Below are 135,403 nucleotides of genomic sequence, written 5' to 3'. Positions count from 1 at the left end.
CCATTTTCTCAGAGAGACGGTATGTCTGGATTTACATGTATCACAAATATTTCTGGGGAAGGGTTTAGGGAAAGCGAGAGTGCATTACATGTACTAGGGTTGTATCCTGATACGAACCAAACGATGTTTATTCTTTCATGCATTATTTTTGCAACAGCTTATTTTGATACTATTTGCAAAGTTTGGTTATAAATATTTGCGGTCTTATTTCTATCAATTTATAATAGTTACTTTCGGCCTTTGCTATGGTAAAGTTCTTGACCCATAGGTCACGTTTTCGACTCCAGCTCTTGCTGTTCTGTCTGCGACTTTATTTCATTGGTGTTTTACGCCGTACTCAAGAATATTTCACTTATACGACGGCGACCAGCATTATGGTGGGAGGAAACCGGGCAGAGCCCTGGGGAAACCCACGACCTTCCGCCTGTTGCTGGCTAACCTTCACACGAACGGCCGGAAAGGAAGCCAGAATGAGCTGGACTTGAACTCACAGCGACCACATTGGCGAGATGCTCCTGGGTCATTACGCTGAGCTAGCGCGCTAACCAATGATATATATATATGTATATATTCTTTTAATATTTTCAGACAGTAGTGCAAGGCATTCGTCACGTAGTACTTGAACATGTACGACTTGAACATGTATGGCATGAACAGAACATCTGTCAATGTCACAGTCGAGTGCCGTGTCTTGCTTCACCCGTCCACATTTATGCACTTTGCCCTGATCCCTTCGGTGAGTACATGTATGTTCTTGTGTGTTGATGGTCGGTAGGCAGATGCCTCCTGCAGATTGTAGCTTCGAAGAATATGCGGTCGCTGTGTCCAGCTCATACTGCCTTCCTCTCTGGCCGTGCGTGGGAATGTCCTGCAGCAATCTGCGGATGGTCGTGGGTTTCCCCCGGGTTCTGTCCGGTTTCCTTCCACCATAATGCTGGCCGCGGTGGTTTAAGTGAAATATTCTTGAGTACGATGTAAAACACCAGTTAAATGAATAAATAAATAAATAACCTATGCAGTCACTGTGAGTTGAGGTTTAGCTCGTGCTGGTTTCCTCTCCATTCGTACGTGAGAAGGTCTCTCAGCAACCTGCGGATGGTCGTGGGTTTCCCCCGGGTTCTGCCCTTTCCTCTCGCCATAATGCTGGTCGTGAATTATAGTGAAATATTTTTGAATACGGCATAAAACACCAATCAAATAAATAAATAAATATTTAACACAATAATCTGCCACAATAACAAAATACATTCTAACATCACTCAAACAACAGACTTTTCTTTTCTTGTCAAATAAATATCATATCTCTAAATTTACATATATGACTTAGTTATAACCGGATTCTGTTAAAGAAAAGCAATAAGTAACATACTAAACCTGCAAAGTTTGTCGTGTGTAATATCATACCAATATTTAAAATCTCATAATGCGGCATAATCATTATCATCAAATTTAAAACAAGAGTATACAACATAAAGGGGTGTGGCGGTTCTACGTGGGGCATTGGTGACAAGACACGGTCAACAACGCTTATATACCTGTTTGTGCATGCAGTGGAACGTATTTAATAGAAATATTTACTTCGTTATAGGTATAATTTCAAATAGCCAGGTATTTCAACGGAACCGTGGTAATTTATAAGACTTGTTACGTTAGTCAGTGCATGAGCAAGAATCCATCCTTCGCCTTCTTTGGGTTCATTGTGCTTATTATATTAATCATTTCCATCCATGCGTTCTAATTCAGTTGTCACCTCATTCTGCATGGGTCCATTTGCTTCTTTTGTGTTTTAATACAGATTGCCATCATTGCGGTGTTTGCAATTTTGCACAGAGAAAATACCAAATGTGGATGCCTTTCTTGGAGGCCTGGGATGGTCGTGTAAGTTTTCTCCCCAGGGATTTCAGAGCTACATGTACTTACTCTTTATACGAAACAAAATTTCGCTTAATACCCTTTTCTTGAAACCGAATAGAATGTCAGAAATGTACAGTTGGGACTCACATTCAGTAGAAGATAACGAATTCAATAATTCAGATGAAGACGTATCCATTACATCGGGTCTATAGTGAAAGTTTGCGTTAACAATATCATGCCGTTGAAATTATCACAATTGGTTTGCAATATAATTTAAAAGAAAATTATCACCACCTTATGGCCTCTCGCTCAGAATTTCAAACTTTCATCGTTAAAACCTGCCCATGTGGTCGCTGTGAAATATTCATGAGTACGGCGTAAAACACCGATCAAATAAATAAATAAATCAGATAAAATAATCTGTCCAGTCTAGACAGTCTCCATCAGCTTGATACCAAGCTCGCACCTGCACAACAAAAAGGCAGGCTGGCAGCAAATAAAGACTTTAAAATACAAATAATTACATTTCCGAAAAACGGATGTGCTAATATGGTACTGATTCCTATCTGTGGCACTTTTATCTTGTAGGCCAGTGGACTTCCTGGATGGCTATACGAACCGTTGGGCACATGCTGCGGCATTCGGGACTGTGTCGAACAGGCTCCCCGCCCTCCTTGTGAATCGTAACCAGTATTGGCGTGAAGACGTCGTGGCTCCCATTTGGGTCAAACGGAGTCAGTTTCACGTTTAGTGTACTGCATGTATCACTAGTATTTGACACGAATGTAATCTGTTTCGTAATTGTGTTCTTGTTTTTGTTTGTGGTTTACCGTCGCTTTCAACATTTACATTGTGACTTGTAACGAGCTAATTGACACTTTCACAACACTGTGCCAAGGACACGAGATTGACACTCCTCCTCAGTACTTTGCCCAGTTCTCTCACAAGCTCAACGCAGTGAGTTCGAGTCCAGCTCGCGCTGGCTTCCTCTCCGGTCGTACGTGAGGCGGTGTGCCAGCAAGTTGCGGTCTGCCGCGCTTTCGTACACGTGTATAAGTAAGGCGTAAACTTCCAGTCAAATAAATAAATAAAGAGTAACAAGTTAAAAAAAAATGATAAAAACTGGACTGAAACCTTAAGTTTCCTTTAATTCCGAAGCGATATTGATTTCATATTACCTAGTTACTCGCGGATAGTAAACCCCATAATGTAATAGCCAGTGACCGCCATTTTCAAATCTTGTCGACGGCAATCGGGCATTATCCATCAAAAGACAAACTCGTGGATTGTTTCCATTGGAACCATTAACAGGGCAACAGACAACGTGATAACGTCCCAGATCAAGGACAGTAACGATTCAGAACTGTTGATGTGTCAGCTAAATTTGGAACATGGCCGTTTCAGCAGACAGACGTTGAGAGCAATTCTTCGCCCACTGCAATGAGGTCCTGTGCATTGTTTCGCACGGCTTAAATTGATCTCCGGTTGATCCTGATGGAGTACTCTGATGATGTCTTAAAAGGACAGAAACTCAGATTTTTTTTTGAGTTAGGTCAGATAAATACAAAAATGAATTGCATATAATTGCTAACTAAACGCCCCATGCGTATATTTTCCGAAAAAAAAGTCAATTAAAAGCATCACAAGGGGGAATTCGTCGCTCGTCTAAGCTGTCCAAGCGACCAGATAGCATGCAAGTGACGCAGCGGAGAGATTCCCACAATACAATGTTCGCTCGTGGATCACACCTGTAAACAATATGACTGATTGAAAGCTTGTCATAAGCCCAGTAAACCAAACACGATCTTCCTTTCTATCTACTATACATTATGAATATTTCGTAATTCTCAGTGTTCTGTCTGGCCTAAGGCAGAACGAAAGTTGCCTCCTGGGCTGAACAATTACACTGCAAATCCATGTCTGATATTTAAAGTTTACCGAACATCTCCAGTCGTTTAAAATACAAGGGGAGGTTAATCAGTCAGTCTTAGGCAATGTCTCTGTTTCGTCATTTTAGATCGTCCGGGAGTTGAATAATCGAACAAGAACAAGAATGAACTTCTGTTACAGCGAATGAAACAACTGTTTACTGAGGATAACATCAGAACGTCTAATCCAGGTCCTGCACTGTAGGACCAGGGGAGTATGTAAAACTATACTTACTAGAAACGGACTTCAGACCAATTACGTCACATCCCCCTTTTCAACACAAGTGCATTTAATGAGCAATTTTAAAAGCAAGCATAACTTTGAAGACCAATAATTATTAGAGGAATTCTTAACTCAAAAGTTCAGGAAGTTTAAGTCACTAATTCGAACGCACGTGAGGACTGCTGAAAAGAATGATTAACCTGTTTGAGTTGGAGTGGACACGTGTGGTATCTCTACATCTGGTCAATCTTCCTTTGAAGCTCTAAGATCGCGACGGTTTCTTCTAAAACGTCTGCCATCTTCGGCTTTAACTCTGTAAGAACGTATATCTACTTGTCGGCCAACAATTGCTTTCTGCCACTGTTTGTTTTTGTTAAAGGGGTTAAGTCTCAGAACATCTCCAGTCTGCAAATCCAGTAGATCACGTTAAAAACGACTGTAGCATCGAGCTTGTTTCAGCTTTCTACTGGCAAGTTTGTCGGCAACTCTGTCAATAGTTTTCGGTTTGAGGAGTTCGCTAGTTGCGGGTAGAAGAGCCCTTGTTCTTCTTCCAAACAATCTCTGTACTGAAGAACTACCAATTCCTTATGTTGGTGGGTTTCTCCATTCTAGCAAAGCAAGAAAAGGATCTGCTTTGGCATGTAGACATTTGGCCATGATCTGCTTGACGGTCTTTACGGCGCTTTCCACTTTGCCGCTCGACTGTGGATAGCGTGACGAAGAAGTATATAATATGTTCGAACTCAAACTTATCAGCAAACTTTTTGCTCCGAAGAACTGAAGGGCAGTCCATTGTTTGATACGAGCTGAGCAGGAATTCCATGACGTGGAAATTGTGATTTCATCATCTTTATCACTGTTGTAGCCGTCTTGGCATGTAGTCGATCAATTTCAAAGTAATCGGAGTAATAATCTGCCAATTTCTTGCCGTCAAACTCAAATAAATCACAACCCACTTTTTCCTATGGGCGACTGGGAATCTCATGACTGATGAGAGTCTCTTTCTGTTGGTTGTGCTGGAGAGTGTTGCAGGTGTCACACCTACTCAGTAAATCGGTAATGTTCTTTATCATGTTCGGCCAGTACACTAACTCTCTGGCACGGCGTATGCACGCCTGAAGACCAATGTGTGATGAATGGAGCCGGTCCAAGATATCCGGTTTGACGCTACTAGGAACGATAACTCTTTCACCTCTAAAATACTGTTCCGTTCTGAACAGAGAGTCCGTCTCTGAAGGGAAAGTATTCCTCTACTGCAAAGGGAGCATCTTCCTTTCTGTCTGGCCATCCATTCTGTATCACTCTTTTCAATGATGACATGGTGGGATCCGTTGAAGTGGCTGTTTGAATCAGCTCTATCCGCTTGTCGGAAATAGCAAGATATTCAATCATATTGATAGATTCTGTCTCAATAGCTGTTGGACATCTGTTGTCAATCAGCATAACATCCCCATGGTCATTAGTAGCTGTCTTGGAATGTGATAAGTATGCACGACTTAGTGCATTAGCAAGACAAAATTTCTGTACCTTTCTTGTAAGTCACATCATAGTCGAACTTTTTCAGGCGCAACAGCATGCGCTGTAGTCTCTTTGGAGCACTATGCATGCTTTTGCGAACAATCGATTCCAGTCATTTATGGCCCGATTCAATTCTCACTTTCCTTCCATAAACGTATTGTTCAAACCTTTCCATCCCCAAAGACGATTGCGAGTTTAATTCTTCTCTGCAGCAGACAAAGAACGAGATGCATAGGCCACAGTTTGGTCACTTTGCATGAGACATGCCCCAAGTCCATCTTGGGACGTGTCACACTGCAGTACTGTGTCAGCTTTGTCATCAAAATACCTCAAGAGGAGGTATACAGGAGGACTTGACAGGATGTCTTTTACTTCCTGAAGACATTTTCCATGGATTTCTTCATCCCAGAGAAAGTGATTCTCATTCTTGAGAAGTTCTCCCAGAGGGGAACTGACGACAGCCTTGGGGCAAACTTCTGGAGGAAACTCACCATGCCTACCAGGCATTGCACCGCTTTCTTATCCGTCGGCGCTGGCATATCTTTGATTGCAGTTACTTTACAAGGATCAACCTTCAATCCAGATGAAGACAAGATGTGTTCAAGGTATGGTACCTCTCGGTAATCACCTTTCTGTCCTGATCCACATCTGCCTCTTCACTTGTGTCTACAACACCAAAAACTTGAACATCATCATGATTTACTTTCACACCATCTGAACCTTCCAGTGCCTCAATGAGTCTACGCTGAAACTCTTCAGGCGCAGTAGAGATGCCAAACGGCATGCGAAGTCAACGGTATCGTCCCCAAGGAGTTTCAAAAGTCGTTAGGTAGCTACTCTCTTCATCAAGTTGGACGTGCCAAAATCCATTCTTGGCGTCAGCTTGGCTAAAGCATTTAGCTTTGGCAAGATCAGGTTGGAGGTCATCAATAGTAGGGGTTGGGTAGTGGTTTCGTTTCAAAGCAGAATTCAGAGGTTTCGGATCGATACAAATACGAACACATCCATCTGGTTTGGAAACAACAATCATTGCTGATATCCAGTCAGTTGGCACAGTAACTGATGTAATTATACCTTGGTCAGAGTCTCTAACTCTTCTTTCAGTTCGGGCTGAAGAGCAACAGGAACTTTGCGACATGGCAACTTAACAGGTTGCACTTTCTCCTCAACTTCAAGATGTAACAGACCTTCCAGTCTTCCTTCTCCTTGGAAAACATTTCGATAGGTAGACTTAATTTCATCCAAGGTCACCTCAGGCTGATTTCTTAGATTCATATCATCGCTTTTCTGATGAGCTAGCAGCATAATGTTCTTGGTCTGTACAGATCTGCAGTCACCTTTTACGATTACAATTTGAACGCTGTATTTCCGACCATTCTTTGGGTTTTTCATGGAAATGCGGCGTTTTCCAAAAGGCACAATCTCTCTCCCGTTGAACACTACAAGGGTTGTTGTGGATTTTTCCACTTTCTTCAGTTTTCTGTCATGAAAGATTTCAGTATAGAGATTCTCGGGGAGAATGTTGACTGTAGCTTCACAGTCTAAATGTAAAACAACGGTTTTGCCATTCAAGGCCATACGGGCAAAGATACGCTTTGGAAATCCTTTTCCATCAGAACCTGTCTGTTTTCCGTTTGAGTTTAGTGATAACACATATTCTTCCTCGACATCAGACATGTCAGACACTTCTTCATCAGTATCCAGTTGATGAACTTTATGCTGTTTCTGTTTGCCCTTGCTTGGACATTTAGATGAAAAATGATTAGGCTTATCACAGTGGGTACAAACTTTACCCCAGACTGGGCACTTCTCCTTCACACATGGATGTCGTTTGCCACAGAATTGGCATTCCACCTCTGTTTGGGTTTTCTGTTTCCCCTTGTGTTGTTTTGGCTTTTCTGTTTGTGTTGGGTTTTCAGCTTATATTTATCCTGAACATGCTGAACTTCATCAACGGAGGTCACAGATTTCATCTGCTGGGAGGCAGATTCATGTGCTCTGCACACATCAATGCAAGACTTCAAAGTTAGTCTCGCATCCTGCAACAACCTTTTCCGAGTATTGTTGTCACGAATTCCAATGACAATTCTGTCCCTTATTAAGCTATCTTCTAGTTGTCCATAATTGCAGGTCAGCAACGTACGAGTCGACGGCCTCTGATGTCTCCTCGTCTCTGCGAATAAAGCAGTACCTCTCGTAAGTTTCACCGACACAAAATGTTTCAAACTTCTGGAGGACAATATCTATATCCTGTTTATCCTCTTCCTGCGTGAAGGGTGAGCCATCAAAAATGTCTAACACATTGACGCCGATACATGTTAGCAGAGTAGCAGTCCTGTATTTATTTTCTGCCTAGTTGTCTAGTTGTGATTTCGTAGTTGTCCCACATCCTTCTGAATTTTTCCCAGTTAACTGCCAAATTTCCTTTAAGGTCCAGTTTGGTTCGCAGTGGAATGTTTGTAGGGACTTGTACATGGTGAGTGGCTTGCACATTGTTAGCTTGTTGCTCTGCCATTGTTTTCGAAATACATTAACACAAGTCAGTGTGTCACATACAGGGCTTCCGTAGAAATGGCACAGCAGGCAGTAAACAGGAAATAAAACACAATATCTGAGTGTTTCATACGAGTGCGAGCATATTGTCTCATACGCGACATCGTAGAAATGCAACTAGAACGCGAAGGCGAACTGTCCGCAACGGGCTACCATAGTTTTTTTTGTTTTTTGAATCAGGGTTAACAGTCAATCAGAGGGAATATTATCACAATTATCAGAATTATCAGAGTTTATAACTGTCACAAAGTTCATTCACAAAAAGTCACAGAGAAAAATCACAAATATCAGTTTCAGATTCGCCCCACGGCTGGAGGGGAACTCCATCCCAGTTCTGACACCATGTTTCGTCATTTTAGATCGTCCGGGAGTTGAATAATCGAACAAGAATGAACTTCTGTTTGAGCGAACGAAACAACTGTTTACTGAGGATAACATCAGAACGTCTAATCCAGGTCCTGCACTGTAGGACCAGGGGAGTATGTAAAATTATACTTACTGGAAACGGACTTTAGACCAATTACGTCACAGTCTTGACGGGTCGTAGTAAGACCCCGGATAAAACATTCAATTGTGCACTCAAGGCCAGATGCTTGTGTGAAGACATCTGAAAGTCTTAACTATATGTAGATGACGTTTAAAATGGCGGCACATTGTTGGAAACAAGGCTGGAGATCTACCCCATCTTTGCGTGTTTAAACTCACCTTACAAATTGTTTGGGGGAATTCTGGGAGCATGCTATTCCTTGACGTGGTAAGTTTCGTGTGCCATCTTGATTTAAGCAAATCTTATGAAGTCCATTTATCCTTGCCCGTCATTTATGATAAATTCTGCATTATTTTGTTAAGCCATGGGTCGGCTGACTTGCGATCAGTTGGGGTTTCAATTCAACAAGTCGTAAACAACTGTCACCAACTGGACGCAGAGGTTTGTGTAGATCGACGGAAATGGGTACAGCTGGATGTTTCAGAAGATGTTTAATCTCGAGCAACTGATGAAGACCGATATACCCTCGACTTCCACTTAAACCTCCTGCCATTAAAATAGCCTGCGTTAATCAACCTGAACTATTTGAACTATGTATAGAGCACCTTAAGCCATAGACGAACTGGATCTGATGCAACTTTAGCTTAGAAGATTTTTCAGTTTCTAGTCGTGGTGAGGTGGCTTCCTGTGCTCTATGACCATGAAAATCTATTATTCATCTTGAGATAGACCGATGAAAATTGTCTCCACACATCTGTTCACGTATTCTCTTTTTTATTTGAATTTAATGCAGTCAAATGTGCAAATTATAATGTATACATGGCCCATACCGCCAGTGGCTAGGTATACTGTCATAATACCGAAAAGTATGAAAACAAATGGATTATAGTATTTTAACGATAATTTTCAGCTACCTATTTGATGGGTTTTATACACTTTCAGTTTAACCCAAAAATCTGATGGTCTTAATGAAAGTGAAAAAGTTTTGGTCATTGCACATCTTTAGAGTTGTTTGAATATCGCAACTAGTTGCTAAGCCTACCACTTACAGCATGGAAGAGTCGTTTGAGTATCGCAACTAGTGGCTAAGCCTACCACTTACAGTATGGAAGAGTTGTTTGAGTATCGCAACTAGTGGCTAAGCCTACCACTTACAGTATAGACGAGTTGTTTGAAATCTGGAAATTATTTATTCATGTGAACTCTGGATCGAACTGAACAGTATCTTTGATCTTTTGAATCATGAAGCATTGTCGACGGGTATAAAAGAAAAGACAACAATTAATATAACATACGACGGGTTATTTTGTTCTGACTTGCTTCGTCAAAAGTCAACTTTTAGTCTTGAATGCTCACGAGGTCATGTGGTACGCCTTGTTAGAGCAGCCGGAAACACGCTGTCGACCAAGAGGTGTGATCACTTGCCTGCTATTACACTGTCGTTGTTGCTCTGGTTTTACTCTCTGTGCTGTACGTCTTTAATTGCATTGTATTCCTGCATAAAACAGGATTCTGCTGGTGGACTACGCATGCCCGAGGTCTAATAGTTTGGCATTGTTTTAAAGTGATTATATGCTAAAGTGATAACAATACAGCATTTTGAGTGAATCTAGATCTGATGTTTAATAAATCGAAATGAACATCACTGCATTCTTTTTTTTTTTTTTTTTCTTTTTTTTTTACTTAATTCAGCTTCATGCTGCGTGAAATTGCCACTATTTACATGAACCTGTAGAACTAATAAAACCCATAGAAGAGGCCGTATTTCACCGGTTACGTGTGGCCATTTGCCAGTTATCACACTATCGTTAGTGCTCCGTTTTTACTTTCTTTGGTGTTCGTCTTTGATTATATCGCACCCCAAGCACATATACAGTTAAAAGGGAAAACAAAATGCTCGTGCGACGTCAGCGGAAACGACTGCGTTCTCGGGATATGGAAATACCTCGCTCTTGATTGCTTAAAATTGAAAGCGTGGCGGCGCTTTGAGTTTGCGCGATTCTACTTACTTTGAACTGTAATATCTTTTTTATGCACCATTAAAAAAATGAAAAGGGATGTATTTTAGCCTTTTTGATTGATACTTTATCGATGCTTAAAGTGCCTAGTGTTGTCTGCACTATTAAAATTAAGACAGTCTGGTAAGGTGTGGGTAATCAAGACTCAACGAAATTCACGTGGCCTGATATTTGTCAAACGGCCTTGTTAAATCATCGCAACATATGTCCTGCCTGAGTTCACATACTAACTGCATTTGCGCCTCTTCGTTGTAGGTGTATCGTTCAGCTGATATTTGACTGCCCTCACACTGATGTACGTATCAAGATATTCCTCATTTGTGAACTTCCCGATCCTATTGATGTCTTACTGTGTTGTACACTATGATTTATTTATTTATTTATTTATTTATTTATTTGAACTGAGTTACTTACATGATGGGGGGGGGGGGGGGGGGAGGGAGGGGGTCGGGTTTATTGGATGAGGAAACCGAAGTGGTAGAAGTTTTTGATTTGTTTGATAGGTGCTTTACGCCGTACTCAAAGACTACTTTGACATATACGACAGCGGTGAAATCTAGAGGTGGTTGTCCAATATGGGAATTAAACCAGTGGCTGGAATGCCTCTTCTTTAATGGTCATGCAGCTTTATTTCTGAGGCCTTTCCCGCTCTCATATACCATAAATAATTACTATGGTGATTAGCTGGCTCAACATAACTTATGTAGAACGAAGGCGAATCAACGACCAAGAGCAGACAAAACACGTGTTACACTCGTGTTAATACTGTTTTCAATGATATATCATTGTTTTAGATATGTCTGTATGCTGATTATGTACATATACAGAAGAAGACGACGCATATACCGGGATACAAACTAATGTGTTATAACAGGGTTTAGCTGCTATACATTGCATTCTTCGACACCAAAGGTGCAACATGGCGTATTGATGAAACTCATGTTGACGAGATTTACAAAGAAACTTGCAAGAGGGACAATAAAATGCGATAATATGTTTGACATACTACATACTATTTGAGTGTGAATGAACCAGAGTGTAGTGACAGTTTTTCTGATCATGATGATGGCGTGTATCTTAACTCAGTTGCTGTTGATATCTATTTAAGTTGTGATAGCGTTTAATATAGATGTTACGGTCACTGTGAGTTCAAGTTCGAGCTAAGATTTTCCTTTCTTTCTCTCAAGTCGTACGTGAGAACGTAATTGCAGAAGTTGCCCTTAAGTTTTCCCCAAGTTCTGCCAGGTTTCCTCCCATCGGACTATTTTTGTCAGTGTAAAACAACAATCAAATAATTCACACTTTGCTTGTAAAACGTGCGACTTCTTTGGCAGACATACTGTTGTACCTGGTTAAAAATACAATCTGAAAAGCGCTACGTATGTTAATTAGACTTTTAATCACTGGAACTATTCGTCTTTTTTCAGTTTCCTACTTTTTTTTTAAAAAGTGGGCCTGAGTTACAGCAAGCTGATATTGCAATGGCCCTCGGCAGCTTTTTTTCTCGTCATCGTGGGTCATTCTGTTTACATGCTGTGGATTTGCTGGGAAACAAGGGTATTTGTTGTCGAGGTAAACATTCATATATTGCATAAATAGCAAACTTATGCACTTCTGTTTGTAACAGGTAGTTTAGATAAAGTGCAGAAAAGATTTAAGAGTTTCTTTTACAGAAATCTTTTAATGGAGTGGCAGGAAAAATCAGTGAGCTTGCTGCAACAAGAAACCTGCTTCATAAACAGTTAACGAGGCCTAAATCGACTTACTAGACTACTTTATCAGCGTATTTATTTCTCAATACATGTGTTTATATTTATGCATGAAAGTGTTGAAAAAAGCACATGTATCTGCCTGTAGACTAATGATTTTATCTTCTATTTAGAAAGCTAGTTGAAAAATCCTTTATCATTTCCGGAAGTGGCTAGGAAAATGCAAATTCAGCTTTAACTTTATTATTTGTCTCATTTCTGAAAGTCTACCTATTGACTGGAGAAAAATAGGAATAAATCACCCTTTGTGTGCACAAGAAAGTCTAAGCTACCATAGCCCTAGCAAAGCGCGTAGTCCTTTGTTCTTTCGACTCGACTTTCTGTTGTGAGATTTATCGCCCATTCTTTACAAACTGTGTCCAAAACAAATATATGTATTTATTCTTAAAGCTAAAAACTTCGAGAAAAACCGAAGTTGCCAGTCGCCATGGATCTTTGATACTATCAGTCAAAGTTTATGATCACGTTTTATGGGTGTATTGGTGAGAATCGCCAGACGCCCATCAAAGAGGCATGAAAAAATGTGAACAAACTACCGGAAGTAGTTTCACCCAAGTACTCAGTTTGAGTGCGTTTAACGAAATAGACCGTATTTAACGGTCAAATATTAGCTTCCTTTCTTAGTGTTTTCTTTATTGTTTTGTTTGAACTTCTATGTAACGATTATGGACTGAATAAACTTTGTAATTATGTTTACATTTATTATCTTTTTTATTTTATGTCGCGAAAGGTTATCGAATTGGTTTTTGCGCTATTTTGGGGATCATAACGGTGAATGTCACATACCACCGAGATTGCCCGTGGTAGCGCACGTAGCGAAAAGCTTTACATCTTGTAAAGTAACCTACATGCATGTATATATCAGCTCCTAATTGTGCTTGAAGTACTATATCCCAGCTAAGACAAAAAATTGTGAATGAAGACTAAGACTAATTGATGACTAATTTTACGTTACTTATAGAGTCTCTTCAAGTAGTCAGCATTTTTATTTAAGCATACCGATAGGCTAAAACGTTTTAGAATGTAGCGATTCGCTGTCTAGTCTTTTCGCGGTGCTCTTGTTCATTTACAGGAAGCCGTTGTCTTTTTTTTTAAAGGTTTTTACACGAATTTCTTTCTTACTGTTAGAAGTTAGAAGTAGAGCAATAAATCCATTAGCCTTTTTCTCTAGTTAACTGTTACCAGTAATTTGTAATCTTAATTAATTCAGTTTATTTTTGACTGGGCGTGATTTTTTTCTATGTTCGCCGCACACCACAGACCTTTATGATGAGCCATGCTTTTGCTGCAAGAAATTAAAATATTTTCATTTCATAAAATTTTCTTACTTGAGATGAAATCGTGTTGTAACAGATTCTTTGCAATCGGCCGGCTTTTTGTCGTTTGAAACATAATTATAACGATGCGCCTTATTTACACCCCCAACCCTCCCCGAAAATTGGGATATACTTGAGTGAGTGAGTGAGTGCTTGGGGTTTAACGTCGTACTTAACAATTTTTCAGTCATATGATGACGAAGGAATTATTAGAGTGCATGTAATGTGCCTCCTTGTTGCAGGACGGATTTCCACCGCTCTTATCTAGTGCTGCTTCACTGAGGCGCCTCACCGAAGGCAAGTAAGCCGCCCCGCCCGAGCCATTATACTGATACAGGTCAACCAGTCGTTGCACCCCTTCATGCTGAACTTGAAGGCAGTGATAATAATATTGCAAAAGTTAAGGAAATGACACTCACATAACAATGGTTTGTTTGCTGCTGTGAACAGAATCATATTTTCATCCTTTGCAGGAAAAACTGCGACTGGCCTTTCCCCATCATCTTGTCTATGTTAGATGCCTGCTGAATGGGAAACTGCCTAAGCGAATGTAAATATTCCTTTTTTTGGGACATTTGTTTACAAAGCTGGTGATGGGACGAGTCAAATACCTTTTCTTTCAAACTATGTTAATGAAGATTTAAAATTTCTTGATAATCAACAGTTATCCTCTGTCTTCTACGCCAGTAGTGCTAACACAGGGCAAATTATTTACTTTGCATAAAGAGTGTTTCAAGTTAACATTCTTCTGCCTTCATTTTTAAATGGTTTTAATTCATTTGATGCTTGGTTGAAATTGTATTCCTCTCTGATATGTAAATAATCACATATTAAATGATTTGAATCAAGTTGATGTATACCTTATGGTTGAAATTTGATTCCTTTCTAAGAGACAAAAAATCAGGTATCAAAAATTTTTTTTCTCGCTGCGCTAGTTCGGAATCTCACTGTTCTGGAACACTAGCCATCAGTCCAGCCTTGAGGAGGGCTAAACATTCTTATGAATAAAAAAGTTAAATATGTGTTTTTCCCCCCACATTTACGACGTTAATTGTGTGAGAAATATGGTGTTAAAATTCACGTGAATTATCATGGGTCGACGTAGTTAGTCGATCCATAATAAACCTTCATGCTGAACGCCAAGCCATGCAATAAGTGTATACAAACGTTACACACAGTGTGCTGGATTTGCACACTGACTAAAAACCACCAACGTAATGCCTCGACTGACTCCTGGCAGACTCTGTCCAGGGATCTCTTGGCTCACGGAATTAGGGCTATCGACTATTCGGAGGGCAGTTGTTAACAGCCGAACATCGTCGCCAGAGGTTGCGATAGGCTCGAATTATACGCCGTTGGCAGCGACGTGATTGGCAACGTGTTGTTTTCACAGATGGAAGCCGCTTCTGCCTGTTCCGAGGCGATGGCAGACAGCGAGTTTACCGTCGAAGAGGCGAACGAACGGATGCATCATGCGTCCAGGAGGTGGTACCGTTTGGTGGCGGCAGCTTGATGGTGTGGGGTGGGATTTGTGGAGAGGAACGGACACCACTGGTCATCATCTACGGGAACAACAGTTCAACGTTACGTGGATGAAATTCTACGTCCCCTTGTCCTGCCAATCCTTCAACAGCAGCCAGGTGCTGTCCTGTACCAGCATGACAACGCCAGACCCCATACAGCTCGAGGTGTGCAGAACTTCCTGGACGCCAACGACGTCAACGTTCCCCAGATATGTCCCCCATAGAACACCTATAGGCCACACGAGATATTGATTGGTTTTGATATCGACTAATTTTTTCAAAAATCAACTTTTTGTATACTCTGCCCATTGTTAACCAAGATGGAATGGCTATTTTTCTACCCCTGCACTGTAAAATGATTTGAGGGCTGCTTTGTCCGTTCTTACTTAAGACTTTCAATATCTAAAGTCATTGGTCTTTTCAATATATTAAACTTCAGTCATCCTGTTTTTTGCTTTGGAAAAATAAATTGATTTGAAGTCTTTGCAAAGTTTCTTTTGCCATCAGTTTACTTACTAATGTACATAACAGAAGGTAAATGCTGATCCTGATAAAATCCTTGCGAAGCTTTTAACGCATATCTTTAGAACAGAGGTACATGGCCTGAGTGTGGAATATTTAGCCTAGAGAACGCAGAACAAACGTTTCTCAAAGAAAATCCTAAACAACATATAGCAAAGTATTTCCAGTCCGCCGTTGTGCCATACATTAATTTCAAGATATGTTGTATGGCCAAGGCCTTAACCTTACAGTCCATAGTATGAACATTTAAGCCACCTTCACAGAATTTATTGTAGACAACAACTCTTTTCAGACTCTCTGGTTTCTTCTCCCACAAGAAACTAAACACAGCCTGAGAACACTGAGCAATACATTTAGAGCGTATCAAAACACACTGGGCTGTGGACCACGCGTTTTTTTAACTTTCTTCAACATGCGGTCAGAAAAATAAGTCCTGCCTGGTCCTTTCCAAAAAATATTCCGCAGATCTTTGATTTCCTAACTGTCTTAAGACCCACGTCAGGAGCTAATGATTCATCCCAATTACCGATAGGTAACTTTGTGCTTTTTGATAAGCTTAGTTTTGCCCGAGAGGCTTTGGCATATTTTCAGCCAAATTTACGACCTCCAGCACCGAACTCTCCTTAGAGAGAATAACAGTGGTATCGTTCGCAAAAGCCGACACCTTTGCCTGTTTAGCGATTCCAGGCATAGGTACACCAGCAATAGCGCTAGATTCTCTAATCGCCGCTATAAAAGGCTATAAAGACAAAACGCATAATAAAGGTGACAATGAACAGCCCTGACGAACCCCTCTACTTAAGGTAAAGGATTCAGTAATATGACTATTTACAGTTACACTGCTGAAAATAGCAACTGGATCCATTTACAAAAATCTGGGCCGAAATTAAATATTTCTAAACACTTAAACAAAAAGGACCAGTTGATCACAAATGCATTCTCCTGATCTAAATTCTAAAAACACGCTCGACAAAGTCATACGCATTTCGTAAGAGGTGTAAGCTGTCAAAAATACTTCGACCCGGAATACCACACGTTTGAGTTTGAAGCACAGTTGTTTCTATAACACTTTTCAAACGATTACAAAGTGTTTTTGAGACTACCTTGTCATCCACATTCCATAAAATGTTGCTTGCATTCTCGGGATCTTTGCACAACAATGTTAGAAGACCTGTTCGCTGTGATTTACTTAAGGAGTCGGAACAAAAGCAGTGGTTTACAACCTCTGTGAATACATCCCCAATTCAAGGCCAGAACTTTACATAAAACTCAGCGGGTAGACCATCAAAACTCGGTGAACGATATTTATACATACCATTTATAGCAGCAAATAACTCTTGCTTGGTCACGCCCTCTCAAGGACTTTTACTGTTGTCATCTAACTTCGGTAATCCCAACAAGAAATTTCTCGCGACACTCAAGATCGGTTTATTGCTTTCTGTATAAGCGTTTGTAGTACAACCTAATACATTCAGCAATTTCATCTTGAGACGCTTAGACCCACCATCGTGACAAATAAGTTCCTTGATCATTTTTTTCCCTTCCCTCCTAATGAAATACTTCCTAGACTTTTCCTCCTGATCAAAATGAACAACCTTGACCCTAATCACCGACCCAGCATTGGAATCTCTGCATAAAGCATTTATTGTCTTTTTTATGTTATCATTTCTGTCAGGGTTGACAATGAGATTGGATTTTAAGGCATTGATTTCTTTTCCAATTCACACATCTGACGCTTTTTACTTAATGATCTTTCAGAACAAACTATACGTATTGCTTCTTTGCAGTCCTCTTTGAAACACCCCCATCCATCTATTAGGCTTATATCATAGCTGATATAGTAAAAATACTAGCATACACTTCATTTAATTTGGCCACAAGATCATGATTATTGAGAACAGAAATATTGCACTTCCAATAAAAGGGACCGCCAGAAATTACATCCGCAAAGTTTACTTCAATAACAGGACTTGAATGATCAGAAAAGAAGACATGTTTTACGTCTCGATAAGTTACATAACCATGAATACAATTAGGGACATAAAACCTGTCCATCCTGCTTGCAGACTGGCACCTTGACCAAGTGTAACACTGCTTATTGGGATGAAACTTTCTATAAATATCACACACACCAAAATCGCTCTTTAAGCTACTGATCTCAACACCTATATTTCTAACATTGTTACCAGAACCGATTCTGTCTAATGCAAGGTTTTCAACACAGTTTAAATCACCCCCAAGAATAACAATTTCACTCCCACGTATTAAACAATCCAGATGAGTTAGAAATTCTTTCCTGTCTTTTAGATTATTAAGAGCATAACATAATAAATTAAGAGCGTATTGATGATTTCTGCTCAAACACTAACGACCACTCGGGCACCTAACCACATTCCGTATGACAAAGTCAACGGAATATCTTACTATAATCCCCACCCCACAACTTCTACTTGACCAACAATCACCTGGGATATTTAAACTTCTCGAGTCATTATAATTTTCAAAGGGAGTTTCTTGTAAGAACAAAATATCAATGCTAAGATCAAACACAAATTTCCTCAGCTAAATCTGCATATCATTATCCCTTAATCCATCCACATTTAGTTTTGCAAAGCGAATTGCCGACATGAGGGAAAGTAGGAGAAGCAAATCAAACATACCCATTATGATGTAAGTAGGTGGCGAAAGTCATACTCAGTCTCGTGACAAACTTCCCCTTCCCCAGGCGGCGAAGGATTTCTTCTTCCGATACTCTAGGAGGAGAGTTCCACAATCTTCAGACGGTGAGGGAGATATTTCCATAACATTGCTTAAAACCACACAATTTACGGCAGGGTCAGACACGCCATCCTGCTCGCCCTCATTTTTACTTCCTGTCATCAGTTTAGCCTTCTTTTGCTTCACTGGTTCGGGTAAGCGCACATTATGGACATCGGGCTGTACTATCCCGCCGTCTACCTGGGTAGAAATTTCAGGATTTGGTGACGAAAATGCCGGATCAACCACTTGTTCCCCTGAATCGACCGCCACAGACACAGGTTCGGCATCTTCGCCTGAGACGGCAGCACGTAATCTCGTCCGTTCACCAGAATCCGCCATGTTTATGTTAACGTCAACGTCGTCATCAACGTCAACCACAACATCATCGCCCTTGTTCTCAACGTTATTTATCTGGTACCGGCCGTCAAAACCCACGTCGTCATCAACATCAACCACAACATCATCGCTCTCGTTCTCAACGTTATTTATCTGGTAACCGCCTTCAGAACCCACGTCAACGTCAGAGTCAACATCAGAGGCATTTTCACCATGGCTTTCCTCTGTTTTCATAACAACGTTCACTTGTGTTCTAGTAGCCCGAGCATTGCCAGAAGTTACGCCTTTCACCCACGCCGCGTAAGACCACGTACGTATGCTGCTCCGATCCGCACATGCAACACAAGTCATCGCAGTCTTTCTCACTGTGTGGATTTTCTTGCGTAGAAAAAACATTGCAGTTATAACACCAAACCGACATACATTCCGCCGCCTTATGGCTATTTTGTCCACATTTTCGACATTCATATCTCTGTCCAGGAACATGACAACGTGAACATGACAAGGTTGATGAAATTTGGAACATATCGCTCATTGTGACACCGGAACCTGTACACCCGAATGCTTGTTCTCACATGGGACAGCTCACCGTCAGAAAGCTTGGGTTTGTTCACTCCCAAACACTGGCCGTACGGTTTCAACGCCGCTGAAATCGTGTCGTCAGACATTTCATCTGGTGCACCGTCAGGTTCAAGTACACATGCACAGTATCTCTGCATGCACAGCATCCCATGTCGTTCCCCCGAGAAGAAAGCTTTCCTTGTTTACCAGTGCATTATGTGTTGCAATTGTCGACGCACGAACATAAAACATTTTCTTGATATAGTTTTTTTTTTCTGAAAACTGACGAGGTCCGATTTTATATTTATTATCCCACCTAGTACGATTTCCGCGGAGTTGAAACCGTACGGCCAGTGTTTGGGAGTGAACAAACCCAAGTTTTGTGAAAGGTTTAGAATTCTTTATTAAACATTTAATACCTTTCGATGGCATGAGCCGAAAAGAGTTTATATACATCAAAAATAATTGGACAAAAGTAATTGTAAGATATATTGCAAATGTTTCCAAGTACATGGAGATGAACACTCAGACAGCCCGTGCAGGTGTAATTATGAGAAAGACGCGCAGCCTACTGGTTTACCGTCCAAACTTTTAACCAAAACAGTACGTAAAAGCAGAAAGATTAAAAACAGTTGCTCAAACATTCCTATTTCATAGAAAAGCAATGCCCCGGGTGAGATCGAACTCACGACCTTCAGATAGCCTGGGGTATCTTAATGCCGACATCGGATGTGGCGTTTGTTTTCCATTTGCCAATCATTAGCACCACAGTTTTTAACAAAACGCCCTACCTTACTTCTCGGCCAAATCTAGGACGGGCGACAATGACTTTTCTTCCGACAGTATTGCCGGCGTGTCATCTGCAAATGCAGACACCTTCGCTTCTTTTTCTGTTCCAGGCAGACGCACACCCTGTACCTCAGTAAAGTTTCAAAATTGCAGCTATAAAAGGTTCTAAGGATAATACATATAATAACGGTTACAAAGAACAACCTTGACGCACACCTCTACTCAAAGGAAATTCCTCAGTGATGTGTCCATTGACAATAACATTACTCGAAATATCTGTATAAAGCAAACCAACCCATTTACAAACATCAGGCCCAAATTTAAGCTGCTTCAAAACCTTGAATAAAAACGACCAATCAGCTCTGTCAAAAGCTTTTTCCTGGTCTAAGTTAACAAAACATGCCTTTAAATATTTTTGCTCTACATAATCATAAACATTCCGTAATAAATGCAAATTATCAAATATACTCCTCCCAGGAATGCCACATGTTTGATTGGGCAAAACAACTGAATTAATTACATTCTTCAAACGAATACACAATGCCTTGGACACAATTTTGTAATCCAAATTAAGCAAACTGATCGGTCTCCAATTCTTGATGTACTGTGAATTGTCAGGGTCTTTACAAAGAAGTGTAATTGATCCTGATCGCTATGAGAAACTTAGTTCACCGACCTAAACCGACAGCAGTTAACAACTTTTGTAAATAACTTCCCTATTACAGACCAAAATTTCACATAAAACTCGGCTGGTAAACCACTATGACCAGGGGAGCGGTATTTAGACATGTGTGAGACCGCATGAAACAGTTCTTGCTCTGTTAGAAGACCCTCACATGCCAATCTACAATCTTGTTTTAACTGCGGCAAGTTAGACAAAAATTCATCCTGACAATCAAAATCGGTCGCTTCTTGAGAATACAACTGCATGTAGTACGTTCTAACACAATCAGCTATCTCATTTTGATGATCATGAGAAGCAGGACCATTCTGGTGACAAATAACGTTTTTGATCATCTTTTTTTCCCACTGCCAACTTCCCTCCTCATAAAATATTTCGTCGGCTTTTGTCCCTTGTCAAAATGTAAAGCTTTTGTCCTAATAAGAGCACCCGCATGAGCGACTCGGTTCATTGCATTGATAGTTTTCATAACATTTTCAAGTTTACCCACGTTAGTCATAGAGTCTGACTTAAATTCATTCAGTTCTTTGTTCAGTTTTAAGAACTGATTCTTTCTTTTAAAAGATATGTTTTTGCACTATCTGCGAACGGCTTCTTTGCGATTAGCTTTAAACATATCCCATCTCTCTATTATATCTTCATTATAATTCTCCTCGATTTCACAATGATCAAATAAATTAACAAAGACTTCTTTAACCTGAGCAACAATCTCTTCATCATTTAATACAGCAGTGTTGCATTTCCAGTAGAAAGGTCCCCATGCAATAAAATCCTCAAAATTAACATCAAAATACACTCAAGAATGATCGAGAAATCACACATGAGTGACATCACATGCTGTAACGTAATCTTGAACACTATTGGAGACGTAAAATCTGTCTAGCCTGCTTGCGCTCTGGTTTCTAGCCCAGGTATACATTTTCCTATCTGGATGAAGCTTGCGAAAAATATCATTTATATCAAAATCTTTTTCTAAATTGTTGATTTCGTCTATACCCTCGATTCGGGAATTAACACCGGAGCTACCTCTATCTAGAGCAATGTTTTCTACACAATTAAAATCACCACCAAGAATTATAATTTCACCGCCTCTCATTGCACTGTCTATCATTACACTAAGTTAGAAATGAACTCCTTCCTATCCTTTCCATTATTGGGAGCATAAATACAGATAAGATTTAAAGCTGTATTATTTACATCAGCCTTAACACTGATAAAACGCCCGTGAGGACATCTAGTTACACTTTTAATAACGCAATCCACTCTATATCTAATGATAATTCCTACCCCACAACTTCTGGCAGATCCGTAAGCCCATTTCACATCCCCAGGAATTTGCAAATTCTTAGCGTCATTAAAATATTGAAAATGAGTTTCCTGGAGAAACAAAATATCAATATTATTCTCAAAAACCAACTCTTTCAGCTTGTTTAATACAACAGCAAACTCAATCACGATTCATATGCCTCCTTCGAGAGACAAATGCCTTCCTTTTCCTGTACTCTAACAACGTAGTGTCATTTCCCTTGGACGGGGTGGGCGTCATTTGGGTAGACTCATCAGCGTCAATGCCATTGTCATTTCGATAATCAGACGAAAGACAACTGGAGAGAACCGGTGAAATGGCCTGTCATGTGTCAGGTAAGCTTCCATTGTCCAGTTTGGGCCTCTTTTCTTCCAGTGGCTGTGGCACGCCCGGACGCTCCTTAGCCGCGCGGATTTCAGCCGTAACCAACGTTGTTGAGCGTCCACCTTCTGCACGTGACAATAGCACACCAATCACCGGAATATCATCATCTCTTTCAGGGTCAATATTCATGGCATCCCCTTTGCCCGCGCTAATCTTCATGGCGACGTCAACATCGTCCTTTACGTTGCTGACGTCACTTTCCCAATCGTCATCATCGACATCCTCGACATCATCATCGTCTCCTACATACGTCCGCTCCATCGCGGGCGGATGAAAAATCAAGGCCTCATCATCGCTGTCAAAGGGCACATCGACGTCAACGTTTAAAACGTCAACGCCCTCATGGCCAGTTTGTTGGCTCATTGGCTCTCGTAAAATGTCACTGACGTTGCTTTTAACGCGAGCCGCTTACGACGCTGTCCTAGCGCAACATTCGCTCATTGTATGTTGAGAAGAACCACACCGACATGCTTCTCCGCAATCTTTTTCCGTGTGGGAGGCATCGTGCGGAGAAAATCCATCACAGTTTGTACACCACACAGACCTACAATCGGCAGCCTTGTGACCTTTTTGCCACATTTCCGGTACTCGTACGTCTGACCATCGTAGGTGAACATGATAACAACCCCCCACCCCCACCCCCCACCCCACAACCCGAAATTAATAAAGTTCGGGACATACCGAACTTTGTGACATCTAAAACGATATATCCTAATATCGTATCTGGGACAAGTCCGAATAGGAAAATTTAGGCTTACTCACACCAAGGCAGTCACCATAAGGTTTCAACGCGGACGCTATAAGGTCATGAGACATTTCATCGGGAGCCCAGTGGGCGGTCAAGTTAAGGTATACAGATGACGCTGGAACGATAGCCCAGGTTGTTCCATCCATCTGAAAGCTTCCTTTATTCACAAGGGCGTTATGTCAAGCCAAGGTAGAATCCTGCACATTAAACATTTTCCTCAAATAGTTCTGCTGAAAACTGATCAGCTCAGATTTAATGTTAATCACACTTGACAGAAATCCAATAAAGTCCCTCTGGACCGCCGTAGTAAATGACACACTACTTCTGGTTAAGATAGCCACAGACATTGTTCTGCTTGGCTTGCTCACAGGTATAAAAGACACCGGACTAGACATACTTGTTATTAATGGGCACAAACCCTCCACCCGGTTTAAGAATCTGGCCAAATTCAGTCCTTATCGTCCACAAATCTCCGTCAAAAATCAACAAAAACACTAGTGTTGTTGTTGCACAATTCGCAAACAACAGAGCTCGCAAAACCTGACCACCTTCACAGTTACAGTCGAACTCCTAGGTTTAGAATTCTTTATCAAGCATTTAATTCGTTTCAATGTGATGAGCCGAAAAGAGTTTATATGCTCTTAAAATGTCCAATTATACATTTAACTCGTTTTGATGTGATGAGCCGAAAAGAGTTTATATGCTCTTAAAATGTCCAATTATAAAAAATAATTGGACAAAAATAATTCTAAGATATATTGCAAATGTTTCCAAGGACATGGAGATATTCTCGGTGAGGATGGAACTCATAAGACTCTGACAGCCCGTTGGAATAAGAAATTTATTTAACAAATAATGAACATAATACAGCCAGAAGAAGCAATTAAACAATTCTCAGTAGATACAAAATAGACTTGAAGGGTGACTAGATAGTTAAATACCAAGTAGAATCTTTCCATTGCTTAGAGTGCATATTGCGTTGTTCTTACACCATAGATTCTCAAATGATTGTTGGCTTAACCGTACAAAGTACTCTTGATCGAATAATTCCTTTTGCCGTGGCTATAACAGTCTTATCATCACTTCTACAGGCTGTTTTACTAAATACCATTTCGTTGCGGTTACACCATATGGAAAACTGAATGACAGATATTAGATATATGCATACCGATCTGTCTTTTTTATCAATATTTTCTAAAATCTTGTAAATTAACTCCTTTCATTCAGACTAGGGATAAAACAAGCATACAACATGAAAATTCGGTTAAAGGGTCCAAAAACCTGATGGACAATATTGCACTCGACAAATAAATGTTTAACGGTTTCAGAAGACTGACAAAACACACAACTGTCGTCGGTAGCTACATACCTTCTTAATAATCTTTCCTTACAGGCAGGATATCATATACAAGTTTAAAAGAAAAATGTACCAAATTGTGATCCAAAAATGAATTAAAAACATGTTCCCAAATAAAATTCCACTGAAGTTGTGGATATTTAACAACAACCCTAGGAAGGTCTACAACATTCTTGACAAGTTTGTTATAAATAGATTTGGTTGTAAACGTGACAGGTGGTAAGTGTTGGCCATTGTAAAATTCTCGCCAAGGACTAAGCGCCCAATTATAGTACAACGGTATTCGCTCTGAATGTGGAATATTCCGACTGGCAAATTCAGGGGAAAATTTTATCAGTGACATACCAATCCAATAAATGGCCAAATATCTCCATTCGGCGGTAGTACCATGCAATAACTTTAAGATATGCCGGACCGACAACACTTTGTATTTACATTCCATATTAGTAACATTCAGCCTACCGTTATTAAAACAATTATATGCCACCGATCTCTTAATACATTCGGGCTTATTTTCCCAAAGAAAACGAAAAACAGAACGCGTACACTTAGTTATGCACGTCGGCGGCAGAAAAACACACTGGGCCTTGAACTATAACATTGACATAGCAACGGAGTTTAACAAAACACACTTTCCTCTTAGAGACAGATATCTGGTGTCATCTTCTTCTTAAGTTTTTCTAACATGTGCTTCGAATTCAATTCCAAGTGGTTTTTGCCGAAATAAACCCCACAAAGCTTGACACCCTCTTTACAGGAAACATGCTTAACGGCCGACCTGTCAAAATTTCCCAAAGGCAGGAAGGAACTTTCGGGCACATTTAATTTAGCACCTTATGCCTTCCCATACTTTTCCGCCGTTTTTGTAACCATCCGAACCGATTTCTCATCACTCACAATGACTGTTGTGTCGTCAGCAAAGGCCAATAACTTGGCCTCTTTACAGGAGCCGGGAATTTTAATACCCCTAATCATAGTATTATCCCTGACAGCAGAGAGAAATGGTCCCAAAGATAAAACATACAACAGAGGGGAAAGGGAACAGCCCTGTCGAACACCTCTAGACAAAGAAAATTTGTCTGATATGTGACCATTTACAATAACGCTACTATTTATATCAGTGTACAGTATTTTTACCCGGTCAAAAAATTCCTCCCCAAAACTGAATCGCTTTAAACTCTTCTGTAAAAATGATCAGTCAATCCTATCAAAGACCTTTTCATGGTCAAGGCTAAGGTAACAAGCTTTCAGGTCTTTTTGTTCCACATAATCGTAAACATTCGGAAGCAGATGTAAGTTATCGAAGATACTTCTCCCAGGTACACCACAAGTTTGGTTCTGGTGAACTATTTATCACTTTCTTTACTCTGTTACACAAAGCTTTGGACACAATCTTGTAGTCTACATTTAGAAGGCTGATTGGCCTCCAGTTTTAAATATTCTCTGAGTTTTCGTAGTCTTTGCGCAGTAAAGTAATTAAACCAGAGCGTTGAGATTGACTCATTTGTTTTTGTGCAAAGCATGAATTAACAACTTTAGTGAACATCGAACCAGTGAAGTCCCAATACTGCGCATAAAACTCGGCTGAAAGACCATCCACACCAGGAGTACGATATTTATGAATATCCTTCATAGCCATAAAGAGCTCAGTGCTGGTCATTAAACCTTCACATAATTAGTTACATACATCAGATTACTTTGGTAACTGGCACAAAAATTCTTCTTGACAGTCTATATCAGTTTCTTGTTCAGAATACAATTTTTTCTAATACAATGTTATACAACGGGCAATGTCCCTTTGATCACCATGCAGTACACCCACAGAATCACGACATTTCAATTTAATAATCATTTTCTTTCTCCCTCTTCCTACTTCGTGCCTAATAAAATAACGGGTAGGTTTTTCACCCTGAACAAAATGAATAGCTATAGCTCTGATAACCGTACCAGCGTGAGCTGCTTTAAGAATGCATTAATAGCCTGTTTAACATTTTCAATTGCAACACGGTTATTGACAGGGTCAACGCTAAGCTGATAAACGTTTCTTTCGAGATCAATTAATTGAGTTCGTTTTAATGTGGCAACTTCTTTACAATGCTTCTGTATTATCAATTTACATGATTCTTTAAACTCATCCCATAAACCAATCAACCTGTTATTATCATAATTGCTAAAAATCTACCAAACTCGTTTTGAATACTGTTCAAAAGTTCGTTATTACCTAGGACAGACACATTGCATTTCCAATAAAAAAGGCCCCCAGGTAATAATATTGTCAAAACAAACATCATTATAAACACAGCTGTGATCAGAAAAAGCGGTTGGTATGATATTTGCGATATAACATAGGGCAGTATTGAGGAGGGCATATAAAATCTGTCTAAACGACCTGCAACCTGACCCTTTGACCAAGAGTAACAAAGTTTGTCAGAATTTACTTCACGAAATATATCACATATACCAAACTCATTTTTAAGGCATTCATTTCATTAGCACCATCAGTTCATGAGCTGAGAACTGAACCTACAGTCAACTGAATAGCGAACAATAATGCCCACACCACGGCTTTGACTAGTGCCAAATGACCACATACAATCTCCGGGGATATTTAGGCTCTAAGTTTCATTATAGTTCTGAAAGCGTGTATCTTGTAAAAATAAAACGTCATTATAGGTGTCTAATACAAATTGTTTCAGTTGAACCTGTTTGTTAATATCTCCTAGCCCATTTACATTCATTGTAGCAAATCTAATTGAACTGTGAAGAGACATTGTGATAATAACTAGAAGAGCGTACATCCCCATTTTTGAGCTAATTGGGTGTTATGCCACACAGTCTTTTGAGTTCTAATCAACATCCGGGCGACGCCTTCCGCGGGATGCTTCCCTCTGTTTTCTTCCGTTATGTTGTTACCAGGTGGCAAAAGTCATACTCAGTGCCATGACAAACGTCCCCTTCCCCGGGAGGCGACTGATTTTCTTCTTCCGATACTCTAGGAGGAGAGTTCCACAATCTTCAGACGGTGAGGGAGATATTTCCATAACATTGCTTGAAACCACACAATTTATGGCAGGGTCAGATACGCCATCCTGTTCTCCCTCATTTTTACTTCCTGTCATCAGTTTGGCCTTCTTTTGCTTCACTGGTTCGGGTAAGCGCACATTATGGACATCGGCGTGTACATTGGCATCTACGCCCGCGACGTCAGCACATTCTTTCGTCCCTTCACCAGAATCCGCCATGTTTACGTTTACGTCAACGTCATCATCAACGTCAACCACAACATCATTGCCCCCGTTCTGAAAGTTATTTATCTGGTACCGGTAGTCAGAACCCACGTCAACTTCAGAATCGACGTCAATGTCATCATCAGAGGCATTGTCATCATGGCTTTCCACTGTCTCAATCTCAACGTTCACTTGTGTTCTAGCAGCCCGAGCATTGCCCGAAGTTACGCCTTTCACCCACGCCCAAGAACAACTATCACTTACAGTATGCTGCTCCGATCCGCACTTGCGACACGAGTCATCGCAGTCTTTCTCACTGTTTGGATTTTCTTGCGGAGAAAAAATATTGCAGTTGTTGCACCAAATCGAAATACATTCCGCCACCATAGGGTTAATTTGCCCACATTTCCGACATTCATATCTTTGTCCAGGATACGTGAACATAACAAGGTCCCCATCGAAGTTGATGAAATTTGGAACATATCGCTCATTGTGACACCGGAACCTGTGCACCCGAATGCCTGTTCTCACAGTGCATTGCACAGTGCACCGTCAGGTTCAAATACACAGAGCTTGCAGGCACAATATCCTATGTCTTTTTCTTGTGAATATCCATATCCCAAGAAAACATTTTCTTGAAATAGTTTTTTTCTGAAAAGTGACAAGGTCGGATTTTATATTTACTATCCCACCTAGTACAGCAATAAAGTCCCTCTGCACTACCGTAGAATATACAGAGCTGTTCTTGGTAGATAGTGCCACACACAGAGCTCTCAACGACCTGCTCGCAGGCGAAAACGTAACTGGTCTCGACATACCGGTAGCTGCTGCAGGGCAGTAGTCCACTTCCTAAATATCCTCACAATAAAATATCACTCCTTAGAGTCAGGATTCGAACAAAATATCAACAAAACTATAAAAAGCACAATGATTCAAAATAGTTTCTGAAACATTCCTGTTTTATACAAAATAAAAGCCCCGGGTGAGGATAGAACTCACGACCTTTAGAAAGACCGTTCATTTGTGATTATGAGACTGACGCGCTGCGTACTGACACTACCGAGGCCGCTGATTACAGTGTTTTTGATAAGCTTTATGTTAGTATCGACGAAACAATGGAGGTAAAAGGTGAAAGGATTAGAATTTTTTATAAAACATTTAATTCGTTTCAATGTGATGAGCCAAAAAGAGTTTATATGCATGAAAAATAATTGGACAAAAGTAATTGTAAGATATATTGCAAATTTTTCTAAGTACATGGAGATGTTCTCGGTGAGGATGGAACAACACTGAGACAGCTCTTGCAAGTGTGATTAAGAGAAAGATGCGCTGCCTACTGGTTTACCGTCGAAATTTTTGACCAAAACAGTACGTAAAAGCAGAAAGATTAAAAAATAGTTTCTCAAGATTTCAAGACGGAATGTAGGGATGTGATCCGTCAGCATTGTGTGAAAAAGGCGTATGGAAAGAAGTCACAACTTCTACAGTTAGAAGCTGAATTAAATAATCTTAAGCAAGACCCAGTTTTGAACTCTGATCAGATAGATCTTTTAAAGAAGGCAATCAATGGTCTACAGAAATTAATCCACGGTGGGGCCGTTATTCGGGCCAAGGCAGTACACTTTGACCAGGGCGAGAAACTAACACGTTACTTCATTCAACGCGTGGCCAGAAGGGGAAGAAAGAAAATGATCAAAAGTATTTTATGCCACAAGAATGGTATCGTTTCTCATAATGGTCAAACTGATATTGCGTCCTGTATTCGTTCCTTCTACAGCGAATTGTATTTCAAACATGATGTTGATGTTGAAAGGCAGTGCGATTTTTTGTCATCTTTACCTAAGTTACGCGATAGTAGTAGACTATGGTGTGAGGGTAGGCTGACAGAAGAAGAATTATTCCATGTTGTAAAAGATATGAATAATTAGCGGTCTCCTGGTTCTGACGGTTTTCCTACAGAATTTTATTTGGATTTTTTGCCAATTTTTTGAAAACTATTTACACATGTCGCAAACCTTTGTTTTGAAGAAGAAACGCTGACCTCTTCGCAGCGATACGGTCTGATAACGTTATTATGTAAGGATCCAGACAACGCAGAGAGCATTGAGAACTGGAGGCCTATTAGTTCGTTAAATGTCGATTATAAAATTATCTCAAAGGCCTTATGTAATCACCTCAGGTGTCGATTCTGTGGTTTCTAAAAATCAGACATGTGATGTCCCTGGTAGGACAATTTTTGATACTTTACACTTGCTACGTAATGTTTACGATTATGCTGAGCAGAAAGATTTAGGGGTGAGTGAGTGCTTGGGGTTTAACGTCGTACTCAACAATTTTTCAGTCATATGACGACGAAGGAATCATTAGGGTACATGTACGTGTAATGTGCCTCCATGCAGGACGGATTTCCACCGCTCTTTTATTTAGTGCTGCTTCACTGAGACGACTTACCGAAGGCAAGTAAGCCGCCCCGCCCGAGCCATTATACTGATACGGGTCAACCAGTCGTTGCACTATCCCCTTTATGCTGAACGCCAAGCGAGGAAGTTACAACTTCCTCTTTTAAAGTCTTAGGTGTGACTCGATCAAGGATTGATCCTGGATCTACCGGTCCCGAAGCGGACGCTGAAAGATTTAGGTGTATGTTTTATCAGCCTGGACCAAGAAAAGACCCTTGATCGTGTTAACTGGTCATTTTTGTTCAAATTTGTGGAACATTTCAATTTTGGACCAGACTTTTGTAATTGGGTGGACTTACTCTATACTGACATATCAAGCTCAGTCATTGTGAACGGCCATATTACCAAAAAGTTTACATTATCTAGAGGTGTTCAGCAAGGATGTGCCTTGTCGCCATTATTGTGCACATTGTATTTGGAACTCTTTTTTTCTGCTGTTAAAACGAATGATACCATTCAAGGTTTTCCAATGCCAGGCACAAGTAAACAGGCCAAGATCGAAGCCCCTATGTAAATGATTCCACAGTTATGCTAACTGATTCTGCTTCAGCTGGGGAAGTGCTCCGTGTAGCTGAAAATTATGGAAGCGTATCAGGTGCTAAACTAAATGTACCAAAAAGCACTGTTCTCCCAATTGGTAAATGGAAAGAGGAAAGTGTTCCTGATGTGGGGTTTAAAGTTTGTGAAAACACTAAAATATGTGGCATCCAATTCGCAAGGATCACTCCGGACTGAACAATAATCGGAATTTAAATAAAATGATGAAAAATGTAACTTCTTGGAGCGGCAGATACTTAACTTTAAGGGGGAAACCTGCACTAATAAACACGGTTGCTCTGTCTTTGTTATGGTTTGTTGCACAGTGTACCCTATTACCTACAAAATGTTTTACGCAAGGCACCCAACTGATTTTTGGATTCCTTTGGGACAATAAGCCTGAAAGTATAAAAAGATCTGTGTTGCACAACTTGTTTGAAAACGGCGAGTTAAAGATTCAATACACTGAGTGCAAAGCTTATCCGCCACATTTTAAGACTTATACATGGAACGGAGGCCGACTGGAGATACTTTGCTATCTACTAGCTTGGAATTTCTTCAAGACAATTGTGTCCCCAATTTTGTAGGCCGAACATTCCTCACGCCGAAACTATTCCCACGTTCTATCAGTTTGCTTTAAAGGCGTGGAAAGAATTTTATGAGGGACAATCTTTACCTGTGCAATGTTTTTCGATAAAGTTTATTTATGCGCAATTAGTGAATCCCATCTGTGAGTTACCTATTATCATGATAAAGTTCCCAACATTCCAGAGGGCTGTTATATTGAAGTCAGTCTTCAATAGGTTTTTGGATCACAATTTGGTTAACTTTAGCTTTAAGCTCGTCAATAAGCTCATGATATTTTATCTGTGATGGTTAGATTGCTGAAGTGCAACGTGGCAACTGAGGATTTATGTGTATTTTGTGGGTTGTTTGAATCCCAGAAACGTCTTTTTCTAGACTGCTGGGTAACTAAAAGTGTTTTCAATCATTTCAACCAAGTGTTCATGCGGTATGCTCAGTTTTTACCAGCGTTTGACGACCATTTTAGTGTTTAAGATGTTGGGAGACAATTTTAATCAAGTGGAAAAGGATGTAATATTATATGTCATTAACGTATTACAATTCAGCATATGGTGTGCACTAAATAAGGTAGTATTTCAAAATGTACAAAGAAATGTCCAAAATATTGTGGCTGCTGCAAAAGGTGTAATAAAGACAAGAGTTAATGTAGAATTTTACAGAATGGGAAGAACAGAATTTGCAAGAACGTGGTGTAAACGAAATGTATACTGTAAGATAGCCTTAGATAAGCTTGTATATTTGTTAAAATAGCATTCTTCACCTTAATAACGATATCACTGTATTACGGCAAGTGTGAGTGAAATGAAACTAAGATATTGTTCTATGTGTCCCACAGCAGTCTTAGTAAGTCTGTGATAAATGATTTTAACATGAACAGGTGTGGGAATAGAAGGAGGAAAGACTCAATTCATGTACCCTTGTTCTTTCAGAGAATTTGGTCATAAATTCTACACCCCCCCCCCCACCTCAAAAAAAAAAAATCAAACTTCCACAGGCTGTCTGAGTGTTGTGGGTTCCATCCTCACCTGTGGCAAATATTTTGTATGAAATAGGAATGTTTGAAAAACTATTTTACATCTTTCCGCTTTTACGTACTGTTTTGATCAAAAATTTGGACGGTTAAATTTCTCAGCGCATCTTTCTCATAATCACACTTGGGCAGTCGGAGTGTTGTGAGTTCCATCCTCACCGAGAACATCTCCATGTACTTGAAAACAGTAGCAATATGTCTTACAATTACTTTTGTCCAATTATTTTTGATGCATATCAACTCTTTTCGGCTCATCACATCGAAAGGAATTAAATGTTTGATAAAGAATTCCAAATCTTTTATCTTTTATTTTTTTTATATTTTACGTGATAGCACCACTGAATGAATAATTAAAGAAATCACACAGTAGGTGGTTACGGATCCGGAGCAGTTATCAACCCATGTTGGGAAATGGAAAGGTGTTAAAAGATGCGATCACAGCCCAGCCGAGAATTAAGTGACAGAGTGAACTGAAGCAAGAAACATGTAACCAAGAGGAAGAAAAAAACAGCACACTTTGTATTTCCAATTAATTCTTTTTCTTCCTGGAGTCGGTTAAGGGTAGAAAATATGGGTTCCATTCAACGAACTCGCCTAATATTGTGGAGTCCGGCTTTTGGTTGTATTGTTGCAGCAATTTGGGACAGACTGTAAACCAGTGGGGGGATTAAACCTGCTCGAATTGTAGCAGAAACTGAGCCCTATGGATAACAGGGTCGTGTGTCATTTTCTTGGCCGAGTAGTTATGACCCTCAGAAAGCCGGCCCGACCCTATAGCGTCCTGCAGAGTACCTGTCAATCTAGGCATGGGTACCCCAGGGCGGGGAGACCAGGCAATAAATTATTTCAATGGTAGATTGTGAGAAACGTCTTTGAACTACAAGAAGTGAACTGGCATAAGGTACTAACAGCCTAAACCGAAGTATTTCGTCCCTGGCGGGGAGTCGACTTAAAAAGCTATCATGGATGGCGGCTGCTTAATATAAGCAAGAACACCCAAGAATTGATAAACAGGCTTACGGAGTGAAATCTCTGTCATTATCTGTAGAGAAGAAATCTGCTTAGTACAATGGCAGCTTGCCACATAAGTCTGGCAATAAGTGGTGAATAATACAATAAGAAAGAGTAAAACCAGAGAAACAACAGTTTGTTAGCTGGTAACTGATTACATCTAACTGGCCAAATCCGACCTCTTGTCAGTTCAACTCAGTTAGAATTTTATTCTAACTATTCACAATATTAATAATATTTATAATTCACAATAGTACGCAAGTACCTAATCCGAGTAGTTCAGAACTTGACCTGATTACGCCAGTACTTAATCTAAGTAGTTCATTATTTAATCCGAGTACGCCCGTACCTAATCTGAGTAGTTCAATATTTAATCTGATTGCGCCAGTACTTTTTTTCGAGTGGTTCATTATTTAATCCCAGTAGGCCAGTACTTAATCTGAGTAGTTCATTACTTAATCCGAGTCCGCTAATACTTAATCCCAGTAGTTGAGAACTTAGCCCGAGTTCTCCAGTGCTCAATCCGCTCAAATTTTGCGACCAGTATACCAATGCCACGAGTTGCGAATACTTAACTCCAGTATTTTTCAACTCACAGATTAAGTGCAACCATTTTCACTACATTCTTTGTAACACTGTCAATTGCTTACTCACTGAAGCTGTAACGAATAGGAAATGTTACACGCCACGAAATCAGCGTAATACGACCCATGAAAACATGTCAATATTTACGACTGTTTTTGCTCATTAGAGTTCAGTTGGAGAGAAAATAGACCGTGGTACAAGCTTGGTCAAAGATTAAATATGACAACGATGTATTAGTGTATTTCATTTGCTTGACCAGCTGCGATGGAATAAGACAGAACCCATCGTCAATCATAATCGGGATAATAAATTCGTAATTGATCTGAAACACGTTGAACCGCTTTTGGGCGAGGACACACCTAATAAATCAGGGACAGATTTTTCACTCACTTGTCTCTTATATTGAATGAAATAGGAATGTTTGAAAAACTATTTTAAATCTTTCTGCTTTTACGTACTGTTTTGGTCAAAAATTTGGACGGTTAAATTTCTCAGCGCATCTTTCTCATAATTACACTTGCACGGGCAGTCTGAGTGTTGTGAGTTCCATCGTCACCGAGAACATCTCCATGTACTTGGAAACAGTAGCAATATATCTTACATTTACTTTTGTCCAATTATTTTTGATGCATTTAAACTCTTTTCGGCTCATCACATCGAAAGGAATTAAATGTTTGATAAATAATTCGAAATTTTTTACCTTTTACCTCAATTGCTTTGTCGACACTAATGTAAAGTTTATAAAAAACACTATTATCAGAGGCCTCGGTAGCGCAGTAGGCAGCGCGTCAGTCTCATAATCACAAATGAACGGGCTATCTGAAGGTCGTGAGTTCGATCCTCACCCGAGGCATATATTTTGTATGAAATAGGAATGTTTCAGAAACTATTTTAAATCTTTCCGCTTTGACGTAATGCTTTGGTCAAAAATTTGGACGGTAAACCAATATGCAGCGCATCTTTCTCATGATAACGCTTGCAAGGGCTCTCTGAGTGTTGTGGGTTCCATCCTCACCGAGAACATCTCCATGTACTTGGAAACATTTGCAATGTGTCTTACAATTACTTTTGCCCAATTATTGTTGATGATTTTCGGTTCATCACATCGAAACGAATTAAACGTTTGATAAAGAATTCCAAATCTTTTATCTTTTATTTTTTTGATATTTAACCTGATAGCACCACTGAATAAATAATTAGAGATCACACAATAGGTGGTTACGGATCTGGAGCAGTTTTCGACCCATGTTGGGAAATGCAAAGGTGTTAAAAGATGCGATCACAGCCCAGCCGAGAATTAAGTGACAGAGTGAACTGAAGCAAGAAACATGTAACCAAGAGGAAGAAAAGAACATCACACTTTGTATTTCCAATTAATTGTTTTCCTTCCTGGAGTCGGTTACGGGTAGAAAATATGGGTTTCATTCAACGAACTCGCCTAATATTATGGAGTCCGACTTTTGGTTGTATTGTTGCAGCAATTTGGGACAGACTGTAAACCAGTGGGGGGGATTAAACCTGTTCGTATTGTAGCAGAAACTGAGCCCTATGGATAAAAAGGTCGTGTGTCATCTTGTTGGCCGAGTAGTTATGACCCTCAGAAAGCCGGCCCGACCCTATAGCGTCCTGCAGAGTACCTGTCAATCTAGGCATGGGTACCCCAGGGCGGGGAGAACAGGCAATAAATCATTTCGATGGTAGATTGTGAGAAACGTCTTTGAACTACAAGAAGTGAACTGCCATAAGGTACTAACAGCCTAAACCGAAGTATTTCGTCCCTGGCGGGGAGTTGACTTAAAAAGCTATCATGGATGGCGGCTGCTTAATATAAGCAAGAACACCCAAGAATTGATAAACAGGCTTACGGAGTGAAATCTCTGTCATTATCTGTAGAGAAGAAATCTGCTTAGTACAATGGCAGCTTGCCACATAAGTCTGGCAATAAGTGGTGAATAATACAATAAGAAAGTACAACATAAAGAGTAAAACCAGAGAAACAACGACAATTTGTTAGCTGGTAACTGATTACATCTAACTGGCGAAATCCGACCTCTTGTCGGTTCAACTCAGTTAGAATTTTATTCTAACTATTCACAATAATAATACAAACTTTTCAATGATACCATGGCGAATAAAGGTTTAAAACGTGGTATACGACTTAACCCGAGTATGCCAGTACTTATTCCGCGTAGTTCAGAACGTAACTTGAGTACGCAAGTACTTAATCCGAGTAGTTCAGAACTTGACCTGATTACGCCAGTACTCAATCTGAGTAGTTCATTATTTAATCCGAGTACACCTGTACCTAAACTGAGTAGTTCATTATTTAATCCGAGTACGCCCGTACCTAATTTGAGTACTTCAATATTTAATCTGATTGCGCCAGTACTTTCTTCGAGTGGTTCATCATTTAATGCCAGTGCGCCAGTACTTAATCTGAGTAGTTCATTACTTAATCTGAGTGCGCTAATACTTAATCCCAGGAGTTGAGAACTTAACCCGAGTTCTCCACTGCTTAATCCGCTCAACTTTTGCGACCAGTATACCAATGCCACGAGTTGCGAATACTTAACTCCAGCATTTCTCACCTCACAGATTAAGTGCAACCATTTTCACTGCATTCTTTGTAACACTGTCAATTGCTTACTCACTGAAGCTGTAACGAATAGGAAATGTTACACGCCACGAAATCAGCGTAATACGACCCATGAAAACATGTCAATATTTACGACTGTTTTTGCTCATTAGAGTTCAGTTGGAGAGAAAATAGACCGTGGTACAAGCTTGGTCAAAGATTAAATATGACAACGATGTATTCGTATATTTCATTTGCTTGACCAGCTGCGATGGAATAAGACAGAACCCATCGTCAATCATAATCGGGATAATAAATTCGTAATTGGTCTAAAACACGTTGAACCGCTTTTGGGCGAGGACACACCTAATAAATCAGGGATAGATTTTTCACTCACTTGTCTCTTATATTGAATGAAATAGGAATGTTTGAAAAACTATTTTAAATCTTTCTTCTTTTACGTACTGTTTTGGTCAAAAATTTGGACGGTTAAATTTCTCAGCGCATCTTTCTCATAATTACACTTGCACGGGCAGTCTGAGTGTTGTGAGTTCCATCGTCACCGAGAACATCTCCATGTACTTGGAAACATTTGCAATATATCTTACATTTGCTTTTGTCCAATTATTTTTGATGCATTTAAACTCTTTTCGGCTCATCACATCGAAAGGAATTAAATGTTTGATAAATAATTCGAAATGTTTTACCTTTTACCTCAATTGCTTTGTCGACACTAATGTAAAGTTTATAAAAAACACTATCATCAGAGGCCTCGGTAGCGCAGTAGGCAGCGCGTCAGTCTCATAATCACAAATGAACGGGCTATCTGAAGGTCGTGAGTTCGATCCTCACCCGGGGCATATATTTTGTATGAAATAGGAATGTTTCAGAAACTATTTTAAATCTTTCAATTTTGACGTAATGCTTTGGTCAAAAATTTGGACGGTAAACCAATATGCAGCGCATCTTTCTCATGATAACGCTTGCAAGGGCTGTCTGAGTGTTGTGGGTTCCATCCTCACCGAGAACATCTCCATGTACTTGGAAACATTTGCAATATGTCTTACAATTACTTTTGCCCAATTATTGTTGATGATTTTCGGTTCATCACATCGAAACGAATTAAAGGTTTGATAAAGAATCCCAAATCTTTTATCTTTTATTTTTTTTTATATTTAACCTGATAGCACCACTGAATGAATAATTAAAGATATCACACAATAGGTGGTTACGGATCTGGAGCATTTATCGACCCATGTTGAGAAATGGAAAGGTTGTAAAGGAGGCGATCACAGCCCAGCCGAGAATTAAGTGACAGAGTGAACTGAAGCAAGAAACATGTAACCAAGAGGAAGAAAAGAACAGCACACTTTGTATTTCCAATTAATTCTTTTTCTTCCTGGAGTCGGTTAAGGGTAGAAAACATGGGTTCCATTTAACGAACTCGCCTAATATTGTGGAGTCCGGCTTTTGGTTGTATTGTTGCAGCGATTTGGGACAGACTGTAAACCCGTGGGGGGATTAAACCTGTTCGTATTGTAGCAGAAACTGAGCCCTATGGATAAAAAGGTCGTGTGTCATTTTGTTGGCCGAGTAGTTATGACCCTCAGAAAGCCGGCCCGACCCTATAGCGTCTTGCAGAGTATTTGTCAATCTAGGCATGGGTACCCCAGGGCGGGGAGACCAGGCAATAAATAATTTCAATGGTAGATTGTGTAAAACGTCTTTGAACTACAAGAAGTGAACTGGCATAAGGTACTAACAGCCTAAACCGAAGTGTTTCGCCTCTGGCGGGGAGTCGACTTAAAAAGCTATCATGGATGGCGGCTACTTAATATGAGCAAGAACACACAAGAATTGATAAACAGACTTACGGAGTGAAATCTCTGTCATTATCTGTAGAGAAGAAATCTGCTTAGTACAATGGCAGCTTGCCACATAAGTCTGCCGAAAAGTGGTGAATAATACAATAAGAAAGTAAGACATAAAGAGTAAAACCAGAGAAACAACAACAGTTTGTTAGCTGGTAACTGATTACATGTAACTGGCGAAATCCGACCTCTTGTCAGTTCAACTCAGTTAGAATTTTATTCTAACTATTCACAATATTAATACAAACTTTTCAATGATACCATGGCGAATAAAGGTTTAAAACGTGGTATACGACTTAACCCGAGAGCGCCAGTACTTATTCCGCGTAGTTCAGAACGTAACTTGAGTACGCAAGTACTTAATCCGAGTAGTTCAGAACTTGACCTGATTACGCCAGTACTTAATCTGAGTAGTTCATTATTTAATCCGAGTACGCCTGTACCTAATCTGAGTAGTTATTTATTTAATCCGAGTACGCCCGTACCTAATCTGAGTACTTCAATATTTAATCTGATTACGCCAGTACTTTCTTCGAGTGGTTCATCATTTAATCCCAGTACGCCAGGACTTAATCTGAGTAGTTCATTACCTAATCTGAGTGCGCTAATACTTAATCCCAGGAGTTGAGAACTTAACCCGAGTTCTCCACTGCTTAATCCGCTCAACTTTTGCGACCAGTATACCAATGCCACGAGTTGCGAATACTTAACTCCTGCATTTCTCACCTCACAGATTAAGTGCAACCATTTTCACTACATTCTTTGTAACACTGTCAATTGTTTACTCACTGAAGCTGTAACGAATAGGAAATGTTACACGCCACGAAATCAGCGTAATACGACCCATGAAAACATGTCAATATTTACGACTATTTTTGCTCATTAGAGTTCAGCTGGAGAGAAGATAGACCGTGGTACAAGCTTGGTCAAAGATTAAATATGACAACGATGTATTAGTGTATTTCATTTGCTTGACCAGCTGCGATGGAATAAGACAGAACCCATCGTCAATCATAATCGGGATAATAAATTCGTAATTGGTCTAAAACACGTTGAACCGCTTTTGGGCGAGGACACACCTAATAAATCAGGGATAGATTTTTCACTCACTTGTCTCTTATATTGAATGAAATAGGAATGTTTGAAAAACTATTTTACATCTTTCTGCTTTCACGTACTGTTTTGGTCAAAAATTTGGACGGTTAAATTTCTCAGCGCATCTTTCTCAAATCACACTTGCACGGGCAGTTTGAGTGTTGTGAGATCCATCGTCACCGAGAACATCTCCATGTACTTGGAAACATTTGCAATATATCTTACATTTGCTTTTGTCCAATTATTTTTGATGCATTTAAACTCTTTTCGGCTCATCACATCGAAAGGAATTAAATGTTTGATAAATAATTCGAAATGTTTTACCTTTTACCTCAATTGCTTTGTCGACACAAATGTAAAGTTTATAAAAAACACTATCATCAGAGGCCTCGGTAGCGCAGTAGGCAGCGCGTCAGTCTCATAATCACAAATGAACGGGCTATCTGAAGGTCGTGAGTTCGATCCTCACTCGGGGCATATATTTTGTATGAAATAGGAATGTTTCTGAAACAATTTTAAATCTTTCCGCTTTGACGTACTGCTTTGGTCAAAAATTTGGACGGTAAACCAATATGCAGCGCATTTTTCTCATAATAACGCTTGCAAGGGCTGTCTGAGTGTTGTGAGTTCCATCCTCACCGAGAACATCTCCATGTACTTGGAAACATTTGCAATATGTCTTACAATTACTTTTGTCCAATTATTGTTGATGATTTTCGGCTCATCACATCGAAACAATTTAAAGGTTTGATAAAAAATTCCAAAACTTTTATCTTTTATTTTTTTTATATATTACATGATAGCACCACTGAATAAATAATTAGAGATCACACAATAGGTGGTTACGGATCTGGAGCAGTTATCGACCCATGTTGGGAAATGCAAAGGTGTTAAAAAATGCGATCACAGCCCAGCCGAGAATTAAGTGACAGAGTGAACTGAAGCAAGAAACATGTAACCAAGAGGAAGAAAAGAACAGCACACTTTGTATTTCCAATTAATTCTTTTTCTTCCTGGAGTCGGTTAAGGGTAGAAAATATGGGTTCCATTCAACGAACTCGCCTAATATTGTGGAGTCCGACTTTTGGTTGTATTGTTGCAGCAATTTGGGACAGACTGTAAACCCGTGGGGGTGATTAAACCTGTTCGTATTGTAGCAGAAACTGAGCCCTATGGATAAAAAGGTCGTGTGTCATCTTGTTGGCCGAGTAGTTATGACCCTCAGAAAGTCGGCCCGACCCTATAGCGTCCTACAGAGTACCTGTCAATCTAGGCATGGGTACCCCAGGGCGGGGAGACCAGGCAATAAATCATTTCAGTGGTAGATTGTGAGAAACGTCTTTGAACTACAAGAACTGAACTGGCATAAGGTACTAACAGCCTAAACCGAAGTATTTCGTCCCTGGCCGGGAGTCGACGTAAAAAGCTATCATGGATGGCGGGTGCCTAATATAAGCAAGAACACCCAAGAATTGATAAACAGGCTTACGGAGTGAAATCTATGTCATTATCTGTAGAGAACAAATCTGCTTAGTACAATGGCAGCTTGCCACATAAGTCTGGCAAAAAGTGGTGAATAATACAATAAGAAAGTAAGACATAAAGAGTAAAACCAGAGAAACAACAACAGTTTGTTAGCTGGTAACTGATTACATGTAACTGGCGAAATCCGACCTCTTGTCAGTTCAACTCAGTTAGAATATTTTTCTAACTAATCACAATATTAATACAAACTTTTCAATTATACCATGGCGAATAAAGGTTTAAAACGTGGTATACGACTTAACCCGAGAGCGCCAGTACTTTTTTCGCGTAGTTCAGAACGTAACTTGAGTACGCAAGTACTTAATCCGAGTAGTTCAGAACTTGACCTGATTACGCCAGTACTCAATCTGAGTAGTTCATTATTTAATCCGAGTGCGCTAATATTTAATCCCAGGAGTTGAGAACTTAACCCGAGTTCTCCACTGCTTAATCCGCTCAACTTTTGCGACCAGTATACCAATGCCACGAGTTGCGAATACTTAACTCCAGCATTTCTCACCTCACAGATTAAGTGCAACCATTTTCACTGCATTCTCTGTAACACTGTCAATTGTTTACTCACTGAAGCTGTAACGAATAGGAAATGTTACACGCCACGAAATCAGCGTAATACGACCCATGAAAACATGTCAATATTTACGACTATTTTTGCTCATTAGAGTTCAGCTGGAGAGAAGATAGACCGTGGTACAAGCTTGGTCAAAGATTAAATATGACAACGATGTATTAGTGTATTTCATTTGCTTGACCAGCTGCGATGGAATAAGACAGAACCCATCGTCAATCATAATCGGGATAATAAATTCGTAATTGGTCTAAAACACGTTGAACCGCTTTTGGGCGAGGACACACCTAATAAATCAGGGATAGATTTTTCACTCACTTGTCTCTTATATTGAATGAAATAGGAATGTTTGAAAAACTATTTTACATCTTTCTGCTTTCACGTACTGTTTTGGTCAAAAATTTGGACGGTTAAATTTCTCAGCGCATCTTTCTCATAATCACACTTGGACGGGCAGTTTGAGTGTTGTGAGATCCATCGTCACCGAGAACATCTCCATGTACTTGGAAACATTTGCAATATATCTTACATTTGCTTTTGTCCAATTATTTTTGATGCATTTAAACTCTTTTCGGCTCATCACATCGAAAGGAATTAAATGTTTGATAAATAATTCGAAATGTTTTACCTTTTACCTCAATTGCTTTGTCGACACAAATGTAAAGTTTATAAAAAACACTATCATCAGAGGCCTCGGTAGCGCAGTAGGCAGCGCGTCAGTCTCATAATCACAAATGAACGGGCTATCTGAAGGTCGTGAGTTCGATCCTCACCCGGGACATATATTTTGTATGAAATAGGAATGTTTCTGAAACAATTTTAAATCTTTCCGCTTTGACGTACTGCTTTGGTCAAAAATTTGGACGGTAAACCAATATGCAGCGCATCTTTCTCATAATAACGCTTGCAAGGGCTGTCTGAGTGTTGTGAGTTCTATCCTCACCGAGAACATCTCCATGTACTTGGAAACATTTGCAATATGTCTTACAATTACTTTTGTCCAATTATTGTTGATGATTTTCGGCTCATCACATCGAAACAATTTAAAGGTTTGATAAAAAATTCCAAAACTTTTATCTTTTATTTTTTTTTATATTTTACATGATAGCACCACTGAATAAATAATTAGAGATCACACAATAGGTGGTTACGGATCTGGAGCAGTTATCGACCCATGTTGGGAAATGCAAAGGTGTTAAAAAATGCGATCACAGCCCAGCCGAGAATTAAGTGACAGAGTGAACTGAAGCAAGAAACATGTAACCAAGAGGAAATAAAGAACAGCACACTTTGTATTTCCAATTAATTGTTTTCCTTCCTGGAGTCGGTTAAGGGTAGAAAATATGGGTTCCATTCAACGAACTCGCCTAATATTGTGGAGTCCGACTTTTGGTGGTATTGTTGCAGCAATTTGGGACAGACTGTAAACCCGTGGGGGGGATTAAACCTGTTCGTATTGTAGCAGAAACTGAGCCCTTTGGATAAAAATGTCGTGTGTCATCTTGTTGGCCGAGTAGTTATGACCCTCAGAAAGCCGGCCCGACCCTATAGCGTCCTGCAGAGTACCTGTCAATCTAGGCATGGGTACCCCAGGGCGGGGAGACCAGGCAATAAATCATTTCAGTTGTAGATTGTGAGAAACGTCTTTGAACTACAAGAAGTGAGCTGGCAAAAGGTACTAACAGCCTAAACCGAAGTATTTCGTCCCTGGCGGGGAGTCGAATTAAAAAGCTATCATGGATGGCGGCTGCCTAATATAAGCAAAAACCCCCAAGAATTGATAAACAGGCTTACGGAGTGAAATCTCTGTCATTATCTGTAGAGAAGAAATCTGCTTAGTACAATGGCAGCTTGCCACATAAGTCTGGCAAAAAATGGTGAATAATACAATAAGAAAGTAAGACATAAAGAGTAAAACCAGAGAAACAACAACAGTTTGTTAGCTGGTAACTGATTACATGTAACTGGCGAAATCCGACCTCTTGTCAGTTCAACTCAGTTAGAATATTTTTCTAACTAATCACAATATTAATACAAACTTTTCAATTATACCATGGCGAATAAAGGTTTAAAACGTAGTATACGACTTAACCCGAGAGCGCCAGTACTTATTCCGCGTAGTTCAGAACGTAACTTGAGTACGCAAGTACTTAATCCGAGTAGTTCAGAACTTGACCTGATTACGCCAGTACTCAATCTGAGTAGTTCATTATTTAATCCGAGTACGCCTGTACCTAATCTGAGTACTTCAATATTTAATCTGATTGCGCCAGTACTTTCTTCGAGTGGTTCATCATTTTATGCCAGTGCGCCAGTACTTAATCTGAGCAGTTCATTACTTAATCCGAGTGCGCTAATACTTAATCCCAGGAGTTGAGAACTTAACCCGAGTTCTCCACTGCTTAATCCGCTCAACTTTTGCGACCAGTATACCAATGCCACGAGTTGCGAATACTTAACTCCAGCATTTCTCACCTCACAGATTAAGTGCAACCATTTTTACTGCTTTCTCTGTAACACTGTCAATTGCTTACTCACTGAAGCTGTAACGAATAGGAAATGTTACACGCCACGAAATCAGCGTAATACGACCCATGAAAACATGTCAATATTTACGACTATTTTTGCTCATTAGAGTTCAGCTGGAGAGAAGATAGACCGTGGTACAAGCTTGGTCAAAGATTAAATATGACAACGATGTATTAGTGTATTTCATTTGCTTGACCAGCTGCGATGGAATAAGACAGAACCCATCGTCAATCATAATCGGGATAATAAATTCGTGTTTTGATCTGAAACACGTTGAATCGCTTTTGGGCGAGGACACACCTAATAAATCAGTTATAGATTTTTCACTCACTTGTCTCTTATATTGAATGAAATAGGAATGTTTGAAAAACTATTTTAAATCTTTCTGTTTTGACGTACTGTTTTGGTCAAAAATTTGGACGGTTAAATTTCTCAGCGCATCTTTCTCAAATCACACTTGGACGGGCAGTCTGAGTGTTGTGAGTTCCATCCTCACCGAGAACATCTCCATGTACTTGGAAACATTTGCAATATATCTTACATTTGCTTTTGTCCAATTATTTTTGATGCATTTAAACTCTTTTCGGCTCATCACATCGAAAGGAATTAAATGTTTGATAAATAATTCGAAATGTTTTACCTTTTACCTCAATTGCTTTGTCGACACTAATGTAAAGTTTATAGAAAACATTGTCATCAGCGGCCTCGGTAGAGCAGTAGGCAGCGCGTCAGTCTCATAATCACAAATGAACGGGCTATCTGAAGGTCGTGAGTTCGATCCTCACCTGGGGCATATATTTTGTATGTAATAGGAATGTTTCTGAAACAATTTTAAATCTTTCCGCTTTGACGTACTGCTTTGGTCAAAAATTTGGACGGTAAACCAATATGCAGCGCATTTTTCTCATAATAACGCTTGCAAGGGCTGTCTGAGTGTTGTGAGTTCCATCCTCACCGAGAACATCTCCATGTACTTGGAAACATTTGCAATATGTCTTACAATTACTTTTGCCCAATTATTGTTGATGATTTTCGGCTCATCACATCGAAACGAATTAAATGTTTGATAAAGAATTCCAAATCTTTTATCTTTTATTTGTTTTTATATTTTACGTGATAGCACCACTGAATAAATAATTAAAGAGATCACACAATAGGTGGTTACGGATCTGGAGCAGTTATCGACCCATGTTGGGAAATGCAAAGGTGTTAAAAGATGCGATCACAGCCCAGCCGAGAAGTAAGTGACAGAGTGATCTGAAGCAAGAAACATGTAACCAAGAGGAAGAAAAGAACAGCACACTTTGTATTTCCAATTAATTGTTTGTCCTGGAGTCGGTTAAGGGTAGAAAATATGGGTTCCATTCAACGAACTCGCCTAATATTGTGGAGTCCGACTTTTGGTTGTATTGTTGCAGGCGATTTGGGACAGACCGCAAACCAGTGGGGGGATTAAACCTGTTCGTATTGTAGCAGAAACTGAGCCCTATGGATAACAGAGTCGTGTGTCATCTTGTTGGCCGAGTAGTTATGACCCTCAGAAAGCCGGCCCGACCCTATAGCGTCCTGCAGAGTACCTGTCAATCTAGGCATGGGTACCCCAGGGCGGGGAGACCAGGCAATAAATCATTTTAAAGGTAGATGGTGAGAAACGTCTTTGAACTACAAGAAGTGAACTGCCATAAGGTACTAACAGCCTAAACCGAAGTATTTCGTCTCTGGCCGGGAGTCGACTTAAAAAGCTATCATGGATGGCGGCTGCTTAATATAAGCAAGAACACCCAAGAATTGATAAACAGGCTTACGGAGTGAAATCTCTGTCATTATCTGTAGAGAAGAAATCTGCTTAGTACAATGGCAGCTTGCCACATAAGTCTGGCAAAAAGTGGTGAATAATACAATAAGAAAGTACGACATAAAGAGTAAAACTAGAGAAACAACAACAATTTGTTAGCTGGTAACTGATTACATGTAACTGGCGAAATCCGACCTCTTGTCAGTTCAACTCAGTTAGAATATTTTTCTAACTAATCACAATATTAATACAAACTTTTCAATTATACCATGGCGAATAAAGGCTTAAAACGTAGTAAACGACTTAACCCGAGAGCGCCAGTACTTATTCCGCGTAGGGTTAGACTCTAATGGAGTGGCGAACATTAACATTTTTAATCCGCGATTTGAGCAAATCTTGACCCTCTCATCTCTCGCACTTCAACACCGGTGTATCAATCACCGGGCTATTGACCACAAGAGATGAGGACACAAAGGGGAGGCTGGTGTAGCTGACCAAGGGTGATTTGGCTGGCGACCTCAATTGCCTGCCTGGACGGACGGATGGCACTGGGGCCGAATACCAAGAGAGTTAGCAGAGAAAGCCTTTGTAATTAGATCTGTTTGCTGGATGATCCGACTACCAAGTGTTTGTCAGGGATATGTGATCATCCTCCACCTTCGAGCACTGACCAGAAGGATCAGCAATTCTGTCCGTCAGTGTCAGGCAGTGCCGGTCAAGTGGGACAAAGAACCGGCGTCTGCTTATTTTGTGACAGTGACAGTGTTGTAATAGTTCATTGATGAAATGCAATGCTAGGCCTGTTTCATTTTACCCATAACCTGTTACATCAGGAAAAGAGATAGGTATTAGATGCTCTAATTCTTTCGTCCCTGTTTTAAGTTTGACAGTATACACAATATTCAAGGAATATGAAATGTTCAAGTAAAATAGACAGCGGCGGCCAGCATTATGGTAAGTATGATTTGCTTATAGCCTATATGATACACCTGCTTTTAAAACTTGATGAAAAGGAAGAATATGGTTAATAAAGACACCTTATCGCCAATTAGAGAGGTTGAATCCCGATCATGCATTCTTGTCTCTTGTCTCTTCTCATAATTAGGTGTTAGTACTGGATGAGTCAATCAGCACCTCAATAAATCAATAAAAAAATTAAACAAATCAAAGTAGAAGCAACCTATTGAGTGCACAGAGATATTTTATGTGGACTGCCTCTAAAGTCGCCGAATAAAATCTCTGTCCATGGACAGCACGGAGCTATCGCAAAACCCGGCTAGTATAGTGCAATAAAGGGTAGCTTAAAACTAACTGTGAAATTGCATATAAAAGTAAGTTCAAGTAAACAAACATAAATCTTTCTCTTAACCGATGCAATGGTACCACCGGTACATGTGCGACATAGGCACTGTGTTTGTTGGGGTTTGATTAAGACATGTAAGCAACTTACACGAAGAAATGAACTCTGAAATGAAGCATATTATTGTCATGCTGAAAAACATTATAGACAAGTCGGAAGTTCGAGCAAAAAGTTAAAATTTCCACTTTCCAGACGAAATTTTAACTTTGCCATCTCGAAATTTAAACATTCTTATGTGGGAGACTGTGTATGTGTATATTAAAAACAGTAAAAATCGTTGTAACCAACGTACTCTTTCACCTCTGTATATATCGTTTTTATGTTTTTCTTTTAACTCTATGTTATTTTGTTTGAAGAATTTTAATACATTGTTTACTCTAAACCAAAAAGTGTTACAGAAATTTTACTCGAACAGGTAAAAAATTGCACATCACCGATGGAAACGTTAGCTAGGTTCGAATTCATGAGGTGTTTGTATTGTACACCGTCTGAATTTTGTTTTCTCCTAAAATCTGATTATATGTTTACTGGTATCTTTTCCGTTTCCGTTTGAACATCCGTAAAACTGAAACGAAAAATGTAAAATTTTTTTCTTTTTTCTTCTGCACAATTATAAAACCAACTTAAATAAGTCTTTTAATGTCAGGTATGAAAAATCGATTTAGTTTTTGTTTCACAAGCACCAACTCAACGGATTTGGACAAAAGCTCGTTTTCACTCAATATCACCCTGATATGCGTTTACATGCATTCTTTGCGCAAATTCAAGCAAAGCATAACCTTTAGTGAAGTTGTGTTCTGTTACTTTAGTGTATAGTTCACGCGAGAGTCAAACTTCTTTTAACCGGCATAATAGCTGTGTATACCACAGCATTTTGGAACGGTTGGATTGTTCATAACATGCACGTAATAATTACTTGTCCGGTGTATTCTCAAAACAATTTTATTGGTATATTTCTGGGGAAGTCGTGCTCTCGATCGGTCTAGAAGAAGGTGACCACTTGTAGTGTGGTCGTTAGTTTCATTTGTCATTGAGTATTCACTTAGCGTTTAACTGTCAGCTTATAGCCTTCTCTGTACGCTTTTCTAATTACGCTAGATTTTCAAGCCGGAATTGGAATCCGAAAACTACGACAAGAGAAAACTATGTATGACAACAACTCGATTGAGTTGGCGGTTTCTGGCCAGCTAGGTTCCATTCGTTTTGTCATTGTTTACAAATTTGCGAGTCAAACGGAGCCTGAAGCAGGATTGGAGCTGTAACGTCGGCTTTTGTACAGTAGACGTGGCTGTCCACGACGTAATCTCTATTGATGAATTAGCCCCGATCTGTTCTCTATTCTCCGGTTCTCTATTAATTTTTAATTATTCCTTCATTAAACGCCACTGTGACATGTCAAATAATCTTAAGTTGTTAAGAACCACGAGCCAATGGCTAATCCCGTGACCTGGTGTTAATCTGATTTTTTTCATTTGATTTTTTTTTTGATTGGTGTTTTTACGCCGTACTCAAGGATATTTCACTTATACGACGGCCAGCATTATGGTGGGTGGAAACCGGGCACAGCCCGGGGGAAACCCACGACCGCAGGTCCGCAGGTTGACAGACCTTCCCACTAACGGCCGGAGAGGAAGCCAGCATGATCTGGACTTGAACTCACAGCGACCGCATTGGTGAGAGACTCCAACAATGATCAACAAACTGCATGGTATGGACGCTTTTATCCGCTTTAAGGAAAAACGTGTTACATATATTGCTATTATCTATTTAAGTTATGTCTTAGATGATTTATGTTGTACTCATGAACTTAACTGGAAAAACTACTACGGCACTTGGACCCAGACAGGCACCTGAGAAACCAACCGCCTTTGTCAGGTACCGATACTACACAAAGTTTATGACATAAGGCTTTAGCCCAACTAGCGAAAGCAAATCTCTTTATAAGACCAAACATCTGGGACACACGAAGCAAACTAATTAATGAAAATTATTTGGCACAACTTGCAAATGCATTACTTGTTACTGAATTGGGATGACCATTGAAAACGTTATGGTTAGACCTTAGTACAATGATGGGGCGTAGGCCCTATTATGTTGCTCGCTCTTTCTTGATACCCATGCTGAGAGATCTAGAAAGGAAAAACACATCCGGTATCTGAAGATGTTGCATAATACTTTATCAGATTAAACAAGGAGGCTTAAAAATTGTGGCTTAAATTCCCCGGCTAGCTTTACTCCAAAAGGTTTGTCAGCAACAGTCTTTATGTATGGCTTGCATATATACATAGTAAAGTTGTGGTACCAAGGTAGCTAGTGTAATGTTCTGAGCGGTACTGCTCAGAAAAGTTATGTTATCGAGCCCCAGAGTACTATACCAAACTTTGTGACTGCCACAGAGTACCGGTACTGCATGCTACTTTGAACTGTAAGCCTACCCTGTGACAACACAGTAGCACCCACCGCGTGGGACTTTGTGACAGCTGCACAGCGCCGTGTGACAACTGCTCCGGGCTATGCGGTTCTGTGATCGAGCCCCAGAGTACCAGTACTGCGTGATAATTTGCCCTGTAACACGTGCTGCGTGCTGCACGGTTATGTGATCAAGCCACACTGTTGCAGTACTGTATGACACTTTGTTAAAGCGTTCGAATATCGCACTCGATCAAAACAGTTCTTTCAGGCAGAAAGGGAACTTTAACATCAAATACCAAGGTTTCAAACAACAAATGCATGTAGATCACACGCGTTCACAATATGTGAAAATATATCGTCAGAATTATATTATTTTAGGGTCGTTGGAAGCAAACGAAAAGTGTGTGTGTGTTAAACTTTTCTGTGAAGTCACACTATTGTCTGAGCAGCTGATTGTTTATCAAGAATCCACACTTGGGGTTTAGTGATTCGAGTGGTGAAATCTCATGACTTGTACCACATGAGTGCGCTCGGTCTGGTGTAGCAGCATTTGAACCCAGGAATAGAAGTCTCTAAAACATTCCAATATCCCAAAGAGGTATTCCGGAAGACTATACATTATTCTCCTTTTAGACGGCTTGAAACGTTTGTTGTGACGTCAATCCTTTATCTAACCGACCACTTCGTTTTTAAAGAGATGTACTAGTCTTTGCAAGGGACAAACAGTCATCAGGCACCACCTACAATTGAAACTCACACAGAACTTGTATGTAACAGCAGAGTGACAACAAAACAGTTACGAATCCGGGGCGGTCACATTATGAAAAAATACAACCTATTTTCTCAATACCAATGGCCGTAAGCCAACTTTAGTTGTTCAGTTAATTGTTTTGCTATCTGGAATTGTTGTCTACCAATTCTGGAACGTGTATGCATACAAGGTAAGAGTATACATTCTAACGTCATGTTTAGAATTATGAACAGTGAAAAAAAAATCTGCTGACGAAGAGATGTGTAGTATTTTATTGCGTGTCAAAGGTCACTCATATTACTATTATATATTATTATAAGCAATGCACCGGGGATGGGATTTGCTCCATTACATAATCTTACACACCCAGTGTATGCTCATGTAGGAACCTGTACAACCAACTGGACTCCCATTGGCTGAAAGCTCTAATGCTGTTGCATTAAAACTTCATGTAACACCGTCACGAAAGATCAACCATTCTACCCAACATTTTCAACTATGCAAATAAATGCAGCACAGTTTGGCATGAAAGAGCATTCATTGCCGCTAATTGTGATGTTGCGTTTTTTATTTTAAATATTTGTTTTAAATGATACTGCGCGATTCTTGAAAAAGACTCGATAGTTTTTACATTACTAAAACCATGTTTACGTAGGAGAAACAACTCGGAACAGTTGATTCTTGAAAAAGAATCGACACGGTGCCCTGCGTCTAGTCGCTCATCTTTTATAAATCAACTGTTGCTCGTAGTTTCTCAAATACCACTGAGGCGAGGGTCCAGGTTCCGCCAAGGTCCCGGAAGCCCTTGGATCCCATATAGCCGTACGTGTGAATGTGTTTTAAGAGAAACAAATCCATCCTCAAGGTTGTAATGAAGAGGGCTTATACTGCACATTTTGGCACAAATTTAGTTTTCGGATCGCTTCCATACTTTACATGTACATACTGATTTTCCTTTGAAATACCGATACGCGCTATGTGAGTTGTGAAATATTTACTCAATTTACTGTAAAATGTTTATTATACATTTACCAGAGTAATCAAGCCTGTAGTCAGGGAAGTGGAGAGGTCGTGGGCAACCGGAGACATGCTCTAACTACCAATCAAAGTAAATACAAACAGATGTACGGAGCCTTTAACTTTAAAATATTGAAAATTTGTGTGCTAAGATGGAGGCCATATGAACGAGTAGCTAAAAGAACCCACAGAATCAAAATGGGAATTCCTTTCCAGCATTATGATAAAAACCTAGGTTAACTCGACATTTATTCTCCCGTTCTTTGTGATAGAAAACACGCAGGCACGGCTTCATAAAAGATTAACATCGTTTGCATTATTGCTTTTCTGAAAATATGCCATAAAATAGGGCAAACATTGCACTTAGTTTTAATGGATGCTGGCGGATAATGAGGAATTAGTTGACGTGAGTTTTCAGTCCGTTGGAATGCTGAGTGACATTGTCAAATGCTACAAATTATAAAATTTCAGATACCAGGACGAAATGACGACATGAACAATTTTCCCCCAGGTTAAAATATCTGACCAATAGAATTACAATGCGCTTATCTGTTTGAACAAGTTAAAACAAATGTTTTAACATCCGATTCAACACAATGAAGAAAGCAAAGAACATTCAGTGGTGTGTTTTTTGTATATGGTTGGGTCGAAAAAAAGGGGGGCCAAAACATATGCCAAACTTAGGCATGTAGCTGATGAGCATTCCCACACGTGACGTACAGATATGCTCGCCATACTGGTGAAAGACAGGTGGTCTTCAACCTGTGTTAGATTGAGCAAGCAGTTAGATATGCGATCTATGTCGATGCATATTTGTAGCCCAGCTCCCTTAGACAATGAGGACTGGGATATTTAGAAATTGCCTGTCCAAGCGAAGACTTGTATTCCCATGTATTCACGAAGCATGTATTCCCGAGACCCTATAGCCAGCTTTAATTAGAAGATTGCTATTGACTACGTGAAGCAATTAATTCTAAGAGGAATCAATCAAACATTGGAGTCGATTTCCTGTCACGTGCATGCAGTTATGTTGAATTATGGACATGACCCAGGACAGACCTACAATTGAGGAATGTTTCACTGGCTGTATGCAATCTTCACGACTGGTTTTCACCTTCTGCTTCAGTGCAAATCATTGTCGAGATATGAAGATGCTTGTAACAGTCGCGAATATAAGCACAGATGCATTGGTATTTTAAGTCATATAACTGCTGTCGGCTTGATGACATTTGGTTGTGTTTTGTTTCTCCTACCCACTGCTGTAAAATTTATAATATAAAGTCAAAACTCAGGTCGCCTAGGTGATCTCAATATATAATATTAATTGGCGCAGAGAACTGGATCTATTTATTTATCTGATTTGCTGTTTACGCCATACTCAAGAATATTTCGGGCGGAAACCGAGCATAGCGCGAGGGAAACCCACGACCATCCGTACGGACATTCCCACGTACGGCCGGAGAACTGAATTCGTTTTCCGTTGCCAGAGTATGCTGCTATATGCATCACACACGTGTATATGCATATATTTATTTATCTTTTTTGAGTTTAAATTTCGAGTACTCGACTAAATGTTGTCTGAATGTCACACTGTCGCCCGAATTACGACCAAGTCTCGCATTCTACTCGGGTCTAGTCGGTGCTACCAGCGGAGGATTTGCGTTTGGACCCCTGCCCCTGATTGAGATCCTGTTACTGTCTGGAATCCTCAGCAACAGTGTTAAAATCAGGTCAAGACACAATGCAAGGTTTAAGGAGACTGTTCTCAACAGTTCCGTCCCTTGTCGACAGGTTTAACTCATGTAAATATCCATTCACGTCATTAATTGCAATTAAAACCCATTATTGCGGCTACAGCGACCAATACAAACACGGCTGCTAGCGTCAACGTAACCGTCAACAAATCGGTGGGAAGTAACCCGCTAATGTCCTTATATAAAATAAATAGGTCTATTGGTGCCGATAAGCCCAAATCTCCGCAGGTCGCTCGTATGTGAAACTTCCGTTTGAGTATAAAATAACTTATTTCGGGAAGACAGCAACATTCTGACGAGACTGAAAACAGGCGACATTTAGACGAGATTAAATCGAGATTCAATGCTCACAGCGAGATTTTGATAATCAGACTAGATTTCGTCGAGTATTGAACGAGGGAGCGAGATTCCTGTTTAGGTCTGCGGGCTTAGCATAATGACATACAACCGACGACCGAATACTGCAACAGATACGACTTTAATTGACTCGTGTACTCGCCACTACATCAAGTGCGCTTGGGTCACAATGAAATTGTGGATCTAGATCATGTACATCGACATATCCATAACATCTCCCTTTTCCTAAAGAAAAGTTTAAATTAACTCAAAAATCTTTGTGTTTGCTTTAAGTTGCAATGATCATCAAATAAATCACTGTCCATGTGATAAACAAATAAACTGTTCGCATATCAATAAGCAAGCCTTGCTTTTAAGTCATTGACAATAAACATGAAGCCTTACATGTAACTTCAACTCAATTTTAAACCAAAAAATATAGCTTCATGCAGCCAAAGTTAACTGTCTGATTCAGATTGTCAAATCACATTACAAAGTCCTGGTATTTCACCGGTAGAACACACTGACGCCCACTCCTGGTTCTTGTGGAACTGTCACGTGATACACTTGGCTGTACTGATGCACGAGGGTTTTCTCGCTGGCTGACCACATTTGAATCCTGGCAGTTAGTTATTTCTGCATCTGGCAAATCCGAAGGCACTTCCAACAGACTTGAATCTGGCTGTGGACATCCACTCTGATCATAACGTATGAACTTCCTGTTACGTCTAAACAAGTTTCCATGTTCGGATTCCACTATGTACGAACGGTTTCCAATCTTAGCGACACAAGAGCCTTTTTCCCAGGGACCTTTAGAGTTGATTGGCTGTAATCGAATAGGGTCTCCAATTTGGAGTTCTGGAAGTTCTTATCATGATCCTGATTTGCGCTTTCAACACTATCCCCACATCCATAGCATAGTATGTCGTCTACAACAACATCAACGCCATCGAGACCATTCAGAGCTTCAATCTGTCTACGCTGAAACTCTTCTGGAGCACTACTTATACCTTGAGGCATTCTCAGGTACCTATATCTTCCAAAAGGTGTCCAAAATGTTGTGAGATAAGAACTTTCTTCATCTAGTTTCACCTGAAAGAAGCCATCTTTAGCATCAAGAAAAGTGAAAACTTTCGCTTTAGAGAGCTTTGGCAATATCTCATCTACTGTTGGCATTTGGTACTTTGGTCTCTTTATTGCTTTGTTCAAGTCTCTAGGATCTATGCACATTCTGAGTTTATCTGGCTTGTGGACTGCGACTAAACTGCTTATCCAATCAGTTGGAGTTGAAACCTTTGTGATTATACCCTGTCTTTCCATTTCATCTATTTTATTTTTCAAGGGCATTTTGAGATGTACTGGGATGCGTCGAGGTGCATGTTGTACTGGATGTACTGTCGGATCTGTTTCAATGTGATATTCACCTGGCAGGCAACCTAATCCAGTGAATACATCATCATAAGATTGGAAAATTTCATCCTTTGTGAGGGGTGTGTGTGTACTGGCTTTTTGATTCATATAGACTGCTTTATCAGTACACAAATTTATCCATCCATTCTGTACACGTCATTCCATCTATGATAGGCCAAGGAGCATTAGCAATAATGTCAAATGTAATGTTACGCTTTGGTCCGCCATTGAGACTTATGCAGAATTTGTATGTTCCTAGTGGTGTTATCGTACTACCATCATACAACTTAATTTTGCCTTTTGGTTTGTCTAGTTTTACTTTGCGGTGATGCACAATTTTCAGCAAATCTTGGTGTGACATAGCACTACATGTGGCACCTGAATCTAGCTGAACTTTCATTGTGCATGGGTAATCTGTGTGAAATGTCAATGGAACCATGAAACCTGAGTGTTTGTTCATATCGGTCACATCTGTGATTGCACCTATACTCTGTATAGCAAACAACAGATCGTCAGAATCAGTGTCTGTCTCATCATAGTGAGCACTGGCTTGATGCAATTTCTTCCTTGAGTAGGTCTTTAACTTACAAACAGAAGAAAAATGGTGCAATTTTCCACATTTCTCACAGGTCTTGCCATAAGATGGGCAATTATCTTTGCCTTTGACATGATTTTGACCACAATAGCGGCAAACAATGTGTGCTGTGTGCTTGTTTGAACCTGATGAGTTTGTGTTCTTCGTGTGTGTCTTGTGATCTGGTTTCTTGTTCCGAGTTCTCTCCTTTCTGGGTTGCTTAGATGTTGCATGTACCATACTTTGTGGATCACTAACAGTTGTTGTTGCACTGCGTAGTTGTTCTTTGTGAGCTTTTGACAATTCACATGCACGTAAAGCCTCAATGCAACGATTTAAGTCTGGAACTGGCCGTTCTCGAAGTAATCTATCTCTAGTTGAGCTATCATGAGTACCCATCACTAACCTGTCTCTAATCAAACTCTCACACAATGTCTCAAATTCACAGGTTTCCGCTAACTGTCTCAGTCTAACCACATTAGGACTCTTGATCAGTCTGATTTGCATAACCAAATTTCACTCGTTCGAACAGTAAATGTTTCTGTGGCATAAAATGATCTCCAAGTGCCTTTAGAATACGACCTGGCACTTGTTTATCTTCATTTGACAATGTCACTAAACTGTTCATCACTTTTACGCATTCCATACCCATCACACTGCATAGAATTGCGGCTTGAACTGATTCATCTTTCTCAGTGAGTTCAGCAGCTTTGGCATAATAGTCCCACGATGCTCTAAAATTCTTCCAGTTGTCCGAGACATCGCCTTTCACAGACATCGGCTGTGGCGCTGGTATCTGATACGTAGCCATTTCCTTGATGGCCCTTTCACGCGTAAATTGTAATTCACAGAGTCTGTAAATGCTTGAATTCACCGTAAAAGTTCTCAAAGTATTATTGGTAATATTCTTTCTTTCACCAAAATGACAAATACACGTCGTATGTCAAGCGAAAAGTTCATCAAGGAAGCTTCTAATGTCGAAACCCAATATGGCGGCATCCACTGTAAACAGCGTTACATGTGGTTCACTGGGCGATCGCATGAAATTCAATAACAATGCCAAATAGCTCGGTCCTGTGAGCTGCGATGAATTTCTGCCATATGCTACAATCAGTCACTTCACTTCTGACACCATGTTTAGGTCTGCGGGCTTAGCATAATGACATACAACCGACGACCGAGTACTGCAACACATACGACTTTAATTGACTCGTGTACTCGCCACTACATCAAGTGCGCTTGGGTCACAATGAAATTGTGGATCTAGATCATGTACATCGACATATCCATAACAATTCCAACGAGGACGCGAGATTCACTCGACAGCGCGAGATTCCAACGAGCGTGCGAGATTTGCACGATATTCTGGAGTGAATCTCACGATGTCGCTCTAATCTCGACCTAATCGCGACTAAATTTCACCACTGTCGTTAAAATATCGCTGTTCTTGCTTTAGGGTAAGTATTCAAGAGAGAGCAAGGGCACATCTGGCTTCTATAGCTAGCCTTAGAAATAGAATAGATGGCCACAGATCCCCATTAGTTTTCCATAAGCAACAATGTTAGTGTTTAGCTCTGTAGCTCAGTCTCAAACATTCCGTGGCCAATAAGCTTTGGTGCCTACCTAGCTCAGCCTGTGAGAAAGAAGCCATAAACATCTTGACATAGGTTGACCGTCAAAATCTGGACCTTTCTATGCCGGCAGCTGGGAGGGGTGCCTAGCAAACCCAAGGGAACGTCACGCACAGCCTCATCACCACCTGTCTCCTTATGTCCTCTCGCCCAGGATTTCAAACTTTCATCATTAAAACTCATACCGGCCCAAAGTTTAGACAATTTCCATCGTTTTCATACCAAGCATGCACCTGTACACCAAAAACAGCAGGCTGGCAGCAAAAAAAGATTTACACCCTAAAATACACAGAATTACATTCCCTCCCGAAAAACGGAAGGTGTAATTGAGTCTGTGTCCAGATGTAGGCCAGCATATCAAAGGCTGGCTAAACATGGCACTGGAGGAAAACGTCGAGCCGGAGTTTTGAATGTTTACTTGTAGGAAGATTTCGAGCACAAGTTTGATAAAGCGCTCCAGGAGCATAGGGACATGGTAGCGAGAGATTGTATTATAACGTTAGCCCTAAAATCGTGTTAGTAGTGGTAAAGCTCAGAGTGACCTCCCCCGGACGTTGCTACTGCAGGTACCCATACACTTTCAGGCACGGAATGCTCAGATTCTGACGGTCAGTATATATGTTAAATTTTCTCAGGCTCGTTTCTCTCAGGTTAGACAAGGTGGTTACCTTTGCTAATTAATGACCGTGGGATATTCGGGGCTCGATTATATCAATAAAGTTTAAGAGTGTCGATTTTAAAACGTTAATATAGGTCTGCAATCGACATAAATACCTTGGGGGTGGATCTGTATTTGATGTATGTCTTCTGTCTGTTGTGTTCACTGCAGTGAATTTAATCCATCTAATAGGTGGTTATCTTGCTTGGTTGGGTGCTGACAAAGTTGGACCAACCACTGATGCGTACTGAGTATTCGGCTTTGGTCTTTTTTTTTAGTTTTTGTTATGGCATTTGATGCAGTTACGCGATAAAGTCACAGGACATGTAGACCCTTCGCGTGACAAAGTACAAAATATACCAAGGCATTTCAGCCACAGGGGTTATTGTAAAATAGAAATGTACATTCTGCCTCTGTTAAGATTATCTCGTATCGGTACCGTAATATCGCCTAGAAAGGCACGTGATCTCGAATGCCACAGGGGTATTATGATTTCAAAACCTCATCTAGGTTACGTGTAAATACTGAAGTTATTGATTTATCTGACACAGGGAACTAGTCTGTGTACACAGAGAGATTTATGGTCCAGTTATAAACGACACGGTCACGACAACCAGGACTACGCTCCACGTGTACATATAGCTGTACAGCTATAGACGATATACTGTATCATGCTCTAGAATTGTTAGCCCATCGATTAAGCACCTCCCTCACTCGGTCCTACCTACTTCTGGGCAATGTAGTCCGAGATTGCTCTGACGTTAGCTTTGGTCACACTTTTGGTCCACCAAGCATGGTTCCAAGCCAACGTGAGATTGCGCTCCATTTATAAACCTGATGGGAGACCTCGGTGACCTCGGGCGTTAGTATGCCAGCAGGGCGCAGTGACCAGGGAGCATCTCCAACGCGGTCGCTGTGAGCTTGTCTAGCTCGTGCAGAAAGATCTACTGGCAACCAGCAGGTCGTCGTGGTTTTCCCTCTGACTCTGTCCGGTTTCCTTTCACTATAATGTTGGCCGCCGTCGGATAAGTGAAATATTCTTGAGTACATGAAAACCATTCGCAATTACGGTGATAGTTTGTCAGGACGTTTGAGACAAAAATCACCCATCAAATTCGTCTTCACGGCCTTAAGTTTTCAGTCACTTGTTCCTACTCTACTTGTGTGTCATTTTATCACAAGTACAACGTTGATCGATTATTTTCTAGGCCACGTGAGCTCGATCTGTTCTCCCATATCGCCCGAATTCTTTATTATTTTTATTTATTCCTTCATTAAAGGTCACTGTGACACGTTAAATAATCTTACGTTGTCACGGAACCACGAACCAATGGCTAATCCCGGGGCCTGGTGTTAATCTTTATTTGGATCCGGGTGTCTATCAGCCGCACACGCCAACGACGCAACAAAACCGCTGTCTCGTGATTTACGGAAATGCACGAATTCAGCGGAAATGACAGATCTGTAAAATTCTTATTTGGCTATCAAAGAATACAACAATGAAAATAGCATGTTTATAGCATTTATTAATTTATGTTCATTATATGTGCTTGACCAGGAGAAAAATTTACTACGTTTGGACGGATCCCCTAAGATCCAATTTCGGCTGTTTGGGGAATTGTTGGCTGTTCACAAAGCCACTTAAGTTTACCCACTTCAGTCACTCTTCATTGAGAGTAGTGATCTACAAACTGCATGGTTTTAAGAAACAATGTGATACAACTATTGCTCTTATTGATTAAACTTAGGTAATTTGAGTTGTACTCATGAATACTTCACTATACGGCACTTAGGTTCCTGGAAGAAGGGATCCAGAGAGGCACCTGAAAAACACACTGTCCCTTGTCAAGTATCGCACAAACTCTCTGATGTCGCTTTACTGGTACAGCCGAAGCAAACTAAGTAAAATAAAATAAAGATTGTCTAGCAAAACTCGCAAATAGAGTACATATTACTGTATTAGGATGATTATTGAAAACGATATTGTTATAGAGCTTAGTACCAAGGTGGGACGTAGGCCCTGCTATATTAATCGCTCTTTCTTCATACCCGAGTTAGCAGATCTGCAAAGGAAAAGCACGTCCTGTATCTGAAGATGTTGCATAATACTTTATCAGATTAAAAACTGCTGGCTTAAATTCACCGGCTAGTTTTTTTTCTGTTTTCGGCAACAGTCTTTATGTATGGCTGTCATATTTACATAGTAAAGTTGTGGTACCACGGTAGCAAGTGTACTGTTCTGAGCGGTACTACTCAGAAATGTTATGTTATCGAGGCCCACAATACTGTACCAAACTTTGTGACTGCCAAAGAGTACCGGTTCTGCATGCTATTTTGCCCTGTAAGCCTACCCTGTGACACGTGCTCCGTGCTGTGCGGTTATGTGATCAAGCCACACAGGAGCGGCACTGCATGATACTTTGTGACAGCTGCACAACACCGTGTGCCAATTGCTCCGTGTTGAGCAGTTTTGTGATCGAGCCACATTACTTGCCAGTAACCTTCCTGCACCAAGGTTTAGGCGGAGGTTTAGGGCTATTTCCATGCATGAAGAGGACGTCTTGCTGCGAACCCTTGAGTCTGCCCGTCGTAGCCTTATATCCCAGAACTCTAACTCTTCAATAGCCACACACAGAAATATTAAAAGAACACCCACTACTTTGTCTTGAAAACAGCTACCGTTTTGTTCGAATAACAAGAGACGTAACCAGTGACAAGGGCGCTATGTAAGAAATTTCTGGGCAAATAAAGTTATACCCCTTGTTGAAATTTGTGTACCAAGGCTCACATAAGCAAAGAAGACGGAGATATCTATAAATTGCCTCTCCAAGCGAAGACTTGCATTTATGTCCGAGGCCTTATGGCCAACCCTTATAGGCTACGCGAAGCAATTAATTCTCAGAGGAATCCATCAAAAGGCTTGCCTGGTTTCCTCACGCCATTCGTTATCCCTGGGCTTGCCTGGTTTCCTCCCATGATGGGAGAAGGAATCTCAGTTCTTTTTCCGGATTGCCTCTTGAATTCTCCTTTGGGAGTATTTCGATTCTTTGTCTAATGCATCATTGTTTTAAAAAATGTGACCAGATTCCGTTGTGTATGTTAACAAAATCTAGTTGAACTGATTTACCTTCTTGTGTGCAATGTATATGATGGGATGGATGACAGCCTTCATTCATTTACCTGCCAGTAATTTCCAGATTTCATCACTGAAAGTGATACATGCCCAAAATTTAAACACGCTTCATTCCTACGAATGTATCTGTAGACTAAAAACTCCTGAATGGCAGCAAAGAAACAATTTATTCTGTGAAAAGGTCTGCCTCAACCTGCGTGTGAGCGTGGGTTTCCCTCGGGCTATGCCCGAATTCATCCCACCATAATGCTAGCCGCCCTCGTGTAAGTGAAATATTCTTGAGTGTCGCGTAAGATCAAATAAATAAAATAAATACGACGTCAGGTAATGATAAATCTGAGAGTGACCTCCCCCTGACGTTGTTGTTTACATGTACAGCTGCAGGCAAAGGAATACCCATCTTTTGATACACAACATATATGTCAACATTTTTTGTGGAGCACAATTATTCAAGCATAAGCATAAGTTTTCACAGATTTTTTATGTAGTTATATGTAAAGATGTAGTGAGTTCTGTCACACCCCTTCGCATCTGCTCACAAAGCCACAAGCACTGCATTCACAAGCCATGGGCAGCCTTCCCTGTCATGTCGTCTTCGCTCCTCGCGTCACTCCAAACCTGTCGTCGTCTTCTGTTCAAAACACAACAGTTAGCCTCTCCGCTAACAGGTAGCTGCACAACAAGTCAATTCCACTAGTTTTGTATCATCTTGATTGATCTTTTCCCGTCTGTATGTTTCAACCTTCTCTACAACTCAAGCAGTCGTTCAAGCTTCAGCATGTCGTCCATAAAACGTCCAGCTGGTGATTAACTGATCGTTACGTCAAGACAGAACATTGTAGGGTTCCATTTGTTCGTGCGTTTCATTGATAAAATTATATTCTTGCGCGTACTTTGTTATTACGAGGAGGGGTCGTTTGTAAACAAACACGCTCTCGTGTGGAAAAATCGGCGCGAAAGTTGAAAGTTTGGAGCCTTACAACACGAATACGGTACAAACCTGAAAGCTGTATTTTGCACATAAGCTGTATTCATCGAAGTCTATCATACAATGGAGTTTCAATTTTCAAGCACTGATCCCACTACCTCGCTTTAATGTCATTCTTGCTTTACATAATTTAGAAGCTACATGCATTTGTCAAAGGGCTCAGTAGATGTAGGCCTACACAACACATTGCATGATACATGGCCTAGGCGGATACAATGGTACGGATATGTATCTTTACAAGTTATGTATAGCGGTACAAATATAAAACCTAACGAGTTGTATACAGCGGTACGGGTGTGTAACCATACGAGTTGTATACAGAGGTACGGATATGTGACCATACGAGTTGTATACAACGGTACAGATTTGTAACCTTACGAGTTATATACAGAGGTTCGGGTGCATAACTGCACAAATATGCAGCGGCACTGGTATTTAACAGTACAAGTATCTTCAGTATGGTATAGACGTATATAGCGGTTCGGGGATAATTTGGGAAATTTTGTAGGCTCCCACGTGTATCTCGGCCAAGTGTGTGTAAGAGGAGCTGAGACAGAAAGTTCAAAGTTGAAGTATGTGTGTAAACTTTACTTCGTCTGAGCAGACAATTCTATACTGTAGACCCCGTCTGAGTAAACAGTTCTATACTGCAGGTCTCGTCTGATTTTAAAATCTCCAGCTAGGCTATATTTGTCATCTGTAAATCCGTCAGTCACTGCATTCAAAAATGATCATGCTTTCAATCTGTAACACATCACGTGTTCAGATGTTCAGTGTACATTACAATTAGTAAAGGTTTACATTTTAGCTCAGGGTACGAGATAAGCTAAACGACTGTCTAAACGGTAAATCAAGAGCTCACATGATTAGCTATGCGCGGATGATTTTAGGCTAAACGCCAGCCGTGTCATTGTTCGGCGATACGGTATACTATAACGTATTTGGTTCAACAACTGCCCTTCTTTCTTGTCCATTTTGCCCCGTTACCTCATATGCTCAATTAAATACCCTCACTTAGGCAAACACTCTCTAGGCTATTAACATGATTAAAGAATAAAATACCAGTTTGAAAACAACAATCATAGCAAATCAGAGGAAAGGTGGGGAGAGCCATTATTTATATAAACGTATATGATGCATGATCTTTACAACATATGAATTATGTATAATGTAAACTTTCACTGCAGCTTGAAATGGTAGTTTACGATAACATATTAAACTCCCAGCCTTTTACATATTATTTTTCTTCATTAATAGTGTAAAATTATCCAAGCTCAAACCATGTTATAAACTATACGCCTAAATATAGAGCAGGCGCACAAGAGAACATAACGTTACATGAATCTTTTAATTATTCTATTAGATTAGATATTCCAATCTGCCTTATATTTGACTTCTCATTCTATAATTTAAACTCTTCCACATTCACTACATGTACTAAAACGAACAACAAAGAGGAAGATAAAGAAGTGCAATGTATTCAACTATTGGAAACCTATTAAACCATTGAGCAGTCCATCACTTAGGCCCTATCACTTCTATTTTATCTTAGTGCATGACAAGTTGCTTAACCACAACAACATGCACAACATTCAGTACAAATGAAAGAAACGAAGGGACCAACATAAGGATCTACAATATCTGCAGTTAACACAGGAGTTTATAGTGATCTAGGGCATTGCGAACTCTCAGCTTGTTGATCACGTGGTCCTTGTATATCTAAAAGTATATATTTGCACCAACTTTTTTATTTTAATCATTTATATATATAGTAAGAAAATAATATATATATATATATATTTATATATATGTACGCCAAAATTAAAACCATCCATTGGTCTACATATTAAAAATTGAAAGCAAAGCTACACATCTGAGTTTATGTTTGTGTTATGGGCCAAGTAAACGCATTTCATCTCTAGCCTGGGAGAGTGTTTATACGTGGGAACGTCTTACAGCAACCTGCCCATGGTCGTGGGTTTCTTCGCCCCCTCCCCCCCCCCCTCACCCGGACTGTGCCCAGTTTCCTCACACCATAATGCTAGCCGCCGTAAAATATGAAATGTGAAATATTCCTGAGTACGGCGTAAAACCCCAATCAAATAATTAACAAAATAAAGGGGATGGGGTTTAGGTGTCATTCCACACCCTTGCATGGCTTGGCACATGTATACAAATGCATACAACCCCAGTAAAGCAACAAACTGAATTCATTGTCTATTGAAGTCTTTCCAATTCTTTCTAACAACTGAGTCTTATGAATTGTAATCAAGTATGCTTTATAATTAAAACTCATCTGCTAATGAAATGTGAAAAAAGGTTATTGAGAACACTGTCTATAGAAGTGAAAAAATTGATATTTGTACCTTTTTCACACCGCATGTGTAAGTCTACCATCGGTGTTGTTATATTTTGTGTTACAAATCGTTTGTTTACCTCACTGAAACAAGAGGAATAAAAGGCATGATACCAGTGCAGAGTTATGTGCCAAATGTCTAATGGGGCAAAACGGACCCAGGGGCAAGACGGACATTTCTCAGGTGAACGTTTTTTCATTTACTGGCGGAACTGTGGACACGTGAGATTCCTGGCCATGATGTGTATAATGAAAGTTTACGTAGTCTGTTATAACGTGATCGATTACACACTACCCATGTAACTACTGAAACTCGCACCTGAGCTTCCAAAGTTAGCAAGACTGTAGTGCCCCACTCTCCCTTACCACTCGGAAAGTTCCTTATTTACAGATTTACAAAACTTCAAGGCGGTTTGTACAACGCATAATAAATACGTCACAGGGATATTACTTTGCCTTTGCTTAAAAGTCCTCGACCGTAAACTCTTCTAGATGCTCATAAATTCGGTTTTCGTTTTATGTTCGTTAAAAGGTGAGTACCACTGGATAGGAGTTATTTCCCTTGTATAAGTACATACACGAGATCAAGCTCCTTAAACGTGTGTCTCGGCGGATAATAGGGCTACATGTATATTGGTGCGCCTGCGGATAATCTCTTCAGGTACATTTTAATAGATGGATCTTTTGAGTCTGCTTATAGTACTATGTTGTAAGCCGTCATACATTTTCATGGTGATGTAAAGCAGTTACTTTGGAAATTTGTAGGCCCAAATATCAGTAAATGATGCTGGGGATTTATTTGATCATCAGGTGCCAGTTTTTGTGGTCACAGCGTGTAATTGCAGTATAATGTAGAGCAATAAAGCAGGCGTACTGTTAATTTCATTATGTATAGTTAGGGCAAGGTGGTGTCCTTCACCGCAGTGGGCTTTTATTCTGAATTAATCGGATTTTGAATTGGTTTCAGACATTGCGGTGGGGGTGAGGGGCTCCGTGGCTCATTCGATTAGCGCCCTAGCGCAGCGTAAAGACCCAGGAGCCTCTCACCAATGCGGTCGCTATGAATTCAAGTCCAGCTCATGCTGGCTTCCTCATCGGCTGTACGTGGGAAGGGTTTCCCCCGGGTTCTGCCGGGTTTCCTCCCACCACAATATTCTTGAGTACGGCGTAAAACGCAAATCAAATAAATAAACAGACTTTAGGCCTAACAGCCTAGGAGCCTTTAAGTATAGGCCAATACCAGCCAATGGAGGACCTTTCGCTACCTTGCTTCCTCGAAGAATCGAGCTTTTGTGATACAGGGCGAAGTACGTCTAACTCGCTTTATTGCCTCGATACCTGGCGTCGATATCTCGCTCTTTCGCTATCGCCCTGTATTATAACGTCTGTGGTAGCGACGACCAAGTAAGGAAAGGTTCTCTTTCGGTTTCTATTCTAAGCTAGCTGTGTGCTTGCACATATATACACACATGCGTACGTGAACTATAAATGTACATGCGATATCCATTTCTCTCTTTCTTACGTTTACGACAGGGGAGAAAATAAGACTCACTTACAATCAATTATATATAGCAGATTGGAACATGTCGACTTGGTTCAGGAAAAAACTAAGAAAAACATGTACATGTAGTTGTATTGATAAGCCCTGACCTGGGGGCCTCCGTGGCTCAGTCGGTTAGCGCGCTAGTGAAAGTGAAATATTCTTGAGTACGGCGTAAAACACCAATCAAAAAAAAAAAAAAAAATAAGCCCTGACTACGCCAATAAAACTTTCAAGTCCAGATGCTTTTCGAACTTCATGCATAAAGCAAATTTAATATTGAAGCGTAAATAAAATGTCAGCATTGTAGAAGCTGGAAACTTGAAACCATGCCTTCTCATTTCTGCACTTTTTAACTAAAGGTTAATTCCAACTTTATTGAGGAAACCATTTTCTCAGAGAGACGTTATGTCTGGATTTACATGTATTACAAATATTTGTGGGGAAGGGCTTAGGGAAAGCGAGAGTGCATTACATGTACTAGGATTGTATCCTGATACGAACCAAGCGATATTTATTCTTTCATGCATTATTTTTGCAACAGCTTATTTTGATACTATTTGCAAAGTTTGGTTACACATATTTGCAGTCTTATTTCTATCAATTTATAATAGTTACTTTCGGCCCTCGCTATCGCAAAGGTCTTGACCAATAGGTCACGTTTTCGACTCCAGCTCTTGCTGTTCTGACTGCGACTTTATTTCTTTATTTAATTGGTGTTTTACGCCGTCCTCAAGAATATTTCACCTACACGACGGCAGCCAGCATTATGGTGGGAGAAAACCGGGCAGAGGCCGGAGGGAAACCCACGACCTTCCGCAGGTTGCTGGCAAATCTTCCTACGTACGGCCGGAAAGAAGCCAGAATGAGCTGGACTTGAACTCACAGCGACCACATTGGCGAGATGCTCCTGGGTCATTACGCTGAGCTAGCGCGCTAACCAACGATATATATATATATGTATGTATATATTCTTTTAATATTTTCAGACAGTAGTGCAAGGCAATCGTCGCGTTGTACTTGAACATGTACGACTTGAACATGTACGACATGAACAAAACGACTGTCAATGTCACAGTCGAGTGCCGTGTCTTGCTTCAGCCGTCCACATTTATGCACTTTGCCCTGATCCCTTCGGTGAGTACATGTATGTTATTCTGTGTTGATGGTTGGTAGGCAAGGCATCGAAGAATACAGGAACTCGTATTCTTTAAAAAGCGTTTTTGTGTGGATAGAGTAGCACGCTCAGCAAATCAGATCAAGTACCGAAAAATAAGTTTTACACTGAAAAAAAAATAATCTGTTAGTTTTAACAGAATGACTGTTGTCTGAGTAATGCTAAAATGTAGCCTATTTCTGTTATTACAACAGTAGTGTTATTTTCAACATATTTTACTGTTTATCTGATACAATCTTTATGTTAATGGAATGTGTATGCTATATTTAACAGAAAGGTCCTAAGTAGCCGAGGTGGGTAGCACGCCAGCGCGGTGAAGTCACCCGGGAGCCTCTCACCAATGCGGTCGTTGTGTCCAGCTCATGCTGGCTTCCTCTCCGGCATACGTGGGAAGGTCCTGTAGTAACCTGCGGATGGTCGTGTGTTTCCCCCGGGCTCCGCACGGTTTCCTTCCACCATAATGCTGGCCGCGGTGGTATAAGTGAAATATTCTTGAGTACGGTGTAAAACACCAATCAAATAAATAAATAACCTATGCAGCCACTGTGAGTTGAGGTTTAGCTCGTGCTGGTTTCCTCTCCAGTCGTACGTGGGAAGGTCTGTCAACAACTGCTGATGGTCGTGGGTTTCCCGCGGGTTGTGCCTTTTCCTCCCGCCATAATGCTGGTCGTGAAATAAATAAATAAATAAATAAATATTTAACACAATAATCTGCCACGATAACAGAATCCCCAGAATCCCCAGTTTGCCTGAATCATGCTATATTTTAAGCTTAGCTCAATAGCTATTCTCTCTCTCTCTCTCTTGTCAAATAAATATCATATCTGTAAGTTTACATATTTGGCTTATCTATAACCGGATTCTGTTAAAGAAAAGCAATAACTAACATACTAAACCTGCAAAGTTTGTCGTGTGTAATATCATATCAATATCTAAAATCTCATAATGCGGCATAATCATTATCATCAAATTTAAGACAAGAGTATACAACATAAAGGGGTGTGGCGGTTCTACGTGGGACATTGGTGACAAGACACGGTTAATAACATGTTTGTGCATGCAGTTGAACGTATTTAATAGAAATATTTACTTCGTTATATGTATCACTTCAAATAGCCAGGTATTTCAACGGAACCGTAGTAATTTATAAGACTTTTTACGTTAGTCAGTGCATGAGCAAGAATCCATCCTTCGCCTTCTTTGGGTTCATTGTGCTTATTATATTAACCATTTTCATCCATGCGTTCTAATTCAGTTGTCACCTCATTCTGCATGGGTCCATTTGCTTCTTTTGTGTTTTAATACAGATTGCCTTCATTGCGGTGTTTGCCATTTTGCACAGAAAAAATGCGTTCTAATTCAGTTGTCACCTCATTCTTTTATGGGTCCATTTGCTTCTTTTTGTGTTTTAATACAGATTGCCATCATCGCGGCGTTTGCAATTTTGCATAGAAAAAATACCAAATGTGGACGCCTTTCTTGGAGGCCTGGGATGGTCGTGTAAGTTTTCTCCCCAGGGATTTCAGAGCTACATGTACTTACACTTTATACGAAACAAAATTTCGCTTAATACCCTTTTCTTGAAACCGAATAGAATGTCAGAAATGTACAGTTGGGACTCACACTCACTATAAGATAACGAATTCAATAATTCAGATAAAGACGTATCCATTACATTGGGTCTATAGTGAAAGTGTGCGTTAACAATAGCATGCCGTTGAAATTATCACAGTTTGTTTGCAATATAATTTAAAAGAAAAGTGCTGATTTCGTAGAATTCATTAGTATTTTAAAAATAGCATGACATTCCAATTATCAGAATTAATTCCTTTGCAGTATAATTTAAAAGAAAAGTGCTGATGTTAACGTTTAGTGTTGTAACTCAGTTCGGAACATTCCGTGGCCAGTAAGCTTAGGTGCTTACCTTGCCCAGCTATTAGAAAGCAGCCATAAAAACCTTGACATAGGTTGACCTCGCAGCCTTATCACCACTATATGGTCTCTCGCCCAGAATTTCAAACTTTCATCGTTAAAACCTGCTTACCTATGTGGTAGCTGTGAGTTCAAGTCCAGCTCTTGCTGGCTTCCTCTCCGGCTGTGCTCGGGAAGGTCTGCCAGTGGGTATCCCCCGGACCCTGCCCGGTTTCCTCCCACTATAATGTTAGCCGCCGTTGTATAAGTGAAATATTCATGAGTACGGCGTAAAACACCGATCAAATAAATAAATAAATCAGATAAAATAACGTGTCCAAAGTCTAGACAGTCTCCATCAGCTTGATACCAAGCTCGCACCTGCACAACAAAAAATCAGGCTGCACAACAAAAAGGCAGACTTTAAAATACAAATAATTACATTTCCGAAAAACGGATGTGTAAATATGGTACCGATTCCTATCTGTGGCACTTTTATCTTGTAGGCCAGTGGACTTCCTGGATGGCTATACGAACCGTTGGGCACATGCTGCGGCATTCGGGGCTATGTCGAACAGGCTCCTCGCCCTCCTTGTGAATCGTGACCAGTATTGGGGTGAAGACGTCGTGGCTCCCTATTGGGTTAAACGAAGTCAGTTTCACGTTTAGTGTACCGGTACTGCATGTATCACTAGTATTTGACACGAATGTAACCAGTTTCGTAATTGTGTTCTTGTTTTTGTTTGTGGTTTACCGTCGCTTTCAACATTTACATTGTGACTTGTACCGAGCTGGTTGACACTTTCACAACAACGCTGTGCCAAGGACACCAGATTTGACACTCAGTACTTTGGCCAGTTCTCTCACAAGCTCAACGCAGTCAGTTCGAGTCCAGCTCGCGCTGGCTTCCTTTCTGGTCGTACGTAAGGTTGTGTGCCAGCAAGTTGCGGTCCGCCGGGCTTTCGTACAAGTGTATAAGTAAGGCGTTAACTTCCTGTCAAATAAATAAATAAAGAGTACCAAGTTAAAAAAATGATTAAAACTGGACTGGAACCCTAAGTTTCCTTTAATTCTGAAGCAATTTTGATTTCATATTACCTAGTTACTCGCGGATAGTAAACCCCATAATGTGATAGCCAGTGACCGCCATTTTCAAATCTTGTGGAAGGCAATCGGGCATTATCCATCAAAAGACAAACTCGTGGATTGTTCCCATTGGAACCATTGACAGGGCAACAGACAACGTGATAACGTCCCAGATCAACGACAGTAACGATTCAGAACTGTTGATGTATCAGCTAAAATTGGAACATGGCCGTTTTAGCAGACAGACGTTGAGAGCAATTCTTCGACCACTGCAATGAGGTCCTGTGCATTGTTTCGCACAGCTTAAGTTGATCTCCGGTTGATCTTGATGGATTACTCTGATGATGTCTTAAAAGGACAGAAACTCAGATTTTTTTGAGTTATGTCAGATAAATACAAAAATGAATTGCATATAATTGCTAACTAATCGCCCCATGCGTATATTTACCGAAAAAAAATGTCAATCAAAAGAATCACAAAGGGGAATTCGTCACTCGTCTAAGCTGTTCAAGCGACCAGAATGCATGCAAGTGACGCAGCAGAGAGATTCCCACAGTACAATGTTCACTCGTGGATCACACCTGTAAACAATATGACTGATTGAAAGCTTGTCATAAGCCTAGTAAACCAAACACGATCTTCCTTTCTATCTACTATACATTATGAATATTTCGTAATTCTCAGTGTTCTGTCTGGCCTAAGGCAGAACAAAAGTTGCCTGCATTACGCTGCAAATTCCTGTCTGATATTTAAAGTTCACCGAACATCTCCCGTCGTTTAAAATACAAGGGAAGGTAAATCAGTCAAAAAAGTCAATCCTTGGCAGTGTCTGTAAATATAGCGACTTGAGTGGGTGGACGGGTCGTAGTGAAACTCCAAGATAAAACTGAACATTCGATTGTGCACTCAAGGCCAGATGCTTGCGAGAAGACATCTAAAAGTCTGAACTATATGTAGATGACGTTTAAAACAGGGGCACAATTATTGCTTCAATCGGCAATATGTTTCCTTGAAATGTGTTGTTTCGTAAACGTAATTATTGAACATTGGATTGTCTTTCTACAAGTTAAGGATACCTCCTTTTAAGTTATTCCATATTTTCTTCCTCATGTCAGCTTTACTCCTGCTTTTGGCAATGTTGGAAACAAGTCTGGTGTTCTACCCCATCTTTGCGTGTTTAAACTCACCTTACAAACTGGTTGGGGGGATTTTGGGAGCTTGCTATTCCTTGACGTGGTAAGTCTCGTGTGCTATCTTGATTTAATCAAATCTTGAGTCTATTTATCCTTGCCCGTCATTTATGATAAATTCTGCATTATTTTGTTAAGTCATGGGTCGGTTGACTTGCGATCCAAATCAGTTGGGTTCAATTGAACAAGTCGTAAACAACTGTCACCAACTGGACGTAGAGGTTTGTGTAGATCGAAGGAACTGGGTACAGCTGGATGTTTCAGAAGATGTTTAATCTTCCCAGTTGCAAGACCGATACACACTCGACTTCCAGTTAAACCTCCTGCGATTAAAATAGCCTGCGTTAATCAACCTGGACTATTTGAACTATGTATAGAGCACCTTAAGTCATAGTCGAGCTGGATCTGATGCATCTTTACCTTAGAAGATTTTTCAGTTTCTAGGCGTGGTGAGGTGGTTTCCTGAGCTCTATGACCATGAAAATCTAACATTCATCTTGAGATAGACCGATGAAAATTGTCTCCACTCATCTGATTACGTATTCTCTTTTTTATTTGAATTTAATGCAGTCAAATGTGCAAATTATAATGTATACATGGTCCATACCGCCAGTGGCTAGGTATACTGTCATAATACCGAAAAGTGTGAAAACAAATGGATTATAGTATTTTTACGATAATTTTCTGCTACCTATTTGATGGGTTTTATACACTTTAAGTTTAACCCAAAAATCTGATGGTCTTTATGAAAGTGAAAAAGTTTTGGTCATTGCACATCTTTAGAGTTGTTTGAGTATCGCAACTAGTTGCTAAGCCTACCACTTACAGTATGGAAGAGTTGTTTGAGTATCGCAACTAGTGGCTAAGCCTACCACTTACAGTATGGAAGAGTTGTTTGAAATCTGGAAATTATTTATTCAGACAGTCAAGATGGGTTGAAATTTAGAAATGACAGCAGAGCAATGTACACGTCATGTGAACTCTCGATCGAACTGAATAGTATCTTCGATCTTTTGAATCATGAAGCATTGTCGACGGGGTATAAAAGAAAAGACAACAATTAATATAACATACGACGGGTTATTTTGTTCTGACTGCTTCGTCAAAAGTCAACTTTTAATCTTGAATGCTCACGAGGCCATGTGGTACGCCTTGATGGAGCAGCCGGAAACACGCTGTCGAGCGAGGAACATTGACAAGTGGTCGTATTTCACCGCTTAGGTGTGATCACTTGCCTGCTGTAACATTGTCGTCGCTGCTCTGGTTTTACTCTCTATGCTGTACGTCTTAGGTGTGATCACTTGCCTGCTGTAACATTGTCGTCGCTGCTCTGGTTTTACTCTCTATGCTGTACGTCTTAGGTGTGATCACTTGCCTGCTGTAACACTGTCGTAGTTGCTCTGGTTTTACTCTCTATGCTGTACATCTTAGGTGTGATCACTTGCCTGCTGTAACACTGTCGTCGTTGCTCTGGTTTTACTCTCTATGCTGTACATCTTAGGTGTGATCACTTGCCTGCTGTAACACTGTCGTAGTTGCTCTGGTTTTACTCTCTATGCTGTACATCTTAGGTGTGATCACTTGCCTGCTGAAACACTGTCGTAGTTGCTCTGGTTTTACTCTCTATGCTGTACATCTTAGGTGTGATCACTTGCCTGCTGTAACACTGTCGTCTTTGCTCTGGTTTTACTCTCTATGCTGTACGTCTTAGGTGTGATCACTTGCCTGCTGTAACACTGTCGTCGTTGCTCTGGTTTTACTCTCTATCCTGTACATCTTAGGTGTGATCACTTGCCTGCTGAAACACTGTCGTCGTTGCTCTGGTTTTACTCTCTATGCTGTACATCTTAGGTGTGATCACTTACCTGCTGAAACACTGTCGTCGTTGCTCTGGTTTTACTCTCTATGCTGTACATCTTAGGTGTGATCACTTGCCTGCTGTAACACTGTCGTCTTTGCTCTGGTTTTACTCTCTATGCTGTACGTCTTTAATTGCATTGTATTTCTGCATAAAACAGGATTCTGCTGGTGGACTAAGCATGCCCGAGGTCTAATAGTTTGGCATTGTTTTAAAGTGATTATATGCTAAAGTGATAACAATACAGCATTTTGAGTGAATCTAGATCTGACGTTTAATAAATTGAAATTAACATCACTGCATTCTTTTTTTTTGTTTGTTTTTTTTTTTACTTAATTCAGCTTCATGCTGCGTGAAATTGCCACTATTTACATGAACCTGTAGAAATTATAAAACCCATAGAAGAGACCGTATTTCACCGGTTAGGTGTGGGCATTTGTCAGTTATCACACTATCGTTAGTGCTCCGTTTTTACTTTCTATGGTGTTCGTCTTTGATTATATCGCACCCCAAGCACATATACAGTTAAAAGGGAAAACAAAATGTTCGTGCGACGTCAACGGAAACGACTGCGTTCTCGGGGTATGGAAATACCTCGCTCTTGATTGCTTAAAATTGACAGCGTGGCGGCGCTTTGAGTTTGCGCGATTCTACTTACTTTGAACTGTAATATCTTTTTTATGCACCATTAAAAAAATGAAAATGTATGTGTTTTAGCCTTTTTGATTAATACTTTATCGATGCATAAAGTGCCTAGTGTTGTCTGCACTATTAAAATTAAGACCGTCTGGTAAGGTGTGGGTAATCAAGACTCAACGAAATTCACGTGGCCTGATATTTGTCAAACGGCCTTGTTAAATCATCTCACATATGCCCTGTCTGAGTTCACATACTAACTGCATTTGCGTCTCTTCGTTGCAGGTGTATCGTTCAGCTGATATACATGTTTGACTGCCCTCACACTGATGTACGTATCAAGACATTCCTCATTTGTTAATTACCCGATCTTATTTATGTCTTACTGTGTTGTACACTATGATTTATTTATTGATTTATTTATTTGAATTGAGTTATTCCATACTCCAGAATGTTTCACATCCATGACGGGTGGTCGGATTTATTGGGTGAGGAAACCAAAGTGACAGAAGTGTTTATTTGATTTGTTTGATAGGTGTTTTACGCCGTACTCAAAGACCACTTTGACACATACGACAGCGGTGCAATCTAGAGGCTGTCCAATATGGGAATTAAACCAGTGGCTGGAGTGCCTCTTCTTTAATGGTCCCGCAACTTTATTTCTGAGGCCTTTCCCGCTCTCATATACCATAAATAATTACTATGGTGATTAGTTGGCTCAACATTACTTATGTAGAACGAAGGCGAATCAACAACCAAGAGCAGACAAAACACGTGTTACACTCGTGTTAATACTGTTTTCAATGATATATCATTGTTTTAGATATGTCTGTATGCTGATTATGTACATATACAGAAGAAGACGACGCATATACCGGGATGCAAACTAATGTGTTATAACACGGTTTAGCTGCTATACATTGCATTCTTCGCACCAAAGGTGCAACATGGCGTATTGATGAAACTCATGTGACGAGATTTTATCCAATGAGGGACAAAGAAACTTGCAAGAGGGACAATAAAAGCGATAATATGTTTGACATACTGCAAAATTTGAGTGTGAATGAACCAGAGTGTAGTGACAGTTTTTCAGATCATGATGATGGCGTGTATCTTAACTCAGCTGCTGTTAATATCTATTTAAGTTGTGATAGCGTTTAATATAGATGTTACGGTCACTGTGAGTTCAAGTTCGAGCTAAGATTTTCCTTTCTTTCTCTCAAGTCGTACGTGAGAACGTAATTGCAGAAGTTGCCCTTGAGTTTTCCCCAAGTTCTGCCAGGTTTCCTCCCATCGGACTATTTTCGTCAGTGTAAAACAACAATCAAATAATTCACACTTCGCTTGTAAAACGTGCGACTTCTTTGGCAGACATACTGTTGTACCTGGTTAAAAATACAATCTGAAAAGCGATACGTATGTTAATTACACTTTTAGTCACTGGGACTATTCGTCTTTTTTCAGTTTCCTACTTTTCTTTCAAAACTGAACCTGAGCTACAGCAAGCTGATACTGCAATGGCCCTCGGCAGCTTTTTTTCTCGTCATCGTGGGCCATTCAGTTTACATGCTGTGGATTTGCTGGGAAACAAGGGTATTTGTTGTCAAGGTAAACATTCATATATTGCATAAATAGCAAACTTATGCACTTCTGTTTGTAACAGGCAGTTTAGATAAAATGCAGAAAAGATTTAACACTTTCTTTTACAGAAATCGTTTAATGGAGTGGCAGGAAAAATCAGTGAGCTCGCTGCAACCAGAAACCTGCTTCATAAATAGTTAACGGGGCCTAAATCGACTTACTAGACTACTTTATCAGCGTATTTATTTCTCAATACATGTGTTTATATTTATGTATGAAATTGTTGAAAAAAGCACATGTATCTGGCTGTAGACGAATGATTTTATCTTCTATTTAGAAAGCTAGTCCAAAATCCTTTATCACTTCCGGAAGTGGCTAGGAAAATACAAATTCAGCTTTAACTTTATTATTTGTCTCATTTCTGAAAGTCTATCTATTGACTGGAGAAAAATAGGAATAAATCACCCTTTGTGTGCACAAGAAAGTCTAAGCTACCATAGCCCTAGCAAAGCGCGTAGTCCTTTGTTCTTTCGACTCGACTTTCTGTTGTGAGAGTTATCGCCCATTCTTTACAAACTGTGTCCAAAACAAATATATGTATTTATTCTTAAAGCTAAAAACTTCGAGAAAAACCGGACGCACCCTTGTTCTTTCGTCTCTGCTTACTGTTGTGATCACCCACTGTTTGCAAAATGTGCGTAAAATTTTTCGCCTGTTTCTATTATTTTTACGTAATGATATAATTTATTTATTTTTTGAAGCTGAAAAACAAATTTAGAAGTTGTGCAGCTTACCACCGAGCCACTCCCAACACACAATGATGTTGCCAGTCGCCATGGATCTTTGATACTATCAGTCAAAGTTTATGATCACGTTTTATGGGTGTATTGGTGAGAATCGCCAGACGCCCATCAAAGAGGCATGAAAAAATGTGAACAAACTGCCGGAAGTAGTTTCACCCAAGTACTCAGTGTGAGTGCGTTTAACGAAATAGACCGTGTTTAACGGTCAAATATTAACTTCCTTTCTTAGTGTTTTCTTTATTGTTTTGTTTGAACTTCTATGTAACGATTATGGGCTGAATAAACTTTGTAATTATGTTTACATTTATTATCTTTTTTATTTTATGTCGCGAAAGGTTGTCGAATTGGTTTTGGCGCTATTTTGGGGATCATAACGGTGAATGTCACATACCACCGAGATTGCCCGTAGTAGCGCACGTAGCGAAAAGCTTTACATCTTGTAAAGTAACCTACATGCATGTATATATCAGCTCCTAATTGTGCTTGAAGTACTATATCCCAGCTAAGACAAAAATTGTGAATGAAGACTAAGACTAATTGATGACTAATTTTACGTTACATATAGAGCCTCTTCAAGTAGTCAGCATTTTTATTTAAGCATACCGATAGGCTAAAACGTTTTAGAATGTAGCGATTCGCTGTCTAGTCTTTTCGTGGTGCTCTTGTTCATTTACAGGAAGCCGTTGTTTTTTTTAAGGTTTTTACACGAATTTCTTTCTTACTTGAGATGAAATCGTGTTGTAACAGATTCTGTGCAATCGGCCGGCTTTTTGTCGTTTGAAACATCATTATAACGATGCACCTTATTTACACCCCCCACCCCCTCCCCGAAAAATGGGATATACTTGAGTGAGTGAGTGAGTGAGTGCTTGGGGTTTAACGTCGTACTTAACAATTTTTTAGTCATATGACGACGAAGGAGTCCTTAAGGTGCATGTAATGTGCCTCCTTGTTGCAGGACGGATTTCCACAGCTCTTTTATCTAGTGCTGCTTCACTGAGGCGCCTCACCGAAGGCAAGTAAGGCGCCCAGCCCGAGCCATTATACTGATACGGGTCAACCAGTCGTTGCACTATCCCTTCCATGCTGAACTTGAAGGCAGTGATAATAATATTGCAAAAGTAAAGAAATGATACTCACATAACAATGGTTTGTTTGCTGCTGTGAACAGAATCATATTTTCATCCTTTGCAGGGAAAACGGCGACTGGCCTTGCCCCATCATCTTGTCTATGCTAGATGCCTGCTGAATGGGAAACTGCCTAAGCGAATGTAAGTATTCCTTTTCTTGTGACATTTGTTTACAATGCTGGTGATGGGACGGGTCAAATACCTTTTCTTTCAAACTTTGTAAATGGAGATTTAAAATTTCTTGATAATCAACAGTTATCCACGATCTTCTACGCCAGTTGTGCTATCACAGGGCAAATTATTTACTCCGCATAAAGAGTGTTTCAAGTTAACTTTCTTTTGTCTTTATTTTTAAATGGTTTTAATTCATTTGATGCTTGGTTTAAATTGTATTACTCTCTGATATGTAAATAATGTATAATCACATATTAAATGATTTGAATCAAGTTGATGTATACCTTATGGTTGAATTTATTCCTCGCTGATAGACAAAAAATCAGGTATGAGAACATTTTTTTCTAACTACGCTAGTTCGGAATCTCACTGTTCTGGAACACTACCCATCAGTCCAGCCTTGAAGAGGACGAAACGTTCATATGAATAAAAAAGTTAAATATGTGTTTTCCCCCCACATTTACGACGTTAATTGTGTGAGAAATATGGTGTTAAAATTCATGTGAATAATTATGGGTCGACGCAGGTAGTCCTGGGGGACACATGTTGCTTTTGTTCGGATTTTGTAATCACGCTACAGCCTAGACCGTTTGACCGATTTACTTGAAACTTTGCAGTAAAATTTGCCCAATACCTGAAGTTTTAAGTCTTGCTATTCCTTTTTCTATATCACGTGGTTTGGCGGCAATATTAGATTTTGTAGCAAATTGATGAAACATTTTCTTCTCAAGAACCATTGAACGGAATTGTCTGAAATTTGCTATACAAATAGAAGCAAGAAGCTTGCCAGTGGCCGAATTTGTATCGTCACAACTAGATTTGAAATTTACTTTTTTTTTTTTTTTTTTTTTTACACATTCTGGTATATTGTGGGCCACTGATCCCGAATCTGCTTTTATTTTTTGTCCATCTCAGGAGCTTTTTGAGATATAGTCAAAATAACAAACACTTAGTGGCGTAATTTCAATGTAACGTAACTCGAAAACCATGGAGGCTAGAAATGTGAAACTGGCACGAAATTGTAGCCCAAGACATGCTCTTTCAGTAACATGCCAACAGATTTGAGTTATGACTGATAGTTTTCTCGTTATAAGCGTTTGAATGACAACACCGTTTTTTAGGAAGTAGATGTTAATCCTGTTGCTTTATCATTGAATGTGATAGTAACTGGGCTTGGTTTATTTGGCTTGCAGCATATCATGATTTCCAATAGCGGTTTTGCAATTAGATATAGTTATGCTGTTTCGTATTTTGTAGCGTAAAATTATAACTACGACAACGAACGACGTGGACTCGGGCCGAACTGCTTTGCAGTTGTAGTTGCTATTTATTTCGTCAAACTCAGCAACTGAAATGACGCTTTGCCTGCAAGGGAGCATGGGGGAAAAGGTTTCCATGTAGAGCAAAATGCAGTAAATTCTTTACGTTCGTCACACCATAGAAACAAACACTTCAGTTCCATTGTATTTCCACGAGCATGACAATGTAAATGAACTCTTTAATATTGGGACATTTTTTTCGATCAACAAGAGAGAGTTATTTTAATCAATGCATGCACCAAAACTAAGTATTGAAACCTAAACAGCTGTTCAACACACGGTTAAAGCAGATTGCCCTCTACACATAATTACCATGTATATATCTTTAGCATATGGAGTTGTCAATAAAACAATCTGTCAAGTGATTTGATCGCTGATATTTTGTGTTGGTCTAAAACTTTGTCTCAGCGTACTGACCGAGGCCACCGTGGTCGAGGTGGCTAGCGTGCCATCGTGGCGCAATGACCCAGGAACCTCTCAACAATGAGGTCGCTCTGAGTTTAAAGTCCAGGTTATGCTGGCTTCCTTTCCGGCCGTACTTCCTCCCCCAACAACCTGCGGATGGTCATGGGTTTCCCCTGGATCTGCCCGGCTTCCTTCCATCATAATGCTGGCCGCTGTCGTATAAGTGACATATTCTTGAGTAGGGCGTAAAATGGTCCAATCAAATAAATAAATAAATAAAGTAAATCTAGGTGTATACTGACAAACAAATTCTTTATAGGATTCTTTAGAAGACGATTACATGGAACAACATGTTTTCGAACATCACCCTAACGGCTTCTGACCCTTTTTATTTGTTGTCGTTCTACGTCCCACTTTTCTTTGAACGACGGCCGTTATATTTGTAGGTAGACGCGTGAATCGAACTCCTAACAGCCACACGTTTACCGGCAGCGCGTGACGTATGTCATGTACATACGTCACGCGATGCTCGTGTTATTATTTCCATCCGACTTTCCCCCGACCTGCACACAGTCAAGAGATAGTAGCAATAAAACCTGACGTTCTTTTGACTCAAATAACAATTGCTTTGCTGTATTAGAGAAAAAACCAGCGTGCATATAATTTGTTTTACCTTTCCAGAGTAAATGTGTTCGATGAAGGCTTTGTGGATACCTTCAAGTACAAGTCTATTCACGGTTTCTCGTATCCCTCTCGTATACTGTGTGTGCTGTTTGTGGGCATATCGCTGTCTTACCAGGTGTGTTTTAGTCATAACCCATATAAGTCTACAAGTATAACAAACACGAATATATGCAAGTTCTAAGAATATTTGTCTGTTAATGGGTCGTTTTAATTACATGTATATTAGTTTCTTCAATCATGCGAAGCGTTTACGGTCTAGGATTGTTCTACATTGCAGTATATATCTAACTCGTTGGTATGATTTAGAAAATTTTTGTATGATCAAATCCTCCGACACTTATCAATGGAAAGTTTTGAAGGTTAGGTTTTATAGACGGAAGATACACTCTTGACAAAAGAAGATCTGTACTAGTTTGTAGATTTTCCACTTGTGCAATGGGGTCATTTCTGTGTACTTTCGCCACGATATGGCTGCGATATTGTGGCGTTAAGCCATAATCATTTATTCTGTGTACTTAATTTCTGTGGCACTGTATAAACGACTTGATCATTTGCAACGCTCCTTCCTACAAAAACCGCAACCAACCCAGCCTAATTCTCATGGGCATTATGCTCAACTGGAGGGCATTGTGTTCAACTTGCGCCTGTGCATAGTTGTGCTGGAATGTTTTATTGCTTACTCCCTGTTCATTTTATTTTTCCTTTTTTTTAAAGATTGTGATAAACATATTCGACGGTGCTGGCAAACTTTCGACGGCTGTTGCAGAGTTGGCAAGACCGGTTGTCCCTGAAGAAAGTGTGAGTTCAAGACGCTTTTGGTTAGACGCGCTGACCATTCAGACAGGTAAATATTTCCCTACGTATTTTTGTATATGAACACAATGATTGACGCTGTGTTCCATAGCATGGATGGTTGTTAGGTACAATCAGCGGGTCGGGCTGCGGGTACAGTTACTTAAATTATGGCGTGGGATGAATATTGCTTTGTATTTTTGTTACAATCCAAAATCCTCACCATTCCTTTTTAAAAAATCTTTTGTTCCAGTCTGCACGTGGATCGCAAGCGTCTTGGTGCTACTCATCATGATCGGAACTTCGTTCCTTATCTTAAAAAATTACAGGTAAGCAAATTAGAACTGTGCATTATCTTTCTTTAGTTTCCAAATGCACCTCATCCTTCTTTACAGTTATGCTAGATTTGTAACAGTAAAAATATGGTGGTGTGGTTAACATGCTAGCCCAGCATAATGTCTAAGGAGCTTCTCACAGATGCGGTCGCTATAAATTCGCTCTGCTCATGCTGGCTTCCTCTCCGGTCGAGCTTGGGAAAGTCTTGCAGCAACCTGCGGATGCTTTTGGATTTCCCTCGGACTCCGTCTAAGAATTAATGTATTTTATGTGTTAATGTCAGTTCATCAAAAATTGTGGAATCTTTGATTGCAGGCGCAACATTTTGCAACTATTCAGGGGAGATAGATCTTTTCTACCACCCATAAACCTCTCTCCAACGACATTGATGGTAAGTTCGAATGGTGTCATGCATTAAAATAAAACTTAATACCGAACGTAATAAGGCGAGGCCGAAGGACGAGTCAAACAAAGAGAGGCCTATAGGTATTGTGTGAGTTTAATTCATTTACCCGTCATATTCGTGAGACACGGTAAATATGGTCGCCGAACTTCCGTTTTTTATGTCATGGCTGCCACGTTGAAAGCATGATGGGAAAAAGTGTTAACCGTTCCAGATTCTAAATTTTCTGCGCTAAACGCTTTTGATTTTCAGTATTTTATGACACATAATCACCATTAATCCTTTCAACAGCGTTTTCTTTCTCTGTGACTCCTAGCCGTAGTTGGCGCAAGAGCCCGGAGACGAATGAATACTGGACGAAGTTCAGCCTTGAGGTTTCCTTGCAATTACTCGCAAATCAGCAATCGGCTCATGCTTTATGCTAGCTCCAACGGACCTTTCACGCTTTCACATTACCCAGTTGAAAGTAATTGTAAATTGATGTTTTTTCGAATGGAAAGTGTTCTCCTGACACTTGCCAGATACTTTACTCAATACTTATTATTAAAAAACATTGCTCTTTTCATTCTTTTTTTTTTCGTTTGTACTGAGGTAAAAGCAGCATCGACCCTACGCTGGCAACGGCTATAGTATCAGGTAGAAAGATATAAAAACGGAAATACAATATATAAAGTACCTGTGGTTAAGTTCTTTGTCACTTATTCAGTTGTTTTTTATGTTATACACGAGCATTTTTCGCTTAATGTATGCTGTCGGTCAATTTTGTGGGTAAATAAAACCAAACAGGACCTGAGAAAAGCATCACCATACCTCCTCAGGTAGCCTACCTGACAATTTGTACTGTGAATTACAGTTTACTCTTATCCATCAATCAAATCTATCTGGAAGCCATTTTGTTCTTTATTTTTATTCACAATACGTTCAACTATATTTAAATTAAATTAAATGATCTCAACATTTAATTTAATTGAACTACCATATTTTATTTATTTATTTGATTGGTGTTTTATGCCACACTGAAGAATATTTCACCAACTAGACGGAGGGGTTTATTGAACTGATTCAACATGTATACTCTCTGTATCATAAAATGAATATTAACATACAAATGATATCACATTTTTCTGGTAGTTAACATAACCGCGCTACTTCGCTGCCTTTAAAAAGCTGTTTTAAAAGCTATTTTAACGTATTCTGGTGAATTTGTGGACGAAGATTCCGAGTCTGCTTTTGTCTGAACTTTTTTAGATATATTCAAAACACCTAATTTTAGTTACGCAATTTCAAGGGACTGTACTCCGACCGTAAGTGGGCAGGCCTCCAGCAACCTGTGGATGGCCGTGGGTTTACCCCCGGGCTCTGCCCGGTTTCCTTCCACCATAATGCTGACCGCCGTCGTATAAGTCAGATATTCTTGAGTACAGTGTAAAACACCAAAAAATAAATAAATCAAGGGACTGTAACTCTAGCACTTAGGTAGCTAGATATCTGACGCTTGCCCCAGAGTTTAGTCCAACACATGCTCTTTCGGGAGAATGCCTAGAGATTTAAACTACGATCAGCAGTTTTCACACTAGAAAAAACGGTTTTTTTTCAATCCAATTGCTTGAACATTGAGGTAGATGGCATCAGGACAGAGATATGATTTCCCAAAGCGGCTGTGCGCTTAGATATAGCTGTGCTGTCACCTATTTGATGGTGTACAGTGAGAACTATGACAACAAACGACTTGGACCCCGGCCGAAACTGATTTGCAGTTCTAGTTTAATTCAATTTATTTTTTCCAAAGCACTTATGGGAGTTATTGTCGTTTCATTGAATTGTTATTGTAATTTCATTGAATTGTTACTGTCATTTCATTTAATTCTTATTGCCATTTCATCTAATTGTAGGCTACCGGCATGCGATGGCCTGGATATCAGATTGCTTACCTATTCTGGGGTATGTATGTTCTATACTCTTGACAAAAAACCCAACAATTCTTTAACAGCAAGCAAACCCAAGCAAACATACACCACCCTTAACTCACCTCATCAAGTTTGAAATCACAGATGGCCATTCCAGTACACCAAGACTTTCAGGAATACCGTGTCAGTTCATGGGCTCTTTCATCGACACTTGAGCTCTTCCATGCGTAGCATTATGAGGTGTATCACAGACACATTACTGTTTCTTGCCGAGCTCACCAATTTGAAATAGAATGTTCAAACATAGTTTCTATCTTAATTGCGTTCGGCAAGCTCGAGAACAAAGTAAAAGATCCATGTATGAAAAGAATCTCTCCTATATTTATTCCATTGGTCGCATTCGACGAATTGACACTACAACTCAGACAACGAACACGACTGAACCAATCGTTCCATGCATTTACGTCTTGAATTAAATAGGTTTCATTTTTTGTTTTGTTTTGCAGGTCTTATAATCTTCTTCTGTACCGTGTGGGCAATTCTCTTCTGTGTAATATTTGGCGTGTATCTTGTCATTTTATCAGGTTGGAATAGCGTGGGAACTCTTGTTGAATGGATTGTGTAAGTTTTACATTTCAAGCAAGGTTTAGTTTAAATTAAATGTATATGATAACTTTAAGAGTGCATGAAATTATGTTGATGGGGCCACTGTGGACTAGAGGGTTAGCACGCCAGCACAGCGCACTGACCCAGGAGTCTCTCACTAATGGGGTGAGTTCAAGTCCAACTCAAGCTGTCTTCCTCTACGGTTGTAAGTGGGAAAGTCGTGGGTTTCCCTCGGTCTCTGCCAGGTTTCCTCCCAGTATAATACTGGCCGCTGTCGCATAAGTGAAATATTTTTGAGTACAGCGTAAAACACCAATCAAACTAAATAAATTTTTTTCGTTGCTTTTATGATACCAAGTTTATTCTGTTCTACTCCTGTCTTTCATAACTCCCCAGAAGATTTGTTTAGACGAAGGTAACCCCAATAGGGTTTCACTGTTGGTCAATAGAGCCACAACAACGTTTACTTTCGTTTCAATAATCAAATTCATGATGCTTCTATTTAGTCGTTTCAGGATAGTAAATTCCTTATCTTCAAACGTGTATTATTTAATAGAAAGACACAAGTAGAGAAAATGGATTTAAGGCATGAAATTAAACAAGTTTATTCATTTCATGGACGCCCCCCATCCCGTGGCTCAGTTGGTTGGCTCCCTAGCGCAGCGTAATGACCCAGGAGCCTCTCACCAATGCGGTAGCTATGAGTTTAAGTCCAGCTGATGCTGGCTTCGTCTCCAGCCGTACGTGGGAAGGTTTGCCAGCAGCCTGCGGATAGTCGTGGGTTTCCCCCGTGCTCTGCCCGGTTTCCTCCCACCATAATACTGGCCGCCATCGTATAAGTGAAATAATCTTTAGTACGGCGTAAAAACACCATTCAAATAAATAAATAAATAGATCATTTCATGGGCAAAATTACCGTGAGAATCTGTATTGACTTTAACTGTCAAAATGTGATCAACTTGTCTTATGTTGTTTTCAATATATTGATAATCAATATTACTGCAAACAGATCAGTCGAATGTCCCATTACAATTGATTGCACGTCTTCAACCTTTCTTTGACGTAATGGCGGGTTTCTGCATCCTCATATGACAATGTTCATTAAAGCTTGTGCACATATTAAAACTGAATGTAATAAAGAAATTAGTTTGTGTATAAAAATAGAAAATCTCACAATACCCAGATTGGTATTCTCTGAAAGTGCAGAAGTTGCGTTTCAGAGGAAAAATACAGAAAGTTCAGTTTCGGTACAGCCTTTTTAAAAACCAGTGAAATAAATAAATTGGGACTGGAAGGGTAAGTACAATGTGAAACTGTATCTGTGTTTTGTTCCCTAATTTCAGATCCCCAATTTTGATGAGTCTCATCATTTTCTACAGCCAAAAAGCTTGGGCACGTTTTTTCTTCCTCCAGCCTCGCCCCGGGCCCGATCAACCTGTCCCACTTGCGCTTGATAACCGGTAATTACGGTATTAAAACTGAAATATTATATATAACTAGTGTTTTATCCAACATTTTGGATTGGCTCACAAGGGAAAGCATTTACCGTATATAGTGTAGGTGTAACAATATCTGCAGTGTACTGCAGTGCAAAATACTATAGTCAAACAGTATCTGTAATAGCACCATATGTATATAAGTGTAAAACATATAAAATTTATAAATGTAAAACTTGTTGTGCACTTTCACATAGCCATATGAGGCACTATTTCCAGAATGCTTGTTGATTTAGGCTTTTGAGATAAATTCTTTCATATTCAGTGAAGAATTGAAAAAATGTAGGGAAATAGAATGTGCAAGGGCAGATATATCTTTGAACTCAATGAACTGTGCTGCGGTTGGTCTTGGGTTTCGCCAGGGCGGTTTCCTCCCAACATAATGCTGGTCTCCATCGTATGAAGTGAAATATTCTTGAGTACGGCTTTAAACACCAAATAAATAAATAAATAAATAAATAAATAAATAAATAAATATATCAATGAAATGTCTCGTTACTGGCAACAAACTGGAAAATGTTTCATTTTGGCTTCGCTTTAAAAAGTGTCTGTTAAGACCCTTTAAAAGCGTGTTAATATTTATTTTAGTTTACTTTCGTTTCACATTTCCAGGAATGCTTTCGATTCGGCTTATTACATCACCTTCTTCCTCAACATTACCATCGGTTTGTTTGCTTGTATGAAAAGACTGCTACTGTCACTCGTTGTTGGTCTTCTAACTTTGGGCAGAACAGACCAGCCTTTCGTTAAGAGGGGCTATGAGCGCTTGGACAAAGGTAATTGTGAATAAGACATTTAAGTTCATATAAATCAAATCCAGCGTGATACATGATGTTGATGCTTTACTTGTTATTGGTGAAAAGGTAAAACAGATTGTGGCCTATGTGAACTGACTATGCCGGAAAGGTAATCAGTAGCTGATCTGAGTTCAGGGAGCGCTTCCACCAAGTGAAGATTTATTTATTTATTTGATCTTTCCGCCAGCATTATGGTGGAAGGAAACCGGGCAGAAACCGGGAGAAACACACGACCATCCGCAGGCTGTTTGCAGACCTTCCAACGTACGAGCCAAGTGAAGAAGATCAACTGAACACTTGTCAGAAAACAGGGCCCATATTCATAAAAGACTCCTAACTCAGCAAGCAGCTGGGCCTTAGCACACTACTCAATCCCTAGTTGCCTGCTCCGTAGTAAGCAGTTAATTTTATATTCTTCAAGCCATGCTAAGCACCTTACAAGATAGTTGGCAACTAAGCATTTTAGGAAGTAACTAGGCTGGCATACTGTGTTTCAAACTTTTATGGACCTTGTTGTACGACCGTTCTGGGTGTTCGGGCGCAGCGTGGCGTCATCAGCCACGGACGACATGGATTGTCACTGTCTATATGGATATACCCCCGGACAGCACCGTCTTCCATCATATCTAAAACGTTACTCAATCTAAGGACTTGGCTATCATGGGCAGAATCTGACCACCTTGCCACAGTGTTCATCTATTTTCCACAATGGTGACGTATGACCTGGCCATCAATGAAATGATACCCCTTTCTATTTACGTAGTCCACATCATTCTCATGTGGAGAATCAAGTATAAATGTGTCTGGTCCACACACCCAATAACTCCAGGGGGATTGGCAGATTCTTGCAAATTCCTGATTCAGTTTTCCAATATCCATTTCATTCGACAATCGGACGAAATCATTTATCTACGTTGAAAATGCCCGAGAGAAGCGATAAATTGTTCTACATGCAGTTGGTTGTGAAACTTGAAGAGAATGACCCACCACAGAATGAAACGTCCCTGTGGCATAATACTGTAAACAATGAGGACCTGTTGATACGGCAGAAGAGACTGGTTTCTCGTTGTTGGCCGTTTTTGCTAAAAGTGCGATGAAGAGAATCCCTGCACGTGTAAATATCTGTACATTTTTATTAATTTTACGTCATCAGGTATATTAGCGGGGTTTAGCCTGTCTCTGAAAACACGTTCTCTGGGCATTAAGCGGTTTATTTTGCCAACTCAAATATGCGTCTTACCATGTTTCCTGCGTAACGTATTATTCTCAATATGTTTGGTTGCCAGTTTGTGAGTTAGTCACTCGAGATCAACTTTAGCAGCCAAAGTAGCAGCCAGATAAGCTTAGCAAAGTTTTATGAATATCACTTAACTTTCAGTTAGGCTTAGCTATCAACTAAAAGCCAATTTAGCAGACAACTTGGCTTATCAACCTTTCATGAATGTGGTCCCAGGATTCTAGATTAATCGAGTTCATGTTGAAATTTTGATTTGCCAAATTGTTCTGCTGAACGAATGTAAGCACAAAGCTGTGAGAGCACTCAGAACAATTTCGGCCTGGGAGTGGGGAGGGGGCTCAAAAACGCTACATTTTAGAATTAATTTTGTCCTGTTGGGCGAATTTCTTTCTGTAACATGCCATATACATTTATCACATCGGACAGGGATATTACTTACTTAGGTGTAGCCTTGGATGGCTGATATCTATTCCACGCGGGAAGCCACACAGACATTTACCACTCAAACTCGCCTTTGCATGTGGCATACACTGATCTCCTAACTCATCCAAACTGTAAACGTGCCAAAGTCTGCATCTATAAACCATATTTTAACAGAAATCCAGCCGTTTCAACTTTAAAATCTAACTTGTTCCGGTTAGGCTCTAAAGTATATTTCAGCGGGACACGTTGGCAGTTCTAGTGATGAAGAGAACCACAAAAAACACTTTGTACATGATGACTTATTCACAAGCTGTTTTCCTCTACACCTGGTGATGACACAAGTCTCTTCCGAATGCTTGTCAATAAGTCATCATGAGCAAATTATTTTTTGTCGTTTCGTTTATCACTAGCATTGTGAAATCCATACTCGTATCTTCTCGTTGGCAAGTTATTTTGATTTCTTCTTTTTCATGGTTTTGCCTTCAACTGTAATTATACTCTTGGAATTCGTTGACAAACAGCCAGCTCGTACCTTGCATAAGTTTCAAGCATGAAACATGGCGGTCGTCAGTTTAAATTTTCGATTCAAAATTCAACGGCTGACGTTGTTAGAAGACGGTTTGCCGGTGGAAGTATTTATATCATTTTAACTTGGATAACTTGTGGATTCAAGAAATACCAAACATGGAATCAAGTGGTAAAGGCCAGTGAAATTTTCCTGCTGGGTGACATAGTATCACACGTGTCACTATATATAGGTACTAAGTTAGTATAGCACGGCTCGATGGGCTAATATTCATATGTATTTTCTGTTGTTTGTGTGCTGCTTTATGTGCCACATTATGTGCTCCCCATCAGGTTACCGTGCCTATCTCGGACAGCTTTTCCTGGACTACACGCACAACCATCCAGTGCTCAGAATTTTCTGCGACGAGTTGCTAACTTTGACAGATGATTTAAAGTTTCAAAGCCCATTTGATCAATACAGGATGGCTTCTTCGAACAAAGGTAATAAGAATGAATAGCGTCTCGTGAACAGAATCTAAAGTATCGAGATATTTCAACTGTGTACCATATGTGCTTTTTAGACGATGGTAATAGAATTGTGATGATGACGTCAATCTTTTCTATGTTGTACTATCTCAGGTATACTGAATACAAAAAGAAACTTCGCGTTTGAAGAAATAAGTTATATTGAAAATGGATAGTACGATGTTGTTAATATGGGCAAACACCATAACGGCCAGGTCTAAAATGACGCTTCCGACTATTGCAGTTGGCTGAGCATCAAGACTTGTGCAGAATTTGCTGGTTGCCAGAAAAAACACGCTAGCAATCCTCAAAAGATAAACAATTCTCGTCCACTTTATGTTTGGAACACAAAGTAACACGTGGGAAGCATCTGTTTTTGTTCATTATATTTGCTGGTGGAATGACTCTTTTCATGTAGAAACACAATACATAATGCATTCCACCAGAATGCTGTCAGTAGCCAACTGTACACCTGCAATATTTAAATAAATTAAATTTGAAATATTTAAATTCATTTAATTCTGTTCAGGAGAATGGTAAAAAATATGTAAAAATATTTTTAGGTAAAGATTTCAGAGATTATCGCTAGTGATGATGACGCTGTAGAGTTGGCCTTGTAATGATCGCGACGGGTCGTCTGTAAGTTCTTAGCCTTGTGTCCGCCCTGTATATTTCACACTTTACTTGATATGGGGCTCTTTCCCACTGGATATGTGTAACTAGGGAAGACAATGTGGCAGCAGGGTACTATTTCCGTCGTGGCTTGTTGCCAGCACGGTACTATTACCGTTGTGGGTAGTTGCCCGCACGGTAAAATTACCGTGGTGGGTAGTTGCCAGCTCGGTACTATTACTGTCGTGGGTAGTTGCCACCACGGTACTATTGCCGTTGTTTGTAGTTGCCAACATGGCACTCGTGGGTAGTTGCCAGGTCGGTACTATTGTTGTCGTGGATAGTTGCCACCACGGTACTATTGCTGTCGTGTGTAGTTGCCTGGACGGTACGATTGCTGTCTTGGATAGTTGCCAGCACGGTACTATTGTCGTCGTGCGTATTTGCCAGTACGGCACTGTTGTCGTCGTGGGTTGTTGCCAGCACGGTAAAATTACCGTCGTGGGTAGTTGCCAGCTCGGTACTATTACTGTCGTGGGTAGTTGCCAGGACGGTACTATTGCCGTTGTTTGTAGTTGCCAACATGGCACTCGTGGGTAGTTGCCAGGTCGGTACTATTGTTGTCTTGGATAGTTGCCAGCACGGTACTATTGCCGTCGTGGGTAGTTGCCAGCACGGTACTATCGCCGTCGTGGGTGGTTACCAGCACGGATCTATTGCCGTCGTGGGTAGTTACCAGCACGGAACTGTTGTCGTCGTGCGTAGTTGCCAGTATGGCACTGTTGTCGTCGTGGGTTGTGGCCAGCACGGTAAAATTACCGTAGTGGGTAGTTGTCAGCACGGTAAAATTACCGTCGTGGGTAGTTGCTGGCACTGTACTATTACCGTCGTGGGTAGTTGCCAGCACGGTACTGTTGTCGTCGTGGGTGGTTGCCAAGCTTACCAGATCTAACAATGAAGCATTCATTCTATAATGAAGCATGGCTTCGTGCTCGATCTACAACTCCAAATGTTTTCCTTGCATGCCTAATTTTAATTTGTGTGGATACATAGAAGGATGACAACGTATGACATTACACGTCTTCATATCTGTGGTTACTATGGCAACACGAAATGTAGTTTTCCTGTATCCACTAAATAAATACTCATGGCTTCGTGGCGTGGGTTTAACTCTTCCTATCAGCATGTAAAATCTTGATTTTTGGTGGATGCATACATGACGTGCCTGACATTTCTTTATTACCGCGGCTGCCATGGAAACCAGGTTGCCATTTAACCCGTGTCCCCATGTACACATAGGCATCACTTCGTTTTAGGAACACTTTTGGTTTTTTGATATTTGGATGAGAATTATAATTTGCATATTATGAAAAATTCTTGCGTTAAAGAAGAGCCAAATGGTTAAATAAATGATTTATATATGTTCGAAGAGTATTTTTTCATGCCTATGTTTTATAGTTATTTTTTCTTGCCAGATTAATGTATGCATCAAAGCCCATGGAATGCTTTCCGTTATAAAAATGCTGCTGGTATTCATACGTTTCAAGCGAATGTATGTGTTTCATTATATATTGGAATTACCTGAACTGTTGTTTGTTGCCCTTTCCTTTGGGCTTTAATACGTTGGTCGTTTTTTAAGGTGACGCAAACAGGCGGGCGAGGCGACGATGGCACGTGGCGTACACTCTTGTCCGTAACCCAGATTTGATAGCAGGGAGAAAACATAATATTTCCTTCCATGCTGATCAGTCTGCAGGAGACAATGAGGCTATAATGCAGCCCATTGTGTCGGAGACAGTCGGTCTGTAATGCATCCCAGTCTGCAGGAGACATTGGGATTGTAATGCAGTTCAGTGTGCACGGGAAAATGAGGCCGTAATGCATAACCAGTGTGCAGATTTGAGTTTGATCGACCCTGATTACCGTTTTAGACGCGAAGAGTCAGAAGCTCTGGGATGCTGATTCTAGAGGAATGAGCTGTAATAGTACAGCTTTACAGCGGTCACTACAATGATAAAGTTTTCTGACGAGTCGTTTCTTATTTTCAAGTGCTTTCCGCTTATTTGCGGTATGTTATTTGTTGGATTTTTTCGATTGGTGCCAAATGCCCTTGGCTGTGGTCGAGCTGATTTCAGACACATACGTCCAATTTAGACAAAACGGTGCACCTTTTTGTAGGCTTAGCTTCTTTAAGAAACACATTATTTCTAAAACGCTTAACAAAAGCTTCTATCCACCCAGCCAACCTGTTTTGTAAAAGCTATATTCAGTTGTCTTACTTTCTTTTCAATAAATCACGTATATAATTTTGGCAGCACCGGTGTGGGCCATTTTGAGCTTTCATAATGAAAGTTTCTGCTCCTGTTTCTTCTTTGTATGTGTAAAAGCTTTAACATGTATGAATAATTTGGGGTTAATGTTTTGTTTTGATAATTCTCTAAATGATTCAAATGATTATGGAATATGTGTAGGCCATCCTGCGATTTCAGAATGGAAGTCGCTGTTCCTGTTTCTTCTTTCAATGTGTAAAAACTTTAAAAGCTTTAACATGTATTAATAATTTTGGGTTAATGTTTTGTTTTGATAATTCTCTAAATAATTCAAATGATCATAGAATATTTTTTTGATTAAATTATATCAAAGTAACGGATTAAACTGATTATTCTATACATTAGTCCCCTTGTGTTTTCGTTTTTCTGTTATTAGCCCATGTATTTGTACTTTGGGTGAATTGTTCTACCATATCTAGTTTTGTCAATGATGGCTGAAGGGCTGCGTACCTGCGACTCTCAAGCGCACAATCACACACATCAACCTGACTGCCGTCTTAAGGCTGGGAATTTTTAAAACACAACTTAAAACACCAGTTTATCAGTCAATCATTCATTGATACCTTATTTTGGTATTCTGACCGAGAACCTAACGAAATGTGAGGACATTAGTGCAGCAATATTTCCATTCATCAAGTAAGAGATTAAAGTGAATTGCCTGTTTTAAAAGTTAGATTTTCTCTCACTGCATGATGATATGATGATGATGATCAACAATTCGATAACAAGTCGCATCGTCAGCACATGATTTGTACTCAGCGGAAGGATCCAGTAGGACGCATATTCCTTGGTATAACTCGACACGAACACCACTGAAACTGACGTCTTTAATGCATTTGACTGTACTCTCCAGTTTGCTTCTAACAGGTGCGGTTATCCGTAATGTAACAATGTGTACGTCTCCTAACATCATGGTTCAAGCAGAATTAGGTAAACAAAATGCATTGTGCTAATTGCAGTTTATCAGATGGGACTCAAAACGGTATGTTATCAAAGCATTTAATGAACAATCATGTCAACATAATGCAAAAGGGTCCGGTCATGGGGGTGAACAGGACAGCTGGAGAATCCTGTTTTATGCATACACGAATATAATATAAATCACTACAGTACTGAGAGTGAAACCAAAGGAGCGGCGACAGTGTGTGTGTGATAATTATCACAGGTAACCGATGGAAACCGGTCTGAATTTACCTCACTTCAGGTTTTATTCTGTTCAAGTCCTAAACAGATTCAAATTAAAAAAACCGTAGAAGTAGAACTAGGTAGACAATACAGTGGTGTTATTTGCAATTTATCATTTAGAATCATTTAAAACGCTTTGTTAGCAGCACATTTATTTAACAGTTATGAAAACATTGCAACTGTAAACTTACCTGACGCTATGTAGTCAGTGAATATGTGGAAGAAATAAACCACCAAAACAACCAGCCTCTCCATCTTGAAACATTAAACGGTTTTCTGTCAAAAAAATTTCTGCTTAGAAGCACCAAATTTCCCGTAAAACCAAAAGTTTAATTGCTATAATCTTGATATAAAAACTATTTTGGGTTCAATGGGTTGTATAGAACGCTTTAAAATATAAATTCTAAGCGTTTTGTATGAATCCATAAGATGTCCTATTGCTCAAACTAGGATGGTCAACTTTGGTGTTAATTAAAGGACGTCATTTTCCAAAAAAAGCATAACTGCTCCATTTGCACAAGAGTCGTAATCATAGTGACCTCTATTAGCAATAATCTGTTAGTCTTATATTATGTTTTCTTCGTCTCCTCGGTATCACAAAATCCGAAACATACATATACAATCACACACGTCACAATTGTAAGCAGCTGATGTGGTGAAGCGAAAACGGCCAGAAGTGCGAACATCTGTACATTCTGCTCTAGTACAAATAGTCGCACCATCTTCAACGCCTAACAATAGGAAGATTTTCCTGCATTGAAGTATTCTAATATTTACCTACTTAGTTTGTAGGGCGGTTTTTCTTTTCCTTTTCATGTGTTTGCTTGTTTCGGTATTGTGGCTGAGGAAATCGAAGTCAACTGCTTAAAATGAAAAGGATTCCAATCTTTATGCCGGTTATGCTGAATTCAAAGTAATTCTTTGGAATAGTATTTTCAAAGGCACCGTTCCTCTACAAATAAGCAAACTGTGGATGACATACATGTGGTTGGTGTTTCATAAAACCATCGGCCCTACATGGCTTATACGCTCGAATCTTTGCCGTAAACTTACCTTTAGCAACATCACTTTCTCCTGGAGTGATGATCCCACCGAGACCCAAATGGAATCTCTTCAGCCTCTACATGAGTAACCGTTTGTGCTTGGCCTTAGCTGCTTGCCTTTTCTAACAACTCAGTTGTTAGCTACATCACCTGGCACTGTTTTTTTTCATTGTTTCGATCAACAATGTTTCCTCACTGTATACACAGTACTTCATCTACACACCTACTGATGGAGCGTTCACTTTGACCTCGCTAGTGCTGTTTCGACTCACCGAAGGCAAGTAAGCCGACCGCCCGAGCCATTATTCTGCATGGGTCAGCCACTATCCCTTTCATGAACGACAAGGGAGAAAGTTACAAATAACTCTTTTAAGTCTTAGCTGTGATTCAACCCAGGATTGACCCTGGATCTACCGCTCCCGAAGCGGACGCTCTACCAACTGTGCTATCGGGGCTGGTAGTTTGATTTGAATAATAACTAAGATTCACTCACACTTAAATTCGACTAGGATCAAGTGCCATTATTGGTTGGTTATACTCCTTTTACAGCCGCGTTATACTTACTTCGTTTCCTCACTTAATACTGTTGATTTACGAAATCTGTTTTGATTACATCCCTAACTGAGTCACACACGAGAATGTTACCATTATCTCTGTCTCGATTGGCGCTCAGCTAAAGAGAAAAAAACAGTCAGTATTCAATTTAAATTGCATTACACTGTTAAAACGCACAATTTTTCACAGCCTACGTGATTAGTATAAACATACATGATCTACCATCTTGGAAAACTTCCCATGCTCTCCTTGGTGCAAAAAGACACCGTTGTAATTTGACCAAGACAACGCTGAAAGCCACGTTAATCCAAACCAAGAAAAACAACAATTCCAATTTATTTAATGTGAAGGCTAAAACTTGTTATGCAAAGTGGATACAATCGTCCAGGATGATATAGCTGTCATAGATTTTGTGTGTACAATGTCAGCTATATTTTCTTCCGGACATGTTTTGTAGCGGAGATGGTGGCTGTTCCTGCCTTGCTAATGTCCAGTATTAAAGCTTTCTTGTCTTTTGTATGTACAATTTGCATATTATTTTGAAATGTCAAGAAATGTTTATTCTAAATTTCACTGAAGTCAGGCTCAGTTTGGTGGCCGCCCATATGCTGACTTGTCCTTCCCCCTTTCTAACTGCAAGGGCCTTGTTGGCAATAAGCAATTAATGACGCTCGTGTGACCGTTTGTGTAATCTAATGTTCACTGAAGACAACTTGGCTTCCACCAATATACAGTTCAATATCTGCATGTCACACGTGAAAAAGTTCGTTAGTAACTTGCCAAATGTCGGAGGTTTGTACAAGTGAAAAAATTACTGAGTACGGCATTAGCCAACAAACATAAATATATACTTGCTTGTACCGTACTAGACCCGACTTATAACTTGTTCCCAACTGGCCTGACGTTACCCTGTGAGCGGTGAGGTCAAAACTTCCTCAGTGGTTTTTGTCCATTCAATACGGAAAATCGGCTCAAATGACTGAAAGGGTCGAATTTATCTCCAAACAATTAAACATGCAAGGCCAAGTTTGGGGCAACAGTGGACAGACTGCGGGCACACAGTGGGCAAACTGCGGTCTCAGATATTTCAGCTGTCTATTTAGGTTCTGACTGAGGTTAACCTTATTATCATAAATTAACAAGACCCCGTATTTCACCGGTTACGTATGGCCACTTCCCAATTATCACACCGTTGTCGCTGCTGTAGTTTTACCCTCTGTGTTGTAAATCCTTTATAATATTATATAACAGTGGATTGTGAATAAAACGAGTAATCCTGTTAAGTACGAAACTAAATGCTTAGAAAAACCGGTCAGGGGATAACTTCACATTCTGCTTGAGACAAAAGTCCGTAAAAATTGCACTTTAATTGTACCGTCAATACAGAACAGGATAAATCAATTTACACGACCCGCATAATTTACCTATATAAGCAAAGATTGTGCACCTAGCAATCAAACTGGTGGTACTTTTACATATTTGCTGAATATTGATCGTTTCACGAGTGGTTTGTTATACCGGATTGATTGATGCAGATTTTGTCAAATTTGTCTGCTGACAAACTCCGTGAAAAGTTGGAGAAGTGTAACAGGACCGGTAATAATACAAAGTTACTAGTTCATCGGGTAAATGATGAAGTCTGGCGTGAATTAAAGGCAGTCAGTTAATCCACTGACCTAGGCCTGGCTAAAAAAAAAGCTATTGTGAAAGCCGTGGTGGAGCTTGTTGAAACTGCTGAGATTCTGACCCATTCAATAGCAAAGATCTCACAGCACAGTAGTTCTGTTGGTCCTAAAAGCCACCGATGCTACAACCTTGCTTGATCATTCAAATTATGAGCTATCGTTGCGGCGGCGTTACGCTATGAAGCCTGCTAACGGTGTAGAGTTACGAGCACTATGTAACCAGCAAATACGGTCACCGACCTGCTATTTGGCGATGATATAGCTGGAAGTCTGCTAGAGACTATAACTATTACGGACTGTAACAAACTTGGTGAGTGAGTGAGTGTTTGGGGTTTAACGTCGTACTCAACAATTTTTCAGTCATATGACGACGAAGGAATCATTAGGGTGCATGTACGTGTAATGTGCCTCCTTGTTGCAGGACGGATTTCCACCGCTCTTTTATTTAGTGCTGCTTCACTGAGACGACTTACCGAAGGCAAGTAAGCCGCCCCGCCCGAGCCATTATACTGATACGGGTCAACCAGTCGTTGCACTATCCCCCTCGTGCTGAACGCCAAGCGAGGAAGTTACAACTTCCTCTTTTAAAGTCTTAGGTGTGACTCGATCAAGGATTGATCCTGGATCTACCGGTCCCGAAGCGGACGCTCTACCAAAACAAACTTGGTAGTACAGTGTCTAACGAGAGGCAGAACTACACACAACAGAAAGGCTAAATCCAGAGGCCTTTTTAGGCCAGGCCCGGACGAATTACCACAGTACTCTAGGCAGATATGGAAAAAATGAAACGTGAAGAAGACAGAAGCAACTTAAGTCTTCAGGGCATACTGAAATCTGTACAAGCAGATGTGAGTAAGTTTAATTTCTTATACTCTGATATAATATGGTATCTTTAATGTGAAGTCGCTGTGAGTTCAAGTCCAGCTCATGCTGGCTTCCTCTCCAGCCGTACGTGGGAAGGTCTGCTGCAACCTGCGGATGGTCGTGGGTTTCCCCCGGGCTGTGCCCGGTTTCCACCCACCATAATGCTGGCAGCCGTCGTATAAGTGAAAATATTCTTGAGTACGGCGTAAAACACCAATCAAATAAAATAAATAAATTAATGTGAAGCAGAAACTTTCAAAGCTGGCAGACTAAAACTTGTATATCCACAAGTGTGTTGATGCCTGATGCCAAGATTTTGGACTTGGTGTCCTGTACAACCATAGAGTTTGACACACTACCAAACCAGACTTTTATGCCATGTGACAACGGTATAGAAGGTTTAATACACAAAGGTGTTTTGGAAAAGTCTTCACATGGAAGTGGTGAATATATGTCACCAATTTTTCTAGTCCCAAAACCAGATAGGTCACACAGAATGATACTACATCTATAAAGGCTCAATGAGCATGTTACTTATCGTCATTTTAAAATGTGGTAAAATTAATGACGCCAAATTGTTTCATGGCTTGTATAGACTTAAAGGATGTACATTAGTCTGTTCCAACAGCAGAGAGTTGTCAGAAATATCTAAAATTTCACTTGGCAGAATGAATTTTGTCATTTTGTGTGCTTCCCAAATGGTTTGAGTTTTTGTCCTCGAAAGTTAACGAAATGAAAGGTAAAACCAATATTGACCGTTTTACTTAAATGAGGTTATTTGTTGAGTGGATATGTAGATGACATCTATGTCCAAGCTCAGACATATGAATAGCGTGTGAAAAGTGTTGTTGATACAGTTGAAAGCTTGGTTCACTATGGGTTCATAATACACCCACAAAAGTCTGATCTTAGATCATCTAAACAACTAATATATCTGGGGTTTATCCTCAACTCTGAAAATATGACTGTGCGACTTACTAAAGAAAAGGCTTTAAAGTTAAAGCTAGCATGCCAGGCCTTGGTGGACAGGAAATCTCCATTAATATGTGATGTAGCCAGGGTTTTCGGGAAAATAGTTTCCAGCTTCCAAGGTTCTGTTTACGGACTATTACATTACCGCCATATTGAAAAGCAAAAATCGTCATCTCTAAATGTTGCCAATGGTGACTTTGGTTAGAAATTGTATTTCGGTACACTGGCGAAAAATGACCTCAACTGATGGGTAAATAATGCTGAAGTTTCAGTGTAAACCATGATCCCCCGGATATTGTAGTGAAGACAGATGCTTCAATCAAAGGCTGGGGCGGAGTATATGTCAAACTCAGATGTGGTGGCAAATCGACCCCAGAAGAAACCTCTTTTCACATAAATTACCTTGAGCTAAATGCAAGCCGATCGGAGAAGAAATAATAAAAGGCAGATTCGAGGGTACACTTGTATTGTGGAAAACATCTCTCACAAGGTAAACAAAAGAAAACGGCAACCGATCAGGTCGAATGCTCTGTAGTAGGAACATAAGTTGCCGCACTACTAAGAACATAACATATTTTTGTAAAGCGTGTAAGTAACAGATGAGCGTGTAAGTAACAGATGAAATATACACATTTCATGGGCAAATTACTAATGTTGACATCAGCAAAAATGAGCACTACCTACTTGAACATATGACTGACATAAAATCAGGAAGTATCTTAGCAAGGACAGATGGTGGGGTAACCTAATCCACTTTTGGTTAACATGATCAAATTTAAGAGTACGTGCTTTACAGTGGTTATCTAACTTGACATTTATGGTCAAGTGGGGCGGCCCTTTCACGTACAAGGAGGAACGACTGGTCAGTTTACCACAAATAAGTTCCATTACGAAGCAAACCCCATCTACATACCTTTATCCAGATTATTCCTGCTACATTGTCACCGGAAAACTTCACCAGGGCACATCACCAGGGACTCATCACCATGTCTTCGTATCCACCACTTAATAAATAATTGATACCTGATCAGTAATCACCACATTACTCCAAATATGATACACAATTACACAGATTGCATCAACCTTACATCAGTAACAGTAAAGTTCATAAACAATATAAACTGACGGCCAAAAGCACTTTATAAAGAGTTCAAATCACTTTATTTTCCCAAAGCAAAAAACAGGATGACTGAAGTTTAATATATTAAAAAGACCAATGACTTTAGATATTGAAAGTCTTGAGTAAGATCGGACAGAGCAGCCCTAAAATCATTTTACAAGTGAACAAACAGAGCAGGGGTGGAAAAATAGCAATTCCATCTTGGTTAACAATGGGCAGAGTATACAAAAAGTTGATTGCTTTTAAAATCAGTCAATATCAAAACCAATCAATATCGCGTGTGACCACCCCTTGCATCAATGCATGCAAAAACTCTCCGACGCAAAGTCAGTCTTCTGATGAGATGATATGGGAATCGTTGCCATTCATCTTGGAGAGCGAACGCCAGTTCTTGTCGGTTGGCTGCAAGCTGTGGCCGTTGTCTTACTCGACGACCCATGATATCCCAAAGGTGTTCTGTGGGGAACATATCTGGGGAACGTGCAGGCCACGGCAAGACACTGACGTCGTTGGCGTCCAGGAAGTTCTGCACTCGAGCTGTATGTGGTCTAGCGTTGTCATGCTGATTATGTAATATAAGGTCCTTGTAATGTGGGCATGGGTGGCTCCCATGGATACCACACCCAGAGTCCTCTCGCGTTGTTCTGGAGTCAATGGAAGCATTACTTTGATGGTTTTTAGTCAGTGTGCAAGTCCAGCACACTGTGTGTTACGTTTTTATACACATATTACATGTGCAGTTGCAGCCATCAATGGGTCAACTTTGTTCGTTGTCTCAAAACAAATTCGCTTGTCGCACATGGGAATATGCTTCGTACAATGTTGTCCTACAATAATTTGATATCAATTTGCTGAAAAGTCTGGTTAAAATTAACTCACGGAGCCGTAAAGTTTCTTTTGGTCGTCAGTTTATTATGGTGAGGGTGAAGTGCACAAACAATACATTATGGCGCTAACTAGAAGTTATTGATATCTTAATTAAATGGATATACATGAAAACCAAAGAAACTTGTGGTCAACACCACCCATAAGACGCCGAAATAACTTATAATAAAACTAATTAATATCATCATAACAATAGTACATCTTTTTGAGGGCGTTTACTATCCAACTGAAACCACACAAATTACAACTAATTAGTAAATGTCTACAAAAAAAACTAATTAGTAACTGATTATTTACCTCACAATGAATAAATCCACTAAACTCCTATCCTGTGGCTTTTCCACAAAACAATGTTTGACATACCATCTCATCTTATGCCAGCAAATATTGTACATGTAGTGCTACACTAGATATGTTGACTTATATATCATTACAAACACATTCACGGGAGCCTCCGTGGCTCAGTTGGTTAGCGCGCTGGCGCAGCGTAATGACTCAGGAGCCTCTCACCAATGCGGTCGCTGTCAGTTCAAGTCCAGCTCATGCTCGCTTCAGGCAGCAGACTGTGGATAGTCGTGGATTTCCCCCGGGCTCTGTCCGGTTTCCTCCCACAATAATGCAGGCGGCCGTCGTATAAGTGAAATATTCTTGAGTACATTCACCAATCAAATAAATAAATAAACACATTCATTATTCTAAAACATAAATCACTGATTACAGAGCTCGACACTCGCGAAGTCAACTGCATGAACAATCATAAAAGGTTACTTACTAATAACTTGAAGTGGCGACTAATAACTTGAAGTGATGGATAGCATGAGCAAAACTTATTTATGGGCTGAACTAAGTGAACTCAGAGGTGAACGTGGCGAGGTCACCAGGAAGGGAGATTACTGCAGAATTCGATTCAGCGAATCCATTCTAACTCAGTTATTCCCATTGAAACTGTTACACCGCATACACCCAGACAACTTTTCTGGCATTATATTCTTTTGAATCACTACTAAGCACATTAGTCTAAGAATGGATAATACCACAACAATCTCCTGTGTAAATCACATGGGTACTACCCATTCTGACTCCTGTAGTCTGATTATGAGAAAAATGCGCTGCCTGCTGGTTAACTGTCCCGATTTTTTACCAAAACTGTAAGTAAAAACAGAAAGGTTAAAAATAGTTTCTCAAACATTCCTATTTCAGACAAAAATGCAAGCTTAGATCGAACTGAGGATCGACAGATAGCCCGTTCAGTTGTGATTATGAGACTGACGCGTTGCCTTCTGCGCTGCCCAGGCCACTGATTACAGCGTTTTTTATAAGCTTTAGGTTAATATCAACGGAACAATTGAGGTAAAAGGTGAAAGGTTTAGAATTCGTTATCAAAAACTGAGTTTCGATGTGATGAGCTGAAAGCAGTTGATTTTCATGAAAACAAGTTTAAATGAGGTATTTGTAAAATATATTACAAATTGAGGATGGAACTCACAACATTCAGAGAGCCCGTGCCAGTGTGATTATGAGACAAATGCGCTGCCTATTGGTTTACAGTCTAACTTTTTTTTTGAAATGTAGAATTTATTCCCATGAAGTTATACACAACTTTTAACACGTGTTTCAACCAATACATTGAAAACAACTAAACTGAAAATATCATAGAGCAGCCCACTAAAAATAAAGTATTAGGACTGCCTTTGAGTTTTACAAGTCTTTTTAACTTATTTTAACAGATAAACTAATTTATCATTTTTCATCTTGCAGAAAACAGAATTCCTGCCCCTTACCTTCTTTAAGTGTGACTTTGTTAATCTATAAAAATCAACATGTACCCTTGTTCTAATCATAGCTTTGGCAGCAACCACAACAGAACGGGTCTACTTTTGTTTTGAAATACAATCTCGTTTCTGGCACACCAAGTACAAAATTGCAATACACATATGAAATACAACAAAAGTGAATTTACCTCTTTACAAAAAGGAGAGTTTAAATTCTTAATTATTAGCGTTTCTTTGTCAAGCTTTGGTAAGTAGCCCCCATACAGAACAAAAACCTGGCTGAACTCATTGAACACTTCCCTGGCAACTTTACACTGTACAAACAAATGGCCTTGTGTTTCTGAATCTGAACAGATAACGCTCATGTCATCAATGGCAACACTCAGTCGTAACAATCGCTCCCGAGTTTGTAACAAAAATTACTGAAGTTGTGATCCAAAAAAGCGTAAATACTGCTTTCCAAATGATATCCCACTTAAGGTTGGGGGATTTTAGCGTAACTCTCGGACGCTCGACAATCCTACTAATGAGGTGAATGTATATATAAACTGACGACCAAAAGAAAATTTACGACTCCGTGAGTTAAATTTAATCAGTCTTTTCACCAAATTAATACTAAATTATTGTAGGAAAACATTGTATGAAGCATATTCCATGTGCGACAAGCGTCATATACGCCCACACGAATTTGTTTCGAGACAACGAAGAAAGTTGAAAAATCACGTGACCCATGGATGGCCGCAACTGATGTAATAAATGAGTAAGTGAGTGCTTTGGGTTTAAGGTCGTACTCACATGACGACGAAGGAATCCTTAGGGTGTATGCAATGTACCTCCTTGTTGCGGCCCCCGTAGGGTTTCCGGGGTGATAAGAATAAGACCTCAGCCCTCTAGGCAAGCTTGTCGTAAATGACGACTAACCTAGAGCTCTCTGTGACCCGGTGAATATAATAGGCTCACGTCTTTTCGGTTGTGTGAGAGGCAACCGGGAAGCGACCTGTTTGCCGTGGGTTGCGACCCGTGATCTCCAAAGACGGGATCCTGGTGGCTGAGGGCGTGTTGGTCTTGCGAGATCCTCACACCTAACACGCCACTTTGGCCCTCACTTGGAGAGAGGCGGGAGGTCGGATGGACGCGGTCCGATTAATCGACTGGTCACGTCAAGCCCTACACTTGATCCCGTTTGTCAGTTTTCTACGTACTTTGATGTCAAGTCGGCTTTTCTTCAAATGCTCTTCCTTTGGGGTCAATGTGGCGGTGGCTAATGTGTCAATCGAGTAGATTGAATATAACCTTTTGGTATAACTCAGTCTGTTCGAGTATATCTTGCGTCGATTCCCTGTTTCTATTCTCCGCTCGTCATTCACAGAGGTAGATTCGCCCTTGTCGGCATTCCGTGGCGGGTGGGGGACACGTGAGGTGAATTCTTACTATATCTATTATGTCTTCCTCAAAAAATCTGTCCAATGCTCCAACAAACACCGCAAAAAATCGTAAAAATGAAGAACTTCTTGAAATCGGCAATGGACCGGACAGTTGGCCGTCTTTCATTGTTTTATCAACCAAAAACGACCAACGACCAGCGTCTAAACTAGATCCATTCGTTCTTAAAAAAACATTAGAAGGTACAGCTGTTCAAGTTAAAAATTAAGATCTAGCGATATCCTTATTGAATGTTTTCGTAAACAGCGGGCATTCAATTTATTATCATTGAATTCCATTTTGGATGTACCTGTTTTTGGATCGCCGCACAAATCCCTAAATAGCTGCAAGGGCGTCATACATGACAGGGATCGGGATCTTATCGACCTCTCTGAAGAACAAATTTGTGCTGAATTAAAGTCTGAGGGTGTTACCAATGTTAAACGTTTCGTCACGAAAAAATTTGGTAACACAATTAAACTCAATACTTACTTATTAACATTCAACAGAACATCACTTCCGTCATCCATTTACATTGGCCCGTACATGGTTCGTGTTACCCTGTACATTCCCAACCCAACAAGGTGTTTCACGTGGCAAAAATTTGGTCACGACAAGGGCCAATGTATAAATAAATTGATTTGTTTTCGATGCGGAAAGGAGGGTCATGAAGGTTTCGACTGCAATGACACAGTTAAATGTTGTAATTGCAGTGGAGATCACATGGCCTCCTCTAAAGACTGCCCATTATTCCTAAAAGAGAAACAGATAGTTACTTTAAAGGTTAAAAATAATATCCTGTACCAAGAAGCACGTAAATTAGTGTACAATACATCACAGGTTTCGTTTGCAAATGTGGTCAAGCGAGTTACAACATCTGTTGTTACTCAGACATCACTCACTTGGCCAATTGGAAACTATCAGACCAAAACCATATCCGTCCAGACTTCTGTTAAACCTGCAGCCCAGTCTAAATATAGCTCTTGTTCTACACAAACTATATCAATTCCGAAAGTCCCAAAAATATAGAACAACAACGTAAAATAGTTGAACCTAATAAATTTCAAGACAAAACGTCAAGCAAAGGAACGAATAATAATAATAATAAACCTAGTGGTCCTGTGGAACGTTCTTCCAAGGACACAAGGGACCCTATCCAAACTTTTAATAAGTTTGGGTCGTTGGAGGACGTCGATCCTTCAACATCAGATGCGGAGGTGATGGATACGTCACCCGCACAAGGGAGATCTTCCAGCCGATCTCCAAGGAAGGGCCAACCTCGGTCCAAACATAAATCTCCTATGCGCCTACCTCCGTAATGTCTTCCTTAGATAAAATTATACAGTGGAATTGTCGAGGTTTTAAGGTAAATTTTATTGAAATATCATAACTAGTTCAATCTTTAAATCCAGTTGCCCTGTGTCTTCGGGAATCTCACCTGAAGACATCTGACAAAGATAAAATAACTCTTAAAAATTATTCACTTTATAGCACCTATTGTATTGAAGAATAGCGAGCTGGAGGCGGCTCCTCGATATTCATAAATAACAATATTATCCACAGACCTGTTGCTCTGTCTAAAACAAAAACAATAACATTATGTTCAGTGTATATTCCTCCTAACATTTCTTTGTCAGCTTTCCAGTTACATAATTTAACAGAACAATTGCCAAAACCTTTTATAATGATGGGAAATTTTAATTCCCATAACCCGCTATGGGGCAGTAATAACATAAATAATAGGGGCAAGATAGTAGAAGACTTCTTACCTAAGGAGGAACTGTGTTGTTTCAATGATGGTTCTAATACCTATTTACAGCCGGGTAATGGCACTTACTCTGCTATCGATCTCACTATCACAGATGCATCACTTCTCCTTGATGAGACTCTCAATGCATCAGATGATCCTATATTAAAATTTAATGAGCTTGTATTACGAGCTGCCGAAAGAACTATACCTAAGACCTCGACAAATCTCCACCTGATATTGCAAACAAACTGGCTGAAACAATATCCAAGAAATCTTCTTCTGAGAATTATAGTTTAGAATTCCAACGCATTAAAAACCGGAAGGAGAAAATTAAATTGCCCTTTTCTTCTAAAAGTTTAGAAGATTATAATCGTCCTTTTAATATCGATGAACTTAAGATTGCATCACAAAAGGCACACGATAATGCTTGTGGGCCTGATAACGTATATTATAAGTTTTTGAACCATTTACCACCTGAGCCATTGGAGACTCTATTGGATTTTTTTAATGATATTTGGATAACTGGTAATTTTCCACCATCATGGAGGCAGGCGTGTATTATCCCGGTCCCTAAACCCGGTAAGGATCATACTGATCCAAATAATTACCGTCCCATAGCTTTTACCAGCTGTGTCTGTAAGACTATGGAACGGATGATTAATGATGAATTTGTTCGGTTTCTTGAAACCAACAAGTTACTTTCTAATATACAATGTGGTTTCGGTCAAGGTAGATCCACTATGGATCACCTTGTTCGATTCGAAACCTTTATTCGAGATGGCTTCATCAATAACGAACATGTGTTGTTGATATTTTTTGACCTTGAAAAGGCCTACGACACCACATGAAAATGTGGTATTTTAAAAAGACCTCGCGGATATGGGCCTTAAAGGCTGATTACCAATATTTATATCAGAATTTTTATCTGATCGTCAGTTTAAGGTAAGGGTGGGGCCCACTCTTTCTGAATCTTTTGAGCAGGAGATGGGTGTGCCCCACGGCGGTATCCTTTCACCAACACTGTTTAGCATAAAAATAAATAGTTTGGCTAAAACATTGACATCTGGCACTGCGGGTTCATTATATGTAGATCACTTCCTGATATGCTACCGTGCTAAAAATATGAATAACATCGAGGGGCAACCGCAGCTTTGTCTCAGTAAGATCGAGAAATGAGCAGTTGCCAATGGTTTTACATTTTCATCCAGATCCAAATTCCATCCAGACCCTGAACTTAATTTTTATGGTGAACCAGTGAAAATTGTTGGAGAAAATAAATTTTTAGGGGTTATATTCGATAAAAAATTATCATTTATACCTCATATTAAAATGCTTAAAGCTAAATGTACAAAACCTCTCGATATAATTAAGGTCGTGTCTAGCACCGATTGGGGTGCTGACTGATCTGTTTTACTTAATTTATATCGTTCTCTGGTAAGGTCTAAATTGGACTATGGATCCATCATTTATGGTACCACTAGGAAGTGGTATATTAAAATGTTGGATCAAGGTTTGAGGCTCAGCCTTGGTGCTTTTGGAACCTCCCCAGTAGAGAGTTTATATGTAGAGGCCGACGAGCCTTCTTTACATCACAGGAGTATAAAACTGAGCCTTCAATATGCTACAAAGCTTAAAGCACATCCAACAAACCCTGCCTACGACTGTGTTTTCAATCCATTAAATGTAGACAAATATACTAAATGTCCTAACAAGATCCCTTCGTTCGGTGTTCGTGTTAAGGACCATATTGTGGAAGCCAACATTAAACTTGGGGACATAGCTCAGGTTTCTTTTCCGGAGCCCTCCATGCCTTCTCCCACAACCTAAATTGATATTTGATCTACGTAAATATAATAAATCAAATACAAATCCTCTTATAATTCAGCAAGGTTTTGCTGAAATTAAGGCTAAATGTTCGGATTATAAATTTATATATACTGTTGGGTCAAAGGATGGGGATAGTGATGCAGCTGCAGCTGTCTTAGAGCAGCAAGTTGCTTCTCTTCGTCTTCCATTCTCGACTTCCATCTTTTCTGCAGAGGCCAGGGCCATACTCCTGGCCTTATCATATATTTCTTCTGAGCATGCCCAGAGGGCAGTGATATGCAGCGACTCGCTGTCTTGCCTTTTGGCAATTAGGAATAATAAATTTAAAAATCCGTTGATCCTCGAAATATTAGCCCTACATAAACAAATCAAAAGAGGTGAAGATATCATATTCTGTTGAATACAAAGTGTTACGGTATTGAAAACGGCAACAGAAAACAGACTCAGTGACTCAATATTACAATGTAAACAATGCTTTATATATCAAATGAGACGTACAGTTTTACAGACAGTTCAACAACAACAACAACATACACATCAGTATTACCGGTCTTTACAAGTTTCCAGTTCACCTTTGCATCCCAAGGAATGCATTCCAGGAAATCCAACGTAAAGACCATGGGATAAACACACAATCCACACAAGTCACAAATTGTCCTAGACAGGTACTTCGCCAGGTTAGCGAACACGAACACAGTACACAGGTTACACAGAACTGGAACAGTCAAGCCTTTGAATGACGTCACACCCGCAGAGCACAACACAGGGTAAATACAGGCATGGAGGTATAATCCACTTCAGATCAGTCACAGCTCCCGCAGAAGCTCACAAACGAGCCGTTCAGAGACGTAGAGTAATGTCACCTTGTGGCAGAACGAACGTCCTTTGCAAAACTGAAAACTTCAGTTTAGAGTCCTTGACGACCTTGTCGGTCAGGTGAGGTCAGCGTGTTAAACAAATTACACAGTCCACACTGTATAATCATAATCAAGATCCGAACACCAATAAACGTGACTTCCGCAGAAATTCACATAAACCAGACATCAGTACTACTGTGGTACACAAACGGTGTCGGCATAAAAATCTGTCCTCCCAAATGAAACTGGCATCACCAGCTCATATCAAAATAATGGACTCGATACGAGAGCGTCTCACACTCTCCTGGCTCCCAGTGGATGCAGCAAAAATACCTCCACTCTGCACAGAAAACACGGCTTATATACGGTCCAGGTGGATTCAACTATTCTTAGACACAGAATTAAGAGCCAATGAACAGCCAGTTAAATAAACAGAGCATTGAACACGGTGCTTTCGGCCAGGTTCGCGCTGTACATATATAACAGGGCCTGTTATGCTTATAACATATAACACCAAGGTCCGCAGACTAACAGTACATGAAAACATTAAATAGTCATATATAACACCCCCACCCTTCAGGGAAAGAAAGTTTTGCATAAAACTTTCTTTAACATATTCATAATCATGAATAATAATAATAACGTTTACCACAGTCTTTAAAAACAAAGCTGCAGAAAACCAACTAGACACGTGACAAACAATCAGCAATCACATTATCTTTCCCTTTTATGTGTCTAATCTCTAGATTAAATTCTTGCAAAAGCAAACTCCACCGTAACAATCTTCGGTTTTTACCTTTTAGTTTGTGCAAAAAGGTTAAGGGATTGTGATCTGTATACACAACAATGGGGTAACTTGACGAAGTCACATATACTTCAAAATGCTGTAATGCTAGAATCAAGGACAGACACTCCTTTTCTATTGTCCAATAATTTCTCTGGCACTTGTCAAATTTGCGAGAGAAAAAAACATACAGGGTGATCAACGTGATCTGTTTCATTTTCTTGTAACAAAACTGCCCCAGCAGATATATCACTAGCATCAACAGCTAGCTTAAATGGTAAACTAAAATCAGGTGCTACAAGTATGGGGCCACTGCTTAGCATGGCCTTTAATCTATCAAAAGATCTCTGACACTCAATGGACCACAAGAATTTAGCACCTTTCTTTAACAGCTGAGTTAATGGCTCACTAACAAATGAAAAGTTCCTACAGAACTTACGATAATAACCTGCCATGCCCAAAAAACGCTTTAATTCTCTCTTACAACTTGGCACTGGAAAACAAGAGATAGCAACTCCACTAGGATGTACAACATTGAGATCAGTGCTATCTCTGTTTACATATGGCTTTAACATGTTAATGTGACAAAGTTGTCTAGATTTGCGCCGATCAGGAGTGAAAATAATATAATTAAGATCACTTAGCCTCTTGTCTACTACATAAGGTCCAAAATAACGAGCCTCAAGTGGCTTACCACTAACTGGAAGTAAGGCCAATACCTTCTGACCAACTTCAAATCTGCGTCTTACTGTCTCTTTGTCATACTTAGTTTTCATACTCTTCTGAGAAGCTGTAAGATTCTCTCTGGCTAACTCACATACTCTGTTGAGCTTAGTACGAAAACTTGACACAAACTGTAATAAGTTAACATTGTCACTATCACTAGACACAAACTTTTCCTTGAACAACTGTAGTGGACCACGCACAGTATGGCCAAACACAAGCTCAAATGGACTAAATCTAAGTGACTCTTGTACAGACTCTCTTACAGCAAACATTAACAAAGGTACACCCTCGTCCCAATCTTTCCCTGTCTCAAAGCAGTAAGTTCTTATCATACTTTTCAGTGTCTGATGGAATCTCTCTAGTGCTCCTTGACTTTGTGGGTGATAAGCTGAGGATTTATACTGGCTAATACCTAGCTCATGCATAACTTGTTGGAACACACCAGACATGAAATTTGAACCCTGGTCTGACTGTACTGACTTAGGCAGACCAAACATGGTGAAGAACTTAACTAAAGCCTTAATTACAGTCTTGGCAGTAATATTCCTTAGTGGAATTGCCTCAGGGAAACGAGTTGAAGTACACATTATGGTTAACATATACTGATTTCCAGACTTTGTCTTAGGTAGCGGACCAACACAATCTATTAAGATTCTACTGAATGGCTCACCAATTGCAGGAATAGGCCTCAAGGCTGCCTTGGGGATTGTCTGGTTAGGTTTCCCCACTAACTGACATGCATGACAAGACCTGCAAAATTCAGTAACATCTTTCCTTATTCCTGGCCAATAAAAATGACTGAGAATCTTATGATAGGTCTTATTAACACCTAAATGACCTGTTAACGGCGTTTCATGGGCTATAGTAAGTATGTCTTTACGATAAGACTTGGGCACAACTACCTGATGCTTAATTGCCCATTCATCCTCCAACGAAACATCGGGAGGCCTCCACTGCCGCATCAATATGCCAGACTTGACATAGTAGAAGCATGGGTCAGGTAAAGATTCACCATCTTTAGCCGCATCATTAAACAAGCAAGAAATACTTGGATCACTGTGTTGTTCAGCAATCAACTCAGTCCTACAAAATGGCTGGTCACCACTAACAAAATTAGTATCTACTTCATGCTGGCTGTCTAATTTGGAAGAATCTCCATCCAACATGTTGTTGAGAAAAGTCTCACTCAAATCAACAGTACTACCCTGGTCTGTACTGACTTTTCTAGACATAGCTCTTGTAACAACACAGGACGGATATAAACCCGCTATCTCGCTTTCAACTGGCTCTGTGACTGAATTCAGAGAAGGCTTATCAACCATTAAGGGATCAACAGTAACCTTATCATGTGCTAAGTCATTTCCCAACAACAAATGAATACCCTCAAAAGGTAATGAAGGCTTAATGCCTACCCTGACAGGTCCAGATATCAAATCTGATGACAAATAAATATCATGAAGGGGAACACTGAAAAAGTCACTAGACTCTACACCTCTAATAAGGGCACGAACCCCAGAGTATGACTCTTCAGAAAAGGGCAGAGTATTCATCAACAACAGAGACTGAGATGCCCCAGTATCCCTTAATATCTTTATAGGGGTAGCACAAGACATGTCGCTTCTAAGCGACACTGAACCAGAATTGATAAACGGACCGAAGCTATCCATAGAGCATTTGGGAATCTTATCCAATCCCGTATCAGCTAACTCAGATCTGCTTTTAACTGCTGATGTAACTTCCGGCAATGTTTTGTGCATTGCAACACAAAGACCTGTGGGCTTAGACTCATTCTGAGCTTCCCGTATCCTTTTCAACTTGTAACATTCACTCATCACGTGACCTACCCGCTTGCAAAAATTACAAGTGACCCTATTTCGAGGACTACCATTCCAATCTGAACTACGTGAACCATGAGCTGTAGAACCATTGGAGCCTGGTGTAGAACTCTTCTGTGTAGAGCTACCTCTACCTGTTGCATGTGACTGGGTATTTCTACGTGTAAATGAATTAAATGGCTTACCCGTGTATGTAGCCTTATGTGTTAAAGAATAATTATCAGCTAAACTGGCTGCCTCTTCAAGTGTACTCGCCTTCTGCTCATGAACGAACACCTTTACATCATTATGAATACAACGCTTGAACTCTTCTACCAGCACAAGCTGACGAAAACTTTCAAAATCCTTGCCTATTTTCTTGGCTATACACCAGCAATCAAACAACTGCTCCTTAGCTCGACCAAACTCAACGTATGTCTGATCTCTACCTTTTTCATAGTTACGAAATTTCTGGCGGTAAGCTTCAGGCACCAATTCATAACCCTTCAAAATTACCTCTTTCACATAGTCATAATTGGAAGCATTCTCTACACTTAACTGAGTGTAAATTTCCCTGGCCTTTCCAATTAGCACACTCTGTAATAACATAGTCCAGAACTCTTTAGGCCACTTCAAACTATATGCAATTTTCTCAAAATGCAGAAAATATTTATCCACCTCTTTTTCCTGAAAGGATGGAACTAACCGAATGTATTTGGTCACATCAAATCCTGAATCCTGTCTCTCATCTCTCTCAACCTCTAACTTTTTCATTTGGAACTCCAATTCTCTTTCCCTCTCTCTTTCTTGCATTTCTCTCTCCTCTCTCTTTCTCTGCATTTCCCTCTCTCTTTCCTCTCTCTGCACTTCCCTCTCTCTTTCCTTTTCCTCTCTCTCCATTTTCAACTTTTCTATCTCATGTTCCCTCTCTTTCTCTTTCTCTCTTTCCTCTTTCTCTCTCTGCATTTTCAACTTTTCTAACTCTATCTCATGTTCCCTCTCTTTCTCTCTCTCTCTTTCCTCTTTCTCCAATCTCAACTTTAACTCAAACTGCTTAAACTTAAGCTCGGCATCAGACTGACCCTCGAACTCATAATTAGATAATGCAGAACTATCAAACTTCCCTATCTCCACTAAATGTTTCAACAAAGTATGCTGCATATCTCTTTTCCTCCATGAAGACTTTATGGACAAACCTAAAAATGTCCCTAACTTAACCAAGTCTTCCTTCTTTAAACTCTCAAAAACATCCTGATCGGGCGCATTAACAAACCGTTTAGGATCAAAATCTCCCATTGTAAATATTTAGCCACTGAATCTTTCACCGTTAAAATTAAGCAATCGCTTCTCACTTGTTTTTAACTTCAAATATCCTGTGCAAAACAAATGGGAAACAATCGGTTCCCGGACAAGTCCCCAACTTCTGTTACGGTATTGAAAACGGCAACAGAAAACAGACTCAGTGACTCAATATTACAATGTAAACAATGCTTTATATATCAAATGAGACGTACAGTTTTACAGACAGTTCAACAACAACAACAACATACACATCAGTATTACCGGTCTTTACAAGTTTCCAGTTCACCTTTGCATCCCAAGGAATGCATTCCAGGAAATCCAACGTAAAGACCATGGGATAAACACACAATCCACACAAGTCACAAATTGTCCTAGACAGGTACTTCGCCAGGTTAGCGAACACGAACACAGTACACAGGTTACACAGAACTGGAACAGTCAAGCCTTTGAATGACGTCACACCCGCAGAGCACAACACAGGGTAAATACAGGCATGGAGGTATAATCCACTTCAGATCAGTCACAGCTCCCGCAGAAGCTCACAAACGAGCCGTTCAGAGACGTAGAGTAATGTCACCTTGTGGCAGAACGAACGTCCTTTGCAAAACTGAAAACTTCAGTTTAGAGTCCTTGACGACCTTGTCGGTCAGGTGAGGTCAGCGTGTTAAACAAATTACACAGTCCACACTGTATAATCATAATCAAGATCCGAACACCAATAAACGTGACTTCCGCAGAAATTCACATAAACCAGACATCAGTACTACTGTGGTACACAAACGGTGTCGGCATAAAAATCTGTCCTCCCAAATGAAACTGGCATCACCAGCTCATATCAAAATAATGGACTCGATACGAGAGCGTCTCACACTCTCCTGGCTCCCAGTGGATGCAGCAAAAATACCTCCACTCTGCACAGAAAACACGGCTTATATACGGTCCAGGTGGATTCAACTATTCTTAGACACAGAATTAAGAGCCAATGAACAGCCAGTTAAATAAACAGAGCATTGAACACGGTGCTTTCGGCCAGGTTCGCGCTGTACATATATAACAGTGCCTGTTATGCTTATAACATATAACACCAAGGTCCGCAGACTAACAGTAAATGAAAACATTAAATAGTCATACATAACAAAAGTCATACTGGTATCCTTGGAAACACAGTCGTAGACAGGGAGGCAAAAGCTGCTCTTACTAAACCTTTGTCAAAAGTTACAATACCACAGACCACATACTTAATATTCTTAAATATATTCGTCGCCTTTGGCAGGGTGAATGGGATCTGCAGGTTTACAGTAAACTGCATGCCATTCATCCTGTCATTGGCTATAATTCCTATACCTTAGATATGTCTCGTAGAGATCAAGTCGTTTTAACAAGATGCTGTATTGGGCATTCTCATCTAACACATAATTTCATCTTGGATAGTAGCAGTGCTCCTGAGTGTGTTGGATGTGATGTTCAATATAGCATCAAACATATCCTGGTTGACTGTGTAGACTTTGCCCATATTTTTTTAAATATATATATATATACAGACTTTTCGAGTGGTGTCATTTTCCCCACATATAAACAGCCAGTGTTATACTTTTTCCACTGCCTCTTACATCCTTCCTTGTATCTATTACGTGCTGGTCTTTTCAGTCCTACTAGCACTATCAGATGCTAGGAAGGAAACACAACATCGTTGACGACAATTTTTTTATTCGACTTTAATCTCTTCCTTGGATCTGATATGATATATTTCAATGCAAAAATAAAAGCAATTGTGGTTTTCGACTTTTAACTGACATTTATTTTTTTAAAACTATTTTTAAAATGTTCGTCTGTTTTTTCTTTAAAGTTTTAATTCTTCAGCAGATCATGTCGAAAACTATTTACGGCTTCCTGGTTTTAACATGTTCCCGCCATATGGCTGAGATATTGCCGAAGTGGCGTTAAGCCATAATCATTCATTCATTCATTCCTTGTTGCGGGACGGATTTCCACAGCTCTTTTGTCTAGTGCTGCTTCACTGAGACGACTTACCGAAGGTAAGTAAGCCGCCCCGCCCTGGCCATCATACTGATACGGGTCAATCAGTCGTTGCACTGTCCCCTCCATGCTGAACTTTAAGGCAGTGATAATAATATTGCAAAAGTAAAGAAATGATACTCACATAGCAATGGTTTGTTTGCTGCTGTGAACAGAATCATACTTTCATCCTTTGAAGGAAAAACGGCGACTGGCCTTCCCCTATCATCTTGTCTATGTTAGATGCCTGCTGAATGGGAAACTGCCTAAGTGAATGCAAGTATTCCTTTTCTTGGGACATTTGTTTACAAAGCTGGTGTTGGGACGGGTCAAATACCTTTTTTTTCAAACTTTGTAAATGGAGATTTAAAATTTCTTGATAATCAACAGTTATCCACGATCTTCTACGCCAGTTGTGCCAACACAGTGCAAATTGTTTAGGCTGCATAAAGACTGTTTCAAGTTAACTTTCTTCTGTCTTTATTTTTAAATGGTTTTAATTCATTTGATGCTTGGTTTAAATTGTATTCCTCTCTGATATGTAAATAATCACATATTAAATGATTGGAATCAAGTTGATGTATACCTTATGGTTGAAATTTTATTCCTTCCTGATAGACAAAAATTCAGGTATCAAAAAACTTTTTTCTCCCTGCGCTAGTTCGGAATCTCACTGTTCTGGAACACTAGCCATCAGTCCAGCCTTGAAGAGGACGAAACATTTATACGAATAAAAAAGTTAAATGTGTATTTTTCCCACATTTACGACGTTAATGGTGTGAGAAACATGATGTTAAAATTCACGTGAATTATTATGGGTCGACGTAGTTAGTCTTTTCATAGAACACCTATAGGCCACACGCGATATTGATTGGTTTTGATTTTCACTGATTTTAAAAATAATCAGCCTTTTCCCCGTGATCAAAATGAACAACCTTGACCCTAATCACCGAACCAGCATGGGAATCTCTACATTTACATTTAGCATTTATTGTCTTTTTTATGTTACGGGGCCCCCGTGGCTCAGTTGGTTAGCGCTCTAGAGCAGCGTAATGACCCAGTAGTCTCTCACCAATGCGGTCGCTGTGAGTTCAAGTCCATGCTGGCTTCCTCTCCGGCCGTAAGTGGGAAGGTCTGCCAACAACCTGCGGATATTCGTGGGTTTCCGCCCACCATAATGCTGGCCGCCGTCGTATAAGTGAAATATTCTTGAGTACGGCGTAAAACGCCAATCAAATAATTAAATAAATAAATAATAACTTTATGTTATCATTTCTGTCAGGGTTTACAATAGGATCGGATTTTAAGGCATTGAGTTCTTTTCCAATTCACACATCTGACGCTTTTTACTTGAAATGATCTTTCAGCACAAACTATACGTTTGGCTTCTTTGCATGAATACCATGAATACAATTAGGGACATAAAACCTGTCCAGTCTGCTTGCAAACTGGCACCTTGACCAAGTGCAACACTGCTTATTGGGATGAAACTTTCTAAAAATATCACACACACACACCAAAATCGCCCTTTAAGCTACTGATCTCAACACCTATATTTCTAACATTGTTACCAGAACCGATTCTGTCTAATGCAAGGTTTTCAACACAGTTTAAATCACCCCCAAGAATAATAATTTCACTCCAACGCATTAAACAATCCAGATGAGTTATAAATTCTTTCCTGTCTTCTGGATTATTAGGAGCATGACATAATAAATTAAGAGCGGTAATGTTGATTTCTGCTCAAACACTTAGGTAACGACCACTCGGGCACCTAACCACATTCCGTATGACAAAGTCAACGGAATATCTTACTATAATCCCCACCCTACAACTTCTACTTGACCAACAATCACCTGGGATATTTAAACTTCTCATGTTATTATAATTTTCAAAGGGAGTTTCTTGTAAGAACAAAATAATGTTAAGGTCAAACACAAATTTCCTCAGCTGAATCTGCTTATCATTATCCCTTAATCCATCCACATTTAGTTTGCAAAGCGAATTGCCGACATGAGGGAAAGTAGGAGAAGCAAATCAAACATACCTATTATGATGTTACTAGGTGGCGAAAGTCATACTCAGTCCCATGACAAACGTCCCCTTCCCCGGGAGGCGACTGATTTTCTTCTTCCGATACTGTAGGAGGAAACTTCCACAATCTTCAGACGGTGAGGGAGATATTTCCATACAATAGCTTGAAACCACACAATTTACGGCAGGGTCAGACACGCCATCCTGCTCGCCCTCATTTTTACTTCCTATCATCAGTTTGGACTTCTTTTGCTTCACTGGTTCGGGTAAGCGCACATTATGGACATCGGGCTGTACTATTCCGCCGTCTACCTGGGTAGAAATTTCAGGATCCGGTGACGAAAATGCCGAATCAACCACTTGCTCCCCTGAATCGACCGCCACAGACACAGGTTCGGCATCTTCGCCTGAGACGGCAGCACATAATCTCGTTCCTTCACCAGAATCCGCCATGTTTACGTTAACGTCAACGTCGTCATCAACGTCAACCACAACATCATCGCCCTCGTTCTCAACGTTATTTATCTGGTACCCGCCTTCAGAACCCACGTCAACGTCAGAATCGACGTCAACGTCAGAGTCAACATCAGAGGCATTTTCACCATGGCTTTCCTCTGTTTTCATAACAACGTTCACTTGTGTTCTAGTAGCCCGAGCATTGCCAGAAGTTACGACTTTCACCCGCGCCGCGTAAGACCACGTTGCTGCTCCGATCCGCACATGCCTCGCAGTCTTTCTCACTGTGTGGATTTTTTTGCGTAGAAAAAACATTGCAGTTGTAACACCAAACCGACATACATTCCGCCGCCTTATGGCTATTTTGTCCACATTTCCGACACTCATATCTCTATCCAGAAACATGACAACGTGAACATGACAAGGTTGATGAAATTTAGAACATATCGTTCATTGTGACACCGGAACCTGTACACCCGAATGCCTGTTCTCACAGTGCATTGCACGGTGCACCGTCAGGTTCAAATACACAGAGCTTGCAGGCACAATATCCTATGTCTTTTTCTTGTGAATATCCATATCCCAAGAAAACATTTTCTTGAAATAGTTTTTTTCTGAAAAGTGACAAGGTCCGATTTTATATTTACTATCCCACCTAGCACAGCAATAAAGTCCCTCTGCACTACCGTAGAAAATACAGAGCTGTTCTTGGTAGATAGTGCCACAGACAGAGTTTTCAACGACCTGGTCGCAGGCGAAAACGTCTCGACATACTGTTAGCTGCTGAAGGGCAGTAGCCCACTTCGTAAATGTCCTCACAATAAAATATCACTCCTTAGAGTCCGGATTCGAACAAAATATCAACAAAACTATAAAAATCGGAATGATTCAAAATAGTTTCTGAAACATTCCTGTTTTATACAAAATAAAAGCCCCGGCTGAGGATAGAACTCACGACCTTTAGATAGAGCGTTCATTTGTGATTATAAGACTGACGCGCTGCGTACTGACGCTACCGAGGCCGCTGATTACAGTGTTTTTGATAAGCTTTATGTTAGTATCGACGAAACAATTGAGGTAAAAGGTGAAAGGATTAGAATTTTTTATAAAACATTTAATTCGTTTCAATGTGATGAGCAAAAAAGAGTTTATATGCATGAAAAATAATTGGACAAAAGTACTTGTAAGATATATTGCAAATTTTTCCAAGTACATGGAGATGTTCTCGGTGAGGATGGAACTCACAACATTCAGACAGCCCGTGCAAGTGTGATTATGAGAAAGATGTGCTGCCTACTGGTTTACCGTCGAAATTTTTGACCAAAACAGTACGTAAAAGCAGAAAGATTAAAAAATAGTTTCTCAAGATTTCAAAACGGAATGTAGGGATGTGATCCGCCAGCATTGTGTGAAAAAGGCGTATAGAAAGAAGTCACAACTTCTACAGTTAGAAGCTGAATTAAATAATCTTAAGCAAGACCCAGTTTTGAACTCTGATCAAATAGATCTTGTAAAGAAGGCAATCAATGGTCTACAGAAATTAATCCACGGTGGGGCCGTTATTCGGCCAAGGCAGTACACTTTGACCAGGGTGAGAAACCAACACGTTACTTCATTCAACGCGTGGCCAGAAGGGGAAGAAAGAAAATGATCAAAAGTATTTTATGCCACAAGAATGGTATCGTTTCTCATAATTGTCAAACTGATATTGCGTCCTGTATTCCTTCCTTCTACAGCGAATTGTATTCCAAACGTGATGTTGATGTTGAAAGGCAGTGCGATTTTTTGTCATCTTTACCTAAGTTAAGCGATAGTAGTAGACTATTGTGTGAGGGTAGGCTGACAGAGGAAGAATTATTCCATGTTGTAAAAGATATGAATAATTAGCGGTCTCCTGGTTCTGACGGTTTTCCTGCAGAATTTTATGTGGATTGTTTGCCAATTTTTGGAAAACTATTTACACATGTCGCAAATCTTTGTTTTGAACAAGAAACGTTGACCTCTTCGCAGCGATACAGTCTGATAACATTATTATGTAAGGATCCAGACAACCGCAGAGAGCATTGAGAACTGGAGGCCTATTAGTTCGTTAAATGTCGATTATAAAATTATCTCAAAGGCCTTATGTAATCACCTCAGGTGTGTAATCGATTCTGTGGTTTCTAAAAATCAGACATGTAATGTCCCTGGTAGGACAATTTTTGATACTTTACACTTGCTACGTAATGTTTACGATTATGCTGAGCAGAAAGATTTAGGTGTATGTTTTATCAACCTGGACCAAGAAAAGACCCTTGATCGTGTTAACTGGTCATTTTTGTTCAAATTTCTGGAACATTTCAATTTTGGACCAGACTTTTGTAATTGTGTGGAGTTACTGTATACTGACATATCAAGCTCAGTCATTGTGAACGGCCATATTACCAAAAAGTTTACATTATCTAGAGGTGTTCAGAAAGGATGTGCCTTGTCGCCATTATTGTGCACATTGTATTTGGAACTCTTTTTTTCTGCCGTTAAAACAAATGATACCATTTAAATAAAATGAAGAAAAATGTAACTTCTTGGAACGGCAGATACTTAACTTTAAGGGGGAAACCTGCACTAATAAACACTGTTGCTCTGTCTTTGTTATGGCTTGTTGCACAGTGTACCCTATTACCTACAAAATGTTTTACGCAAGGCACTCAACGGATTTTTGGATTCCTTTGGGACAATAAGCCTGAAAGTATAAAAAGATCTGTGTTGCACAACTTGTTTGAAAACGGCGGGTTAAAGATTCAAAACACTGAGTGCAAAGCTTATCCGCCATTTTTAAGACTTATACATGGAACGGAGACCGACTGGAGATACTTTGCTATCTACTAGCTTGGAATTTCTTCAAGACAATTGTGTACCCAATTTTGTAGGCCGAACATTCCTCACGCCGAAACTATTCCCCCGTTCTATCAGTTTGCTTTAAAGGCGTGGAAAGAATTTTATAAAGGACAATCTTTACCTGTGCAATGTTTTTCGATGAAGTTTATTTATGCGCAATTAGTGAATCCCATCTGTGAGTTACCCATTATCATGATTAAGTTCCCAACATTCCAGTGGGCTGTCATATTGAAGTCAGTCTTCAATAGATTTTTTGGATCACAATTTGGTTAACTTTAGCTTTAAGCTCGTCAATAAGCTCATGATATTTTATCTGTAATGGTTAGATTGCTGAAGTGCAATTTGGCAACTGAGGATTTATGTGCATTTTGTGGGTTGTTTAAATCCCAGAAACGTCTTTTTCTAGACTGCTGGGTAACTAAAAGTGTTTTCAGTCATTTCAACCAAATGTTCATGCGGTATGCCAATGCCGCGAGTTGCGAATACTTAACCCCAGCATTTTTCAACTCACAGATTAAGTGCAACCATTTTCACTGCATTCTTTGTAACACTGTCAATTGCTTACTCACTGAAGCTGTAACGAATAGGAAATGTTGCACGCCACGAAATCAGCGTAATACGACCCATGAAAACATGTCAATATTTACGATCATTTTTGCTCATTAGAGTTCAGCTGGAGAGAAGATAGACCGTGATACAAGCTTGGCCAAAAATTAAATATGACAACGATGTATTAGTATATTTCATTTGCTTGACCAGCTGCGATAGAATAAGATAGAACCCATCGTCAATCATAATCGGGATAATAAATTCGTAATTAGTCTGAAACACGTTGAATCGCTTTTGGGCGAGGGCGCACTTAATAAATCAGGGATAGATTTTAACTCACTTGTCTTCCTTTGGAAGAGCTCTTTGTGACTGCACACTTTGTAACAAAATGTAATAACTTGACCCTGGCCGACAACATTACCCAAATATGTGACAGTGGCACAACAAAATTCACTTTTTACAAGATTGACGGTAAGTTTAGCCTGACTAAGTCTCTCAAACAACTGGCGTATTCTGGAAATGTGCTGTTCCTAAGTGTCAGTGAAGATAATGACGTTGTCTATGTAGACCCCGTCCAAGCCGGAAGTGACCTCATTTATCAGGCGTTGATACGTAGCTGGGCTATTCCTCATTCCAAATGGCATTACCTTGTTTTGAAAGAGTCCATCGGGCGTAGTAAAGGCTGAAACTTCAACAGTGTCAACACAGTCATCAATACGAGGTGTTGGATAATTGTCTGATTTAGTGACTGCGTTGACTTTCCTGTAATCCGTACACATTCTATCTGTACCATCAGGCTTGGGACCAAAATACATTGTAAACTCCAGTTACTGTGACTATGCTCGATAAAGTCATTGTCTAACAGGTACTTAATCTCATTAGAGAGGTACTTAGCCTTCTCTGGGTTTAACCTGTAAGGGTGCCGTTTAATAGGTGAGACATCACCAACGTCAACATTGTGAAAAATGACATCAGTTCTTGATGGTACATCCGGAAACAAATGTGAAAACTCATAAACAAGTTCAGACAGTTGCTGTTGCTGAATGGGTTCCAGATGTTGCAGTTTAGAATGAAGTTTTTTTAAGACATCTGAATTCTGAAGCTTTAAAGAATTGAGCTTAGAGTCAACCAACTGTTCGCCAATGTCATCTGTATTACAGCAACTCTGGTCAATGTCAGCAGCAACAACATTAACAGAATGTACTGCAATGTTGTCAGAGTCATTTTTGCTTACATAGGGTTTCAACATGTTAATGTGACATAACTGACTTGATGTGCGTCGATCAGGTGTTTTAACATTATATTTAAGCTCACTCAGCTTTTTGTCAACAACATATGGACCAAAATATCTGACATCAAAGCTTTTTACTAGGTACAGGTAACAGTACTAAAACTTTCTGACCAGGTTGAAATGACCGAAGAACAGATTTCTCGTCATATCTACGTTTCATATTCTTCTGAGTACATTCAAGATTGGCTTTAGCCAATTCTCAAGCCCTGACAAGCTTAAATCCGATACATAATCCAACAGATTTACATTACTTGTGTCATCATTGAGAAACTGTTCCTTGTGAAACCCAATGATTCTTGTACTGACTCTCGAACAGCAAACATAAGAAATGGAATACCTTCATCCCAGTCTTTCTCTATGTCATAACAATAAGTCTTTATCATGTTCTTTAATGTTTGGTTAAATCTTTCAATTGCACCTTGACTTTCTGGGTGGTAGGCAGAAGACTTGTATTGTTTAATGCCTAACTGGTACGTAACTTGCTGAAAAATACCAGACATGAAGTTTGAACCTTGATCAGACTGTATGGATTTGGGTAAACCAAACAGAGTAAAAAACTTTTGTTATAGCTTTGACAACAGACTTGGTGTTTATATTCCTTAAAGGAACAGCCTCAGGAAATCTGGTTGCTGTACACATAATAGTTAACACATACTGATTTCCAGGCTTCGTCTTAGGTAGAGGGTCTACACAATCAATCAATATCCTGCTGAATGGCTCTTGAAAAGCTGGTACAGGCTCTAATGGTGCCTTAGGAATGGTCTGATTAGGCTTACCCACTACCTGGCATGTATGACATGATTTACAAAACTGGGTTACATCTCCCTTTAATCCTGGCCAAAAGAAGCGGTTCAGTATCCTGTAGTAGGTCTTGTTAACACCCAGGTGACCAGCCATACATAAAATTTCAGTTCTGTATGCCTCAGGTACAACAATCTGATGTTTAACAGCCCAGTCATCATCAACTGATACATCAGGTGGTCTCTATTTATGCATAAGTATATCAGACTTGACATAATAACACACAGGTTCAGATGAAATAACACAATCATCGAGAGCTCTTTCAAACAAACATGAAATTTCTGGGTCTTTATGCTGTTCAGTCACAATCTGATGTTTAGAAACATGTGATATGTCACTGGGTGTGCAATGGTCTGATTCATCATTATCAATGCAGTCGCCTTGAGTAAACATTTGTGTAAGAAATGTATCTTGTAAGTCCGTTACTGTGTTTTTGCCGTTATCAGAAAGTTTGTTTGACATAGACCTCGTTACAGCACAAGAGGGATACAAATCTGGACTTTCTCTCTCAACAGGATCAACAGTTTGATTTAAACAAGGTTTATCAGTCACAATAGGATTAACCATTACTTTGTCACCAGCAAGATCATTGCCAAGTAGTAGATGAATCCCTTTAGAAGGCAAAGTAGGCCTAATGCCGACAGTAACAGGACCCGAAATAATATCTAATGACAAGTAAGCTTTGTGAAGAGGCACAGATTCAAATTCACCAGAGCTTACACCGATAATTAATACATTTGATCCAGAATATGATTCATCAGAAAATGGCAAAACATCTTGTAACAATAAAGACTGAGAAGCTCCAGTATCTCTTCATACCCTGATCTTTGTATCACAAGACATGTCACTTTTAAGTGAGACTTTATCGTCACAAATAAATGGCTCGAAAAGTTTCATAACATTATGTTGTGAATTCTGTGTACAATCTACTGGCGGAGTTTTAACATAATCAAATGCATCAACATTGTTCACTATATCAGACTTTTTAGCAGTAACGCACAAACCAGTAGGCTTGGAGCCACACTCCTGTTCTTGCCTTCTCTTTAAAGCATAACAATTTGACATAACATGGCCTGGCTTCCTACAATAATTACATGTAACCCTGCTAAACTGCCTATCAGTAAATGTATGGTCAGACCTTCGTTGAGTAGTGTTTGAATTAACAGGTCTTCTTTGCTCACCTGATTTGTCAAAATTTTGAGTCTGTTTCGGTGGGCCTGAACTTGAGTTAAATGAACTGCCGGAAAAGGGTTGAGGCTTTCTAAATGAAGACGGCTTTATCTAAAATGAGACCTTATGTGTAACCGTGTTAGTATCGGCCATAGTGGCCGCTGCTTCTAAGGTATCAGCCTCTTTATCCTCAATAAAAGTTCTGATGGTAGTCGGATCATCCAGCAAACAGATCTAATTACAAAGGCTTTCTCTGCTAACTCTCTTGGTATTCGGCCCCAGTGTCATCCGTCCGTCCAGGCAGGCAATTGAGGTCGCCAGCCAAATCACCCTTGGTTAGCTACGCCAGCCGCCCCTTTGTGTCCTCATCTCTTGTGGTCAATAGCCCGGTGATTGATACACCGGTGTTGAAGTGCGCGAGATGGGAGGGTCAAGCTTTGCTCAAATCGCGGATTAAAAATGTTAATGTTGACCACTCCATTAGAGTCTAATCCTCTCTATAATACTCTTAAACTTTGTCGGTCGTATGTTGGACTGATTTGAAAATTTCTCTGTGCATATTGTATGAACAGAAATATTTGGCTTCCACCCGTCATTTGTATTTAACATTTTATAGCACTGTAATTGGTGTTAGAAAACGGTATTGTATTAACAAGAGTTAGTCAATTTCATGAACGAAAAAGGTTTCAGCTTTTTATTCTATGCATAAAAATACCTTTTATTGTCTGGTTTTTTTTATACTTCTTTTCAGGCCACCCTCAGTGACTGTTCGTTTACGAAAATAATTCTGGCATAGCATCCGGTGAAGATATGTAAAGAATGATAAACTTTTCTGTACCGGGTAGATGAAATTGAAGTTTATCCTTTTCTATCCTTTCAGTTTTGCTTGAAAGAATTTTCTGGTCTTGGGTTTCCACCAGACTCCTTCCACCGCCGTCGTATAAGTGAAATATTCTTGAGTACTTCGTAAAATACCAATCAAATAAATAAATCAAAGAATTTTCTACTTTTTGTTTTGATGTGCACTGCAGTAAATTTATTTGGGTGTTTTTGCAAATAATGCGAGCAGAGGAATCTGCAATTGTGATTTGTGAATAATACTCTGATATTTTTAATTTATTTACTTATTTGATAGGTGTTTTACGCCGTACTCAAGAATATTTCACTTACAAGACGGCGGCCAGCATTATGGTGGGAGGAAACCTGGCAGAGCCCGTGAGAAAAACCACGACCATCCGCAGGTTGCTGGGAGACCTTCCCACGTATGACCAACTCTGATATTAGAAGACATGTGTGTAACATGTGTGTTGAGCTCAATCAAGCTATCAGTAGGATGGGAATTTAGACAATATCCAAAGCTATATTGAGTCTCTTTGGATTTATCATCAAAACTGCACCAAAGACTACATTTCTGTTAAGGTGATGGTTTAATCTGTACCCAACACTACATCACTGGAAAGATTCTGATTTCGGGCTGTATCCACGATTTTATCCTCAAGCGGGTTCAAACTTTTTGTTCCACCTAATACAACATCATTAAAGCAGGGTGAATTTAAGATGAACCCAGATCTGCTTCAGTCATATGGTGGTGGATTTAATCTACAACCAAAAATGTCATAGAGATAGGGTGAACTTTTTTTAGCGTGATCCTAAAACTGTATGACTTATACATATGCATCCTTGGGTTAACCCCCTACACAAAGCAATACTAATAATCAATCGTCCTGCATTTAATCTGTAATCCGGGCAGTGCCAAGCATATAAAAGGTTCTTCGAAGACCAATTGGCTCTTATCAGGCGGCAGAACTATACCCAGCAGCATATCCTTATTAAGACGGAGTCAGTGTTGTAGAGAGACCACAGCGTAACTAAAAACAATCCTCGAATATACATTCCTAGCGAACAATAGGTGGAAAACGTGACCTGAGCTTAACTGGACTATATACGGAAGAACTCAGAAGTAAATCGAAAACTTGGACTCTCAACAGGACAGTTCATGCAGCTTGCCACGAAATGAATGTATCAAACTGTGTCACAAATATTGCCGACAGTAGTGTTTCGTCACGCGTTCATACACTGCTAGGTTATACACTGAAGCGCGTTGTGACGAGCCATGTATTTAATGATGTCGTGAAGAAGAATCGTTAATATTGAGGATAATGTGAGAAGAATGCATCAATCAAGAGAACAACAGCAAAGTTGGACTGTCGGCGGAGGCCTCTTCTTCGGCTCAAGAACAAACACTCCGAACAAAAACGCCAACTAAGAAAGGACAACCTATTCCAGTCACCAATCTCTTGGGAACGGTGAAACTCATACAGACCCTTAGTAATACCGTGGCCACTTCGAAGAAACGTAATTGGACAGGCAAGGCACGGGTTACTCAAAGTTTCGCAATTACCCGCTTAGTGAGTGTTTTTCCACACGTTATGGGGTCATTGGAATGCCTGGTTTTCCCTACAGCGGACGTATGTTCGATAGATTTGATAACAATATTTGCTGTCCGCTGTCGTATAAGTGAAATATTCTTGAGTACGGCGTAAAACACCAATCAAATAAATAAATAAATTAAACGAACTAAGGCATTTAATCAGCTCTCTCCATAGCCATTCTCTTCAGCGGAACAGCCTATTAGTCCACCAGGCCATCATTTGTAATCAGAAATTAACCCTTTACTACAATGCATGCGTCTGGAAGGGTATCAAAATATTTTCCTTTTTCACGCGAATGAAAATTTTATTTATCGCTTTTTTCCGTTCATTTCGGGGAATGTTTTTGACAAAAATGTCCATTCTCGGCCCTTATTGGAAACTTAACAGATTAAACGTGTCTAAATATGAACAAAGGAATTAAGATTGTGATGTAAAATGAATGAGCTCAGAACAACCTTGCTCTTATCCCCAAAATATCGCACTCTTGCCAGTGACATATTGGCAGATGCGTTTGTTTTGTGACTTATTAAAATATGGTGCTAACGGAATAGCCCTTCAAATGAGATGCTTTAATGTGTTATATGTATCGCAGCGCTATGTGGTCGAATGATTTAATGGTTAATCTATGGCGAGCATTCAGAATTACAGTTCACGCTGGTTTGTCGGCTTTATAAACACGATCGACCGTTTAAAAGAGATATCATCAACTCAGAAAGAATAATGCCACTGTGTTAATGACGTTTAGGATAGGTTCAATCGGCTCATGAACAATAATGTCAGTGCCTATATATGTGTTCTTTTTTCTTAAACACAGCGTGATGCACTAAATGAATAAACATATATAAATGGTGAGTGCTATTATATTTTCTTCGACTGCTTTGAGGAAAGATGAAGACAAGCTCACACAGGAAATGAGCAACAGTAAATGTTGAAAAAGTTGGATGAAAATACTTAGATCGATTAAACAAAAAATACTAATAATGAATAGATGAATCAAATGTGACAGTTTCAAACAGGAATAGATTTTCTCCATTTTTAATCAACATTAATAGGATTCCAAGGCTCCATAATAAAATTGCTTAATGTTTCGTTCATGTTTGAGTCAAGTTCAGATCACAGTTACTGTATTACATAAACGATAAACCACTGGATAAAAAAAAAACAGACTACACAGTTTCAAAGTCAGTTGACCTTTTAAAAGCCTGACGAGAATAGCCTTTAGCTTTAAATCAACTTGCACGTATAAGAGATGGGCTTTTCTCACTTGCAGGTTTATTCTGAGACAATGCAACAATTCTAGACAACCTTGATAATTAAGCAATCCTAAATGGAACTTTTCTCCCAACCATGCTCTCTAACCTAGGCGAAAGAAAGGGTAAGGTTAATAAAGGTAATGTAAGGACGTTGTGAACAGAATTGCGACAATTGCAAATTGGAGAAGTCAGATCTCTACTAATGTGTATATACAGCGGAGGTGTAAATGTTCTGCTTGTTGTACATGCAAAACAGAATAACACCTAGGCTTAAAATCAGTGTGACCGAGGTGTTTAGCACGTCAGCGCGGCGCAATGACTCAGAAGCCTCTCTCACCAATGCGGCGGCCACTGTGACGTGCAAGTCCAGCTCATGTTGGCTTCCTTTTCGGCCGTAAGTGGGAAGGTCTGCCAGCAACCAAGCTTTGCCTGGTTTCCTCCCAAGTAATGTCCTCCCGCCGTCGTATAAGTGAAATATTCTTGAGTACGGTGTAAAACATCAACAAATAAATAAATAAATAAAACCAGTGCCTTGAGAGTTGTCGTTTTTAAATACCAACAATATTAAAAACAACACTGTTATACGGAGACTTGTTTTATATTACCTTAAGAAATGAATTTATCCATATAAAATCGGTGAAAACACTACGTTATCTTACAAGGGTGTTGTGCCTATTTAAATAATCTGATATATTGTCATACCAAAAGAAAATAATCTCTAGGTGATGTTCGAAGTTTAATTGTTACATTCTGTATAAATGTATGGTGTTTTTGTCATTCTGGGATGCGGTTAAGCCTATATAAATTGTATACATTTACTAACTCATAAATAAACGATAAATCTTCTTCCGTCTGGATGATGTATCGTCCTAAATGACCAAAAGTTTGACACGGCGATCGGATAAGACAGCACTACAACTATTTCGGCCTGTACCTAATGTATATACACTCAAAAAATCATCTGTTAATTTTAATAGAAAGTCTCTTGTTTGAGTGATGCTAGAATGTATTCTGTTAATTCAATATTCTGTCATTCAACATAAAATCATGTTAGTCTAATAGAATGAATTAAAACAACATTGTGTGTTATATTTAAGAGAACAATCTGCTGCAATAGCAGAATACATTCTAGCAGCACTGAAAAAGCAGACTTTCTGTTAAAATTAAACGTTACTTTTTTAAGTGTAGCCTTTTGCAAGAAGAAGCCTTTGTTACACGACCAAAGTTATGCTGAAGTTGTCCTTAAATCGGACCGGCAACAAAGAATTGTGTGATTTAACGACTCAGTTCAATTTAACCGTGTATAAATCACATTTACGTATAACCCACCATTAATACCATCCCTTCCGGGATTGCTGTATTTTTTTGGTCAACTGAGTTTGTATAGGGCTTAAAATTTTGAAAAAATCTATTATCCTCAGTTTGTTGAGCCACATGTACAACTAAGTCATTTCGGTAGCAGATTGTACGGCCAGGCAAAGGTGGCTGAAGGGTTTATTTACTGATGAAGTTTTCCCTCAAACCGTAGGATAACTGCCGGTTTTATGGCATGAGTATCCGGAGTGATAAACCACCGGCAATTGGCAGGACACTTCCCCACGTTTGATGTACAGATATATGCATACATGCAATGAAAGACTAGCGGCCTTCAACGAAAAAGACAATTTTTGGCTCAGGTCCAGATTAGACATAGCACTGTTTTGGATCCTATAGAAATTAACATTTTGACCACCTCATCACAAATGCGTCAACATTTGAGCTTCAAGTACCAACAATTAAGCATTGTGACAAGGTTTTATGTTTGGCCTGTGTCAGAAATGGAAATGGAATTGGCTCCAGTTGTTCACTTGTCGACAGAGGCCGACAGAGGTCCCACAAACATTGAGAGTGGAGAAATCTAAAACTTCTCTGCCAAATCTTCTTCCCATATTCCCGTATAAAATTTGCCCTATGTTGGTATTATATACATTACGATTATTAATGTATTTTAGCATATTATAGCTGGGTGGTTGTTTCATGGTTGAGATGTCCGCCTTGGCCTAATTAATGAGTCATTCGTTCAATCACAATCTCCAGTGTTCTCGGATTCACTGTGTACAGAATACGGAAACGTAAAACTCAACGTAGAAAATAAATGAATGTCAAAACAAGGTGTGTCGTTTATGAATTATGACAGTACTGCTCTGGAGCTTTTAAACATATTTAATTGATTCAGTTTCGAGGTAAAAAAAACGTCAAGCTAATACATTTTGTTACAAAGTGTGCAGTCACGAAGAGCTCTTCCAAAGGGAGACAAGTGAGTTAAAAATGTATCCCTGATGTATTAAGTGTGTCCTCGCCCAAAAGCGGTTCAACGTGTTTCAGACCGTGTTTTACAGTTACGAATTTATTATTGCGATTATGATTGACGATGGGTTCTGCCTTATTCCATCGCAGGTGGTCAAGCAAATGAAATACACTAATACATCGTTGTCATATTTAATCTTTGGCCAAGCTTGTACCACGGTCTATCTTCTCTCCAGCTGAACTCTAATGAGCAAAAATAGTCGTAAATATTGACATGTTTTTATGGGTCGTATTACGCTGATTTTGTGGCGTGTAACATTTCCTATTCGTTACAGCTTCAGTGAGTAAGCAATTGACAGTGTTACAAAGAATGCAGTAAAAATGGTTGCACTTAATCTGTGAGTTGAAAAATGCTGGAGTTAAGTATTCGCAACCCATGGTCGCTAAATTTGAGCAGATTAAGCACTGGAGAACTCGGGTTAAGTTCTCAACTCCTGGGATTAAATATTAGCGCACTCGGATTAAGTAATGAACTACTCAGATTAGGTACTGGCGTACTCGGATTATATAATAAACCACTAGAATTAAATACTGGCGCAATCGGATTAATAAAAAACTAATCAGATTAGGTACAGGCGTACTCGGATTAAATAATGAACTACTCAGATTAAGTACTGGCGTAATCAGGTCAAGTTCTGAACTACTCGGATTAAGTACTTGCGTACTCGGGCTACGTTCTGAACTACGCGGAATAAGTACTGGCGCACTCAAGTTAAGTCGTATACTACGTTTTAAACCTTTATTCGCCATGGTATCATTGAAAAGTTTGTATTATTATTGTGATTAGTTAGAATAAAATTCTAACTGAGTTGAACTGACAAGAGGTCGGATTTCGCCAGTTACATGTAATCAGTTACCAGCTAACAAACTGTTGTTGTTTCTCTGGTTTTACTCTTTATGTCGTACTTTCTTATTGTATTATTCACCACTTTTTGCCAGACTTATGTGGCAAGCCGCCATTGTACTAAGCAGATTTCTTCTCTACAGATAATGACAGAGATCAATTCTTGGGTGTTCTTGTTTATATTAAGCAGCCGCCATCCATGATAGATTTTTAAGTCGACTCCCCGCCAGGGACGAAATACTTCGGTTTAGGCTGTTAGTACCTTATGCCAGTTCACTTCTTGTAGTTCAAAGACGTTTCTCACCATGTACCATTGAAATGATTTATTGCCTGGTCTCCCCGCCCTGGGCTACCCATGCCTAGATAGACAGGTACTCTGCAGGACGCTATAGGGTCGGGCCGGCTTTCTGAGGGTCATAACTATTCGGCCAACAAGATGACACACGACTCTGTTATCCATAGGTCTCAGTTTCTGCTACAATACGAACAGGTTTAATCTCCCCACTGGTTTACAGTCAGTCCCAAATTGCTGCAACAATACAACCAAAAGACGGACTCCACAATATTAGGCGAGTTCGTTGAATGGAACCCACATTTTGTACGCTTAACCGACTCCAGGAAGGAAAACAATTAATTGGAAATACAAAGTGTGCTGTTCTTTTCTTCCTCTTGGTTACATGTTTCTTACTTCAGTTCACTCTGTCACTTAATTCTCGGCTGGGCTGTGATCGCCTCCTTACAACCTTTCCATTTCCCAACATGGGTCGATAAATGCTCCAGATCCGTAACCACCTATTGTGTCATCTCTTTAATTATTCATTCAGTGGTGCTATCACGTAAAATATAAAAAAAAAATAAAAGATAAAAGATTTGGAATTCTTTATCAAACATTTAATTCGTTTCGATGTGATGAGCCGAAAAGAGTTTATATACATCAACAATAATTGGACAAAAGTAATTGTAAGACATATTGCAAATGTTTCCAAGTACATGGAGATGTTCTCGGTGCGGATGGAACTCACAACACTCAGACAGCCCTTGCAAGCGTTATTATGAGAAAGATGCGCTGCCTATTGGTTTACCGTCCAAATTTTTGACCAACGCAGTACGTCAAAGCCAAAAGAGTTAAAATAGTTTCTGAAACATTCCTATTTCATACAAAATATATGCCCCGGGTGAGGATCGAACTCACGACCTTCAGATAGCCCGTTCATTTGTGATTATGAGACTGACGCGCTGCCTACTGCGCTACCGAGGCCGCTGAAGACAGAGTTTTTTATAAACTTTACATTAGTGTCGACAAAGCAATTGAGGTAAAAGGTAAAACATTTCGAATTATTTATCAAACATTTAATTCGTTTTGAAGTGATGAGCCGAAAAGAGTTTAAATGCATCAAAAATAATTTTCACAAAAGCAAATGTAAGATATATTGCAAATGTTTGCAAGTACATGGAGATGTTCTCGGTGAGGATGGAACTCACAACACTCAGACAGCCCTTGCAAGTGTTATTATGAGAAAGATGCGCTGAGAAAATTTTTGACCAAAACAGTACGTAAAAGCAGAAAGATTTAAAATAGTTTTTCAAACATTCCTATTTCATTCAATATAGGAGACAAGTGAGTGAAAAATCTATCCCTGATGTATTAAGTGTGTCCTCGCCCAAAAGCGGTTCAACGTGTTTCAGAGCAGTTACGAATTTATTATCCCGATTATGATTGACGATGGGTTCTGTCTTATTCCATCGCAGCTGGTCAAGCAAATGAAATACACTAATACATCGTTGTCATATTTAATCTTTGGCCAAGCTTGTACCACGGTCTATCTTCTCTCCAGCTGAACTCTAATGAGCAAAAATAGTCGTAAATATTGACATGTTTTCATGGGTCGCATTACGCTAATTTCGTGGCGTGCAACATTTCCTATTCGTTACAGCTTCAGTGAGTAAGCAATTGACAGTGTTACAAAGAATGCAGTGAAAATGGTTGCACTTAATCTGTGAGTTGAAAAATGCTGGAGTTAAGTATTCGCAACTCGTGGCATTTGTATAGTGGTCGCAAAATTTGAGCGGATTAAGCACTGGAGAACTCGGGTTAAGTTCTCAACTCCTGGGATTAAATATTAGCGCACTCGGATTAAGTAATGAACTACTCAGATTAAGTACTGGCCTACTGGGATAAAATGATGAACCACTCGAAAAAAGTACTGGCGCAATCAGATTAAATATTGAACTACTCAGATTAGGTACAGGCGTACTCGGATTAAATAATGAACTACTCAGATTAAGTACTGGCGTAATCAGGTCAAGTTCTGAACTACTCGGATTAAGTACTTGCGTACTCGGGTTACGTTCTGAACTACGCCGAATAAGTACTGGCGCACTCGGGTTAAGTCGTATACTACGTTTTAAACCTTTATTCGCCATGGTATCATTGAAAAGTTTGTATTATTATTGTGAATAGTTAGAATAAAATTCTAACTGAGTTGAACTGACAAGAGGTCGGATTTCGCCAGTTACATGTAATCAGTTACCAGCTAACAAACTGTTGTTGTTTCTCTGGTTTTACTCTTTATGTCGTACTTTCTTATTGTATTATTCACCACTTGTTGCCAGACTTATGTGGCAAGCCGCCATAGTACTAAGCAGATTTCTTCTCTACAGATAATGACAGAGATTTCACTCGTAAGCCTGTTTATCAATTCTTGGGTGTTCTTGTTTATATTAAGCAGCCGCCATCCATGATAGATTTTTAAGTCGACTCCCCGCCAGGGACGAAATACTTCGGTTTAGGCTGTTAGTAACTTATGCCAGTTCACTTCTTGTAGTTCAAAGACGTTTCTCACCATGTACCATTGAAATGATTTATTGCCTGGTCTCCCCGCCCTGGGCTACCCATGCCTAGATAGACAGGTACTCTGCAGGACGCTATAGGGTCGGGCCGGCTTTCTGAGGGTCATAACTATTCGGCCAACAAGATGACACACGACTCTGTTATCCATAGGTCTCAGTTTCTGCTACAATACGAACAGGTTTAATCTCCCCACTGGTTTACAGTCTGTCCCAAATTGCTGCAACAATACAACCAAAAGACGGACTCCACAATATTAGGCGAGTTCGTTGAATGGAACCCATATTTTGTACGCTTAACCGACTCCAGGAAGGAAAACAATTAATTGGAAATACAAAGTGTGCTGTTCTTTTCTTCCTCTTGGTTACATGTTTCTTACTTCAGTTCACTCTGTCACTTAATTCTCGGCCGGGCTGTGATCGCCTCCTTACAACCTTTCCATTTCCCAACATGGGTCGATAAATGCTCCAGATCCGTAACCACCTATTGTGTCATCTCTTTAATTATTCATTCAGTGGTGCTATCACGTAAAATATAAAAAAAATAAAAGATAAAAGATTTGGAATTCTTTATCAAACATTTAATTCGTTTCGATGTGATGAGCCGAAAAGAGTTTATATACATCAAAAATAATTGGACAAAAGTAATTGTAAGACATATTGCAAATGTTTCCAAGTACATGGAGATGTTCTCGGTGCGGATGGAACTCACAACACTCAGACAGCCCTTGCAAGCGTTATTATGAGAAAGATGCGCTGCCTATTGGTTTACCGTCCAAATTTTTGACCAACGCAGTACGTCAAAGCCGAAAGATTTAAAATAGTTTCTGAAACATTCCTATTTCATACAAAATATATGCCCCGGGTGAGGATCGAACTCGTGACCTTCAGATAGCCCGTTCATTTGTGATTATGAGACTGACGCGCTGCCTACTGCGCTACCGAGGCCGATGATGATAGAGTTTTTTATAAACTTTACATTAGTGTCGACAAAGCAATTGAGGTAAAAGGTAAAACATTTCGAATTATTTATCAAACATTTAATTCGTTTTGATGTGATGAGCCGAAAAGAGTTTAAATGCATCAAAAATAATTGGACAAAAGCAAATGTAAGATATATTGCAAATGTTTGCAAGTACATGGAGATGTTCTCGGTGAGGATGGAACTCACAACACTCAGACTGCCCGTGCAAGCGTGATTATGAGAAAGATGCGCTGAGAAAATTTTTGACCAAAACAGTACGTAAAAGCAGAAAGATTTAAAATAGTTTTTCAAGCATTCCTATTTCATTCAATATAGGAGACAAGTGAGTGAAAAATCTATCCCTGATGTATTAAGTGTGTCCTCGCCCAAAAGCGGTTCAACGTGTTTCAGACCAATTACGAATTTATTATCCCGATTATGATTGACGATGGGTTCTGTCTTATTCCATCGCAGCTGGTCAAGCAAATGAAATACACTAATACATCGTTGTCATATTTAATCTTTGGCCAAGCTTGTACCACGGTCTATCTTCTCTCCAGCTGAACTCTAATGAGCAAAAATAGTCGTAAATATTGACATGTTTTCATGGGTCGTATTACGCTGATTTCGTGGCGTGTAACATTTCCTATTCGTTACAGCTTCAGTGAGTAAGCAATTGACAGTGTTACAAAGAATGCAGTGAAAATGGTTGCACTTAATCTGTGAGTTGAAAAATGCTGGAGTTAAGTATTCGCAACTCGTGGCATTGGCATAGTGGTCGCAAAATTTGAGCGGATTAAGCACTGGAGAACTCGGGTTAAGTTCTCAACTCCTGGGATTAAATATTAGCGCACTCGGATTAAGTAATGAACTACTCAGATTAAGTACTGGCCTACTGGGATTAAATGATGAACCACTCGAAAAAAGTACTGGCGCAATCAGATTAAATATTGAACTACTCAGATTAGGTACAGGCGTACTCGGATTAAATAATGAACTACTCAGATTAAGTACTGGCGTAATCAGGTCAAGTTCTGAACTACTCGGATTAAGTACTTGCGTACTCGGGTTA

The 135,403-nt window shown here is 39.8% G+C and overlaps 1 protein-coding gene and 5 non-coding genes across 8 annotated transcripts; 5 read left to right on the top strand and 1 right to left on the bottom strand.

Annotated features, from left to right (window-relative positions):
• Positions 1 to 34,830: 34,830 nt before the first annotated feature.
• Trnam-cau (transfer RNA methionine (anticodon CAU)) lies at positions 34,831 to 34,921 on the top strand. The gene is given in 2 exon segments: positions 34,831 to 34,867; positions 34,886 to 34,921. It is a non-coding gene; the product is annotated as a tRNA-Met (tRNA).
• A 2,491-nt stretch (positions 34,922 to 37,412) lies between these two features.
• Trnam-cau (transfer RNA methionine (anticodon CAU)) lies at positions 37,413 to 37,503 on the top strand. Its single transcript is given in 2 exon segments — positions 37,413 to 37,449; positions 37,468 to 37,503. It is a non-coding gene; the product is annotated as a tRNA-Met (tRNA).
• A 2,492-nt stretch (positions 37,504 to 39,995) lies between these two features.
• Trnam-cau (transfer RNA methionine (anticodon CAU)) lies at positions 39,996 to 40,086 on the top strand. The gene is given in 2 exon segments: positions 39,996 to 40,032; positions 40,051 to 40,086. It is a non-coding gene; the product is annotated as a tRNA-Met (tRNA).
• A 2,323-nt stretch (positions 40,087 to 42,409) lies between these two features.
• Trnam-cau (transfer RNA methionine (anticodon CAU)) lies at positions 42,410 to 42,500 on the top strand. The gene is given in 2 exon segments: positions 42,410 to 42,446; positions 42,465 to 42,500. It is a non-coding gene; the product is annotated as a tRNA-Met (tRNA).
• Positions 42,501 to 57,005: 14,505 nt separating this feature from the next.
• Positions 57,006 to 92,232, top strand: LOC135475310 (stimulated by retinoic acid gene 6 protein-like). Of its 3 annotated transcripts, none has more exons than XM_064755157.1 (18): positions 57,006 to 57,114; positions 66,953 to 67,100; positions 68,558 to 68,640; positions 69,558 to 69,703; positions 71,253 to 71,373; positions 74,107 to 74,152; positions 75,286 to 75,429; positions 77,400 to 77,476; positions 79,915 to 80,032; positions 80,632 to 80,761; positions 80,963 to 81,038; positions 81,361 to 81,436; positions 83,341 to 83,389; positions 83,862 to 83,976; positions 85,305 to 85,421; positions 86,070 to 86,233; positions 88,773 to 88,922; positions 91,198 to 92,232. In XM_064755157.1, the coding sequence occupies exons 2-18, from the start codon at positions 66,990 to 66,992 to the stop codon at positions 91,365 to 91,367; spliced, it is 1,893 nt and encodes a 630-aa protein (XP_064611227.1). In that variant the 5' UTR covers positions 57,006 to 57,114; positions 66,953 to 66,989; the 3' UTR covers positions 91,368 to 92,232. The 3 variants fall into 3 exon arrangements, with proteins under 3 accessions (XP_064611227.1, XP_064611228.1, XP_064611226.1); XM_064755158.1 differs by lacking the exon at positions 57,006 to 57,114 and adding an exon at positions 57,669 to 57,896 and having other exon boundaries at positions 83,940 to 83,976; XM_064755156.1 differs by lacking the exon at positions 57,006 to 57,114 and adding an exon at positions 57,669 to 57,896.
• A 39,455-nt stretch (positions 92,233 to 131,687) lies between these two features.
• Trnam-cau (transfer RNA methionine (anticodon CAU)) lies at positions 131,688 to 131,778 on the bottom strand. The gene is given in 2 exon segments: positions 131,688 to 131,723; positions 131,742 to 131,778. It is a non-coding gene; the product is annotated as a tRNA-Met (tRNA).
• Positions 131,779 to 135,403: the final 3,625 nt, after the last annotated feature.

The sequence above is a fragment of the Liolophura sinensis genome, chromosome 9 (assembly GCF_032854445.1).
Source record: "Liolophura sinensis isolate JHLJ2023 chromosome 9, CUHK_Ljap_v2, whole genome shotgun sequence".
Classification (NCBI taxonomy): Eukaryota; Metazoa; Mollusca; class Polyplacophora; order Chitonida; family Chitonidae; genus Liolophura; species Liolophura sinensis.
This window is presented reverse-complemented; position numbering and strand designations above follow the sequence as displayed.

Bases quoted from the DNA above. Each gene is read 5' to 3' on its own strand.
- LOC135475310 (XM_064755157.1), top strand. From the start codon at position 66,990: ATGTACGACTTGAACATGTACGACATGAACAAAACGACTGTCAATGTC. The intron at 80,762-80,962 runs GTAAATATTTCC...CTTTTGTTCCAG, and splicing joins CGCGCTGACCATTCAGACAG to TCTGCACGTGGATCGCAAGC. The intron at 83,977-85,304 runs GTAAGTTTTACA...CCCTAATTTCAG, and splicing joins ACTCTTGTTGAATGGATTGT to ATCCCCAATTTTGATGAGTC.